A 144179-nucleotide genomic window follows, 5' to 3' on the forward strand; every position below is an offset into this window, starting at 1 on the left:
TTGACAGATGAGATATTCCACTCAGTGTGAACAAATTGCTAGAGCCAAGATTTTATTGTTTTATACTATGACGAATTTCATTGCAAAGCATTTAATATTTCCTTATTACAGATTTAGTTTTATGAATTTTGTACAAATCTCTTATATCGTGTACATAAATTAATAAAATTACTCAACCGTTGGCATGGATAATATTTTTGATACAAATAATACCCCAATAGAGCTACTAAAAATTATATTTTATTTTTATCAGTCACCCAGTGAAGAATAAATATATATTTATACATTTGGTAGACCATGGCTTCAACTTGTTTCTGGTGCTGATACAATTTAAATTTTAAATTAAAACTTTTATAATTGTATTATTATTAAAATACAATTAATAAGACGCCAAATCTCAATTAATCTTTTTTTTTTTGGGGGGGGCAAATTATTACTAAATGTTTGTGAAATGCTTTTTACATTTTAAGATATAAAATTAGGTTTCAATAAATTTTGTTTTTTCTTTTTTTTTTATATGTCGTGAATTTCGATGTTATCCATTGCATTTATTTCCAATACAGTGTTATCGCAATTCACCATGTAATTTTTGCCTATACAAATTTCGTAGGTACCTATGGCGCACGGAACATTTTACTCTTTTCTGAAGAGTGTGAACATACATTGTTTTATATTAGCATGCAAACGAATTAAAGATAGATCTAAATAAAGAACTTCATAAAATATGTTTTCTTTCGTTTCCACTCTACCTCCCACCCAGTTATGGTTTATGAACATTTATATGTTGTCTGTGACGTTATCACGAAATATTGTATAAAATATAATGTTTATTTTTAACCAACGGGAATTTCCAACGTAGATATCCGAGGTAGCTGTTGGCAACACAAAAAAAAACTTGCAAGGACTATTACGAATACTGGAAGCGTTATGCTGGGTTCCCAATTAAAAAACATAAGCGAGTGCAAGCAGGCCATGGAAACGACTGTGCGCAAGACTTGTGTGAAGTAGGTTCAGAATTTAAATCTTACAGATAGTTTCAGCCAATGAAATTGCGCAATGTATCTGACATATGTTGGCAGTGTAAGTAAGTAGCTATATTAACTACCAAATTATTATCCTGTGATATCTGACTAGCAATTTTTTATCAAAAATATTAATAAATAAGGTTTTTTTTCAGTTAATCATTCTAACCATGACACATTGTTTTATTTACAATTATTGCTAGTGAATTATAATTAATAGCATTAATTAATTTTTAAAGCAGGAATTACACCTGAGCATTGTAATATCTCTGAAGATTTCGTGCCACAATATGATTGATAAAAATATAAACATTTCTCTAGTCCCGCCAAAAAATGGCTTCCTACTCTACTCTCATTGGTTGTTGCGCCATGCGTCCGTAACATAAATAAAATATACCTATTAATTTCTCTTCTATGCGTACGACCTGTCTCCCGTGCACACGACCGTTCTATGCGCTATTGTGAACCGGTAGGTACGAAAACATGGCGGTCAAATCTTGTGTGCACGACCTATTGTTACTGTTACTGTTATTTTTTCAATTGTGAATCCAGCCTTACACATAATTTATGATTCGAACATATTTCAGAGATGTGTGCCTAATAACGTCAAATTACTAAAGTGCTTGCAAAGTTGCATACATTTATCTGAAATATTTTTGATATATGGGTTCAAGAGTACGCAGAATTTTGTTCTCTTAGAAAAGGGCAAGCAGGAGTGAGGATTTGTACCATCATTATAAGAGTAACCATGTATTGCAGATTTTATTTTTGTGGAAATCAAAAATTAAATATATGTAGAGCAGACTAAAAAAGCTAAACAGAAAATTAAAAATTACAATTTAGTACAGTGATGGCCAACTTCAGTCTTTCCGAGGGCCAGATATCATTCTTCAAAATAATCTGAGGTCTAGATACTCATGAATAAATATTGCATTTCTAGCAACGATTTTTTAACTTAGTATTATTCTTTATATTAACGAATAATACGATACGTAGCATGTCAAAAGAAAATAAAACATTATATGTATTTTATTCTGAATATTTACAAATAAAAATAAAGAAAACATTTTACATTTAAGAATAATTACTATGAAACTATATATATATATATTTTAATAATGCTGAGCGTGATAAACTTAAGCAATTTTTGTTTTTCACCTACATTTCTGGACGCGAATTACATCTAGTTTCCGCACCCGCCGCTAGAATTCGCTACCGGAGCAGCTACGTCGAATATTAAACATTTTATTATCAGACCGAAATTTTCAACAATATAATGAAACTGCTCCGATAAAAGCGAAACAGACTTGAAAAAAATACTGAACCCCGGTTTTGGACTTGATTTTCGACAAGTAAATTTATTAAAATACTGCCCATCTGATTTAAATTCATTAAAAAGTTAATACCATAAAGTTTACCTTTAGTCTCGTAAACTTTCCACAGATGGCAATACCGTGGTGGTTACACGTTTACGTTCCATGCGAAATTACACCCACCAAATGCCGTGTACCAAGAGCTAAGAAGTTACAGATCAATAAATATTTCTGTGAGAAATCCTTGGCTTCCTAACAGTGTGAGCTGACAACTTTCATACCATAAGGGCAACCTAATGATGCTATATTGAAAAATTCTTCAAGCGAGCCGTAATAAACTAAGTCACATGCTGCCAATGGACCACTACTGTGTAGTGTTCAAGACAAAAAACAGTCACCAGCTAACCCCCCACCCCGGCAACCAACCCCTATCATCTCAACTCTTGTCTGATTTATAAGGGTCATTTGTCATATAATGAGAAACAATATTAAGGCGGCCGCGAGGCTAGGCTGCCAAAGGGCGTGCAGAGATACGGGTGTTAACGCGCCATTTACAAACTTGTCAAGATTTATTAAAAATGTCTGATTAATAATAGATTTCAAGAGCCGCTGCACTTGTTTCGTTCCATGGATTCGTATAGAATGTGTACATATAGAGCAGAGAAAAAGTCTTAAAAAATGTCTTTCGCGGACTTTTTCTACTGTTTAGGCTCATAACAGACGAGAAGACTTCACTCCATTTCGGTGCCTGAAGCGTAGAGGCGAAGATGCGTGTGATGCCGAGCCAGCGTCGCCCTTAAAGCCCCCGCGCTTCAAGAGCTCATGCTCCCGACCAGGAGACGTTATCATCACAATACTTTACGCCTGGCAGATATGCAATCCGCAATGCTTACAACACCCGTGGTGTTCTCGAAAGTGTTATTTGATCATGTTTCCTAATAAGTATTAAAATTCTTACTAGGTATTAAAACTTTTCAGTACGTGAAATTAGAGCTTACAGTTGTCAGTCGAATTCCCAAACTTTCAACATCGCTGCATTTTCTTGGGAGCATTCTATGATGAACTTGCCTAATGTGGTTGCCTCTTATAACATTGAATGTGGACTCAGGAATTGTACAGTGTTAAAGTAAAATTATTAAAAACGTGCTGTCTAGCAAGAGTGTATGCAGAACACATTTCTGGGAAAGGAGAATATATGCAATTTTTCCACTGTTTTAATTATATTCTATCCATTTGTTGGTTGGAATGATAGGTCGCCATTTTCATGAACCGAGGGTTACAACAGGGTCATGTACAGTCATTTGCTATGAGAGGACACTATTTTGTGTATTCATAGTTGTGCGTAGGACTTTCATAGTGTGGCCACCCGCCCACCCAACACAGTTGTGCTTTCTTTCTTTCTTTCCAAAGAATAATATTAAATAACTTGTAGGAAACTTTTTTCTTCTTTTTAACCATTTCATGTCAAACATATTGGTTATGACTGTATTTTACAAATCTGCAAACCTATTGGTGATGACAAGGCACCTGTGGAATCACCTTTTTTGAGCACGCCTATGTATTATGTGGTATATATGTATAAAGACTGAGTATGTATTTCATATACACAAGTCTAATAAGTATTAACAATTACTTAATGTATTTCTAGGATTGAAAAATATGAAATGCACAAAATTATGTAATAAAACATAGATAAGATAATGTATAAAGAATTTACACATAGCACCTATCAATCTAAATATGAAATGTAATTTTCAAACAAACTGTATAAACTTGTAAATGACTTCAGTTCAAATGATTTTACTCTAAGGTATATAGATTAGAATTAACATATTATTACTTTATTTAGTGTATCTAAGAGACAACAGCAGAAAAAAGCACTTATTGCAGTTTTGTTGCCACAATTACAATCTGTGCATTTCAAATCAACCTCAAGATTTTAGAACATGGAAGTTCCCTACTTGCAAGTTTACAGGTGGCTAGCAGAACTATTTAGTATGGTCCGCTCATAATTTAAAAAAAATTAAATATGCTAATTATATATGCTAATTTAGATAAACAGAAGGTAAAATTCCATTTTTTTTTTTTAATTTAGGGCCTTCACCTAACAGAAAAATAAATAATTTATAATTTGAGTTAGAAGGTTTAGCCATTGTTTTCTGGATTGAAAAGTTTAGACAATACTTAGAACACTGAATTTTCTTTCTATGAAATATACATTCATACTATAAAAATAATTAAGCTGTGGCACTCAAAATAGTACACCCAATTTACAAGTTAACACTTTAATAGCAATATAATTATAAAATAATTGTTTTCTAAAATTTTCTCAATGTCGGTATGAAATTAGAAAAGTTTAAGCCTTAAATTTTAACATTGGTATGTAATAATTTTTGAAGTCATCTTGAATAGAGTATTTAAGATTTGATTTATCCCAATTCTTGTTTCAGACATGGAATTTTTATTTTGTAAAAAACGCATACAAAATTTTAGTACGAGCTTCCTAAATCCATCAACTGTAAAATTACAACTGAATACATATGTTGCAATCATACCTGTGAAATCCCAATCACTAATAAACTTTACAGAAATTTGTAATAGATCACACATTTTTACAAATATGTAGGTTGGCAATCCCTATCTTTTCAATGATATTTATTCAGTACCAGTTTGATTGCCTAGTATGTCTACTTTTAAGTTAATGAGTCATGTTCCACTGAAAAAAATTCAATTCTAAATGAATAACATATAAATGGAATAATTAGAAGTAAAAAACAAGTGATTCCAAGATCAACATAATATTCAACAAATTATTATTCTCAAATTTACTTTTTCTATGGGCAACCAAGAGGTTTTAATTCTACCAATTAAATAAAAACTGAATGAAATACTTGATTTTATCTTCCATCAATGATCATTGTTCGTAGATAATGCTTTAATTTTCAAAATAACATTACCTAGGGATGTGCGAATCCTTGATTTTCAGTTTGGTTCGAATCTGATTCGAATCCCTGGCAATATTTGAGATATGAATCTGATTCCGAATATTAAGCACAGAATAATTAAAAATAACTGATTATTTTAAAAATAATGTGTGTTCTCTTTTTTCTAACTGTAACTACTGGCAATTATTTATTACACTGAGATTGAAATGTTTTTAATTATGTAAACTTAATTAATAATAAACACATTAAAATATGAAAACCAAAACATATTTGATTCTCCAACTCAATCGTAATAAACTGCACGCCACAGGGAAATCTCAGTTTTATAAACGTTTCAGCAAACGAAACCATTTTTTCTCCAATAAATATCCAAGATGTTTTTTTTTCTTGTAGGTATGCAATTGTTTTTAGTTTATAGTTTGCTATACGACAAAATTCGTAATTATAGTTTAAGCTCTCGAAATCTCAAAATTCTTTTAATGTCACTGTGTTAATTATTTAATTTACATAACTTTCTTTGATACATCATATTATAAATACTTAAGTAATAGTAGCCAAATTTTATTTTTCACTGCTAGTATTGTTGAGCCAAGTAATAGTAGCCAAATTTTATTTTTCACTGCTAGTATTGTTGAGCCGTATTAAATTAATTTATAACTTTTGTGAATATTCGTAATACTGTTCGAATCCATGTACATTAAACAATTCCGGGTTCGGGTAATAGTGGATTCGAACCGTACCCGAAAATATCCGAATTGGGTACTCGCACATCCCTAATATTACCCTTTTATTACTGCAAATATGATCTAAGCAGCTTACAAATTTTAACATTCTGGAAGTGACCACTCCTAATGATACAGCCAATGGAAATGGGATGTCCCATTTACCGCCAGAATACATACATGTATCATAGCATTGACGGGCACTAAGTAATTGTGTTTGTTGATGTAAGTGCAGGCAGTTGTAAAAGACTTTCATATGCAAGCTTCTGATTTTAAATTTAATTTTCGCGAGCTGTTGAACCTAAGGCAAAAATATCCTTTCATTAATAATTTATGTTTTATGACAAAATCCTAACAAATGAAGGTGCTATAACACTTCTGCATTTTTGTTGTTTAATTATTAGCATTCCTGCCAACTTGGCAAGAACACTATCAGTAAGACTTGTAAAAACAATAATTTTTTGGGTAAATCATACGCAACAATTCTATCCACGTTCGGTGTAACATGCACTATAAGTACAGCAACATCCTAAACACATCAGTAGTTTAATGGATGCATACCTGTAAAAATTTTATTTAATACCTAAAGACTAATTAAAGTACATATTAAAAAATCAAATCCAAAGAAAACCAGAGCCTAATTGATTTAAATAGAGATGATCCATTGCTTTAGATTACAATTTTAATTTTTTTTTAGTCACATACATGTACAAAATTCAAGAAACAAAAAAGAATCTGGTGTCTTGTCTATTGTTTATATCTATGGCAATATTATTATGTTGCTGCTTTTCCGTAAATAAAATTATAAAATTCCGAAAATATTTCTTTTGAACACTACAAACGTTCCTCGATTTACTGTGAAAACATTTCTAAATTCCTACTGGTTTCTGAGAAATTGCCATTTTTAAGTTACTGATGCCATTTCTTTGAACACAGCAACAGTTATCGTGCCCCATCAACTATACTTTTTTGCTCGGTCTGAAGTCAGGAACATTTTCTGGAACAAATTTTCAGTGGGACCTACTACACTAAACGAACTTTATGTTCTATTGAAAAACTGATGAAATACCATTTCACTTGATTCACATCTGTGTCTGTGGTGCTGGTATGGCTCATCAAAAAAAAAATTTAAGATTTATTTTTTCCTTTGCAGATTTCATGTTACTACGTATATAAAACACTTCACTTTACTAGAAATACTGTTCTTCCCGCTATGATAAATATTTCAATCTCAACGGCACACTCTGAAAAATGCATAGTTTGGCCCCTTTATCACTCTGAAACACAAAAACAGTTCTGAATATGCCGACCTAAACACATGTCCATACTGTTTTTTTAGTGTTTGTTAAACATGATGATGGCACAAGCAACCTCACTGAATAAGTATCTTCATACACAAGCATTAAACTTCCAAAGATGCACAGAGAAAAATCAACCAAACAACAGACACCGCCATTTCCGCTATGCAACTAGAAATCATATGAATAAGTTTTCCTTATCTAACAAGAGGGAAAAAAAAGGGGGGAATCATACAGTTGATTGGCTCAATTTAGCAATGGCGTAAGTCCAAAAGCCTACATCAAGTCATGCACTCACATTGCACAAATCTTTCAAAGATAATATCAATTTAGTTACATTCAATATTTTTCACCTTTTCTTGTTTACATGATAAAATGCATCAAGATGAGCTGCCATACTGTAAAAGAATCAAAACTAAAAAAAAAAAAATTCCCAGTCGGGGGAAAAAAATAAAAAAGGCCAAAATAAATTATCTTGGCAAGCTTAACATATTCAGAATTTCCATGCAAATGTAATGTACATTATTTTCTGTACAAATTACTGGAAAACCTTAAACGTTGGCAGGTACGTATAACTAAAATATTTTCTTAAAAATACCTTCATTTGCAGGTACATCATTTAACTATTAGTGCCCCTGATTTTAGGCAGTTGTTTCAAACAAAGTGTTGCAAATATTGCACACCTGCCAGGAGTTGCCATATTTACTTCTACATTTTAAGTTTATCACAAAAACAATGGGGTATAAAGTAGAACAAGGGACCTTTTAAGTTATTTTTGACATATAGATTAATGATCAGCTTTTAAAAATAACATTAATCTTCTGCGTCACTAATATTTATGCGAAATAAGGGTGTTACCCTTAGGATAACAAGGTAAGCAAAATAAGGGTTTCTCCAATAAATAACTTTCACTTCAGTGACAAGATTTGGTGTTTGTAGAATTTTGTTCAATTAGACATTACACAGATGCTTGGTGTATCATCATAGTTTTTTTTTCTATAAACTACTGGCTCAGCTGCAGCTTCTAACCATATACCAGTTATGGGAAGCACTTTACACCATATGCCATATGTATGTTTTCACGTTTTTACGTGATGAATCTGTAGCTGAAATTTGTCAATGTAAATTCATAGTTTCTTTAATGTCATGTCACTGAGATGTATTTGATGCTAGTTACTCAATCTCATGTTTGTCTGATCTTTAAAACTGTTTACTGCTTTGTGATTCATGTACAGACATCAGTTACTTTCCTATAGGAATAAATTCATGATTGATACTGATATATATTGCACTACATAACTGAACACACAAAAAGGCTTTGTTATTAAAAAATACAATGGGTACAACATCTATAAAATTATGAAAACACTAGTTTCAGTTTGAATGTGTTTTATTACACATAGCAAACCCTGGTCATACAAAATGTCCCACCTAGGAAACATTAAATAATTTGAGTGTTACATGTGATACCTTAAAACAATGTAGTTTTAAATACTTCTATGCATAACATATAACAATATATAAATATGATTTTATATACAAAAACTTACTTGTCCTTGAACATTCCTTTCCTTCTTGACACAGCACAAACACTAAATTACGAAGTTACCTATTGAGTTTGATTGACGATTTGTGCAAGATCTTGCGAACACACCACAGAACATAAATGTGAACAGCGGCATAGCAAAAATAGTTTTTTTTAGAGGCTTAGGTCGATCCTCAAAAACAAACTTCTTTCTTGCTGATTTAACATATTCCGTAAAAAAAAAAATAAGTATACAGGTGATGTGTTTCAAACAGGAGCAGGTAAAGACATAAAGTCAGTCACAAATTGATATGATTTATCTTAAAAGTAGTATCAAGTACTTATCAAGTATATTAATAGCAGCATCACCCAACTTTACAATATTCATTTCATACTAAGTAGCATTCGAAAAGATGCGTCATTCAGTTTCAACATGGTAATGGTGCTCCATGACTATGATAGAATAGCAGTATGTCGTTATATGGCTGAGACAGCACCCCAAATACTTTCATGCAGCTGGTATTGGTGCAGCGATGAAACGAAGGGTTGTGTCCATAAATACTGGTAATTATAATGTTGAGAAATAAATATCACCGTAACATATTTCTTAGCTATCTTTTGTGGCTTACTTAATGACTTTCCCTCATGTATGTACAACTTGTTCAGTACAAAATGAGCAGCGGATGGTTACACTAAAGAAGGAAACAGTTCCACAAAGCTCTCGCTCCAGAAATCCAGCATCTCCTCACTGTCCCTGTGCGGAGAGTCCAAGGATTCGTACCCGCTGTCCAACTCGCTCTTCTTCCCGCAGGTCGACGGGGAATACAGGAGCGGCGAGGAGGGCTGTGACAGCAACATCTCGCTCGCACCGTCGCAAGTCTGCCTGCACGGCGTGACCGTGATGTGGGGTACGCTGTGACTGCACTCCTCTCCCAGCACCACGTCTTCCATGGCGACACTCTCATCTTCAACTTCCACGGTGTGGGACACCTCCGGGACCAGGGCCTCCTCGATCATTTCTACGCCATCGCCATCCCGACAGGGTTCCAGCACTTCTGGTGTCGGCCCCACCACCGGCTGCGAAACTGCTGCTTCGCTGCTGGCATCCATCTGGTAGGAAAAACATTATTATTAGTATACCATTAATAATTGGTTACATCTTACACGAGAGAGATCATGCAAGAAAGAGATATTGTGCATGTGAGAGAGAGAAAGAGTAAGAGAGATAGCGATAGTGAGTGAGAGTTAGTGAAAGAGTGAGATAATGCTAAAGTTAAAGTGTGTGTGAGAGAGAGACAGAGCACAAGAGTGAGAAAGAGAAGTGAAAGCTAAAGAGAAAGAGTGCAATAGTGAGAAAGAAAGAGTGTGATAGTACTTAAGAAATAGATAATCTGATAGTGTATGTAAGTGTGAACATGTGAATGTGAGCACATGAGTGAGCTCGTGAGAGAGTGCATGAGAGCGTGTGGAGAGAGTGCATGAGAGCGTGTGAAGAGAGTGCATTAGAGCGTGTGAAGAGAGAGCATGAGAGCACGTGAGTGAGCGAGAGAGCATGCACGAGTGCGTGTGTGCACACACGCATGTGTGAGAAAAAGTTAAAGACAGAGTACAAGAGAGAGAGAAATTAATTGTGTGTGTGATTGAGATAATGGGATTAGTGAGGTAAAATTTTTGGTGGTTGGCAATATCATTTGTTTATAGCTGAGAACTTAATTCCTGCAATAACTTGTTTTTTGTCAGTAATGACTGTTTATATTAATCTAAAATGAGAACAAAACCCTTTTTTACACTTCACGTTATATATTGCTATGGTTGCCAAACTTGAAGTGACAAAAATATTTTAAGTTTGATTTAGTAAAGCTGTAAATATATTTAACTGTTGCTGATCTGAGTTAAATGACATCTCTGTGACAGATACACCAATTAGTGATGCTGTTCCTTTCACTACACATGTAATACCTATCATTAGCGACCCCAAAAATGGTAAATAAAACTGAAAAAAATTGGTGAAAAAAATCTGTACTAAAACATAAAAGCAGTGCAGAAATCAGTGTAAAGATTGTTATGTACATACTTCTAATCTTTGGCATAAAATGTTCATTTTTGTCTTGATTTCCCTCTAGAATTTTTATTCCATATGATAAAAAAAGAAAATTAAGAATTTTTGGTAGTTCTGAGAAAAAACTTCTTTACCAGAATAAAACCTAAAGTTCTAAAATAATTTTTTTCCCTGGAATTTTTTCAATCATTCTCCAAGTGGGTGATTTAATACATAAAGTAGTTTACCATTTAAAGTGAGTTTTTAGGTTAGGTATATTGAAAGCAATATAAAATAGTAAGGATGGTTGGTTAAGTTGTTACCTAGGTAAAATTTTTGAATTAATATTTCAGTACGATTTAACATTATTTTTAATCTATATACAACAAATATCAAATTTATTTACTATTTTTAAGTATTTTAAATTAACTAACCTAACGAAACATCCACACTATTTTTTAATATTCTGAATAAAATTAACCAAACCTAACCAAACATTTTCATGATATAACTGTTTTTTCAACATCCTAACCACTTATTAAAATGGTTATTTATTTTAAGTATCACAACACTTTTCGAGAATGTTTAAAAAACAAGTCAGGAAAGGATATTCTTCAGAAAAAATAAACATGATCTATATAAATTTCATAAAATTCAACCAAAATTCTAAAATAACTTACTGTTAGATCATTAAAACACATGATAGGTACTAAATAAAGCAGAACACCAAATCCCTTCATTTGGCAGAACCTACATAATGTGTACTTGTCTAGATGATTAACTAAGTAAATTTAACCAAACGGATGGGGCTAAACGTACGTAAAACACGATGTAATGTTTTCTTGTATCATAAACAATTCTTGGCCTAAACTATTAAATTACAAAAATGTAAAATGTAAAGAAACTAGAGGATTTAATATTTCCGTGTAAATTTTCACGTTTGTTCCGAATTTTTCCGGAAAACAAAGTTTATCTCAGGTTGAAAAAAAAAAACATTTTTTTTTTCCTCATGTAACTAAAGAAAAGTTGCACGGCTTAGATTATAAACACTTACAGCACTTAGTTCTCAAGTTGTAAAGAAAAAAATATCACTTTTTACAAATAGTAGCTTTAAGATTCATATTTATGTTCAAACTTAAAAATAGAGTGGTTTTTTTTGGATGCCAAACACAGAAACATGCACTAATTAATATTTAACCCAGTTTTATTGACTATTTTTGCATGTGCCCAAGACTAATACTGCATCTCACTAGCACCATTTTCCATGGTGTATTAAGGCATGCACACCCCAATTTTTTAACGCTAAAGTCAGGCCAAAAAAAAATTTTTACACACAAAATCTAAATATTTAACATAGATTTCAGAATACACATTTCTACTGAAAGCCGGCATAGCCGAATATTTTTTTTCTTTCATTTACACTTAGCCGGAAAATATGCAATTGTGGCAAAAGTCAATTTATGTGAAACTATTTTACATCCAAATTATCAACAGTTCTTACAACCTATCATTTCAAATATGATATGATCCCTTATATGTAGAGTCCCGATTATATGGTGAATCGCGATAAAACAAAATAACATCGAAAAACACATTAATGTGCGACAAAACACCGAAAAACACGACAAAACACGAACATAGGCAACATTCAGTAGCTATTATTATTTATTTAACATAAACTTCTGGTTTCCGTAGCATCATTATGGCTGGAATCAACTCGGCATGTTTTGAATTCCATTCTAGACCACTAGAAAATGAAATACAGGTTATATGTACAATGTCCGTGCTTTGTTTTGATTCTTCACTTCATAGAGTCCATAGATACATACAATGCAAAGACGTGAAACCTAGATTAGGTAGACAAAATCTTGGAGCATGTTCCAATAAGAATGGTATACTAGTACTTTGGGACACTGAAACAGTAGTCTAGCCATAGAGTTTTCACACATTATGCAAACATGTTAATCTATGAAAAGGAAAAAAAAAATGTTATGTTATTTTAAATACAACAAAGGCAGTTTCGTGAAATAACTAAAGAATTCAGGGTATGTGCGATGCCGAAGCAGAAAGTATCACCTAGTGACAGAGCAGTAGAATTTAAAAGTGACGGGTTTTATTTGTGTGACGGTAATTTAATGTGTAGGTACTGTAACTGTAGACTAGAACATGAGCGCCGTGATACTCTTGTAAAACACGTGGCAAGCGAGAAACACAAGAAGGCAAAAGTGAGTCTGAATTCTAGTTCGAAACGACAGATATCAATAGCAGAATCAGTGGAGATTGGGAAGAAATTTAAGAATGAAAAAAAAGAGTTTGTAGCAAAAACTACATATGCATTTCTTTCAGCAAACATTCCAGTTGAGAAGCTGGACCATCCCAAACTTCGTGAATGGTTTGGTGAATATGTCAAAGGTGGTGGTGACTTACCTACAGCCGACTGGCTGCGCAAAAAGTATATACCGTATTTACTCGTGTATAGCGCGCCCTCGTGTATAGCGCGCACCACAATTTTGGAACAAATTCCAAAGAAAAAATTTTTTTTTCCCCCATAAATAAATTTTAATAAAATTTTGTGGTACCTGTTAAGCAATTACTTATGAAACTATGATTATTTACATTGATGTGTGGTGATGTGTCAGGAAAATACTTAAATTAAATACTCTTCCACCTGAAAAAGCGAAACTTTTGTGGCATACTGTACCATCTGAAACGACAAGGGCAAGCTAACTCTGCTGTGTAGACGAAAGATAATGAAGCGCTGTATCGTCACAACTGGTACGATGTCGGGGGAAGGGAGGGAGGCAGGCAGGAACAGGACTATAACCATCAAGTAACTTGACAGTTGACAGGACTAAACACCACCTCTCCCGTCACGATTTTTTTCCTTTACTTGAGGGAAAAAAGGGCGCGCTATACACGAGTATATACGGTACCCACAATTGCAGAACAGAAACGTCAAGATATTAAGGCAGCAATCATCAACAAACCAGTTGCAGTTTTAAGTGACGAAACTACTGACAGGGATGGTCGCTGTGTTTTCAACGTTGTCTTCAAAACACTAGAACCATCCACAACACAGGCTGTTTTCCTTGCTGCATCTGTTGTATTAGACTGTGCTGATTCCTCTTCATGCTATTGTTGACACACTTCAAATGTATGAGTGGATTACGCTCTTGTATCAGCATTTGTAACTGACTCTGCCAGGTACATGACCAAATGTGCCAAGACTCTTGAAGGATTGTTTGGTGACAATTTCAAACATGTGCAGTGCTGGGCTCACAAGATTCATTTGGTAGGGGTTATGTGGCAAACACATCTTGAAGAGCTCAACACGACTGTAGTAAAGGTGAAAAATGCTTTCTTAAATACCAGAAAGCGAAAGCATCAATATCTAGAATTTCTCAAAACAAAATACCCTGCTGATCCTACAAAACAAAAGTTGTTTCCACAAACTGTTGTAACCAGGTGGAATACATGGTTTGAAGCAGCTGTGTATTTGAATGCACATTTCAAAGACATTGTCGAATTCTTTGAAAAGTTCAGTGAGCACAACAGTGGAATAAAATTTCGAAATAAAATGTCTGCAGAAGATTTAGCTAGGTATCGTTCAAGTTCAGGCAATGTTTGTGGCAGACAACTGTGCATATCTGACTGAACTGATTGTCTTAGAGCTGTAGCGAACCGTATGTATTCGTTACTGAGTAACGGGTGCGCCGTCTATATACGAGTAACGAAACGTTACACACAGCTGCATTTCGTTACTCGCATGTTTCATATGTTTCACGCATGCGCGCGCATATTCGATGAATTTACGTTATAAAGAAAGTAAAGTATAATTTGGAAATTCGTCGTCCAAGTTTTTTTACTGTTTATTAAAGGTATTGTGTGTGTAGGCAAAGTTTGAGATTGGAACAGAAACAACGTAAGAAAGTATTTTTTACAAATTAGAAATACAGTATGTATGTTTTTTTTTTTATTATTATCGCGAATTTTCACGTTTTTTTTTATTATCTTAAAAGAGATAATATAATAAGGCCGCTCTAATGAGATTTAATTGTTTTTTGGTTAACAAAAACGGTTAATTATCAAATATTGTTAATTGTATATATTCTAATTATTATTATTATTTACGCGACGTCATACTGTACGCGTACACAATACGACTCGATTCGTTGCATGTTATGCGGTATCAGAAGTAACGAGTAACGATACGATAGTAACGAGTACCGATTGTTATAGTAACGAATACATACGGGTACGCTTTTTTTCGTTACTTTTACACCTCTAGATTGTCTACCTTGAAGGCTCATCCTACCCTACAGCTCATATGCTAGCTTCCAAAATTAAGAACCTTCAAAATAAGTTTTATCTCCTGAGCAAGGGTATTTTCTTATCTTCTGTAAATGAAAGGATAAGTCATTTATCCACTGTTGAGCAAGCAAAGCTGACACTGCATCTAAAGCTGACAGCCCAGAAATGTGAAAATAAACTGTCTGAACTTGTTCTAAATGACCCCTCAAGGAAAACATTTGAAGCAATTGATGGACTCTTCAATCCACAAAACGTAAGCAGGATGAATATACACACTTCAGACTTTAGTCAGCACATCCAAAACTTGCCTAAGATGTCTCAACTTCCCACTGATGTGTTTATGGAAGGGTATCAAGTGTTCAAGAAAATAATTGACGAGGAGCTTTCAAACCCAGAAAACAAATGTGTTGATATTACCAAAATTTTGTGTGCCTTAAAAGGTGACTATAGTGACTTTTCCCATGCAGGACTGAAGGCAATTTGGTTCCCTACATCTAATGTTGATTGCGAACGTTCATTTTCAAAGTATTCATTAGTTGTTAGTGATCGTAGGCAGCATCTTAAACCAGAAAATGCTGAAAGTCTGACAATGCTTACATTTCAGTAAATGTAAATGGATAGTGATAAGCACAGAAAAAATACATCTTTTTGAGTTGCTATTTTTGTATTGAGTATTGTTGTATATTGCTGTTTCTTGTAAGTTATAAAATGATGGTTTTATTTAGTTTTGTTAATAAACTATGGTTTTTAACTTTTACTAAAAATAAAACCGATAACACCGAAATCTCATATTTTTAAAACGAAATTGATCAAAAAATAACACCATAAAATCGGGACTCTACTTATATGGTACAAGTTCCCCTTACAGCTTGAGAAATACGGTTCCGATTCTAGGTAGAATCCGTGGAATCGAAGCACCCAAGAATTCACATGCCCATCCCTGATTTACACACTTGGCGAGTTGTTCTAATCCTTGATATTTTGCACCTTTGGCCAGGAAACAACAAAAAAAAATTAGGTTTTCTTCCATTTATCTTGTACAAACGATTAAGGCAAATCAAAGTAAACCCACAGCCAGATTACCCACTTCTTTCACCAGACTAATAATAATTTCGGTTTTCCTTCAACTGAAAACTAACGAAAAATACGTACTGACTAGATAAAATAAAAATGATTGTTTAACTAAACAAAATGTTTAACTAAGGACAGATACAAATGATAAAATAAAAAGTTGTGCTAAACAAATGAATTAGCAGCTCTCTACTTGAACCGCAATAGCTTCAATAACACAGTTAGATAGTGCAAAGAGGGTTGAGATTGCTTGTGTACGTACAAGCAAAAGTGATGCATGTCACTTATTTTTCACGTACAACTTGTTGGCAATTTTGGCCGATAGTTTAAGGGGATAAAATGTGAGTGTGTGTTGCCCGACTAAACAGTAACACGGACCGTGACGTCTGCGTCGCGGAGCAGGCTCCGGGCCAGCTGGTCGAGGTAGTCATCGTCCAAGTCCGCGAGCAGGTCCGGGAAGCCAGCCAGCAGGTCAGCAGGAGCGCCACCGCCCTCGGGCCCGCTGCCGGCTGCGGCCCCTGGCCCCTCGGCAGGGGGTCAGCAGGGGACGCTGCAGGTCCGCTCGAGGGACCGCAGCCGACATCTCGGGTCCGCGGGCGGGGCCTCGCCCCCTCCTGCAGCCGCCTGTTCTGCGCTTCCAGCTCCTCGTTCCTCGCCAGGAGCTCCTCGTACTGGAACCCAGCGACACCTTCGTTCAGTCAAATCTTTGAATATATACACTGTATAGAAGTCGCAAGTGGATAGGATTTACTTTACGTTTTTCAGGAGCGTATGATGAGCAGCTTGGGAACTTCACCGCTGCAGGGCGCTGCCGTAACGCCCTGTATCGTCTTAGGTTGTTATTTACACGTTAGAGCGCAGCACTGTCGCCCGCTGTCATTCCCCGCACCCCCCCAACAATCATTCACTGCAGCTCAAGGTCGTTCAACGGGAGGGGGAAGGGGTGTTTGAAGAGTTCGACACTTGTCCGCTAGGGACCACCACAAGTCGATGCCCTAGAGATGGTGGCGATTGCGGCGGTGAATTAACCAACTACCTCAAACCGTATTAGAAATTTTAACCTGGGCTGGCGACTTCTATACAGTATATATATTCAAAGGTCAAATACACCTACTTCACTTATGTCATTATTACTGTTTAACAGATTTAAAATTCTCACTTTTTAATTAATTTCTTCGTCATTTTGGTTTGTACATTTCACCTCTACAGCAGAAGCAACTACAATGTGAAGGTACGTCATTTGTGAAGTAGTTCACATCAAATCTTATAAGGCGCGTTTACCCTAAACCCCTTTTTTTTTGCAGTTAGGTCTTTAGTCCATCCAGGTCCTGAATTATGTATTCCTGCTAATCTGAACAATTTGTAATCCATTTCTGTTCAGACATTCTACTCTTTCATTGGTATGTTACATTCTAAAAGCTATACACAAGTGTAAGGAGACTATTTCTAAAAATTTTTTAACAAAATTATTAAGATTCCAAAAAGATGCTTCACCCATAAATTTGATAATAGTTAAAAATATTAATTTACACCAAATCTTCCACTCAAAACATTTAATTTTTGGACTGGCTTTTTGAAAGACAGAATCACTAAATCAGCAAATGTGCATCACGAAAAACTAATGTTACTAAACAGAAGTATACCTTTTGATTCAGTTCTTTGACTTCAATTTCAAGCTCATCCATTCTTGCCTTTTTGCGATCACGAGAGCTCTGAGCAGCAACTCTATTTTTCAACTTTCTGAAATTAAAAAAAAAATCATTACCTTGGTCCTTATAACTATAGTAAAGTGATTAGGTACACCAGTTAAAAAAACACTAAATATAACATGTACATAACTTGTACAAAATGCCCCACACCAGCCTCATGATTTGCCAGACATATTAGTTTAGAGCTCAACGATGAGTGAGTGAGTGAGTGAGGGAAGAAAAGAGGGGGGAGGGGGGGGGGAGGGAGGGAATGAATGGTTTAAACTTGCATCTAAAAAAAAAATCATTTTAGACAATGAGATGAACTGACAAAACCTTAAACAGAATGCATGATATTTGGTGAAAATTTGTTCAAAATGTAAGCTGATTTTTTTATGAAGACATTAGCAATGTAATGGATGAAAGGATTCTGATGTGTAAATGACAGATAATAGTTATAGTGACAATGAAAGTATTTATAGTTATAGAAAATCTGTCAAAATCTGGCATATCTGCACCCATCAGTTGCCGAGAAAGGTCTGATGAAAAGGTAACAAAATTATAACTAAAATCCCATTTAGTAGTAATGTTGGTGTAAATCCAGTATCTTTGCTCACCCAAAATTTTCCACCAAACCCTACGAAATTAGACTGTTTTCGGTTAGTGTCTGATTAAGATATGTGGCAGTCAATCTACAATAAAACAAATGACCGTGCTACAAAGTGCATTGCAGCAAAACAAAATTCTAATTGGTCCACTACAACTTGTGACGAAATACAAGCCTATTGCACTTTGTGTGTCATGATGGCACAAGCAAGGAAACAAAATTCATATTGGAGTGGCAAAGGTATGACTTGTACACCAGGAATTCACAAAGTATGTAATGCCTTTGAAGAGGTTTCCGGACATCTCCAGATATCTTCACTTAAAAAACAACAATTCCCAGAACAAACATGATCGCTTGTGTAAAATAGCACCAGTGGGTAAATATGTACCTAGTTGAGCAGTATTTGAGAAAAAAATGTTAAAAATACGAAAATACCTTTATTATATGCTCTTCAACTTCCCCTTTTCATTAAAAGCAACGGAGGTAAGAAATTCCAAATACTTTAGGAGATATTGAATTTTTAAATTTCATCGTATGTAGTTCAGCGGTATTTGCAAAAAAAAAATGTTAAAAATCCAAAAATACCTTTATTATATGCTCTTCAACTTCCTCTTTTCATTAAACGCGGCGGAGATAAGAAATACCGCCCAACTACATATTTACCGCACCAGTGCTAGAGTATATCAGGAAAACAATTTCCTGAGCTGAGTTGTCCAGGGGAAAACCTTTCATTGGATGAGTCTCCAATGAAGTTTTGGGGCCGCTTGTGTTTTTTACAATATAACCCTTCGAAACAAGCCAGGTTTGAAATAAAAATATAAAAACTTGTGACTCAAAACCTGTGTACTGTTTTTCCTTTTCTATTTACACAGGGAAAACAGAAGTTACACTGGCTAGTGAAGCTACTGTTATGAAGCCAATGGAACCGTATCAAGGGGTCACACACTGTTTGTGGATAACTAGTACAGTTCGCCAAAATGTTTTGAAGAGTTGCATAATTATAGAACTAATGATGTTGGCACTATTAGGCATTACAGGAAAAAGATGCTGAATTCAAACAGAAGTTGTGCAGAGGGAAAAGTATGATCAGGTATAGTGAAAATATGAGTGGGTAAAGTGGATGGACAAAAAATTAGAATTAGCGTTGTCTGCGGTAAATATGTAGTTGGGCGGTATTTGCGAAAAAAAAATCTTAAAAATCCGAAAATACTTTTATTCTATGCTCTTTAACTTCCTCTTTTCATTAAAAATGGCGGAGGTAAGAAATTCCAAATACTTTAGGAGATATCGAATTTTTAAATTTCATCATATGTAGTTGAGCGGTATTTGCGAAAAAAAATGTTAAAAATCCGAAAATACCTTTAGTAGATGCTCTTCAACTTCCTCTTTTCATTAAAAGCGGCGGAGATAAGAAATTCCAAATATGTACTCTAGAAGATATCAAATTTTTAAATTTCATCACAATTATACCAGTGCTTTCATGTGGCATTCCACATTGTTTCTTGTTTACGAGTATCTATTTTTTTATTGGATAATGATGTCACGTGATTGATCGTGATAGGCCAGAATTCAAATGAACCAATACGTGATTATTTAGTACATTTATTGTTTTAAAACAGTGTTTAATTTCCGCCTCCAACTTAGGCGAGTTTTTAACGTTTCTAATTTTAAAGTCTTATTTTTTTTTGTTGTGCAAGTAATAAGTAACAAAAAAATTTTACGTGAGTTGTTACTGTTCATCCTTTGTCCCGGTTTGTTAGGTCAGGTCAGTTACATTATAAATAATAAAGAACTATTGAAATAATTTCATATTATTTTTAATGTACGCTTAGTTTCAAAGTAGTATTTATAATGTAACTGACCTGACCTAATCGACCATTTTCATTAATTAGGCATTCACAAACACACAGCAAAATAAAAAAAATGGCAACGGTCGAATGATAAACACAGGTCTTATATGCAAAATAAGAACGGCGATATCTCCTAAAGTATTTGGAATTTCTTATCTCCGCCGCTTAAATGAAAAGAGGAAGTTGAAGAGCATCTATTAAAGGTATTTTCGGATTTTTAACATTTTTTTTTCGCAAATACCGCTCAACTACATATGATGAAATTTAAAAATTCGATATCTCCTAAAGTATTTGGAATTTCTTACCTCCGCCATTTTTAATGAAAAGAGGAAGTTAAAGAGCATAGAATAAAAGTACTTCTCTTTACCATAATGATGAACGATATAGGAGAGAAGATACAAGGGCATATTAGGCTTTTTGCAGACGACTGCGTGGTTTACATGGATGCGGAGAGAAATGGGTTACAGGAGGATCTGGAAAGGCTGGAAGAATGGGTGGAAAATAATGGTATGAAAATAAATGTGGGAAAGACGAAAGTGGTCAGGTTTACCAGGAAGAGGAAGATTGTCAGGAGGGAATATCGCTGGAGGGGAGACGTGATAAGTGAGGCCGACAGCTATAAATATCTAGGGGTGGTGCTGCAGGGTAACCTGGGGTGGGGGGAGCATGTAGACAAAGTAGTGAAGAAGAGCAGACAGGCCCTGGGCATGCTGGGACGAGTGCTCAGGGGGGGAAGCAGCAGCATACGTGACAAGGCCTATAAAACTATGGTCCGTCCCATGCTGGAGTATGCCGCAGCAGTGTGGGGCCCATACACGGCAGTTCTTGAGAGGGAGCTGGAGGGGGTGCAGAGGAGAGCAGCTAGATGGGTGAAGGGCAAGTGGAGGAGAACGGACAGAGAAGGGAAGGGGGAGTGCAGTACCACAGAGATGATGAAAGGAATGAGATGGGAGAGCTTAAAGGATAGAAGACAGAAGGAGAGATTGGTCAAGATGTACCAGGTGCTGAGTGGAGTGGGAGGATGGGGAGAGCTGGGGGGAAAAGTCAAAATGGGAATGCCTAGAAGTAGGAAGGAAAATACTAGGAAGGTTTTCAAAGAGAGAAGGAGAACAGAAAGGGGAAAAAATGTGATGGTCGTGAGGACAGTAGGGGAATGGAATAGGCTGGAGGAGGAGTGTGTGGCGGCTGGGAGTGTGGACCAGTTCAGAAGGAGAGTGAGGGGGAAGTAGGGAGAATGCTTGCCACCGGGCACTTAGTACCCAATTGCAGCTAATTAAATTAAATCAAATTCTAGAATGACGTCAATGACGCCATGTTGGTGGTCATTAATATTGTGGTATCGAGATCTAGAACACTCCCCAATTATGTCACTTCCCCACCATTTTTTTATTATAATTATTATTTACAAATTACAACTTATTTAAGCTACCACCCAGGGGCACAACAACAGGGGGGGCAAGGGTATTTTGCCCCCCCCCCCTTTTGAAACCTTGAAGTGGGGGCAAATGGGGGCAAAGAAAGTGCTGTGTAATAAATTTTTAGATAGTAAAACTGCTTAAATAGCACCATTTTCCACCTTGAAATACAAATTTTCCCCGGGGGAGGACCCCCGGCCCCCCGCTTCAATAGAGGGGATCCATGATTCTTTATAAAAAGGTATATTGCCCCCCCCTTTGGAAATTTAGTTGTTGCGCCCCTGCTACCACCCATACCATTTTTCCATAAATGAAGAGCTATAGTACTTACTTTCGCTGCAACTTTTCTTCGTACGTCAAATGATCCAACCTTCTTTTCCTACCCTGTGAAGTTTTAACGCTTTCCTGATATGAAGAATCTGCGGAATTTTCGTCACTGTCCTCCCATTTTGATATGCAGGAAACTTTTGATTCCATTACCATACTTGCGTTTGTTGTAATCCTGGAACATTCTGTTCCCGACGGGATACCAAGAGCTTGCAGCCTTGGGTATCTCGGAACAGAAATAATGATAGTCTTTGATGCTGCCATCGTCGGAGATTTAAATAGCGTCAATATAAAAATAAATATAACACAGACACAACTCTTGTTGACTGTTCCTGAATAATTACCATTTAACTACGCTTCACAAAAATTCTTCAAGCTACATCAATACAATCATACGAAATTATTAATCACAGAGCAAAGTGCGCATGTAAAGTGCATGACGTATTCTACTTGTGGCTTCCACTCATTGGTGTATCGCTTCGGGCGAGCTGACGCAATCGCAATAGTCAGCTACTCAACTGAGGACAGATGATAACAAAATGGTTATCTTTGCATCATCTTATATGTCTTAGCTTTTACTTACATTCGTTGAATCCCGGGGTAGGTATTTAAAATAAACAAGCACATGGTGAAGAAATCGTGCAAAATATACCTGAAAGAAAAATATATGCATATAAATAGATTATTATTTATGATTAGTTTTTATCTTATAGACCGGTTTCCTTTTACTCCGGTAAATACTGAGAGTAAAGAAAGCAGTTATAAATAAAAGAAAATTATCAATAACACTCATGAAATTAGGTAGAATATATTGAATTTATTTGAACATATTCGTACAACGATTTTTGCGACTACATAAGAGGTTTGTTTGACTCGAGGTCTCTTTTTGACCTGTCAACTCTCGGGGTGCCCTTTTCCGGAAGCAGTTTGGCGGATGGTCGTTTTACTCGCGGGGGCAAGTTGCTCTCAGGTCACTCAGGTCATGCTCTCGATGCTCCTCCTCTCGAGGAAGAGTTGCGAGGGCAAGTCGTCTGCTGGTTGTTTTGGCGCGACTTTGACGATGGAGTCAATATGTTATCAAGCTACATTTGGTGATGACGGTAATATTTTAATTAGATGACGACATTGAAGCGGAAAAACATTTCAATATAACTTATTTGGCGTCCTTTATTAAAAAATCACAAGATTTGCAATCGTTTCCTAGTACAGGTTAGCTTATGCATACCACAAGCGGTTTAAAGTCAAAAAGCAATATTTATATATTTTTACCTTCATCAAGCTCTCATAATTTGTAGTCCAATATATGGTAAATCAATAACAACTTCATCTTCATATGAATCTTCATTTCCAAACAAATTTCTCACGATGTCTGCTATATTTTCCGCCATCATTGTTTAACAACAAATAACGTTTTCTTCGTGTATTAAAAGTTACCGACTCTTTTTGCCCTCAGGTCAACTTGCTCCCAACTCTTTCAACTCCCAAGGAGCACGAGAGACCTCGAGTCAAACAAACCTTATGTCTAATGGATAGGTATAGTTACGACCGCAAAGGAAAGAAAAATGGTGCTGTTTGTAGTGAGTTTAGAACATGGTTGTGTTCTTACAGTGTAAATCACGATATGGAATTCATATTGAATTCAGTAATAAAGAATGCTGTAAGAGAGAGTCCAAACTATAATGTGAAGGTGCATAAAAGGGAAAAAAAGAAATTACACAAACAACTTAGCATTAAGTCAGTCTCATCTATGGCAAATGAAAATAAAGTTTCCACTATCGAAATACTTTATAAAATGCTATCTTATTCAGTTTCAATTTATTTAGCTGTAAAATATAATATTTTACCTCCTGTGCCAGTATGGGACCAGTCCCCATTGGCACAAGGCACCCTCTTATCCAGCCCGCACGAGTCAAGTGCAAACTGTTGCCAATATGCAAATAGTATACCAGTTGACATCGTACCGACCACGGCCGTTAAGCCCGTGCTCCGCAACACCAGTACCGTATCCCGTTTTCGGAGCACGCTCCCTTGCCCAGCCGGATTGAGTCAAGCGAGCGCCCCGGGAGTGACCTCAATTAACTGAATGAAACATCAGGACACGAAACCCCGGGGGCTCGACTACGGAAAACAATACCCAAACGAGGCACTAGGACGAAATTTATTAATCACAAGCAGTGAGCAAGTGCGTCGTAGTGACTCTGTGCGTGCGCGGCACAACCGGGACAGAAAACAATCCTCGTTACTAGCCACAGCGGCTACTGGCCTTGATTAATTAGCCTATGATAGTGGTCTAGCCAAACTAAGGGAATTCAAACCCAAACAGTGCTCATTGAGACAATTTGTAGTTAAATTTACAGTCGCCAACTTGGTGCCGCTTTTTAAATTAATAAATCAATTAAAACATCTGTTAAGCCTTAAGCAACTATTTACCAGGTGCAAAGTTTTAATCAAGCACCTGGAGTATGATTTTTACTCATCATATAACAAATTAAATTATTATAAGTTTTTGGTGCCGACTCACAAAGAAGAGAAAGTTTCTCTTCCTTGCGAGGCGGCCATGTTCGGCAGTCTCCAACCACTCCGCGCCGGGTACAGACGTGTGTCCGTGGGCAGCATTCAAGTTAGTTTCATTGATTATTTTTATTCTGCACTACATCTTCAAATTTAAATCCTTTTATTAATTCACCGCTGCCCACGTCGACTCGGCGCGTATTTTACGGAACCGGGCCTATCCCGACCGTCTTCATTGTGATACCGTGCTGCGTATCGTATCACTCACGTAAGTGTTTCGCCGAACTGGGGAGCCCGCTCATCGAGCCCCCCCTGCAACCATTAATTTTCGGCACTGGCTGTCCCCAGCGAGCATCGACCCACGTCCCGCGAGACTGCCGCAGTGACCTTTTCAGTGTCACGTAGTGTTTTTTTTTTCCTTGTTAATTGTGTAACCGCTAGACGTCGCCAAGTGTTGGTGAGAATTTTTGTAGCGGGACTGAACCGCGGAGCGGGCTTGTAGAACGTTCCGTGTACCCACGTGGACCCTCGGTGAAACTCCTAAATTAAATGTATTCTCACCAACTCATATACAATCATTTTCCGTAACCTCCCGTCCTCCACACGGCCGAGCGGCCGTCACAACCAAGGGAGAACCTTTCAGGTTAGATTCAAGCCGTGTACCTGGCGGGGCACGCGGGGGTAGAGTACCCACGACCCAACATCAATGGCCCGCTAGCCTGGCGCCCCTCCGGACAGCAAGAGCATCGCGACGCCCGTAGCGCCCGTCAGGTACCTTCCCCCCCCCCCCCCCCCCCCCGGGCCATTCACAGAGGTCGGGTGATGGCACAGTGTTTTGTGTAATCATCCCTGAAATTATGTCGCCTGCACAATTCAGGAAGTACTTAATTATGTAAATATTACCCCAATAATTTTTACTAGTAGTACAATCTCTCTCCAAAACTCTGTTACACATTTTTTTTAAAATATGACGCCGTCCCCGCTACCTCTGAGTATTTAGACGTGATTTTTGTTCAGTTCGTGATCTCAGGGAAGGTTCGGCCTTGTGGCTAGAGGTAGGAGTCAACGCAGTAGGGCCCCCCGAGCTGTTGAGGCCACTCGGGACGCCTGAATAATAACACAAAACTTCTTCAGATAGTTCGTGAATTTAATACAGCACAGCCCAATACATGGTGCTGCCCGTTCTGGCCGTAACGGTTTGCCCGACGCGACTAGTCACACGCGCAGCTCACTTCCTCAGTGGCGGCTCACGATTCTTATGCGCGTGAGGGGCAGACTCGTTTACGTGATGCGAAAGTTACAAAAGACACTCTGACATGGCACACGATATTTTGAAGCACAATACACTACACTAATACCTAGCTCTGGATTAAGTTTGGTGGCGCACTGCCGTACGACGGTGATACATAAGCCCTGACATGACGAATTACACTTAGGCGAACAACTATTCCACTAATACATTACACTTGATAACTGGGCTAGCAGCACGTAGGCCCGTGTCTCCGGCGACTCTACGTGGTGTCTAGGTGTGTCCCAGGGACTGAATCGTTATTAAGTCTGATAGCACGTGTCGCCTGCTGGCTGCCCCGTGCGGGCCAAAACTAAATAGCCGGTAGGCTAGGTTGGGCGTGAAGCGCCGACGTGAAACCACATAATCTCCCCACAGTACTTACGTATGACATGGAACACTCATCTTGAGCACTGATTGAATTAAGTTAAGTACCTCATGGTAAATTTAGGCCGACCGCGGAACTGTACAAAAGGTTGAAAAGAAATTACACTATGGAAAACTACATGTCGGTGAATGCAAAGTTTGAAGGTTCCGCGTTGCGCGCAGGCTGCCGGCCTGGTTGAGCTCTCGAAGGACACTAGCGGTGTCGCCGCGCGCGACCCCCCTCCCCCGCCAGCCCTCCCGCGGAAACGTGTGAATTTCGCGGGAAACTGAACCGGCCAGGTTCGGGACAAATCGCACATTGAAACATGATTTTGCAAAGACTTAATTATTAATTAATAAAAAATAATGTTTAATAAAATCCTGTGGAAAAACATAATTATAACAATTTGTTGTAGTGCGGCGGAAGGATATGCCACACCCGGCCGGATCCTTGCGCCGGTGTAGCACTCGTTGTATGGCGTTCGCCTCGTTGCACGAACTGCACTTTGCTGCGCGCACGGGCGCGTTCGGTGCACACGCTTTTGCGAGACGTTGATGAGGCATAGCGGTCTATGCGACAGAGGAGCATTGGCGGTCGGCGTCAAATATGTATGTACTGTACACCAGACCGATTAGAGAGTAGCTAAAGCAGCAACAGCTTTAAGAAGCACACAAATAGACATCGCAATAAGAATCGCAAACAACACAAAACTGGATTCTACGAACCCCGATGCATAAATAAATATCTGAAAACAATCATTTATCGACTACTTTCGCTCACCAAGGGATCTTTTGCTCTCTTCACTTCACTGTCCTCGTAGGGCACGGGGGCACGCGGGGAGAGACAGGAGGGAAAAGGTTTTAGCGAATTATAATAGTTACCAGAATGACGAATCAGAAGCACAATATGTTGAAGTCTCCCCGCGGGCTCACACGTCCGCCTCGGCCCGTGAGTAAAACCTACTGCCGCTTTGTGCCGGCTTGGGAGGGGAGGAAGCGTCATGATGCACAAAACTTTCTAATGTGCTGTTATTCCAATTTTATAATCATAATTAGTCATTATTATTTATAGACCACTCGGATCTTAAACATGTCTAAATTAGTTGGTGGAAGGCCTATAATAATAATACATAACAAAATTTAGATTAATTATATTTGAAAATAAAAAGTCAAGCTGGAGTCTGTCAGTCACTTGTTGACTACTCCAGTGGCTATTTGCAAGTAAAAACAGGGAGGTAAATTAGGTTGGTTTACACTGTGGTTAATTATTGGTGGAATACCGCAAGGGACGTTCCGGACGTTTATTAATTGCGGTTTCCCACCGGGGAAACCGCTGCAGCCCTACGACGCACTTTCACAATTAAGTGTTGTTCTGCTTATTAAATATCACTTAATTAATCACAGCAATTTATGATGCGTAAGAACTGTTTGTGGTGTTGGCATATGGACGTATCTGGGAAGGCATCACCGGCGTCGGCGGCTCGCTTGACTCATGTGAAATGTGCTAGGGGTGCGTTCCGTTAGCGGGGTTTAATATTGGCGGGTGGAGGCCGGGCTTTATGGCCTTTGGAGGAACGACGACACCATTCACGTGATTATCGACTTCAACACCTCTATCACTCCGCCAGGAATGGTTGTAACCATCTGACTGTATGTAATTTTCAATGGGTTGTAAAGTAATTAAATAATGATTTTTTGAACATTGCAATTACAATTTAATAATGAATGTTTTATTCATTGAGCGAATACGATTAACTCTTGGCCTGATTAACTTCACGTACTATATGCACTTTGCACGCTTAAGTAACCCTGGGCATCACGCGATTCCCGAGCGACAAGGCAGTCGTTCACCCAGCGCCGAGGCTGGATGTGCTCACGCATCAGGGAGCCTTCATCTTCCCACCATCACTGATAAATAGCAATAGAAAAATTATTTTAATTCATTTGTTTCCACTGCATGGCTGGCATTCCTCGACTCGGCTGGACACCATCAATTACTTAATTAATCATATATTGTGCCATTGGGACTCGTTCTGCATTTTACATAATTATTGTGTTTTAACATGAGCTTCGCATGTGGACCTGACATCAAAGTGGACTAGCCAATAAGCTTTTTCTTGTTTTGCCCACACAGGGCCACCTCCAGGCTTCATGAATAATCAAAGCTTCATTAACTAGGGTTTTTGCAGTGCTCTGCATAGCATTACCATAAGGAATGTGTCTACAGGGCTCTCTACCCAGCTTACCATGAGAAAACTGGATGTTCCTTCGTCTTCTGATCACACAACTTCAATGCTTGCACACTCAGTGTTCACATGTTAATTTTAGGACACTTTAAATTATTTGTATTCACCATGCCTGTTGTGTGACATCGTTAAACTAAACATCCGGAAATGTCTGCCATATCTCAGTGCTTCACATGTTAATTTTAGAATTAACATATTTGTATACATCACGCCTGTCGCATGACATAGTGAAGTTAACGTCCGCCACATCTCAGTGTTCAGGAGACCCGCAACCCTCACACCATCCGAATTACCACGAGTGTGTGGAATCCATGGTGCATAAGGATGAGTCTACGAATCCCAAAGCGAACCAGGCCAGACTGATAATAGCACCATGTACAGGATGTGTGTTAAGAATAAATACAGCACCTTAACATCTGTGAGTTTAATTTTGTAATGTAAGGTCCAACCAACGTGCCACTGAGACCGATACCTGATGACCTTCGTGTGCTACATCAAAGCCACCCAGGGAGACAGTGCAACCAGCGTCAGTCACTTCGAATTGTTGCATCATCAGGGTTGACTTGACACTAGACGCTCCGAGAACAATGGTTTCCTAGTTTATCCGAACAAGGCTCTGGTAACGGGCCGAACCTACAGGTAAGGTAAAAGGGTGCCATTCTAATTGTATTACCTTGCGGCAAGGCACAGGCGAGCGCTATTTGCTTTGTTCCCCACCCGCAGGCTGTCTGGGAAGCCTCATCACTAAACCTTGCCATAAAACTTATCCCGAACATGAAACATGTATTTTCTGGCATATTTCCTTAATCAGTCCAAATGGTGTAACACTTTCATTCATCCCCTCTTTCCTCTCTGAATGCAGTAGAGCACATCATTAAGTCATATCAACACTTCACATAGCTTTCATATGTCACTGTCGATTTAGCCTTAAAATCGTTTCTTGTCTTCATCCGTATCGCCACTAATCGAAGGAAGGTATGTATGAGCCTGATCTTGTATGAGTGATATATACTCCTCCGGATGGTATTGGTTATATCTAGGCAAGGATGGCCGAACTTGAAATCTCAGGATAGCCTAAACTCCTGTCCTAACACAATGCTGGCAGGAGTCTGGCCAGTCAAGTCATGCATGACAGCCCTAAATGCAATCAGGCATAGTTTTATGTGTTGATCCTAATCTTGTTGGTATTCAGCCACAGCCATGGCAAGATGCTCATCCAGGGTCCTGGATGCCATCAGACTGAGGATGTAAGGCTGGAATCTTGTTTTTCTTTATGCGAAATTCCAAAACACCTACTGGAATATAGTCGATTCAAATTTGCAGCCTTAGTCTGAGTGCAGCTCCATAGACCCCGAATCTGCAAATGAGTTTGTTGAATAGTGCATCCGTCATGGTGGTGGTTTCCTGGTTAGGAAGAGCATAAACCTCTGGCCACTTTCTGAAATAATCAATTGCCACCAGGATGTACCGGTTCCCTCCTCTAGTCTTGGGGGATGGCTCAAAAATTCCAATAGCTACCCTCTTAAATGAAGTTCCAACATCATAGAAACTTAATTTTTTACAATTACAGTACTGACGTCGTTCGACCGAAGGCCACCCTAAAGCCCGACCTGCAACTGCCAGTATCCAACCCTGCTAACTGAACGCACCCCTAGCCATGTCCCACCCGAGTCAGGCGAGCACCGCGGAGCAAAGGTAGAATTAAAGCCCATGCCCTAATCAACCAGACAACACGATTCCAGTACATTATAAATCCAATCTACATTAATGATCACATCACTTTTAATTAACAACCCCTTGCAAAGGAAGTGCGATGTAGGAGTGCCTGGGTCACTCACGTGTGGATTTTTATTAATACCTTTGTGGGTGCTCCCCTTGCGGCCTTCAGCCTAAATTAAATAAAGTAGTGTGTGACTCAATTATAACCGCCCCAATTTTTTATGTATCATTCGCCACTGGAGCAGTCATCAAGTGACGAACAGTTTCCAGTGTGTCTCACATTATTCAAACTTAATTAATGTAAACTTGTTAAATCCAATTTCCAAAACGTATCCATGTATTAGATTAATTATTATTATTTAATGTGTGAATTTAGAGCCACTTGCAATCTTTTATTAACATAATATTTCCGAATAACGGAACTTAAGAAACTTTGGCGCGAGAGGATGCCGAGCCCTCCCCTCATGCCAGGGCCAGACGCCAGTACCGAGCGACTCACGGACCGGGACGGACGTGCGTCCCACGGGGAGCCTTCAACCATTGTCTGCACCGATTTCACTCCTGGTAATTATAGTCATTCTCCAAAACCTTTTTGTAATTAACTCCCCGTGTGCGCCCGGTCCTTTTATGGTGTAGGGCCTATCCCAGCCGCTTATACGTAAACTCCTCGCACAATGCATTACGCGGGGCAGTGCAGCATACGGCGCGGGCCGACTCCCGCAATCACAGACATTTAGTTAATCGCCGAAGTGCACAGGCACCGGCCACATCGAGTTAAAGACTTTTAACGAATTTCATAGCGAGCCGCGGTCCACACAGGTAGGTCCAAGCGTCGCCGTTCGCAATTTATGGGATTGGCCGACTCCAATCGAACTCTCCCCCTTAACCTCGACTGGCGTGAGGACTTAATATTAGTGACGGCGCGTCAGAGCGCCCAGTGGCAACCTAGTGTAATTTGTGAAGGGAAAAATAGTGTAACTGTAACTGTAAGTGTAACTGCCGATTTCTATTAAACGTCCACTCCGCACACTCTGTGCGCGACGTGTATCCGACAGTCCAAACCAGACTCTTGTATGTTATTTGTGAATTTCCCCAATCCAGTTAGGGATAGCGTGCTATGCTGTGTAGGGCCAGTAGTGTATCAGTAACCAGGGATTCCTAACACCACGACCGCCGCCGCCATTCCTAGTGCCACGCAGGGGCATTCGTACCCAACGACCCACCTCGTGGTTAACCACCGAGTTAGCCTGGCGCCAGTGGCGTCTCGTCAGGGCAAGCAAGGCAAGCAGTGCTTGCCCAGGCAGTTTCCAGACATTGTATTTTTTAAAGAAATATTTTATTCAGAATAGTATTTTTCTTTGGCTCGTGCAGTTAGGTGTATGTATTTTTTACATTATCTTCTTGGGACCCAATACTGTGCGCTGTGCGCTATAAGAAAAGAATTCGTTGACACACAAAACATGCTGTTTTAGAAGCGTTGCTAGGTTTAGAAGCGCTGGTAGGACCGCTTTCAGCAGGAAGGCTGCCGCAGTAGTTTCCTTTCGGAAGGGGGGTGGCATGGTACAAAGGTTCGAGGAGGGGATTGGCTGTAAAACCACGTGATAGAAGCTACGAAGGTAGCGCTTTCTTGCCGAACTCAAGCGAACATGGCCGAAGCAGACGGTGGAATTCTTCCGCCGACTGCTTCGGCTGTCCGCTACAGTTCGGCAGGGCAGGTGGCGAGGTCGCGTTTCAGTCGGCGGTCGTCTCTCGGGGCGCGCACATCTCTCTCGCGGGCTGTTGGCTGCCAGTGCGTGGGGGATTTGTGGGCGTACGGGAGGCAGCCTAGCAGTGCCAACTGCTACTGACCACATCCCGCAGGTGGCGGATACGGGATCCCAGCTCGAGAGTTGCAATCTCGCTGGAGTGACTGTGAATAACCACGTACCTTTTAACAGAGTTTCTGATCACGTATGAAGATAGTTTCTTTTGTGTTGGTACAAAAAATACCAACATTTAATTTTTACTATTCTAGTACATTTTTATGAGCTTCTTCTCTTTATTTTAAGTACTTACTTTACCATGTGTTGTCTGTTTATATATTTTGTACCAGATATCTATGATACTACACTCCCACTTAGTAGGTATATAAATAATGTAGAGTAGGTATTTTGTTATCAAGATAATGTATGCCAAACATTATTATTTTTCAAAAATAGTTTATAATTTTAAAAAAAATGTAAATTTTTCTACCTGTGGAATAGTCAATGTTCAGTTAAGAAAACTACTTAAATAGCACCCTTTTGTACCTTGAAATCCATTTTTTCCCGGGGGAGGGCCCCCGGATCCCCCCTCCCCCCCACCTTGTTTTGGGGTGAACGGAGTTGTTGCTTTCCCTCATGTAAACCTCACGCCTCGCCACTGCCTGGCGCCCTCCCGGACATGTTTCCCGTAAAAAACCAGCCTTCCCGCTAGGAACTACGCCGGATCTCGAACACGATAACCCGGGCGATGGCAGTACCTAGACCCTTTTTTGGCAGTATAGGTATAAAATTGCTTATACTAAGCCTCTACATCCTGACAGTTCTTCAACGAGTAATAGCACTGACGAATCTTGGCTAGAGTTATATTCACTCCACGATTGCCACTAAATGCCTCATAATGCATTTATTCTTTCAGCACTTCTGGTACTAGGATTTTCGTGATTAGTTTCATGGTATGTAACCACTTTCTCATTTGGACTCTCCAATTCCTGCTTCGATGATCCTTTAGGAATCCCATTGGGTGCAATAAGCTTTCATGGTCTTTTGTTCTTTGAATATTTAGTGCCATGAAGGACATCCCCTCTCCAACTAGCCTATAGTGGGTCCTAGGTCAGGGGCTTGCCGCTGTGCCACTGTTGGGCTGCCATGGTCCAATTTATCCTTAGTTTTAAAATAATTGTCTTCGAGGGCGTCAGCATTGCATAAGTTGACCCTTCCTGTATTCGATTCGGCAATCATACTGCTGTATCTGCTCAATCCACCTAGTGAGTTGTCCCTCTCCATTCTTGAACTGCAACAGCAACTTTAGAGCAGCAAGGTTAGTGCATTAAGGAATTTTCTCCCATATAAGTACTTGTGAAATTGCTGCAAGGACATAACTACAACTAGAAATTATTTTATTGTAACCCAATAGTTGTGTTCGAGGTTAGTAAAGCTTTTCTGTAGTAGGTACCCGATGACTTGTTCGCTTCCATCCTGAATCTGGGAAAGAAAAGCTTCTAGCCCATCTCTGATTGCATTTGTGTTAAGGATATTCTCTCTATGCTTATGTAGATAGGTAAGTATGGGACTGGAACACAATGCTTCCTTAAGGTTCTGAAAGGCTTACTATTGGAAGTGCACAAAATCTTTCTCTCTTCCTCTGTTAGCGAATGCAGTGGTCTGGCAATAGCTGAAACCTAAGTACGAAGCACCTTTAGTAGGTACCAAGTCTTATGAATATTTTTTCCTTTTGTTTATTTTTAGGCTGAGGCTACTCCTTGACTGACTTGATCTATTCATGATCTGTTCGTACTCCAACCTGCTTATACCACATGACCTAGAGATGTTTGCTCGTGTTGGAACAATGAGCACTTCTTACGGCCTAACTTGAGTTGTGCATAGCGAAGGCTATTAAATATTTCCCGGAGATTTTTCTATACTAATTCATTGTATTTCCAACTACAATAATGTAATCCAAGTAAATAAGCCACATTTTCCATGTCAAACCATGTAATTCCATCAGTCTTTCAAAAATTGCACAGGCATTACATTATCCAAATGGCAGTATGGTGAACTGGAAAAAATCCACTCCCTGTTGAGAAAGCAGTCTTCTCTTTGTCATCTGGGTGAAGCTCTATTTGCCAGTTACCACTCTTACAGTCCAGTGTCGAGAACCTCTTGATGCCAGCAAGTGTGTCAAGAGTGTCATCACAATGTGGAAGAGGGAAGATTTTTTTTTGGTGAAGTCGTTGAGCTTCCAGTAGTCCACACAGAACCTCAGTTTGCCAACCTTCTGTGCAACTAATACGACTGAGGTTATCCTGGGGATCACTGATGGCTCTTTTACCCCACCAATCATATTTGTAATAATCTTCTCGGCCTCCTCTTGCTTTGCTAATAGCGGTCACCGTGGGCTTGACATATTGATTCTTCGTTGCCTGTGTTCATGTGATGGAAGATTGTTTCGTTTTTCCAAGGTAAACATCACCCATGGAGAACACATCTTAGCTGTTTCGTAGAAACCACTTTTACTACTCTGGTTTAGGGCATACTAGTGGTAAACATAGCTTCACACTAGGTTACCCAAGGACTAATTCACAGTTAGCTATTAGTTCGCCTTGCTTCAAAACATTTTTGAATCGAGGTTGGTCACCCTTACTGGCACTTATCTCCCCAGGCTTGGTCAGGATATCAGGAGTCTCTCCAGGCCTGTGATCACTTGTACAATGATTTAGGTCATTTCTCCCCTAGGCTCTCTCTGTATTTTGGCTGCTATTACATGCTAATAATTGGCCTGAATTGTAACTGTTTCATAGACTACTACCTGCTTTTCAACACTTATAATTCTTATGAGTACACATGATTCGCAAAGACTTACTCGACAACAAATCCATATAATTCATGACGTCCATTCCGAAGATTATCTCATGAGTAATATCAGCAATAAGAAACGTCCACAAAAATGTCCATGTTAAATATCTTTATCTTAAAATCAAGCAGTTCATGCACAGCATGTAGTGTCTCTCCAGTTGCTATTTTCAGGTAGGTAGTATAGAAGTGGTGTCCTCAACTGTTTCATGTTAACGATGTCTATACGAACTATAGATGCTGATGCCCCAGTGTCGACTTTAAGTAAGTTCTGTTGACCAATCCATTGAGTAACAGATTGTAGATTCCTTTATGGAGAATAGATACAGGGAACATCCTTAAGGCTATTGTTTCCCGAAAAGTTGGCATGTGCCCTTTCATACCAACTTCTGATCGTTTCCCTGTTTCTCGTCTTGCATGTCAGGCATTCCAAATTATTGTTTTAAATCTAGGCAGGCATAATAACATAGTCAATCTCCCGTCCTCCAGAAATGGGAGCCTTGAGTAGCTACTATTCAGCACTTCAGAGCCACGATATCTCTATTGTTGGTGGTGGCATTGGTTTCTCTCGTAGTACTGATCCCTGATCTTGTGTTTATGTTCAATGCATTGTGTATCGATTCTATCTGTAGACCATCGCAACTCTTCTTGTGGCAGGCCAAATGAAGGGTTTTCTGTACCTCTGCATTCCTGAGTCAGAACTTTTCAGGAGCCTCTGGGTAGGCGAGGTTCATAAGCCTTTCGTTATCAGCCTTGAACTCCTGAAGAGTTTCTTAAGATTACTGTTGCACATCTTCATACAGTCTTGTTAACTCGCCAATGTGTCAAGACACCATGCCTCAGTTCACGAGCTTCCAAAATACAGCATAGTCTTTCTGGTCGAAAACCGATATTGCCTGCAGTAGTTTGAGGGGAGGTCCTCGCAAGACTAAGATAAGTGCTGTAGCTTATCTCCAACCATTAATTTTGCAGCTGCCTCAAACTGTCACCTGTATACTGCCCACAAGTATTCACAATCGAAAGATGTCTTGAATTTTGGATGGCAATAAGTGGAGCTTTCCCTCTTGATCTTAGTGGCGAGACACTTTTATTTTGTAACATCTGTAGCTCCCTTAATCATTCGTTGGCATCACAGTTACAGCTGCTATGCCATAAATTAATTATTGGCTTGATTCTGCTTCAAACATTCCTCTTCTTCATCAAATGGAATGCTGATTTTGTCAATTTTCATTACTTCTTGAGCAGCCAAAGTACACTCTGCATGTCTTCTTTCACTGCCATCAGCTAGTTTTACATAATTTATTGTGCCTTTCTGACTTCACAGGCTGTGCCTGGTCAGGGTCGTTGCTAGATCGCATCATAACATTATGTATCATATGTACACAAAAATAATATAACCCCAAACATAATAGATTTGCAGCTGCATTTTAAACACCATTTATCAGAAAAAAGAATGCAGTGCTAGATTGTAGCAGCATGCACGGATAAATGTAGTTAGTACTCTCTTCACCCCTTGACGCCACTCCCGCTGCCTGTTTTAGTTTTTAATTAATTATTAATAATGTGAAATATCTCAGGGGTTTTACGGGGGTTCGGCCTCGTGGCTGCAGGCAGGAGCGCGCCTCGGAGTTTGAAAAAATGTTCAGAAATTACCTGGGCTGTTAAGGCCACCCAGGACGCCTCGTAAATGAATGGAAAACGGTTTACAGGACACTGCACTTTATTCAGTATCAATACACTCATTCGCCCCGAGACTGGCCGCGTCCGTTGTCGGACCGCTATGACACGCGTATCTCTAAACGTGACGGTTCGCGCGACCAAGATAGATTGCAAAGTTATATTGACAAGCTGAAACAGTGGCTTCACGTCCCTATGAATGGTTTAGCATGTAAATGAATGGTTATTGCCACAACTTAGGCTGGCACGTAAATACGTAGAAAAGATCCTATGTTCAGGATAGTTTGCAGTCTAACCTGCTACGAAAATTAACGTCTCTGAAATTACGTGGGCACGCCGACTGAAGACGTACACGTAAAAGTTCCTTACACATAAAAGTTAGTCACTTAAATACACGTTACACTTTGCACTATAAAAACGGAGAAAGTTACAAGACGAAAGTAAGTCAGTGTTATTCTCAACACTTATTACAGAGGATCTACGACGATAACGATTAATTGGCTTATCAGCCGAGAATTGCGTGCCACTACTACGCGGTCCTTAAACTGGACATGGATTTACGTATGAAAAGTAAAGTTCCCTGGTGGGAAGAATTTAAATTAATTAAGAGCCGCACGAAATATCGTGCGACTGGGTTGGGGTCGGCGCCAAGTTAATTAAAAGGTATCCGAAAACTTACACTATTGCTGAAATGTTGAAGAGATGCTAAAGTTGAAGACCCGACCATCGCGAATTGTCCGACCCCTTCGAGTCCCAGACGGTAACTGAGCGCGAGACCGCCCTGCGGCCTCGCGCCTAACCACGTGAAACGCGGGAAAACCGACCCGGCCAGTTTTGGACTAAAAGACAAGTTACAAAATATATGCTTATAAAACCATTAGACATAATTTCCCTTACATGAATCCTCTTTTAAATTGTTATTAATTTAGTTATTTTAATTTGACAAATAATTATATATAATTAGTTAGGCGCATTGCCACACCCGACCGGGCGCTGACGTCGCTTAGGTGTTCGTCGCGGCGCACTTTCACACACTCACGCTCGGGCGTGTTCGATGCACTTAGGGGCAAGTGTTGTTGTGACATAACGACCTTTGCGGACCAGAGGGAGCACCGGCGGTTGGCGTCACCCTCCAAAAGGTTCAGGAAGCTGTTAAGAGCAATCTAGTGGCATTGTTTAGTTGCTGAGCACGTTTTTCATCCAACTAGGGAACAAATGTCAGAGTTTAAGGGCGCGGTTACACGGGAGTCTGAACTAGTTCAGGTGAACATGTTCAGCTGTTGAGTGCGGTTACACACAGTCTGAACATGTTTCGTTCGAGGCCATTTCCCATTTAACTTAAACAGGTTGGCAAAGTAGTTCAGATCGACATATCTTCTACATTAGCCTCTGATTGGCTGTTTAGAATATAAACAGTCCTTTGTAAAAATTCAAGATGGAAAGTGTTTCTGGCACAAGTTCAAATAATATTTTACCGAATGCAACAAAAAAAAAATCAACAGATAATTATACATATATATTTTTTAATTGATCCTGACCTTAATTTTCTTAAAACTGAGATAGGTACTCTCGCTCAAAAAATAATAAAAAATAAGTTTAAAAATTTTACTGTGCATGTTGTTAGAATTCCCGATTTGTAAAAAAATATTGAGCAATATGTAAACACATTCCATTTCTGCTGATAATGCTGTATAAACAAGTGAGAAAATCCCGCGTTTTCTGGATACAATTACAAAATAGAGATCAACAACACAGTCATTCGTTGACAGTAGAAAATCGGTTTTAGAGCTAAACACACTTTTCAGCAACTACCGTGTAACCGTACACTTTCGCGTTTGTAAACGTGTTTACTTAAACATGTTCACCTGAAGTAGTTCAGGGTCCCGTGTAACCGCGCTCTAAATGGACTCACCTGTATGCTACAAGTAGCTATGTTAATAAAAATACTTCCAGCAGCAAGATACAAGTTGGGGTTAAAAAAAACTACAATTATACTTTCAGCAATATTGAAAAAAATTCATCACATTAAAGCAAAGGCACTTCAAAAAATTTTTTTCTTCAAACTACATAAAACATTAATTAAATAGACTTCAACCCATGAGGAGTCAAACGACATTAGAATGTCTTAATTATAATCCTTTAGTCATTCAAAGATTGACTGATCTGATTTTATCTTTTTTTTTTGTTATGAACCAATTTTGAATAAGGTTTTATTTACCTATAGATGAGAATGGCTTCAATATTTTTGTGATATAATTTGTATACACAGATCCTTCATTTAGCACGACTGATGTATTCATTTAAAATGTTTGTGTTATTCAAAATCATTTATTCTGAAGCATTTCTCCATAAATAGCAAAACTAATTTACTTTAAGTGTTCCAAAATGTGTAGGAAAATATTCTTTACGTAATATAAATGTGTACAATAGCATTCAATGATAAATGTGTCGCACCATTTATATTTATAGCCTACCATCAAATACTTATTATGACGAATACGACACCGCACAATAGGAGATAAGTGGTTATATACTTATCATCCATCAGTCTCTGTTAGTTGGCTTGCCTGCCCAGGCATGACAACTCACACCACGTACCTATCAAATTTCCGAACTATAGTTTACTGGCAGTTAAACAGTTATTACCTACTGTCAGGATATTTACATTTTAATTTTTCAAAAATTATAAGTGCTTATATTTTCAATACACCATTTAACATTTTCTATGTGAATCATCTGTTCATTTCTGCACAGGTATAAAATATTTTACCCACTAGTACAACCAACAGCATTATGTTACCCACTAATACAACCAACAGCATGAGACTCATAAATGTTTAATAGAGTCCTTACTTCATACAATTGTGTGAAAGTTGACTTGCTTAAAATTAAAGGGCGACCAACATAATTGTGGCCTTCAGGACATTCTACAAGCTGTAATACGTCTAGTTTTGTCTCAAATACTTTAACACAATGCATTATTCTCTCACTTGGAAGCCATGATTCCAACTGCAGGTGTTTGCAGATGAATGAGCAGACGTTGTTTTGTGTTTGTGGGTGCGAGTTCCCTACTACTGGCTGGACTCAGGTTCATCACAGCCCTGTCTGTGGCCGAGTGACAACAGAATGGCCTGACGGCATACACGCGGACAGATAAACATTTGGTCCTTTAAACTCCAAAGCCGCAACTGAACTTGCCATGCCATACCTGATGTTTGTACAACAGCCAATAATGTAGACAGACCTGCGTGTGCATCTCTTCCCCGTATAGCTAACTCTATGCCATGGAACATCTATTTACAGAGTTGAGGCAGACTTCATGGTGTCATGATGTCCACCTGTTTTTTGCCTGTGACGATTTTTGTGCTAATTGAAATTTACTGACGTATTATTCAAGAGTGGCGCAGTAAAATTACCATCGCGCTAAATTAATTTGCACAATTTGAAGACATGCTAAGTGAGGGTTTGGTCTATTGCGAATCTTCTCAATTATGGAGGTTTTTATGGTACTGTCGCTTACCTATATCAGTAACAAAAGTGTTTCAATAAAATACTTTCACTTCACAATTTGATCTTTATTTCATTCAACACCAATAAACGTAGAAAACTAACAATCTATTTCCACAACTGTGTTATCAAGTTTTTAAAAATATTTTGCATTGTACACCAGGCTGATTGGAGGGTGGCTAAATTAGCTTCAACTTACACACACACAAAAATCAAAAAATGTGAAAGTGGGCTGGGGAGAAGTAAAGTTGGTTGCAAGAAAAAGGAAGAGAAAAAAAAAAGGGGGGGGGGGGGGGGGGGGAGAGAGAGAGAGATACACCTCTATGTGATATATTATCATCATTATATATGTTTAAAACAACAATAACCAACGCGTGAAACTTATCCCAAAGGAAGAAAAATACAATCTTAAGATAAGGGATCAGTTAATAAGAAATCTTTTGAATACCTTTACTTGTAGGTATTAGGGGTCTATACCTGCTCAGCAAAGTTACTTACATTAATATCCCATTTTCACTGATTTGGCACAATTGTACTAGTCTCACATTATTTTATTTAGATGGATTATCATCCTTTGGGATTTATGCCACGCTCATTAATCTCAACATTGCCATTTCAATAGCACATCCCAAAACTATGCATTTAGCAAACTCACAACAGTTGAACAAATTTATTCTCTGCACAACCAGCAAATGACTATGGATAGTTCATTCCAAGAGTAACTTATCAGACCAAATTTCCCTGGTATTATTGTGGAATATAAATGTAATACACAACAATGATAAAGAAAACCCTTCAACATGAAAACTCATTAAACATCTTAAATATGTCTAAGTTAACCAAATACGTGGATGATCCCTTGTTTGATCACAACATATGATTAAATTTTTAACAACTTCCCATTAAACCAGTTTGCTACACTGTAACACTCAAAATATGTTTAATCATAAGATACATTACAACTCTTACAATAATCATGTATGTACTTTCAAAGAATTAACACAATTCAACAACACCACTCCAACAATTTACGTGGCTAATTTCATAACCAAGAGGCCTACTAAATTCACTAGTATTATTAGTTTTATTACTTATGTACTACACCTATAACTACATATTAAATAAGAAAACTAAAATCCTCATAAAAATAGTTAATATTTTTATTTCACGCTTATAAATTGTTCACTTCAATTCTACTTTTATCCTTTAAAGAAACAAATATGTTAAACAAATTAGGTAAAATTAACACACATACAAAATGGTTAGTTTCCAAGCACACTACAATAAAACCACAATGATGTTACAAATCACATGAACTAAGTAGAAAATTATATAAAATAGATATTCTTGCTTTATCACAGTGTACAAAAGATTCCGTGATAGCTGTTCATCCTGCAACATTATTTTATAGTGTTTCAGCAAGAGATTTAGTCCTATATTGAACAAGCATCACTCTTATTACAATATTGTATAAACTAATGTAAATAAAAAATACTCATGCATAACTCAATATAAAATTATGAAAAAAAAAAAAGTATTTAAAATAATATATAAATAAATCATTCCTAACCATTACATTCCTAAAAGCCAAAATAAAAAAGTTTACATCTTGTGCAAGCTAACTGTATCAAGTCTGGTAAGACATGGTGAAACGGTGAAAGGTTTCATTAGTATTCAATACAAACTTCTACAGATACATGATGAAAGCCAGCATGCCAGCAAATTCTATGGAAAAAAGTATCACATTATAGTTCACTCATTGGTCACTGCTTCTGCAATATTTGTTAGTGAACAAAGCAAACACTGCCACTTTGAAAAATGACATTTGCAGAAGCTTACCTACCTTAAAGAGTACTTTCAACAACTTAATAAAGATGAAATACAATAAGTTAAAATAATAAACCAATGTACCTTCCAAAATTGCCTTTCATTTAATGTCAAGAAAACAACGCATCGTAGAGAAAACATTTTTAGGATAAAAATTGTTGCACACTTATTTATGAAAAACGGTTCATTAATTTTTTTAAATATCTTTGACGGTTTTAATTTTACTATCAAATTTCCGCACCTTTTTCTGAACTACTCATACCAGCAGCCTTGCAGGCAAGTATTAAATTTATTGAGAAATCTTCCATCATGATACACAAGCTTAGCTGATCACCTCCTTAGCAGTCTCATGTTCACTGTTAATAGACAAAATACAGAGCTACGTTTAGTGATCAAGCTGACAACATTTGTTTCTACAATCATGCACAATATATTAACTGTGATGCAATTTTTTTATGAATAGGGACAAGATAATATGGTTTTATTTCCAGGACAATTTCAGTTTTAAAACAGGAGATTTCGGTTTTATTGTTTATATTTTTATATATTGTCTTTATTCGTTAAAAAAAGTAATATTTAACAAATATGAAACTAAATTATTTTGTAATGCTAATTTCACCAAAATATTCTCATTTTGATTGATACCTAATGAGTAATGAGCTAATACAATAAAATGATTAGTAATAAGCATGTCTAAAATAGAACATAAAAATAAAAGTGCTAATTTTTGCTCGTTTGAAACACGTGACATCATTAATGTAACCATTGTGTCACTAATGTAACTAGTACAATATTAACTAATATAAAATTAATGTTTTTTCACTCCATTTAGGTTATAAATTCTGGAATATAAATTATATTCAAAACATTTACCATTATAAAAGATTAAATATTTGTAATTTGAATGTTTTGTCAAATTGCTGATTGATTTCAAGTTTTTAGTTACATTTCGGTGCTAAATGGTGTATTAACTTGCATTTCAATGTTACATGTTTTATTGAAATGTTATCACAATTCACCATATAATTTTGTCCCTATCAATAAACCATTCTAGCTTCTGTGACGAGCTTACCCAAAAATAGTAATAAAATCACCCTAAAAGCTAAATTAATATAAAAAATAATAAAAATAAAAAAAAACTATAATTTTCTAATGCCAGATACAGGTTCACAGTTACACAACACAGTCTTCATTTAAGTAAGAAAAATATGCAACAGCATAATAACACTAACAGTTAATGGAAAACGGCACTGCTTAGTAGATAAAAACAGTACATAGTTGCTAAAATTAGACACACAAATTCAGTGCAAAATCTAAACAAAAACTAGAGAAGTAATGTTAACAAAGTCGTAAAAGTCTTGCGCGATTCACTAACTTTATAGAAACAAAAAAAAACGTAACTTAACCTACGTAGTAAAATATGCATTTATACTTACTTGTTAACTAGGTAAGGTACTACAAACAAAGATACAGTATAAAGGTAGCTGTAAATAAAATGCAACAGGAATGCAAATAAATTAAGCAAAGTTTGCAAAATGCATGTACAGCAACCATCCAGTAATAGTAATTACACTAACAAAAAGTGCAAGTTAGACTTGCACATTCCTTTGTATCTACTGGGCAACATTTAACCTCATAGAAACAGTATAAAGAAAAATAATGTGAAACTACTAATTATTTTTGTCATTAAGATAATATTCCCACTTATAAAGTAGTTTTTTTTTTTTTGCAAATGGCCTTCACACATTTATGTGCCACTTATAAGTTAGTTTCTGGTCAAAATAATGAATAATTTTCTTTAGACGCTAATTAAATGAGTTTTAAATCACTTATTTACGACTTTATGCAGTTATTTTTAGGACATTTTGGCACTACTTGGTCAGCGAGAGCCAATTTTATCAATCTACTTTAACACATCTTAATCCTTTTAATATTTAACTTGAAAATGATATTTTAACAGCTAAAGTATGTACTTGTATCCCTGAATTATAAAAAAATATTCATACCTGTTAACACCAAGTTGTAATACAAAAACATTTAATAGATTTGAAATACAATATGCACATTTGAAATTCTTGCAGTAAAATTACAATCATATAAGTTGAGTAAAACCAGTTTGAACAATTATAGCACAAAATAAAGAACCAGAGCTGAAATGGTGCAGCAATCTCTTTCTCTTTGATCTAGGCATACTCACAGCTGACAGTCTAAATACTCATCCCAACTGGTAAATATTATGTACTACTAAATTAACAATATTATAATTTTTTTGCTTCAATCAATTCAGGCTAGTGATGGGTCAAATCACAATTTTCTCAAATCCGAATTTACGTTCAGGTGATAAAATAATGTACAGTAAATGAAAAATATTAACTATGGTGTCGAAACATTCCACCCTTTGTTTCACAAAATATATTTCCAGAATCAAAACATATTTTAAGTTAATTTATATAATTACACGTTATAAGTACAACATACAGTATGGTACAAAGATACGCATGAAGACCTAATAAACTTTAGGTTATCAGTGTTGAAATTTTTTAATTTACTTTATTTCCTCTAATATTTTCATAAGTATTTTTTACCCTCGAAAACTGAATCCTTCACATACTCAGGACGTGATCATCAAAAACAGAGTTTGCGTTCTATCTGTCCATTTCGCCTCTGGTTCCCTTATTTACTTGTAACTTAAGATTGTATGCTATTTTGTGACACAAACACAAATTGTGCACCTGACCATGGAAACAATTAATATTCAGAAAAAAAAAGTGCTTTGCTTAATAACAATGTAGCCAATTCTGAAAGAAAATGGTTTCATACAACCATACAGTCAATTCTTACCAGTTTTTGAGAAAGCCAACTGATATGAAGAACGGGAATATGTGTACTACGTTCTCTGTAGATGAAGAACAGTTGTTGGAACTATCAAACAGAAGCTCTGGAAATAGTTGCTGCGCTAACCTACTACGCTACTTTTACGTCATTATGGTTCCTCAGAATGTGTTGAATACACGGCATTTAACTACTAAACACAAAACAGAATTAACTTCCAAGTGCTACAACCCATCCAAAATAACGTTCGTGATAGGCAAGCTGCAACAGAAAATACTGTGGCTCAACCTCAAAGTGAAAGTGCTACGCACACTGGGCCACATCACTTCCGTATGCAGCCATATCTGCGTGTTCAATGATGTGAATCATGTTCAGTTATCATGTAAATGAAAGAGACAACAGGACTGTACACAATACAAAAAGTTTTTGCATCTCTTTTTAATATTACCAGTGATTCCTAATGGCTTACACAAACTATTGCAAACTGACTGCATGCTTGTAAAAATTTCTCTTAAAATAGTTTACCCTGTCACTCCGCAAAGCATGGTACTTTTTCTTCCAAAAACATGAATAAATTTTAATATTAAAGAGGTGGACGGGAATGCCATTTTTACTTCGGGACAGGATTCGACCGGGAAATATATTGGATTTTCAGGATGAGGATTGGGAACAGCATTGAAATTATGTTACTTAACTAGGTAGGTATACAGAAAAAAAAGTATTTACCATTAATATGTCTCCAAACACATCTCATTCATACCATAAATGATTATGTAGTAGTATAATGATTTCACGTAAAAAAAAAAAAAAAAAAAAAAAAAGGACGAATAATAAGTACCACATGTGATTCTGAAAGAAAGAAAAATTTATGGGTTAAATATTTGAAACCAAGACGGAATCTTTCAGTTTGTTAAAAACTGAGTATTGTGTCGTTTCGAATGTAATGTGTTCGGCAACACTGTTCATTGCTGCTCTCGTGAAGTTCATTTTCAAGCATAACCTAACAATATGGTAAAGATGTTTACGTTAGTCAAGTTAAAAATATCTTATTAAAAATGTGTTTGAGCACATTGAGAGCTTTATTTAGTACAAAGTTTTTATTTTTAACAGCATTTATGAACAAGGGTTGAATTACATATCACAGATGTGTGTTTATGTGAATCCTTTGTGCCTTGTCTGGTCAATACATGTGCAAAATTGTGGTTTGTTACGTAACATATTATTCCTTGTGCCACCCAACATGTCACGAGACGGCCACAAAGTTTTTACTTCGCACATTAGGCTTTTTTGGAAGGCCTAGGAACATAACCCAGGAATATTAAAAAAAAAAATTGGGTTTCCCAAAGTATTAGCAAGAGGAGAAAAATTATTTTCCCGAAGTTTGAGAACGGTCTCTTTCTCGACTTTAATCCAGAGTTTCAGGATCCTGTCTACCTTTATTTAATATACCTAGCTACAACACAGACATATATAATGCAAAATCTCCAAAAAAATGGCAGTGGAAGTCTTTAAAGATAAGATTACTGTACACTCACAAACATAACCATAAGCTAAGGATGAGGATATCTTTGAAAGTTCAACACACACAAACAAGCAATCGTGGAAGTATTCAGCCGACTTATTCGCATGGGCAATGAAATATGAGATTGAAATTTTTGTACATGTTACAAAATGCAAAATCATTCCTTCCAAAAATACATGGGGAGGGGGAGGAGAAGTTTATGAAAAATCAACAGTATAACTTTCAAATTTATAACTCAAATGAAAATGAAACACATTCCTGTAATTTGCAACTGTAAAAAAATGTCTCATCCAGAATATTAACTACCTAAAGATTTTGAAGATGTAAAAATTGAAATACTTTACTAAGACGTTTTGAAATCCACAACAATAGAACTTCTGCTTGTATATGGTCAAAAGCATATTCTGACTTTTTTTTTTTTTTCATTTCAATAGCTGAATTACTTAGAAAACCAACACATTCAATAGTGATAAATACAAACACAATAATCAATGATTCAATGAAGAATGTAAGATAAATTTAAATAATTTAAACAGTTTCAAAATCTATTTGTACTATTACTAGCACTTCAAAAAATATTACTAATTAGAACCAAGAAAAATATTTTGATTGCATATGTTGCATTACGTTTCAGAGACTGTAGAACATAATTTAATATTTAATTCAAGCATCACACTGGTTGTACATCATCTTTCTCTTATAGTGGAAAAAATTATTTAATCACTTTAATGTGCATACTTTCCAGGACATTATTATATGCAAATAATTAATAAAAAAAACTATCAAATAACACTGCAGAAAATAATTTCTTTCTTCCACAAATATGCTGTATCCAAATATGCAACCATACTGTACATACTATCTATCATTCATTGTAAGTGTTATGCCAAGCTCTTTTCTTTTTATAATAGAAAGCTCATTATAGGCCTGGGTGTTGGCAGATTGGACAATGACACTTCCCCATCAAATCATTTCCAGGCCTTTTTGTAAATTCCCATATTTTTCTCTTACATTTCCTGACTTTTGAGAACATAGAGAACCCTGAACTGTTGAAAAGTATCCCTTATCGTGAAAAGAATGTACGTGGTTTGTAGAAGGAATCTACGAATAAGTGAACAAGTTCAACTGGATATCTAACACGGTCGTGACGGCAGGGCATTATCTCCGCTGCGACAGGCTCCTCGTGGCGATGATGGCCCAGCCGGCCGCAAAGAGCGACCACAGCAGGATGCTCGCCTCGACCTGGGTGACCTGGCGCAAGGTGTCGAGGGCAGCCTTAACGGCCGGCGCGGGGAAGGCCTTGGGCGCGTCGTCCGTCAGGATCTTCACGCTGCGAAGGTAGTCCAGCAGCGGCGGGTGGTCGCGGGAGAACACGGGGAAGTACTCCCCCACCCTCTCCCTTGTCCACCACACTCGGGTCGACCTGCATGGACCGGACAAGTCTATGTAACGCACATCTTCCCTGAGATAATTAATAATGGCCTAATAGGGGTTAAACCAGTCATCACGAATTTTGAAGGTATCAGCCACAACATGCTGGAAAGCTTTATCAACATCTCATGGCTCGAGAAATCATAGGATCTAGCTTTGCACCCTGGCTGAATCGACAAATGATATAATGAATGAGTGCATAACTATTCCACACACGAAGGTCAATAGAAATGATGATCAGGTGATGTGATAATAACCAAGTACTGTCAAAATTAATGTTGTGGGGAAAACCAGAGTGCCCCAACCAAACTTTAACCTCTGCAATGTTTCCTATTTGTGAAAAATACGGGTATGATCCCAACCAGAAATCAACCTCAAATCACCTTGGTGGAAAGCAAGTGGCGACAACTCAAAACAAAAGTTGCCCCTCTGATAGACCTTTGTACATTTAAGGAAAATATCTTAACAAAACATGTACAGTAGAACCCCTGTCATACACTTTACAACGGAGGGCACAAAAATGGTGTATGATGCGGGAAAGTGTATGAAAAGGGAATGGCAATAATAATTTTTTTTTTCAATCTAGCATACCAGCACAGTATCAGATTAAACTTGATATGAATTCATCATTATATATACATATATAAAACCACCAGAAATGTAAAATACAGTCCATAATCAAGTAAAGCTGACATGAGAAACAGTGGCCTTACAAAATTTTATGAAGTCCTTTCTTGGAGGGGGGGAAAAGTCACCAAGCCTAAATTAGAAATAAAAAAATTAGGCTATTGTAAAAAGAAAATCAGGAATTTTTGCTTGTTTATTTCATTTTACAAACAACTTTATGCAACAGAACAATTTACAATAAAATTTTAACTTGAGAAACGTAAAATACAAAACAATCCGATTGTAAGAAAACAATAACAAACGAGTATATTCAGTTCAAAGATTAATGAATGCACAAAATATGAGATCCGTGCCTTGGTAAAGCGCGTGCACCATTTTCATAATCATTGCTAGTTTGCGCCACTAGTCTCGCTTGGTGCTTGCCAAAGATGCTACTAGCGAAGTGCACAGTCTTCCTGGTACTATTCATATCTATGGTGCAATAAAGTTATTTTCTTACGTTTGCAAAGGTAAACAATGAACATTTTTCAAAATAAAAACATTAAAACGTTTATCAGGATGAATATAACAAAAAAAAAAATTGTGAATTTTAGGACTTTTCCGCTTCATAAAAACGTATGAAACGGGAAATTAATTATTTTATAAGTGTATGTTCCGGGAAAGTAAACCATTGTAAATATAGTACTTTCGGCGGGACCAAAATTAATCGGCGTATGACACGGGAAAATGTATGAAACGGGAACGTATCATCGAGGTTCTACTGTATCTCGCACACTGACTGATCTGTAAATAACTATAGTAGAAGTCTCTGAATAATAGACAAATATTTGCTACCTATATTCGACAAATACAATAGTGGGACTTATACACAAACTTTTTTTTAAACCAAGAAGATTTATAGGGAATTTGTATTTGTTTTCAGCAACATAGTATTATATATACATATATAATATGATTTTAAACTGTAACAATCTATGATTATGATTAAAATTATTAAAAATACTCTATTTATATGTTTATAATCAGTGTTCTAAGCTTAAAATTTTACTGGTTTTTAAGGAAATATGTAGCCAAGTCTTCAATTTCTTGCATTTTACATTATGGATTCAGATTATATAGGTGTTTCTCTTTATAATTTTAATGTACCGTATTTGCATCAATTTTTCTTGGAATCTTGTAAAATGTGGAGAAAAACATTTCACTGTATGATGCAAATTAAAATATAAAAAAATTGGATATAGAGTATTTTGATATTCAATTCAAAATTCAACTAGGATAAGAAACGCAGGTTCGCAGAAGAGTATACTGCAGTTTACCTGTGGTTCCAAGGTGTGTAGCGGTAGTGGTAAAGGCTGCCCTTGATGTACTTGGGAGGGTTGTCAGGGAAAGGGCTCCTGGACTGGTCCAACAGGCGCAGTACCTCCGGCTGAGCCGTCAGCAGACGGTACGTCAGGCTCATGAGCCACGGGTTCTGGTGGTACGTCCCCAAGGCGGCGAACCACATCTGCCAGTCAAGTCGTGGCTGGTGCGGCGCTACACACGATACCACCACACAATTATTGCTGAAATTAGTACAATTATCAATTACTAATTCCAGATAGTATATTACTTTCAAAACAAACAGGAAGTATCAATTACTAATTCCAGATAATATATTACTTTTAAAACACACATGAGTATAAATACACTCATCACAAAAAGTGTGTCAGAAAGAAGTTTTCTACATTTGATTAAATACAGATAATTCAATTTTAGGAAAAACTATCTATGCTATTAAAAAAAATTATATAAATTAAACAGAAATTTAAGTACATCATAAGAAAAACATACTGCCAGCTATGGATGAAGACATTTTAGCTTTTTTTTTGCAGATAAAACTACTGGATTTCAACAACACATCTAATTGCCCCTTAGTAATAAAAGCACGTAAAGGAGAAATACAAAAATGAAGTAGTATTGTAAGTACACATAGAACCACCTGAAAATTATTTTTAATGCATAAAAAAATTAGCAGGTTTTAAAAATACAGAAAAAAATATAGGGTGTATTTACCATAATTGGCTTTGAAAGTTATTTGGAGAGTGGTATAATGTTAACGCAATATACCGTAATCGCTCGCGTAATGTCCGCAGTAATTTGACCACATTTTTGGCCAAAAAAATGGGGTGCGGACATTATGCGAGGAAAAATACAAAAATACACAATTTTGTGTGGCAGTGCTATTACAGGGGGGAGAGAGGCAGAGGCAGCGCTTTGGCAGGAGGGGAGAGAGGCAGAGGCAGCGCTGCGGCAGGAGGGGAGAGAGGCAGAGGCAGCGCTTTGGCAGGAGGGGAGAGAGGCAGAGGCAGCGCTTTGGCGGGAGGGGAGAGAGGCAGAGGCAGCGCTTTGGCGGGAGGGGAGAGGCAGAGGCAGCGCTGCGGCAGGAGGGGAGAGAGGCAGAGGCAGCGCTTTGGCGGGAGGGGAGAGAGGCAGAGGCAGCGCTTTGGCGGGAGGGGAGAGGCAGAGGCAGCGCTGCGGCAGGAGGGGAGAGAGGCAGAGGCAGCGCTTTGGCGGGAGGGGAGAGAGGCAGAGGCAGCGCTTTGGCGGGAGGGGAGAGAGGCAGAGGCAGCGCTGCGGCGGGAGGGGAGAGAGGCAGAGGCAGCGCTGCGGCAGGAGGGGAGAGAGGCAGAGGCAGCGCTTTGGCGGGAGGGGAGAGAGGCAGAGGCAGCGCTGCGGCAGGAGGGGAGAGAGGCAGAGGCGTGGCTTAACCTCCCTCCTGTCAGCTAGCCAGCCAACCAGACAAAGGAGTGTTAGAATCCTTGACCCACTTCCCTTCCTCCTTCACTTCCCCTCTTGTTCTCCGACAACACTCCACATCAACACAGCCGCAGCGCGCGAGTCCAGCTTTCTTTATCTTTATGTCGTTTGAGATAGGACTAACTGCTTACGTCTGGCATGCCTCACGACGGTCCTACTGAGAACGGACACTTACAAAATCACCTCCCACCGCTCACAATACATGGCTTGTTGTTTGATGCATGCCAAGCTGCCCTGCCCTCAGATAAACCCAGAAAAACAAGTTTTTAAATCTTTCTCAAAAATGTTTACAAAACAAGGAGGGGGGCTTATACGCGGGCGGGGCCTTTGACCCTGCTTTGTTCAGTTCAACGAATATCCCCACCCTTTCAGAACAGGAGAGAAAGGACAGCTCAAGGTCACGGCTTTGTTTACAGAGCTGTCAACTTTCCATTCATACTGGTCCTTTAGGGGTGGCCAAAGTTGTGTTGCCCGCCGTGGACGACTGGTGCGGACATTATGCGAATTTTTAATTTTTTCTTTTAAGGATATATAAATAAAGGGTGCGGACATTATGCGAGGGTGGACATTACGCGAGTGAATACGGTATATTGTACAGTAAAACCTTTTTGTTGCGACCCCATTTATTGCGACCACCTCTCTATTACAACCCGATTTCGAGGAACCGTGAAAAAATTGCTGAAAATCCGAAGAAAATCGGACAGAAAATAAGTTTTTTGTGGAGTAGCGTGTTACTGCATTTCTCTTGCCGAGTGTTTAGTGTAAATAGTGCAGTGCCTGAAGAAAAGAACAAAACTGTCACGTTGGCCAGCCTGCCTGGAAGTTGAGGACTTTTTGGTTTTAACAGGTGGTCCACCTGGCATCCGGAAGTGACGTTTTTTCTACAGTCAGTTGTTGTGTAGTTGTTGTTACCTCATGTTAGTAAAAAAACGTTTTATGTCGTTGCAGTGCAATCCAAGTAAAAGAGTGCAATCATTGGTGGTGTTTTGGAATAATGTGCACCATATTGTGGGTGAACAAACATTTTTTGGTCCTCCGGGCCGGATATTCGTTCCGGTGTGTTTTACTGTGGTAGTTTGTGTGGACACGTTTTTGTCTTGTTGCTGCATAACCTCAAAGTGCGACGTTGTTCGTAGTTGTGTGTTCGTTTGTTGTTGGGCTTGGTTTGTCTTTGTTCTCATCCCCGTATTTGTCATGTCGGAATTACAATCGGCCCTTCTACGTCTTCGTATCGCTGAAGGCCGCCTCAAGCGCGCTTACGATCTTGCGCAGGCTATTGGCACAGATCCTACAAAAAAAAACTTGTTTGTCGCTACTAGCCGTGATCTTCCCAAGGTGCGCGAACATTTTGATGCAGACTACGTAGCAGTAGAATTGGCAGCTACCGATTCATCAGGTACTGAAATTGACCTAGATGCTCATGCCGCTCGTTTGACGGAGTTTGAGGAGCGATATTTTTTTTGTAATGGCTACATTAGATGCCCAAAATGAGGAACATAAGGAAGCGATAACAGCATGTACTCATTCTAAATTGAAGTCTCGCGTGATGTTGCCTAAGATCAATCTTCCAACTTTTGAAGGAGATCCACGTCATTGGCCTAATTTTTCTACTCTGTTTGCTACACTTGTCCAAGGCAACGACGAATTGAGTCCGGTTGCGTAGTTGGCATATTTGAAATCTGCCCTCCATGGTGAGCTACTCGGGATGATTCAGTCGTTGCCGATGTCAGAGGGAAATTTCGACATTGCTTGGAAATTACTGGTGGATCGTTACGATAACAAACGGCTTCTTGTCAGTGTGCATGTTGATGCACTATTACAGGCACCGTCTGCATCTGTCGATTCTCACGTCTCCTTGCGTCAGTTGTTAAAGCCCACCCCACACGATGCCCATTTTCTGCTATAACTTCTGTTATACCCATGGGTATAAAAATTTTCATAAAAATTTGTATAGCAGAACCGCAGAAAGATTTCTTAACTCCATACACACGATACCTAGAATGCTAACAGAAAACCAGCCAACGCAGTTGCCGACCAAAGCAAACATATCAGGGGAGGATAAACCTGTCGAAGTCAACTTATCAAAATACTGAAAAAAAAGTGAAAGTTACACCTGTTTGTGTTAAAAATTATGTAACTTGCGGAAATATTATTTGATATTTTATCTTATATTTTTCATTTGCAAATAAATAACAAAATTGGTTTAGTATTTAAAAACAAATTAAGAGCAATTTTGGAATTACAAATATATTTTTAAGTTGTAGGTTAATTTCAAAATCTAAAAATATATAAATTTAAATGATACAAGGGACATTGGGTTTACTAAATGTAGTTTATGTACGGTTTAAATTCTAATATTAATTTAATTATACAGTTAATCAAGCTAATTTCATTGTAATAGTAAAAAAATGCTACCGATTCATATATGTTATATATAAGATTTATTGATTACTTATATATTTAACTACATAATTAGAGGAATTGTAACTAATATTTTTTGTAACCCAGTGAGACAAATAAACACGCACATACCGCGTAATAAATTTAAATCTTAGGTGAAGAAAAACATTTTGCATGTTTTTTTTTACCCTCACAGGTGTGTCGCTATGAAGTATCAGTTTATTCATTATTAATTTATGGACACTCGTTTCTTAATAAACGTTGGCGTTTTAATTATAAAATTAACTTTTGGTTTAAATTATTTGTGAACATGTGATTTTACTTTACTTTTTTAAAAGTAAAAATAAATCTAGGTAAGTAGTACTATGAATAAAATCAATGGACTGAGACACCTAAATGTAGTTAATAATATTATATCATAAATTAATTCTAATAATTTATATTTGCAGAAAGCACAGTATGTACAATTTATTTATCTGTTATTTAAAAAAAACTAAAAAAAAAATTGGACTGATTTGGGTTCGAACCACATTCAAAATCACCCTTCTACCGCTGCCATCGTGCCCTTCGCCACTACGCTACCGCAACTTCTACTAATGTCATAGGAGATAATGGGAAATATAAAATGAAACGTATTTTCATTACGTATTTTAAAATTTCCGATTACTTCTTTCTGTGGCAATTTCAGCTTAACAAATATATTCCATAGTAGTTTTACTATTATAAAGTTTCATTTGGCATACCATTACATTTGTTACGTCCCTTAATGTTGACAATACAGACTATATACGGGGTTATATTGCAACACGTGGGTCCGCCATCTTGACGGCTCCAGCTCGTGGGTATAGCAGAAAAATAGAACACATTCTATTACGGTTTTGGCTAAGACTTCTGTTATGAAAACTTTTATACCCTTGGAAGGGTGCTGAAATGTTACCCACACGGGAGCAGGCGCGCTAGCATAAAAATTACATGAAAACTGCTAAGGAAATGGGTGTCGTGTGGGGCAGGCTTAACCGTCCTCAATGAAAACCTATCTGCGCTTCGCAATCTTGATGTTCCGGTGGACAAATGGGATCTCATTCTTCTACCTCTTGTTTGCAAACGGTTGGATACGTCTCTTCAGACACAGTGGAAAATGAGTTTGGGGCCTGAGTTGCCGACTCTTAAAGACTTCATAGCATTCCTTGATAAACACTGTCGGGCCTACGAGGCAGTTAGTTCCAACAATTCCAGGTCTAAGAAGTCAAGCCTGCAGTCTGTGAAACCAAGGCTCCAGCCTGTAGAGTCCAATTGGAGACAGCCGCGGGGCCAAGCATCTTCAAAATGTCTAACCAGTTCCATCCAGGGGTCATGCCCTATTTGTTCCGGTGTTCACAAGTTGCATACCTGCCCTGACTTTCTTAAACTAAACCCCAACGAAAGACATTCTGTTGTTAAGAAGCACATGTTGTGTTTGAATTGTTTTTCATCGTCTCACCGCTTTGCAAATTGCAAGGCATCATCTTGTCGGCAGTGCGGTGCACGACACCATACCTTGTTGCATTTCGAACCGAAGAGTACTCAGCACAAGTCATCAGAACAGTCTGAGACTGAGTTTTCACCGGGTGATGGAACGCAGCTCCCCACCATACTGTCAGCTGTTACACCTGATACCTGGGCTATGGCACCTATGGTATTGCTGTCTACGGCCCAGGTTCACATTCTTGATGTCTCTGGAACACCTCAGGTAGCTCGCATACTACTAGATACGGCTAGTCAAGTGAGCTTTATCACAGAGCATTGCCTCCAGAGGCTTGGTTTAGCTCGTCGTCGGGCCTATCTTCCAATACATGGGCTTTCCAATACTCCAGTCAGTGTTGCAAAATCAGTTACCCATTTGGTACTTTCTCCACGGGACAACTCTGGCTTCCAGTTTGCTCTGGATGCGTTTGTACTACCTCGTATCACTAACGCTTTACCGAATGTCAAATTGTCAAAGGAAGTACGTCACTCTGTTGCTCACCTAAAATTGGCTGATCCTACGTTTGATATTCCTGGGCCCATTGATTTGTTGATAGGTGCTGATGTGATTCCCAGACTCTTAACTGGAAACAGGATTGATGGCTACCCTACGGCATTGGATTCCGTACTAGGGTGGATTTTGATGGGACAAGTGACTTCACCTTCTGTGCCTTCTTCTTCGTGTTGCTTATCACTTTTGACTTTGTCCCCACTGGAGGACATAGTGAGGCGATTTTGGGAAGTCGAAGAGTTCCCTCCCGTAAAATACAAGTCTGTGGATGAGGTGAAATGTGAAGAGTTATTTGTTGAAACTCATCGCCGGGGCCAGGATGGTAGATATGTGGTGTCGTTGCCTTTTCGTGACACTGAACTAGAATTTGGATCTTCCAGACCTCATGCTGTAAATCGACTTCTTCGCTTGGAAAAGAGGTTAAAGGGAGATGTAGACCTGAGGCACATGTACAATGAATTTATGCACGATTATCTAGGCACAGGTCACATGGAAAAGGTACCTGAGTCACAGTTGTCTTCCTTGCCGTCTTACTACCTTCCTCACCATGGAGTGGTTAAACCAGACAGCTCAACCACAAAATTACGCGTTGCCTTCGACGCTTCTGCCAAGAGCTCAACTGGTCTTTCTCTGAATGATGCACTGCTTGTTGGACCCAAATTGCAACAGGATGTAGCTGAAGTGCTTCTGAAGGTTAGGTTGCATGAGGTGGTATTCACAGCGGATGTGAAACAGATGTATCGTCAGATTGGTGTTTGTCGTCATCATCAGGATTTGCAGCGCATTGTTTGGCGTTTTGATGAAAGTCATCCTATGGAGGAGTATCGGTTGAAAACGGTCACCTACGGGGTTTCATCGTAACCCTACCTAGCCATTCGCACTCTGCGACAGTTAGCTGAGGATGAAAGGGATCGTTTTCCTGTCGCAGCCAACATTCTGCTGATTGATGTGTATGTTGATGATGTGGTCACTGGCTTTACAGCGAGAATTGATTTCTCTCCTGGCCGCAGGAGGTTTCAAGCTGAGAAAGTTTGTGTGCAACCACAAGGATCTTCTTGATTGGCTCCCAGCAGGTGATGTTGAAACTCCAGGCATGCATTCGTTGGATCAGGAAGAACATGTTGTGAAGGTCTTGGGTGTACAATGGGACCCCACAGCGGACGTTTTCTCTTACCGGATCAAGACAAATTCAAAAACGCCCACCAAAAGGAATATACTTTCTGAGGTTGCCAGAATTTTTGATCCTCTTGGGTGGCTGTCACCGCTCACCCTGTTCTCCAAGCACTTAATTCAGGTTCTTTGGTTACGGAAACTGGACTGGGATCATGAGCCTTCATCAGATATTGTCGAGAAGTGGCACTGCTTCAACAGTGAGTTGCATCTACTTGCAGCACTTGAAGTGCCGAGAAAGATTTCAGGTCCACCGCAGTCGTCATACCAACTACATGGTTTCTGTGATAGCTCGGAAATTGGCTATGCAGCGGTGGTGTACTTGTGTGTCGTATGCGGTGACAATATCACCACATTCTTATTGGCTGGAAAATCAAAGGTTGCACCTGTCAAGTCGCAGTCCTTGCCACGCCTAGAACTTTGCGGTGCTCTGTTGTTGGCTCGTCTAATACATCATCTGTTGGAAATGTATGCAACTGTTTTCACTTTTTCGTCTATCCATTTGTGGACTGACTCACAGGTTGTATTGTCTTGGATTGGTTCTTCGCCCCATCAGTTGAAAACCTTTGTAGCCAATAGGGTGAGTGAAATTCAAGAGCTGACTGAAACCTCGTGGTGGAGGCATGTGCCATCTGAATGGAACCCAGCTGATTGCGCCTCTCGGGGACTCTTACCCGCTCAGCTGTTAAATCATGCCTTGTGGTGGACGGGTCCATCCTGGTTGCAAAATTCTCCAGTTCACTGGCCGAACAATCCTACATGTCAGATTGTGGACTCCAGGGTTCTTGAACATAAGGTGATCTCGTTTAGCACGGTTATGCCAACGGAGTTCGAATCACTGATTGCCCGCTACAGTAGTCTAACCAGATTGAGTAGGGTGGTGGCCTTGGTTCTGAGGTTCATACATAATTGTCGAGATGTTGGTTCACGGATAGATGGACTGCTGATGCCCCCTGAGGTAGCCAAGGCTTTGCAAGTCCTCTTGTTGCACGTACAGTCTGTGGCATTTCCAGACGAACTAGCTGCGTTGAAAAGGGGGCAATGCTCTGCTACTCGTATTCGGAAGCTGTCCCCCTTTCTTGATAAGACCGGTCTCATTAGGGTGGGCGGTCGGCTCCATAAATCTAATCTGTTATTCGAGCAAAAACACCCTGCATTGCTGCCCACTTGTCACCAGTTCACTGACCTGATAATTCGCCACCATCATGAGATCAATCAGCATCCCGGACTTCGTACTCTTCAAGGTATCCTCAGGGAACAATTCTGGATACTGTCAGATCGGCGGGCTATCAGTAGAGTCTTGCGCTCCTGTCTGCAATGTTGGAAGGTGAATCCATCACCCTGTGCACCCGTTACTGGAAACCTGCCAGCTATGAGAGTGCAGCAGGTGAAACCATTCTCTAGGACGGGTGTGGATTACGCGGGTCCGTTTGCCATCAAACCCAGCAGAACTCGTAAGGTTCCCGTGTTAAAGGCTTACTTCTGCCTTTTTGTGTGTTGTGCCACCAAGGCAGTACATGTGGAGCTCGCCTCCGACTTGTCCACCGATGTTTTCATGGCTGCCTACAAGCGTTTCATCACTCGTCGGGGTAGGTGTTCAGATGTTTACAGTGATTGTGGAAGCAATTTCGTCGGGGCCCACAACCGATTACGTGAGTTACAACAGCTTCTCGCTTCAGCACCATACCAGAGAGCTGTAAATGGTTGGGCCGCTCCTCTAGGCATACACTGGCATTTCAATTCACCCGCAGCCCCTCATTTCGGAGGCCTTTGGGAGGCTGGTGTGAAAGCGGTCAAAAGTCATCTGAGCAGAGTGGTTGGGGAGCAAATATTAACCTTTGAGGAGTTGTATACTGTGGTGGTTCAAGTCGAAGCTGTATTAAATTCCAGGCCCCTGTGTCCAATTAGTTCTGATGCTAATGACCTCAGGGAACTGACTCCAGGACATTTTCTTACGCTTGAGCCTCTTGTTGCGCCTCCAGAGCTCGATCTTAGCCACTTGACACTGAATAGGCTTCAGCGTTGGCAACTGGTGGAGCGTTTACATCAAGAATTTTGGCGTCACTGGCACCGGGACTATCTTCACACCCTCCAACAGAAGGCCAAGTGGCATGATCATGGGCCTAAGCTCAGTGTACAGCAGCTTGTGTTGATCAAGGAAGATCGAACTCCTCCTCTACAATGGCGTCTGGGACGTGTAGTTGAGGTCCACCCAGGCAAGGATGGTGTCGTGCGGGTGGCCGCCGTGCAGACTTCACAGGGGCTCCTTCGGCGTCCAGCGGTCAAGCTGTGTCCCCTGCCTACCGACTGTTGAAATCTTGATTTCAAGGTGGGCGGGATGTTTAGTGTAAATAGTGCAGTGCCTGAAGAAAAGAACAAAACTGTCACGTTGGTCAGCCTGCCTGGAAGTTGAGGACTTTTTGGTTTTAACAGGTGGTCCACCTGGCATCCAGAAGTGACGTTTTTTCTACAGTCAGTTGTTGTTGTGTAGTTGTTGTTACCTCATGTTAGTAAAAAACGTTTTTTGTCGTTGCAGTGCAATCCAAGTAAAAGAGTGCAATCATTGGTGGTGTTTTGGAATAATGTGCGCCATATTGTGGGTGAACAAACACCGAGTGCTGTACTGCCGTAGGCAGCGCATATCTAAAAATAGATACCACTTCCTGTCCACCACTGTCAGCGTTTGACAACCCCCATTCCACGTCCCTTTGCCGGCAGGGTGCAGATAAAGGTTTTAGTGGCAACATGTTTACGTTTAGCTTTTTGCGAGTGTCTAGTGTGGTACGCAGTTAAGGCAAAGCTATCTGCTGGATTTCTCTTGATTTTAATTACTATCGGTTGACAATGTTTGCTTAGTTTTTGAAGTCCGATTTAGTATATTTTCTGGCTTGAATATTGAACTATTATTGATGACTTATGCAGGTTTTTTTCTCTCTCCCGATTTTGTGTATTATAACTTAATACATAAAATACCATTAAATATTAATTACTATTAATACAATGCAGGGAAAACCCTCCGGCCGCAGCGTGTGAACATGGTAGTCGGCCGCTCGCTCGCCCTTGCTCACCCTCTCCCCATACCGAGCGCTGCTTGTACTTGTTAACAATCACGTTATCCGCTTCATTTTAACGAGAGTAAAAATATATTAAAACTGTCAGCAATTTGATAAAAGCTTTATGTGTCCACAAAACAGGCCACAACACTTGCCCGCCAGTTGTTTTCATTCAAAACGGGGCTAAAGAACTTGCATGGATCAGGCTGAAAACATCCGGCAATACGTGTAGCTTATAAGGAATCTTGTTATGAATTGAAACGTTATGTTTTTCGAGTAGATATACACAGCGACCGACTGGATGCACGCCCGCCTCGACTTGTTTTAACTGCCACAGCGATGTTTATTTTGACAGCTCAAGCAATTATCTTTTCCCGTGGGTTGACAGAAAAAGGTCGCTTCACTCAGCATAAAAAGAAGGTTACGCCACCTATTCCCCAAGCAGGAAACACACTGGCTGCCGTCTGTCTCCCCCGCATTTATCTTTCTTCTAACATTTCACGTCTCGCCTCTCGCGTGAGCAATAACGAAGCGACCACGCATTGGGCCGCTTTATGCTTTCTTTGTTGACAGCAGCTTGATTTTATTAGGTATATTCCTTTTCATAGGACCCTTGCTATTAAAATACTATTAAATAATATTAAAATATTTAAATTGCCAGAGATGACTGAACTCGAACTTGGTGTGAAGAGTGACATATAATGACATACGTTTTTTTGGGTGTGTTTGGTGGGGAGGGAGTGGTCCGAAAATATTTACAACGATCTTACCCCTCCCTCAGCGCTTTAGTACCCCATTCATAATAGCCCAATTTTACGGGAGAAGGGAGGGTGAAATGAGCATTTTCTCACGGAAGGTTTTTCAAAGGAGAGCGAAGTTGGGGTGTTATAAGGGAGGACACTAGATAGTTTGTGTGTCTGGGAGGGATGAGCTAGCCTTGAAGAATGTTACCGAGGGGAGGGAGGGGTGAGCTTATGCGTCGTGAAGCCGCTGCCACCAGCCAGCCGGGCGAGCTTCGTGTGCGCCCACTCGCGTTGCAGAACCTACCGCTGCCATATTTTAAAAGGAAATGTCCCATTATTTTTTTGTTATTCCTATATGAACATTATTGGAAGTATTAGCAGACACAAAAATACGCTGAGTGTTAAAATTAACAGATTTTAATGATCTTTTATTTCGTTTTTTTTTTATTTTCACATTCCAATTTTCTGACTGTTCCCAAGAATGTATTCGTAAAATCACTGCTTCGTTAAATCCGGGGTTCGTGACATCGGGGTTCTAGTGTATTTAACTGCGGCAAGCAGAAACTACCCAATAAAAATAAACTAAAAATAAACTGTCTTTGACATATTTTCTTTAGAGGTGGCCTGTAGGGTGACGGATTTGTCATGAAGGTTGAAGTGGGTTTAAAGCAAAGCCATGTAGCATTGTGAGTGACAGCATCCTGCCATTGTACGGCTGGTTTCTTAGCGAGTAGCGGTTTGGGAAGGTGAAGAAGAAGAAGAAGAAGAAGAAGGGAAAAAAAAGAAGAAAAAAAAAGGGGGGGGGGGGGTTGAAATAAACTGAAAATTTCAGGAAAAATCTATTACGACCCTATTCCTGGGAACCGTGAGGGGTCGTTTCAGAGAGGTTTGACTGTACAAAGTTACTGAAGAAAACATTGGAATCTTAAGGATTTCTATTAAGTGTTTCTTAAAAAGAAACTTGTCATATTATAAATATCATTTTGAGGATAGTCAATATTTTTTTAAAATGAACTAAATTTTTTAAGACGGTATTAATATTAAGAGTGGCAAAGGGACAAAGCAGAACACTATCCCTAAGACACCAGGATCGACCAACGCTCACCCACAAACGGCGGCGTGCTGTTGACGTTGCCCGGCTTGTACAGGAAGTTGTACTCCTTCCACGGCCCCTCCAGGTGGTTGCTGCCCTCGATGATGACCTCCGGGCGGCCGCCCACGCCCGTCATGCGCCTGAACAGCCCGTACGAGTTGGCGAGGTGCAGGTGGTCAAGGTGCCCGTGCCACTCCCGCAAGGCCGGGACGACCGTGCTGTTCCCCGACGCGTGGAGGGTGGAGAACGGCACCTGCCCGAAGCACAGCTCGCAATCGCAATCCGACCATGCCAATGTTGAACAGCCTCTAATTAAAGGCGTGCTGATGTCAAAATACTTATATAACAGTGTAATGGTTTTAATACAGCATGTTCGGGACCACGCCGTGCTAACTCACCTATTTTGTTGATAGTAAGTATAGGTAGTTTTAATGGGAACATTATCTGAACATGTGAAATCTAATACCCTAGAAAACAGTATCACTTTACTGAAACGGAAACAAACAGCAAAGAGTGAATTAGTAATGCTGGCAGGCAGTAACCCCACCTGGATGCCCAGGAATAAACCGCCAGAATCCACTCAGAAATGGCTTGACTGGTGCAAGATTAAACAATGTGACAAACCATAGAACTCAGATTAAATTAAATACTTAATTCACAATACTGAATTCAGTTTGCATTCAACTATGAAGTTTAATTCGCTGCAACTGATTATGGACTACAAACAGTGAGTAAAACAACGCAGAACCAGAAAATATATTTTGTAAGATCAGAATGCATTCAAAAACATTAAAATTCCAGAAATAATTTTTTTAAGAAATAACTCACATACTAGTACTTAAATATTACTACCGTATTTACTTGCATATAGGTAGCTGCAATTTTACCAGATTTGATGGGGAAAAAATGAAGTGCGACCTATATGTGAAGAAAAGTTTTTTTTAAATTTTTGAGGAATTTTTTTCCCAATATTTTGCTTTAAAATGCGAAAAAGAAGTTTATATAGGTATAGGCAAATTTATTTACAATGTACAAATACAGCAAAACCCCTTATTTACATTACCGTTATTTACGTTTTCCCGTTATTTGCACTATATTCTTCAGGTCCCGTTTAGTTCCCATTTAGTCCAATACAATACTTTCACGCAAATTACGACTCAAAAATCGAATCAATCCCGCTATTTACGTCACGTAACAACCATAAACAACCAGAAAATACCGTGGGTACTTTAAGATTAGATAAGATTAGCTAGTAGGCCTAAAAACATTGTGAAAAAAGTAACGTTTATAGTCCGCAATGAACATTTTAAATCGCAAAATATACATATTTTATAACATGAAAAGTTGCTTTTATTTCTAAACATGTAATAATTTAAGCCTAGGTGTGTAAAAGTCCGAGTAATTATAGCAGGAGACAATCTAAAATGCACGAGGGAAAAACGTAAACTCATGAATGTATGAACGTGTCTGATTGTTAATTTCTGATACTGTATTTATGTCACAACTTAGCCGAAATACTGGTACGAGACAAACTTCACAAGATAAAATGAGCGGAGTCTTGGTAACTGTTCATGTCCCGGCAGCGAGAAAACTGGTGCGTATACCAATAAACTAGTATTAGAACTGGACAAAACTGGTACACGGGAGGTGGAGCTTATATTTTTTTCCGCTAAGCTCGCATTTATTGGCTGGCTGCTGATGCAAGGTCACTAGTCTGGGCGGAGCGTTGAGTGAGTTATACTGCGCATGCGCAGCTCAGTGAACAAAGAGAGCCAGCAGGCGCGCCGTAACAGCAGCTGATCGAGTACAATGACCTTTCTCCGCGCACTGCGCGGTAATGGATTACCGGTGCGACCTATATTGGGGGAATCTTAAATACCAAATTCAAGATCTCAAATTATGGGTGCGACCTATCTGCGATGGCGACCTATATGCGAGTAAATACGGTATTATGCATTAGCAATGAATAGGTAAATCAGAAGTGCAAAACTGTATTTAAGTTGTTTTTCTTAACTTTTGGATATTTGTTATTGTCTTGCTAACTGCAGTTATCAAAAGTCTGTATTTTGCCCAATATTCACTAATAATTGAATCGGTCATTGTAAAAACGCACTAAGTCCATATTTTACCAAAAATGTTTTTTAATGGTAATGAAGATTTTCGGGTACGCCGGATTGATTAATGTTGAAAGGAACTTAGTCCCTACTTTCCATACATATAAAACGGGCATATGCGTTATTGCAGGCTCTGTTAAAAAGAACTAAGTCCATGGACTTAGTTCCTTTTAATGCTGATTATTGATTTGTGGAGATAGTTCCTTTTATTGATGACAGGCTTGTATATTGCAGCACATTTCAATATTGCAGTGCTATATGACGCATTAGTTACATTTTCTCTGTTAGATGGCTCTGCCTGTCTAGTTGATATTTCAAGTTTTATTGAACATCAAAAGATATTATATCTTCCACCTTCTTTGTCTATGGATGTATTGTTTATGTTTGGTATTGTTATGATGTTGAATGTTTGATGATGGAGAAAAAAGGAAAGAAGAGGAGTATTAATACTACAGATTATAAGAGAAATAAAGTTAAAAGTGCTCGTATAAGCGGAGAAGAATACGTCAGTCATGGAAAAAAGGTGGTTGAAGCAAAGAAAACTGGAAATGATTGCAGGTATGTTTATTGATGTGACATGCAAATTTATTCGAAAATGTTTTCATTAAAAATGTTTCTAAATAGTTTTTTTGGTTAAACACTTGACTAATAATGACTATTGATAAGCAAACAGATATTAGTAAAAACTAATTCTTAATAGATTATTTTATAGGTTATAAGCCATATAAAATCAAACTTAAGAGTTATATGATGATGCTTATGAATACGTAGAGTAGCTGAAAGCACACATAGTTGAAGGGATGTGTTTTGTGTTTTGTCAGCTGCAGGCTCCAATGCTTCCAGAAAATAAAAGAAGAAAATCGTATCACTATCCTTTCATCATTCTTGGATCTTGAAAACAAAAACCACCAAGACCTTCATCTACAGTGACTTATAGAGTCAAAAACTATTCAGCGTCGGAGACCAAGGATTGTAAGTGATGAAGGAGGGACGAGGAAGCAAAGAAATGGGAGTTTTAAGTTTCATGTCATGAATGGAGATACAAGAGTAATGGTATGTAGAAAGGCTTTCTTAAGTTTGCATGCTGTGTCTCAGAAGAGAGTATTTAGGTTAGCAGCACTGCTGCTGAAAGGAGAGACTCCTAAAGATAAGTGTGGTTTGAATCCCAATCCCAAAAAAATGTCAGACACAGTAAGAAATAACATCCAGCAACATATTGAGTCTCATTTCCAGTGAAAACTACTCATTACTCAGGCAAAGAGGTGAAGTATCTTGATGGTAAGCTAGATGTAAAGCAAATGCACACCCTTTACGAAGATAAATACCAAAACACAAAGGTGTCTTACAAATATTACCTAAAATATTATAATGAGAATTTTCGGTATCGCTTTGGAAGACCACAAATCGATGTGTGCAGCACGTGCGAAGAACTGACAACAAAACTGAAAAGTCCTCATCTTGCGGAAATCGTAAAACGTGCCGCTGAATCAGAGTTAGTTGTTCATAAATGCAGAAGCCAAAAATTTTACAAGTCTTTAAAACAAACTGAACAGCTATGCAAGGAAAATCCCCATGTGACAGGAATAGTTTTTGACTTCATGCAGAATCTACCCTTACCCCACATACCAGTCCAAGAAATATTTTACCTACGTCAGTTATGGGTAAACTGCTTTTGTGTACACGATTTAAAATCCCACCATTCGTGTTTGTATGTATATCATGAGGGCGTTGCCAAGAAAGGTGCCAATGAAGTATGTTCATTTTTATTGGACTACATAACTCACTGTGTGTCTAAAGATGTTACAGACCTATACTTGTACTCTGATGGCTGTGTTGGCCAAAACAAAAATAATTCAATGATCCGCATGTGCTTAGACTGGTGCAAAATAAAATGTTACAAAATTTTGTACATTGTTATCCTGTAAGGGGACATTCATTCCTTCCCTGCGATAGGGATTTTGGGTTATTCAAAAAGAACATTAAGAAATGTGATAGAATCTACACTCCAAAAGAATATGTTAGTCTGTTAGTACACAGTAAGTCAAACGTCACAGTAAAGATGGTGGAGACTGAAGATATTTTGGACTTCAATACATGGTGGCCTCGTTTCTTCAAGAAAAATTGTGTGGCTATAGAATGTGTGGGAAGAGATACTCCTCGCGATTGTAAAGTGAATTTTACTCCTTCCTCTTTCAAGGAGTTTAGATATTCAGCAAGGCCAGGAGTAGTTGAGGCATGTCCTTTTATTGGTGGACTTGTTACATACACCTTTCCTTTGGCTCAGCCCAACATTAATAATCATTTCTCCATGACTATTCCAAAAGCATACCCTGCAGGAAAGGTGCCAATTAATCGTCTAAAGCTGCAGGACATCCAGAAAGTTGTAAAATACGTCGTGGGTGACACGGAAACGCTATCATTTTATGAAGACATTTTATCATGGCCAACAACTGTAGAAGTGGAGGACGAATGACTAATACTTTCCAAAAATGGTTGTTTTATATTATTGAATTTAATAACAATCAATGACTGTCTTATTATATTTAAATATCCGAGTTTTTTTTGTAATATGCAATCATTTACATAATATTTTCAGCATTCACTGTTAAAAGGAACTAACTCCAAAGACTTTAGGCTTTATATATTATAAACTAAGTGTAATCTGAGACATGACATGAGTTTAATACGTTTGTTAATGATAGAAATTGATATATAAAATTTTTTAACAACATAACAGTAGAACATTATGTTTAAAACAGTTTTAATTAATATCCCACAATTGTGATTTGTGGACTTAGTGCGTTTTTACAATGACCGATTCAATTCTATGTCTGTCAATCTAAGTAAGTGCTCTTCAGAATCAGTACACTGGTTGTCTAGCCTATATTAGAAAAAGTTTGAAAGAGCATTGTATTTTTTTGTGCAACACAAACCACTCCATACTCCTTTAATTATTTTTTTAAAGTATTACAAGGAAATTAAATACAACAGGAATAACAAAACCAAGAGTATTAATATACTCTTAAAAAAATTTCATTTTAACACTACAAAAATTCTTTGTAGACAAGTATTTAGTAGTAATATGCATTTACTTATTAATATATTACAAAAAATGCATAGAGCTAAACCTTGATCTCAGGCTTCTGCTGTTTTCTTGGAAGAATGCTGCTCGACAGAAGAAACTTTAGACATTTTTTGGGGTGGTTCTGGGTCATCTGGGTTGTCATTATCTTTTCTCCATTTGGAAAACTTAAACGATGTAAGCCTGCTCATCGCAAATCACCTCAAGATCAATAATATTGTAAACGTAACGTAAGAAGTGTGGTTATAGAAATTTGCGTCGGAAAAAAAGAAAACACGAGAAATAATGATGGCTGCCGCGACTACGCTAGTCAACTTAGTACCGTACTGTAAAATTTACTGGACCAGTACTTTTAATAAACAAGATTAAATTAATATTTTCAGTACCTGACTGTTATAACCAAAAAGGTCAAACAAAATAAATACATCCCAGTAATTTAAAATACGTAATTTACGTAATCATTTCCTACCGCATTTGTCTTGTGTTAACTTGATCACGTTAGTTTTGCCGAAATACGAGAGTTCTCGTACATGCGCTTTAAAGTATGCGGTACGCAATCTTTGGTGATTTTACAACACGTCTCTTACATGCACTATAGTTAAAGGTATAATATACAATACCTTTGGCATTTATACAATAGTTTATATTACGTAGTACGAGAAATGCATTCAAAATTCTCTAAAGAAAACAAAAAACAAAGTGCGCCTATATGAAAAAATGCTATGCGAGTTATGCGACGATTAATATTTTTATTTTTTATTTTGTCTGCGCTTGAAACTGTTGAGGCGACGATTATGCGATAAAAGTCGGAATATTACGGTAATGGAATTGTTTGTGCTGTTTTGTGAATGGTCTCAAATGGGGGTTAGAAAAACGTAATTTTTTTATAAACGAACGTTCAGTTTTTCGAATATATTTTAAGAGGTTTCGAACTTCGCCCAGCACTACAAATTTATTATTCCTATCCAATTAGTCTTTGAATACATGCTTACACTTATAAATAACAAATATTTTATTGGTTACTAGTGATGGGCCGAGACTCGAAAATTCGAGTCGAGTCGAGCGAGTAGCATCAGCTCGGTTCGGCTCGGCATTCGAGTTTATTTTACTCGACGGGGCGAAACTCGAAAGGAAATTCGGGTAAAACTCAATGATAAAATATAATAAAATTGAATTACAATAAATTCTTAATATCTCCTTACGTGACTTCGGCAGACACTAAAAATTACGTACGTAAGACCGAAACACGTACTTACAAACAATGACGACAATCGGCCATATTATTTATATTGTAGTTTTACATATTGCCAACTTAACAGGTGTGACCACATAGCAAAGAAGACGAACACATTTTTAATAAACAAAACACGAATTAAATTTTATAATCATAATATCGGCAGAAATATTACTTTTTTTTTAGTAAATCCGTGCTACAATCGGCGCAACGTTACAATAATAAATTAACGGTAGCGTTATATTTGTGCGCATGTTTGCGACTGATACGCCACCAATCACGAAATGGCATTTAAAAAAAACTTTGCTCCACTAATTTTAGGAAGTATAGGTTGGCGAACTTGAATTTTTTTTCCGTGTTTGTTTACACTATTACGTTCGGCGAGATTGCGTTTTGTATAATTGTTTGCTATCCAAGTTAAGTGGCAAGTTAAAATTAATTATGAAGTATAAAGTATTTTATATAGTGTAACTATTCAATACAAATACAAAAGCATGTATTGGTTGGAAGTGCCAGCTTGCGATTGGCCGGCAACGTAACGGCGTTAGTGTTGTAGCAATAATCTTTAAATGTATTATATTTGTTATGGGAACGTTTATTGTAATGTTGCGCCAATTGTAGCACGGCCTTACACTTCCCATAAGTGAAAGTTTTCAAAAATGTTCTAATGATTGTGTGAAACTTACCCTAACCTTCGCGCCAACAAGCCTAAATTATATTCAATGTTTTTTATTGACTCGTGAATGCTACAGGCCGCAGCTAACTTGTTCGGTTCAAAATAAGGTAAATATGTAGTTGAGCGGTATTTGCGAAAAAAAAAAGTTAAAAATCTGAAAATACTTTTATTATATGCTCTTTAAATTCCTCTTTTCATTAAAGCCGGCGGATATAAGAAATTTCAAATACTTTAGGAGATATCGAATTTTTTAATTTTCACAGTTGGGCGATATTTGTTAAATAAAATTTAAAAATTTCGAAAATACTTGTATTCTATGCTCTATACCTCAATTATTGAATTGTATTATATCAGTTAAGAATTTAACCTAAATGAATTATTTGAATTAATACTTGTATTTTAAATATATTTGATTAAGTGGGCCATGATATAACAAGACAACCATCTAAGGACTCTTAGCAATAAAGTGCAAATATTCAAGCTCGACTTAAGTGTCAAAGATTCAAATAAAAATTCAGACTCGAATAAACTCGACTTGAATTTATGATCTACAAACTCGACTCGAATTGACTCGAACTAATTATTGTAAAATTCGACTCGACTCGACTTAAAAATTTGCAGGTTCGTACATCTCTATTGGTTACATCTATTTGACAAAGCCTACCTAATTATTTTTTCATATATGTACTGTCAACTGTTAAGATTAAGACATTTGTGTGTAAAAATAACCAGTTAAAACATTTTAATGGAACAGCATAACCAAAAACATTGCCACTTGCCAGCGCCACAATCAAAGGGTAACGAAATCAGTCCCCCCACTGCAACACCCTATGTACGCAGGTGGCTTAGCCGGTGCCTGGAGGCCAGCAACCCGCTGTACAGCTACCTACTCACCATCCCTCTCGTGCCTTGAGGAGGTGTCTAAATTCCCAGGTGCCACTACCCTACACATTTGTTACATGATGTGATTTTTACTTATCATTTTAACTACCGTATTTACTCGCATAAAGGTCGCCATCGCAGATAGGTCGCACCCATAATTTGAGGTCTTGAATTTGATATTTAAGATTCCCCCCATATAGGTCGCACCGGTAATTCATTACCGCGCCGTGCGCGGAGAAAGGTCATTGTACTCTATCAGCTGCTGTTACGGCGCGCCTGCTGGCTCTTTGTTCACTGAGCTGCGCATGCGCAGTATAACTCACTCAACGCTCCGCCCAGACTCGTGACCTTGCATCAGCAGCCAGCCAATAGATGCGAGCTTAGCGGAAAAAAATATAAGTTCCACCTCCCGTGTACCAGTTTTGTCCAGTTTATTGGTATACGCACCAGTTTTCTCGCTGCCGTGACACGTTTAAGTTTACGTCCATCTTGATGTCTTGATACCAATAATTAATTAATTACGATCCCCAGAAATAAATTGTTAGTTTAAAAAATATACGTCAACTGTACAATACTTCTGAAATTATAAAATACGTATAAAACAGTTACCAAGACCACTCATTTTATCTTGTGAAGTTTGTCTCGTACCAGTATTTCGGCTAAGTTGTGACATAAATACAGTATCAGAAATTAACAATCAGACACGTTCATACATTCGTGAGTTTACGTTTTTCCCTTGTGCATTTTACATTGTCTCCTGCTATAATTACTCGGACTTTTACACGCCTAGGCTTAAATTATTACATGTTTAGAAATAAAAGCAACTTTTCATGTTATAAAATATGTATATTTTGCGATTTAAAATGTTCATTGCCGACTATAAACATTACGTTTTTCACAATGTTTTTAGGCCTACTAGCTAATCTTATCTACTCTTTAGTACCCACGGTATTTTCTGGTTGTTTATGGTTGTTACGTGACGTAAAAAGCGCGATTGATTCGATTTTTGAGTCGTAATTTGCGTGAAAGTATTGTATTGGACTAAATGGGAACTAAACGGGACCTGAAGAATATAGTGCAAATAACTGGAAAACGTAAATAACGATAACGTAAATAAGGGGTTTCGATGTATGTGTACATTGGTAATAAATTTGCCTATACCTATATAAACTTTTTTTTCGCATTTTAAAGCAAAATATTGGAAAAAAAATTCCTCAAAAATTAAAAAAAAAATTTTCTTCACATATAGGTCGCACTTCATTTTTTCCCCATCAAATCTGGTAAAATTGCCGCGACCTATATGCAAGTAAATACGGTATTTAAATTTGATATTCATATCTGAGAATAATTTGGTATTTGCATCCAATTCACCTTAAAAAAAAAAACTGATAATTCACAGGCCTAGCTATTATATTATTATTTTTTATAGAAAAAATTCAATATTAACAGTTGACTTACAAGAATCAACTAATGAAACATACGTAATTATTTTGTTGATTGAATGGTAGATTAGCTTACCTCTGGAAAATGTTTACAGACAATATATTTATGTTTGGATGCAATTTTATAATTTGGGAATTCAAAGTAGTGATGGCCCGATATTCGATATCGGAGATCGGTAATATCGGCACATTTTTCAATACCGGACATCGGTAAATACTTGCGATATTTTGATAACCGATGTTTGCTCTCACCAATAATACTTCTCACATAACCTTAACCATAATTCTAAGCTTATTTTCTGCGGGCGTAATTTATCTTTCTTCACGTCACCATATTACCTAGTAATTCAAAGCATATTTTCACTGAAACAATTTCAAGCCTATTTCTTTTTTCTGATACTGCAATGCATCCCGACGGTACAATTTTTCCATGTGTACACAAGTCCCAGTCATCAGTCATTAGTCATTAGTAAGGACCCCAGAAAATGGTAAATAAAACTGGCTCATTTCGGTGTAAAAAAATGACAAAAGCAGTGCAAAAAAATGACAAAAGCGGTGCAAAAAAACCGGTGTAAAAATTAGCAAGCGGTGCAAAAAATCGGTGTAAAAATAAGCAATCAGTAGAGACCCCAAAAAATTGTGAAAAAATTATGCCATTGGCGGTGTAAAAAAAACCTCATAGCCTTACTGCTTCCTTATTTGCCTGGCCAATTTTTGGGACATAAGTTTCTCTAAGAGTGTTGGCTGATGATGGCAAATCCCCTGCACCTAAAATGTATACATAACTTACAATATACTTATCAATAGGTAGCATTTATAAGGTTATCGCTGAAAATATTAATGGGCTAATTTATTCAAAACAATTCTTAGCCAAACCTAACCTAACCTTTTCTAGATTAGGTACTGCTGGATTACAGAGTCAAACATCAATCAATCAGTCAAAAATATATTGTGGTGTGCTCACCATTTCACAATGCAATCCATCCTATTTATGCGTTTGTTAATCTGAGGTACTTGCATATTTATTTAAAGTAAAGGTAAGTTAATCGATAATATTGTAGGCCTACATATGCTTATGAACTTTTATTAGAGGGGGAAAACATTTCTAAATAAATAAGGCTAACCTTCAACATGGGTGTTACACCATTCCCTCATAGCTGGATGATCAGCTTTTTCCAAAGGAATGTTAACTTACAGCATCATATTAACAAAATCAGAAAAAAAATTCTTGTTTTCTGCACTTTAAAGCTTGTTTGCTTTATTCACGCTGTCGCCTATCGAGATTTGTTTAGACACGGTAGAATGCTTGACAAAATAATTGTCTTTTTTGTTTTGTTTTGTGTGTGTCATTTGTCACATGCTTTTTGCACGTGTCTTTGCGTGTACAATCAACCCGCACGTTGCAGAACTTGCACATCATAATTTTGTCCCGCTGAGCAAAAATATAAAATCATCCAATTTTATCTCTCTTTCGCGATCAAACATTGTCGAAGTTTTCGGCATCTTAGCCACAAATTCAATTGTATCACAAAACTTACAAAATGTGGACGGTAGTTGTAAACACTCATAGATATGTGCATGGAAAAATGACTGCCATCTTAGCTCGATGCGATTAAATTAGGTTAGAAAAATCGACACCAGTACGCCTTGCGGCAGAAACGACCATTATTCAAAACACAAAAACTGTGGAGTCAATTTGTTATGTTGGTAGTGCGCACATATCGATTGTTGACAATTTTTACATTTTGTTTTCATTTGCGATGGCAATATTTACTGTTTGTAAACAGAGTAATAAAAATACGTGAATTTCAGTAACGTGTCAAAACGAAGATAATATCACGGCACTAGTCTTTCAGTCTATGTTTATTTCACGCCTATGTTTATGATGGCGTAAATAAATAGAACTTACGACATAATGACATTATTTTGCGCGAAAATTCGTGAATTTCGTGACTATGTCAAAATCAAAGGAAAGTCGCAAAATTCGCTTAAAGTATCAAATATTCGCGTTATTTCGTGAATTTCGCGCTTCACCATTTTTCGGGGTCTCTAGTCATTAGTGCATATTTATTAATTTCATATATTCGCAAAACGTTTCCGCTTGATGAATTTTCGAAGTTCATTAAGTGTACATAAATTGAAAACATAAACAAAAATAATTACGATATTTAATTTAATAAGTAGTGTAGCCGTAAGTTAACATGAAGAAGAATAAAGTTGCCGCTTGATATAACAGGCATTTTCTTTCCGTGTCGTTTCATGGTCGCCAACTGCTGTTCTATACAAAGACGTTACGTAAGTTTTACAAAAGTTAAAATATGAAACGTTTTTAAGTAGGGCAAGTTGCAGCAAAGGTATTATGTTGGCTATATTGAGTGCATTGCCAACAACATAAATAAAGATGTGCAGTAGTTTTCAAAGTTGTATTGAAATTACTTTTCACGTATTTTTAACGTGTTTTCGCACCAATAAATGGAGTGATACACTTGAACAATGGTCACAAAATTTTCTAATTGAAGACCGTCCTTTCTAGCGTGTCGTTTACCGTGATGAAATTTTACAAAGGATACAAAAGTTTGATGTTATTCGGACAGTATTTTTCATAGATTAGTGCTTGCAGTGACTCGTGATTCATACATTATAAGCAAATACTAGAGGTTTAAAAGTAACGAAAAAAAAAGTGTACCCGTATGTATTCGTTACTATCGTATCGTTACGTTACTTGTTACTTATGAAACCGCATAACATGCTATGTTATGTTACAGCAACGAATCGAGTCGTATTGCGTACGCGTACAGTATGACGTCGCGTAAATAATAATACATCGAATATAAACAATTAACAATATTTGATAATTAACAGTATTCTCTTATTGTTTTATGAGTACAATGCGCAATGCTGCCAAAAAGTGACATCTGGTTACATTTTTAAGTAAAAACTAATGATAAGGCAAAAGCAATTTGCAATTATTGCTGTAAAGAATTATTGCGTGGTGGGAAATCTGCTAGGACATTCAATACATCAAATTTGTGGAATCACTTATCCCTGCATCATCAAAAAGAAGTTGGTGGTTCTGAAAAATATGATTCTCTCTCTATACCTTCAACAAGTTTTTGCCAGTTCACTGAATATTGCTTTATCTGGCCTTGAATAACAATTTAATTTTTTAAGACCTTGAATTTAGAGAGCTTAATTGTAGGCCATTATGATAATTTCATTATTAGCTTTCATTTGATGTGTATTTACAATATCTTACAATTAATATAAATACATTCACATAAGTATGTTTTATTGATATTTAACATTTTTCATTATTGTCTCTAACAATACTCCAGAACCACAATTTTATAGAATCAGTGTTAAAAATGAGATAGGCCTATTATCGGAATATCGGGTATAGGGTATCGGATCGGTAAATTTGGAAATATCGGAATCGGTATCGGTATCGGGTTTTTGGATATCGGGCCATCACTAATTCAAAGGGTTCAATATTTGGTTGTATCGGTTTGCACAAACAACCCTGTCACAACACAGATAAAGTCAACTCACAATGCTAATGCCGAAGATGAAGAGGGCAGCACCAGTGCAGAAGGCAGTGGTCAAAAACGTGAATATTTTCGCAGGTCCCTTTGGCTCAACCAATGACTGGACCACAGCTTCGAACACGGTCATGGTGAGAGAAATCAAGCCCACGTACACCATGGCCGGTACAGCCAACCCCAGCGCCTTGTCAAACTGCTGCTTCGTGAACGCTGAAACAAGGCAAACAAGCCCATTTACAAAACATTAGAGCAGCTGAGTAAAGAAGTTTTAACAAATCCTGAAAAACACAATTATTGATATGGCAACAAAATAAATACTTAATACTAAAATAAGAATTTTTTTAATACTTATTTTTAAATACATAAAGTTTCTTTTTTTTTCTTTTTTTAAAACCTTACATAAGTTTTTTTGTGGAAATTTTAACATAACTATGTATAAATTACAAAATCTTAACCCAGTTCAGTGGAATATAAATTTCAGACACGAGAAGTTGTGGTGGCGGAGGGGGTCAGTTTTGGTCGACCAGTTGAGAGGAGCAATTCAACATGTGTTCTCAAGATATAATGGGAAAGAGCCTGGCCCATAATTTATATTGGAGAGTTTTGGTCGACCAGTTGAGAGGAGCAATTCAACATGTGTTCTCAAGATATAATGGGAAAGAGCCTGGCCCATAATTTATATTGGAGAAGGAAAAGTTTCATATGTGTATACACATTTTTACAGAAAACATAGACACATCATTGTACCTTAAGTACATATTAATTTAAGTTAGCTGAAGATGTTTTCCATTTAGTTCACTACTATACAGTAATTTCATTACTTAAGACAATTACTCAACACAAAGCAATCAGTAGGTGCCGGAAAAAACTAGAATCTTGCTATAGATGCTATTGTTTTTGCTACATTTTGGATTTTTTTTTTTTGCTAATTTCCAATATGTCATTCTAGCTAATTTTAATAAAATCATTTTTAAAAATGTCAAATAACTGCAACACATTTTTTGACAGTTTTCAAAATTGTTGTAAAAAAATTGTATCCTGTCACTCTTTAAAGAAAAAGAACCCAGTCTTTTAGACTTTCAGTAACCTGCCTCTAGCTTTACATTCATACTTTGGTATTTGTCTAGGACACATGTGAATGTATAATTAAATTAATTTATGTTTGTCACTTAAAAAATATATGCACTTCAGTTAATACACAAACACAACACATTCACCATTTCACAGCTTTTTTATCTCACATATGAAAGGTGGCTAATAAGATGAAAACAAAACATGCTTTATTTTCTTGCATTTTGTTTTAGCAGGAGTGTAAAGTAAACCATAGCAATAATACAGGTACCTTTGCATTCTTGCAAATACCTATTACCTATTGTACATACTTGAAACATGTGGAGATTTTATGGCAATTGTTCTCTCCATTAGTTTTAAAGACCAGCATGATTTGTGATGCAGCCAAGTTACATGCATCCAAAATAACTTTAAAATATAATCACTAAAAAATTAATCCAGATCAATAGTTTATTATTCTATTAATTAAACCTGCAACTTGGTGCATATTTAACTACAATTTTTTTGTAAGTACTATATGCATTAAAAATAATTTTGTGGTTTTAATCCAGAAAGGCATGAATTTTTTTTGTACAAAAACTAAACAAGACAGTAATTTCTAGAAATTTGTTTATATGAATATTTAGTAGGGATGGGCTTGACAGTTCTTTGGTGCATAGATTCCACCGATTCTATCAAGAAATCGAATACGTTGATTCTCAATCTGCAAGGAGGAATTGTACCATGTAAGGAATCTTATCATATTAAGAATGGTAGGTTGTAAAACCTGTCAATAATTTGGAAGTAAAATAGATTGACATTAATTGATTCTTGCCACTTTTGCGTAATTACTGGCCAGTCAGCTGACATGATTTATGAACCTTGCCTAGCACAAACATAATAAAAATTAGGTATTTTATTTTTAAGATTCAATCACAACCACAACCACCTATATTTATCCGTAACACTGTACTAACCAAAGTTAGATTTCTGTACTAGCGGGGAAAACACTGTAAACTCATTTCAATATAACCGCTCTATTTCACAAATATAACATTAACGTAAATTTTCTCTGCACTTGTTAAAATAATTCTTTCAATTCCCACGGCAAGCAATCACGACTATGTTGAAGTAAATAATTTAATGCAGGCTGACCAACTATGTTGTTCCCAAACATTTTAATTTATTTTTATATTTGAAATTTCACGTTATATTTTTGATACTTTTAGGTAAGAATTTTTTGCTAAAAAGAAGTTAGTTAAAAATTGGATTTACACATATATAAAGTCACTAAATTGAATACCAAAGATTTTTGTGCATAACATGTTGCTTCCCATGTGTAAAGAAATTTTTGTACAAAATGCACTGTTTTTACGTGTGTGTTGGTGTTTCATTTGCAGTTACCACAATAGCTTGCGTTATTATTAAATCTATTGTAAATTTGAATCACAATAAACAGAAAATATATCATGATCAGTTAGTGTTTTAATTTCAATGAAGACTTTCACGGATGTAAATCAATTGAACACAACAATTAGGTCTGTTAAAGATCATGGCAGGAGAGAGGAATTTCACAAGAACACAAATTCATGGATTTTGATTAGTTTTAATTATGGATTTCATGACAACATTTTAAATTTAAATTTTCAGATAATGTACTTACATTTAGACATCTTTAATGTTACATATTCTTTTGGTTAACCTTCTGCTTGAATTTATCACAATTTCATTCAGAAAGAAAGTAATATTGGGAATTAGAATCATAATCGAACCTGGAATCTAAGAAATCTGGAATCACCCATCCCTAATATATAGTTTACAAATATTTATAATGTAAATATTAAGTTTTAAATAAGTTACATTATAAATGCTAATCTTACAACAGATGCTAACTATGGAAAAAAAAAGCATGCTAATTTTTTTTCCAACCCTTTAGCAATTGACGATGTTGATTTAATTTATCACAGAATTAATATTTTGGTTTTCAATTACACATATTTAATATGATGGCATCAAAACAAACTAAACAGTAAACTCACAGATATCCATATCCAGGAAATTCTTTGGTGACCATCTAATGTTGAAGAGAACTATGGTACCATAGATAACGGCAGCGTGGATGACCAAATTCACGAATATGCTGAACACTTTCCACCATCGCACAGATACTAGAACACAGTAGTTTAAGCAGGTTACATTAACTAAAAAATTGTAACAAAACAATTACAAGCACATAATGCTGTACATGTCATCTTCAGTGTAAAGGTCTTTAATCCAGTATTCTATGGTTTGGCACATTCTGTGAACCAGCACCAATAAAGCTGCTCGCATTCAGATTTTTTTTTGGGTGAATTCCAGTTGTGGACCTAGGGCATACCAAGTCCCATTACTGCACTGCCGACATTTTAAATTCATTCAAAAGTTACTGTCTGTTTTCACTTTACATTTAAGTATGTACAGTGTTTCCTGTTTCCTATGGTGTTATATTTACATGGGTAAATTTCTGTACTGATCTTTGAAGAAGAGATCTTAATCGCAGATGCAATGTAATCAAGAGACTTTTATAAAAAGTATTTTCTCTTTCTACATAGCAACTTATTAAAACCTGTTTAAATACAATTGCACTGTACATAAACTTTCTTTGGTGTTCCAGTTAAAATTAACTACAGCAAAACCCCTTATTTGCACTTTTCATGGGGACAAAGTAAAAAAGTGTAAAAAGCGGGAAGTGTAAATAAAGGGAAAAGTAAGAAATACGTTAAAGTTAATTAAAATACAGTCGCATTCTGCAGCGTTCAGAACGAATACGGGCTACATTACACATACGCATTGTACTACAGGAAAAAAATATTAAAAAAAAAAAAGGGCCGCAAATTGATGGAAATTTACCGTCAATAGCGCGCCATGCACGGAGAAAGGTCATTGTACTCAATCAGCTGTTGTTACGGCGCGGCGTAGCCGCCGGCTGGCTTTCTCTGTTCTCTGAGTTGCGCATGCGCAGTATAACTCACTGAACGCTCCACCCAGACTCGTGACCTTCCATCAGCAGCCAGCCAATAGATGCGAGCTTAGCGGAAAAAAATATAAGCTCCACCTACCGTGTACCAGTTTTGTCCAGTTCTAATACCAGTTTATTGGTATAAGCACCAGTTTTCTCGCTGCCGTGAAATGTTCAAGTTTACGTTCATCTTGATGTCTTGTACCAATAATTAATTATTTACGATCCTCAGAAATAAATGGCTAGTTTAAAAAATATGCGTCAACTGTATAATACTTTGGAAATTATAAAATACGTATAAAACAGTTACCAAGACTCCGCTCATTTCATCTTGTGAAGTTTGTCTCGTACCAGTATTTCGGCTAAGTTGTGACATAAATACAGTATCAGAACTTAACAATCAGCCACGTAACATTCCCGCTACGTTTATACATTCGTGAGTTTAAGTTTTTCCCTAGTACATTTTAGATTGTCTCCTGCTATAATTACTCGGCCTTTTATACGCCTAGGCTTAAATTATTACATGTTTAGAAATAAAAGCAACTTTTCATGTTATAAAATATGTATATTCAGCGATTTAAAATGTTCATTGCCGACTATAAACGTTACGTTTTTCACTATGTTTTTAGGCCTACTAGCTAATCTTATATACACTTAAAGTACCCATGGTATTTTTTTTGATTTGAGCAAATATATTGTGTTTTGTGTGTTAATTATTATATTATTGATATAAAATATAAAAAAATGTAAACACGGGGCTTACATAACTGCCTCAGTGTCGAGTTTTTTTTAATCTTTACGTTGGTTAGCTGAAGTGTTGTTTCTGCACGAATAGGATATAATTTCGATCTAAAATACATCAGCATAATATACCGTATTTACTCGTGTATAGCGCGCCCTCGTGTATAGCGCGCACCACGATTTTTGCAACTAATTCCAAAGAAAAAAAATTGAAATTTTTTTTTTCCCCCATAAATAAATTTTACTAACATTTAGTGGTACCTGATTATTTAAATTGATGTGTGGTGATGCGTCAGGAAAATACATAAACTCTGCTGTCTAAACGGAAGATAATGAAGCGCTATATCGTCACAACTGGTACGTGGAAGGAAGGGAGGGAGGCGTGCCGCGCTACGTTGCTAAGCTGGCGCGGAGAACTTGATGACTCACCGGTGAGGAATGGAGGAAGCGAAGAAGCTGGGCAGGGGGGGGGGGGGGGGAGGGAACTGGTGACAACATTCTCTCTTTCTCTTTTTACTACTTCTGAGCTGGCTATCTGAAAAGGGGGGAGGTCTAAAAATAAACAAGAGACCATGATGTGCGAGCTTGCGCGCGCGCGCGTGTGTGTGTGTGTGAAACAGAGGCCTTGTTGCTTGTGCGTATGTGTGGGGGCTGGCCAGAAACGTCACCCGTCACCCGGCAGTTAACGACTTCCACTCCTCCCCGCCTCCCCCCCCCCCCCCCAAAAAATTTTTTTTCGTGTATAGCGCGCATCCTTATTTTTTTCCTTTACTTGAGGGGAAAAAAGGGCGCGCTATACACGAGTATATACGGTATAGTCACGGCAGGTCATTTCCAGTGGCAGTAGCAGCCACAAATGGACGTAATTTGGCCTCGCTGGTTCGTACGTACAACTCGGTCGTAAGGACAAATTTTGGAGAACCGTGAGTGTACTTAGAATCGAGGTTTCACTGTATGTGATTAAAATATCGTCCAGAAACTCGACAGCGCTCGCAGCGCAAATAGTGCCAGTACAACTTCATCGCCATCTTGTAATGTGTTTGTTGTGGTTTTTGATACGAACGCAATCTTTGACGCGTTTCACATGTTTATTCTCGGACAATTCTTTTCCAGTTTCATCATTTATGGCGATTGCACCAAGTTGTTTATGGTTGTTACGTGACGTAAATAGCGGGATGGATTTGATTTTTGAGACGTAATTCGCGTGAAAGTATTGTACATATTGGACTAAATGGGAACTAAACGGGACCTGAAAAATATAGCGCAAATAACGGGAAAACGTAAATAACGGTAACGTAAATAAGGGGTTTCGCTGTATATTGATGTTGATATTCCAGCAATTTCATGGTTGCAAACATGCCACATTTAAGACCTTTCACTGTATTTCAGTATTGCATATTGTAATACAAAGACCACACTAGGCAATTTACCACCCTCACTGTCCTTCCGACCTAGCTCAAATATTCTGCCTAGAGTGGACATGTGTGTTTCATGAACACTTGCAGAAATGTACTGGATGATGAAAATATGGAATGTCCCAAGAAATTTTACTTTCGACAATTGGATACTGGAATAACGCCTCTCAAGACACAAACTGATGTTAAATGTTTTTATTGGTATTTCAAGAATACTCACACGTTGTCATAGCTACCATTTTCCGACCATAAGAATAAATCCATATTGAATTTAAAAACTAGGTGCACATAACCTCATCACAGTCTCAAAAACAAACATGTCAACTGCATGCAGGTACCGAAGGATGAATATTACAATGTAGTACGCAATTATGTGACTGCACACAAACTCACAATACAAGCCAAAGGAGTCAGTTCCTCGGAACAAAGACTAAGTTCACTCAATACTTGCTGTGGGCAAAATATACCTGTGATTGTGGTCAAAAAATTCTAGTTACGGTATAGAAAGATAAAAAAGAAGGCTAATTATACCAAGTAGTGCCTGGACCAAAGTCACGAAATTCTCTTTAACTCATATTAATATATGTATTATTTGTGAGCCACAGCCCCACACATGACCTAACAGTAACTCGTTCAGACGCTGACTAACGAGGCTATGTGCAACTGTGTACCACCTGAAGGAAGTGGCAGGTGCATGACCTCTACAGCCAATCTCAGCACATCCCTCACAAAAAAACATAGCAGTACAATACAAATTTCCGAACCCTCACAAATAGGCTTTTCTGGCAAAAAAAAACACAAAGTCTGGTGACGACAATTTTAACCAATCAAAAAAATATCTGGAAAAAATACCAGCCAATACTGGCACATAGCAACATCACAGATTCCTTTCTCATGGATACTGAAGTCTCTTTCTCTCTATTACGGAACTGGCAAAACCATCACACCTGCTCGTTCAAGGGCCACAGTAAGAGAAGAAAAAAAAAAAAAAGAAGAAATAAGCAATCCTTAAAAAAATATGCCAGAACACACAAAATCTCACTACGCAAATAAACAGACAAGAAAAATAACACCAAGGGGCTTATTCACTATAAAGCAAACAAATATTCACAACAATGTAAGTTACCATCATAAAACGTATGGTATACACACTAGTCTTAAAAAGAATGAAACGTGTTATTTAATTGATATCAGGAAACATAACCAATGTACTGAACATGATAACTCTCCATAATAAATTGTTAAATAAACTGTGTAGCACATGAGAAAGGCAGTAGTAATATAACAAGACATAATTAATCCCACAAACCGAAACATTTACCACAGTTAAATTTATATTACAGTAGAAACACAACACAGAAAAAAAATTAAAACTGGTATACAATCCAGCTTTTAAAATCAAACAGCTTGATAAACAGTGTATCTACAAATACTTAGTAAACCAATTTCAAATATTTATCAGGATCTTCAATTGAAATTTTACAAATATTACAAGTAGAATGAATTTTTTTTAAATATTACAAAATAGATCTAAATGCAGGAATGGGCCTAAATGTTTTTTTAGAAACTCAAAACCTTACAGTCACATTATTTATATTTAATGTGCAACTACAAAGTGATGTGAGGTGTCAAATACCAAAATACAATCAAGAAAAGGCTGTTGGAACCCTTAAAATATCTACGAAAATAGGAAGTTCACAACAAAAATTAATACTTCATAATATCTTTTGTGTTGATTTAGGGCAGGGCATGCAAAGCAGATTCATGAATGAAAACCTTGCCTCAATGGGCTATCTAGTGTTATTGTATATACACATTTCTTAATGATCCCTAGCTTAAATAGTAATCCTTACAGATAACATCACTAACAGACTTTAAGAAAAGAACCTTACCACTCTGTGGTCGCTTTATGTTGAAATACTCATCGTCAAGCAAGGACACACACAGGCAGATAGTTAACAAATTGAAGAAGTTGTAATTGCCTGTTAGAATAATGCACACTTGAAGTAATACCTGCAACACAATTATGACACTGTTCAGAAAAAAAAATTAGCAATATACCAACATTACAAAGTTCAAGTTTTTATTTTTCTTCAGTTAACAGTTTTAACTATGAAATGTTGAGGAATAACCTAAGATTTAGTTAAGTACACCATTAAAATGACTAAATATTAAGAAAATATAAATGCCAAATATAATGGTGATTTTGAAAAGTAAGTAAATATGTAAATACATAAGCAAATGCACTTCTGATTGATTCAATAGGCTTACCCTTACACAAGTTTTTGACATTTAAGTCATTACAAACATTGATGGAATGGGGGGTTGGAACTTAGACTCACTGCAACAACTGTCACATTTACCAATTGCACAAAATGTAAGGTTTGACCCTACCCAGAATCGAACCAGGATCACCTTGTTGGGAGGCAAGTGATCTGACCACTTGGGCCCAAAGATCAATTCCATTACGCTGTTTTGATCACTTATTTTACCGAAAGTAATTCAAAGAAACAATACCAAGATATTTTGTGGTAAATTACGGTCACAAGCAAACTTGCAAGCTTCTTCAAATGAAATTGTACACAGCCAATTAACATAGTCTTCAAGCTTACTCTCAAGTAGTTAAATTCCAGCACTTAATGTAAGCATATTTAGAGAATATAAAGATTCTTAGCATAATAACTATGAATTTTGACTTGCTTATGTCGACATGTGTCAGCAATTATGCAGCAATAACTCCACTGGCTGGCAAAAGTCATGCTTTATTAATAACCTGCAGACGTAAGCTGTGTGGTGACGCTAACACAGTCTGATCCCATGTCGCTCCTCTTACAAAGTTCAATGATGATCATTTTAGAGATGGATGAATCTGAGAATTTTTGGGTCTTATTGAGTCGAGTCGAGCTGAATTTTATAATACCTTAAGTTGAGTTGAGTCGAGTCCACAATGACAATTTTTTAGCAGAGTAAATTTCTTAAAATTAAACACAGCAGAAAAAAGGATGATGTAACAAGAACTATTCCAGAAAAAGTATTATATATATATATATATATATATATATATATATATATATATATATATATATATATATAAAATCGCAGTTGAAGATGCCAATCTACAAAAGAGCCAAGTTAAAAAAACACTTGACTGTATCTTGCAAAACTAACATTTTTGGAGAACAATTACCTGCAAATAGAATCCAGTAATTCGCACTGTTCGCAGAGGGAAGAAAAAGAGGATTGGTAGTGCTATCTCAGCCACATTAGCATACACCGTGCTCAACTTTAACAGCCATGTAGGTAGATGATGGGCATACCACGCCAGTGGTGTTGGAATACACTGCGACTCAAAGTGCACCGTCAATGCTGAAATAAAGAATGCATATAATAATTAAATAAAAAAAATGAAAGTCAAACAGTATAATCCTTTATTTGCAAACTCATGATTTCATTATTTCTAATATTCAACACCACTTTTCTGAAGTCACATACAATACTATGACAGCTTAAACTTTAATAATCGTCAACATCTCGTTCCTAAAGTCTATTTAGAACATGTAAGTAATTCAAATTCATACAATGTTATACATTATCAATTTTGTAGACACACAATGCCATTAAACTAGTAATACTAACTTGTTACATGGAAATGTTTTCTTCCACACAATACAAAGTTACAGTGACAGGTCTAGACCATAGCCATTCAAGATATAAAATTTTGCAGGAATTTTGAACGTCAATATTGTTTCAACGGATATACGGAACAAAAATAAGCGTACAAAGGTATTGAAAACAAATTGTAATAAGCTGATCCACAAAACGAAAAAATACTAATGATCGTTGTCTGCTTCAAAAATGGAAATGAAATTTACAGGTGAAAAAAGAAATGTAACCATTTTGAAACAAGGAAACACTGCACTGAAAGGAAAACTGGAAGTGATGCTATCTCTCAAGCGAACTGAAAATGCAGACAGCACAGTAATGTGACCTAATAGTAAAGATCAACAGCCAGAATCCACTAAAATAAAAAACTGAACACGAGCTGCTTGAGTTATTGCAGAATATTCCGAACCATAGAACGCCAGATTAAGACCTTTCACCGTACCAGCGTTCACAAGCTAAGCTTGGCACTGCGAGCGTCAGCCAACCTGTGAGTCCCCACCAAGTGGGACAGCCGCTGGTCAGCTTGACGACCCCGGACGAGAACATGAGGCGGAACAGGAGCCAGCGGACCAGCCAGAAGGACACCAGGTCCCGTGGGGAGACGGAGACAGTTCGGCGCCGGGCTTGCAGTTGGTAGCGGAAAGGAGCCGCCAACACGCACAGGAAGCCAGCTTCCAACAGCAGAATGTCCCTGTAGCATTAATATACATACATATATATAAATAAAGACTTTCATGCAGGTAACCAAACAAAAATTAAGTAAAAACTAAGCATTCTTCAATAATCTAAAAGCACCATCATCAAGAATCATTTGCAATCTAAAATTTGGTAGAAAGAGTGAAAATGCTCTTTGCAAACTAAAAATTAGATACTCGGATTTTCCGCTAATCTGAGTACAATCCCCATTTTTTCTATAATGTCTCATTGACAGCGTGACAATTCTTTAATACCTACACAACTCATCATTATTTTGAGACAGCTTGGAATGCAAACGTTTAACACCTGGAAAAAATTTGACAGAATCATGTGGGACTGGAAAAAAGTAAAACACGTAAAACAAGTAAAACTTGGAACCAGATACGTACATGTAATAAAGATACGGGGAAAGCAATTGAGCACTTTTCACAGTAAGGAGCGATTTAAGAAATCAATGGACTGAAATAAATTTTAATTAATTTAATATGTAATAATGTACCCAGTGTGTACCACAGCTGGAAATTTCCAGGTATTCTTCCGTACATTGCCCTCATAAATGTCAGCCATTCTGAACGCCATGGGCATTCAGTGGGTCTGGCCATCAGGATGTTTTGCATAGACAGTAAAATTACATTTTGTGTTCATTACGCGTAGTAGGGATTCCAAGAAGGAATGGTAGGGGTGGGGAGGGCAAAATCCTCAGGGCCCCAGTTGAGTGTCACACTTTTTTTTTTTGCTGCCCCCAGTTTACCCTAACAGTAGGATAAAAATTACAAGTCTAATTTTAATAGAATTGATTGATAAACTTACACATTGTGCAATTTGTGAAGACTACATTTACAGTTATTGTAATGATAATGTTTAGTCTTCAGATTTTTTTTAAACTGTGAGGTTGGTTTAAAAAGTTGTACATCAAGTAATGGAAAGGGCCTGACAAAATTATTTGCCCTGGGTCCTTAGTTTCTCTTGACAGCCCTGCGTGTATGAGTTGGTAAATTATTATTTGCTCACCACTGGAACCACATGAAGGTCTGGCCAACCTGGTACAAGGAGAAGTACAGTGACCACAAACCAGCAAACATTGGAGCCGTGCAGAACTTCTGGGACACAAACCTATGGAGCACAGATTACATTACACATTGGGAACAGATACAACTGTACTTCACAACTACACAGAGCATTTAATGTAATGTAATTAGGAGTTTTGCTACCAATATATCCACTATTTGGTTAATAAAAGACCTGGCTTAAGTATTCGAGAATAAATACATAGCTCTATTGCTAAGGAATTAAAAATTTCCTTCCACAAAGTTTTAACATTTCTAGTAAAATGTAATATTTTGAAACTAAAAAAGTACTAATAAAATTTTGGAAAATAGTTTTACAATACACTCAAGGAAGAAATAAAAAATGGAGTGAACATAAGGCACCAATTAATTATTGAATAAAAGTACAAAACTACAATTTAGGAACTATGTAATTTGTTATATTACTGTGCCAACTGAACTATCCATTCCATCAGCAATAGTAGATACTTTTGTACTATCCAGGATGTTTTTAGCTAAAAATGCAGATGCAAATTTCCATTTTTAAAATTTTCTGGAAAATAAGAACTATGTATTTATTTAGAAAATTCTTCTTTTTTTGTAAAACATATATTTACATAATTTAACAGAGGATGATATACTAAGATATAAGTACAATTTTTATATGGTGTGGTCTGTGTGCATGTATAGTGTTTTGTATTTAACCTCTATTATAAACTTTTAATATAGCTTGTAAAATTTTACATTAACATTATTTTACAGTACAGGTAAACAAATATATATTAAAATGTGGTATAGAACTGTAGTGTATGCTCAAATGTATACTAGTACTTTTGTCTTTACCACCTAATGGCTCACTAATTTTGTTTTTTGGTTTTGTTTCTACAAAAAACATCAATAAAAATAATTAGAGTTTCTGTGCAAGTAAACTCTGAAAATTTTTTGGTTACGTTGAAAATTACTGAAATTAATTTACTAGAAAACTGACATCTCTAGCTGATGCTATCAGAATTTTCTACTACATTCTTGATATTATTGACTGAAACCTGACTTATTTTGCTGTAAAAATTGAAACTAGAATGAAGTTGAAAAAAAAAAAAGGATGGATCAGTTCATAGGTATAGTGTCAACTGCATTTTTATTCACTTTGATCTGCAGTTATCAAAAGAACCTACAAAAAAATACAGAAAGACAAAAACAGTACCCGGTGAAGGCCAGAAATATTCCAAGGAGTGCAAGGACATCCATCATGTACTCCGTGTCGAGACCGACGTACGGAGCCAACCACAGCAGAGTTGGCTTGCTCTGCACTCGTGCAGACAGGGTCTTGGCCTTGCTGTCCAGTTGGTTCTTTGCAGGGAGAACGCCATCATTTCCGTACAGTCCTACGCAAAAAAGTTGTGCATAATTCCAAGTCCCAGTACTGTAATTTATTTAATACCAGCTAATGCCCGGCATGCGTTGCTATGCCTCTTTCAATTTTTTTTTTGTAATTTGTTAGAAGAAATGTTCACATATAGTAAGCATCTCTCTCTATTTCTCTATATAAGTCCTCTATAAATCTCACTATATTTCACTACACATATAAAAATATCTCTATACATCTCACTATCTAAGTTTCTATCTATATCTCAATCTATCTGCCTACCTATATCACTCTACATCCCTCTCTATCTCTCCAAATCTAAATCTTTCTATTTATATCTTCATCTTCACAAAGCAGAAGATAATCATACAAACATTAATTTATCTATATTTTTATGTATCTATTTTTATCTATCTCTTTACCTGTCACAGGTGAGACACAGGTATACAAAAACTCATGCTTATTTGAATGCAACGTTGCGTCAAAATTTCAAAGCAAACGGTGAAGAACTTTCTGAGATTTAAGATTTTGAACAACAGAACATTAACATTTTTATTTATATGGATTTTTAGTTTTATATATTTTGGAGAAGGTAATTAGAAATAGATTAGCACTATATAAATGGGGAGACACTGGGAAAGGAAACATCCGCTAGTCTGCTGTAAGCAACCATTCCTGCATTTGCAATTTTGCATAGAGTAATTTCAGGAAATCATTTTCACTGGACCCAGGTCTTGTCGAATAATGAGTGTCGCACAATGCACCATTTTGCGTGGTCAGTACCATAAATCCAAAATCCTTTCCAAAGCATTTGAGTACAGAAAAGACGCTCATGAACTGAGAAGATTTGCCGGAGGTTGTTGGAACTGAATCAACTCCCCTCACACGAACAGCTGCCTCTGCGACCATGGCCACCAATGGGCCCAGAACCATATTCTTGCTGCTGGAGGGTTACCTGATTGAAACACCTGTATGTTGTCCTACTGTAATCTAGGAAGTCCTTGTCATTTCAAGCATGTCAATAATCCTACCTTTACTAATTTTTATATTACCATTCAAAGGCAGTTATCCATAGTTTTACGATAAAATATTTTTACTAGAAATTACTTGGTTGCAAATAAAAATACTGTCTACAATGTTGTGAATATGTATAGCTCCAAAACATAATTCTATGCAACCATATAATAAAATATTGTAATTTAAATATTCAAAACTTAATAATTTTTACCTTGAAGGAACTACATAACTGTTGTTTTGCACACACTATAAACTAAAAATTTAGAATGGCACTAGCAAAAAACTACAATATATATTCACAATTAATTTTCATTTAGATTATAACTTTTTAAATAACTATACTAAGTGCATAAAAATAATCTGCGCTGTGTGAAAGTTCAGCTGTCGCCAGTAGACGTCAGACATGAATACTGAAAAAAAAAAGGTTAAGTATATAAAAGATATGAAATATCACGTGTGAATGCTTAACACATCCTGATATTTAGGCCTTTAGGGTCTATAAACATATTCACTACTTGTATTAGGTAGATATAGATACCTATTTTAGAGTTACCATAGTGCAACTTCTGGAAAACATTTACAAACTTTTTCATTTAATTGTCCATAGACACCAAAACCATCATCCACTCAAAACTGTGTGTGTGTGGATGTGTGTGCAAAAATTTTTATGGGCACGATAACTGCCATAAATTTTTACAAATCACTTCCAAACTGATACACAAAATAAATGTATGTAAAATCTCAGAAAATTGCTATTACTCGTATAGTATGATGAATATCATATTCGTTTGAATGTATAGCTCGTAGGGGTTATATCAAAAACCTATAGCTTAATAAATTGTTCATACCATAACTGCAAGGGGTGGAAAAAATGAGTTGTAGGAAAAAAACTAAAGATTCCCTTTGAAGGCACACCATGAAATCCATTGAAATTGTTTGTCAATCTTATAATTTTTACCTAAAACTTTGTTTGAAACCACTTTTGATATGACGAACCATTATTAAAAGGGGTTAGTAAAACACGGGTAGAATTTTAAAAAATTCATAATTTCTGTACTATATACACTATAAAATTTGTTTGAATTTATTATAAAATCATGAAATATTATCTACACCTTTTGTCTAAAATAATTTTTATACAACCAACCATTACTGAAAGGGGTGGAAAAAAAAGGGTTGGAGGACAAAAAAAGTCACATCTCACTTTGTACACACACAAAATTATTCGTAAATTTTATAATTTTTATCTAAAACTTTTGTCTGAAATGTTTTTTGATAAGTTGAGTCATTGCTAAGGTGGGTTAAAAAAAAAGGGTGGAGTTAAATTTGTTTTATAATATCTGTACCATTTACACTATTAAGTTTGTTCTTATTTATTGTATAACCATCAAGTATTATCTATAACTTTCATCTGAAATAATTGTTATATGACCTAACATTACTGCAAGGGGTGAAATAAACCAGGGTTGAATGACAAATCCAAAATTCCCTTAGTAGTTATACTATCAAATCCATACTAATTGTTTGTAAATCCTACAAATATTATCTAAAACTTTTGTCTGAAACAATTTCTAATACTGTACAACCAACCAATGCAAAGGGTGGATAGAGAAGGATTAAATTACAAAAAGAAACCCATTAGAAGGCATCAAATCCATTCAGATTGTTTGTAAATCTTAAGAGTTGGAGTAAGAACACAAATAAAACTTTCATATCATGTACACTATTGAAAGCATTCTTAATTTTGTTTAACTTTCCAAATATTGTCTAAAACTTTCTTTAAATAAATTTTTATCTAACAAACAGTTACTGCAATGGGTGAAAATAAGGGCAGAAAGTGAAAAAAAAAAAAAAAAAACTTTTTTAACAGATGTAATATAAAATCTGTTATAATTTATTGTATAAATCCTAAACTTTATCTAAAAATTTCACTGAAACAATTTTTGATGAAACAAATGATTACTGTAAAAACAGGGGCTGAAATTAAAAAAAATTCAAAACTTCCTTAACATCAAATTTGTACAAATTTATTTTAAACTATTTTAATATTCTTACAACTTGACCCAAAGAAGTTTTTTATATTCATAAACACTTTATTAGTGCAAGGAATGAAAAATAGTGCTTGAAGGTAAAAAAAATAGAATAACTATCTTAGTTGGCAATATATGAAATTCTTTCTAAGCTGTTCAATGTTGGATGCATTGGGTTAAAACACTGATATTTTTGTTACATGAAAAATGAATTAAAAAAAAAAATATTTTTAATACATAATTTTAAAATATTGAAGAAAATAAAGATGTTATGTATCTACATTAAGTCCTTAAAATTTTGCAGAAGTTTATAGAAGTTTCCAAAATATTTCCAGAAGAAATAGGTACTTCAAAATCTACTTAATGCCTGTATGATGTGCCAAAAAGGAATTTTTTTTTAAATTCCATACTCTCCTCTCCAATTTCATTGTACATAACACCTTGCACTATATAAAAAATTCTAAGTATTTTTCTATTGCCTCTTTTGCTTCTGTGAGAAAACCTAAAGATCTCAGTCTTAAGAGCACCGTCTGCCCGGAAACACACACTGTGTGCAGAGCTTCAGGAAAAACAACGCAATTTCAAAACTACAAGATTTCCGAGTGGGATCGGTTTACGAAAAGCATTTAAGAATTTGCTGAGGGCCAAAAAGTACTTTTGATTTCAAATTAATTTGTTTTTAGAAAAGTGAAAATGGCTAAAATGCATGTTTTTAGGCATAAAACAACTGGTACAGATTCTTGAAAGCTTAAGGGACATGCGTTATACCTTTATCTTCATTTCTCTGCCATATGTTACAGTCACCACTCAAATTTCTGTTTTCCTGTAACGAGAGACTGCGCACCAATTCAGAGCCTTGCACTTAGAGGCTATAAATACCGGCGTGTGTCGCACTTATCATCCCGCCTCACTAACACACATACACTGTATTGCATCTGGGTTTAACTGTTGCTCCCATGCTCTCGCTTTCTAACTGACTTCCTACGAGGTGTTTTGTTGCAGAAAGTTTGCATTTAAATTGTGAAGCAAAGAGTGAAGTACAGTTTGTATCTTTCACATGCAATGTAGCTCACTTTGGTTTAAAATAATGTTTGTGGAATGGTTAACTAACATCTAGAATGCAAGTGAGATTGGGAAACATTTCCTGCAAGACAACTGTCAACTTTATATTTATAAAATGGTATTGTGAATACATCAACCTACATTCTAATTTAACTTCGGAGGCCACTAATGTCATATCACATGAGGGAAGTCTGCACCAGTACGCCCAAAGAAGTTCATCACTTTCAGGCGCGTAGGAAGCAAATATTTAATTGGGGAAGGGGGGGGGGGGGGGGGGCAAAGGAGAGTATCATTATAAGTAGTGGATTTAACAAAGGGGGTGGCCGGGAGCAAAATGGTGCTATTTAAGCATCTTTTGTACATAAAAATAGAAAGTACTACTAGCAGAATTTTTAACTTTTTTAATAACAAATTTACTTAAGGCTCGACATCACAAAACAGTGTTCACTTTTCAGTTTTTGCCTCGTAGAATTAATTTTAAATTGAATTTTCCCACTGCACAGAGTACATAAATTACAAGCACCTTCAAATTTAGTCCCCAGATATCATCAAGTTATCTAGAGCTGTAGAAAAGGCAAAGATTAAAATTAAAGATGAAAAAAAGCTTTTCGCAATAACACTCATATCATTTTATTCAGGAATGTCGAAATTTTATTTTGGTATTAAAAATTAAAAAAGTCAATATTTTAATTTTTTTACTGTCAGACTCCCCTTAAGAAGTTTAAAATGCGAACCCCACAGAATAGGTGAGTGAAGATGCTTAAAAATAACTGCACATCTGCTTGATAAATTCTTGTTCAATGATTTGTAGATTCCAAAAAAAAAATTTTTATTACTCGATGGAATAATCACGAGTGACGAGCGGAAAAAAATAATGTACCGACATACTAAACTTTAATGTTAAATAGGTATATCACATATGGTTTTCGGGATCATGTAAAAATTCGTCTGTCTAGACTGCTCAAAAGTAATACCCGAGTTAAAGGAATCCAACTCTTCTTTAGGATCTTTGTCTTCATAGGCATTACAGCCTAATGTGCACTGCTTTTTAGGCGGTGGTTGTGATGAACTGCAGGACTGTGCAGAACGGTTGTTGAAGAAAAATTTGATGCTTTTCTGAGCCACTGTACGCCGCAAAAATTAAAATACTGTTATAAACTTTCTCCTTAAACACTAAATGTTTTTCATCACTGCCATTCCGCACTACTTACTCACGATACTACAGATAAATAAGTTTATTTTAAACAGTTCTGTAGTACGGCTCACAAATTTTCTTGGACTTAAAAGCAAGACATACAGCTGTTGAATGATGACGTGTGGAAAGCGCTCTGCACGTCAGGTCGTTACCATTAGGTAGAAACGAGGCGGGGTGAATGCAAGGGTCTGAAGGTCAGGTAGACAAGGGTGGACAAAAATGGAGCGTAAGCTACTGCAACGAGCGGAAACATTTACTGGTCTTATATCCCACAGTAATATTTCCGCTATCAGCACTGTTAAAACATGAATATTTAGAAGAAAACAAGAACAGTTGCCGTATTTATTGTGCCTGTGCACTTATTGAAAAGTCTTAATTTATTTCAAGAATAAAGTAGCGCACAGACAAGAAAATCCCACAAAACCACTTAGCATTGCAATGAAGACAATGCCTCTTGTTCATCTGATGCAATGACCGGGCAAAAACCATCACTTTGCCCGGCCCTGAAATGTTATGGCTGGGCAGTCGCCTGGGTCCCCCCCCCCCCCCCCCCCCCCCCCCGGTTCCTACGCGCCTGATCACTTTGCTTGGCAGCATGCTGCTGTATAATGAAGTTGGTAGTGGTTTTATTTTTTTGTAGACAGCTTCTCATAGTGACAACCACTGAAATGTGAGCCCATCTTGACGTAACACTTCTCTACGGCAGGAACATGAGAATATCATGTTCTGGACTGCAAAAACTTGTACACCTTGATATAAAGGTGCAACACAACAGCCAAGCAAGACATTTGCAGCTGCAGCCAGAACCGCCAATATCCTAAACTCGATTATCTTGAACTATGTCTTCACTGTAAAATTTTAATGGTACTACTTTTGAATGTGTAGTCAAGATTATATGTCATATATATGGTAAAAAAAGTCTAAATTATCCTTTTTTTTTATAAGTCTCGTCCACCTTTATTGAAAAGTATTTGAATTTCAACAGTGTGACATGGTTATTAGAAACTTAAATGAATGAGGAAGTTGATAAAAATTCCAATCATTAGCTAGCGCCACTATATATAATAATGCTTTGAAGTTATTTAATAATCTTCCATTAACTTTAAAACAACTATGTAAAAGTAAAAGTAAAAATTTTAAATATAAATTAAAAGAATATCTTATCTCAAAAACATTTTATTCTGTTGATGAATTTTTAAATTGTATTGATAATCATAACTTGTGTGTTAACATCTGAATTATATATATATATATATATATATATATATAATAGTTATGTTATGTGTAAATTTGTGTGTTTATGTATAAAATATCTTTGTGTACGGACACCTTAATATTATATGTGTACAATACATGTATGCTCTATCCCTTTAATTGTGATATGTGTATATAATCATGATATTGTTTATAACTTTTATCTTACTATGTTATGGATTTATTTTTTATTTTGTATTGTATTGTATATACTGACATGTTCTACACCATTGAGCATTTGCTCATTCATGGTCGACGGAACGTAACTATAAATAAATAATAAATAAAACTAAACTATGTATCATGTTTACACACGACAGATATTCAACAGTATACAAGATACAAGTTTATTAGCTAAGCAGGTACAAAACATACTTTCATTTATAAAGGTTTACCTTAAAAAACCATCTCTTCAGTTTCAAGCAAATTATAAAAAAAGATTCAAAAATATTGTTTTAAAAATTAACTTAAAACATCTGTAAACATTAATGAAACATTACAACTAACTTACGCATACAATAACTAAAAGATCTAAGGAATAAAAGATCAAATATACTTTGCTTGTGCAAATTGATTTATACTTGACTTGATAAAATATACCTAGTTAAAAATAAAACTGTCCCTATATAAAATAGCTAGTACATTTCGTGATCAGACATGTTCACCCGAATACTACGTATACAATATTTCACATTTAGCTTTTTTTACTACATTTTAATACCTTGCCATATAAAAATGTTAATAAATACTTATGCTAAAGTAAATCTGATTACTTATAACATTCAAAAAACCATTAGATTTCCAGTCAGACAATCTTGGTTTCAAAATTCAGAGTAACTTAAAAAGTTGGTCAATATCAGTTCAAAAATTTAAAAATTCCTAAACTTGAAATTGTGAAAATCACTTTTACTGAATTAAAAAAATTACATTCAAATCATTCAATTGCACAATGCTTTTGCCCGAGTGATGTCACCAGAATGTGAAAATGCTTGATTTGTTGAAAGTATTCACTTAAAGAGTTGATATTCTTTACATTGCAAATGAAAACTTGTGAGCAACGTGAAAAAATTGGAAATATTATTAATTATTACATTATTTTGCATGTCTACATTTGGATAAGAATTTATAATGATACACTTTTTATTTGTACCATGTAAAAGTGTCATAACAACCTGTTAAAATTTCACAAATAAAAAGTTAAGTCTCAACATTATCCACATACTCAAAGCTATGCACGATTCAGTCCTACTTAAAAATTAAAGATTTTCATAAGCTTAGGGTGCCTAATATCATTCATAAAAGTTATTGTATCTCTGTTTCAATCTTAATAAAAATGTATACTTGTCCACAATGTCAGCTCTACCTGATATTAGGAGCATGTGGGATGTTTCAGGAGCAGGCTATTGAAAAAGCAAGAGCTGCACTCTGTACTATTAAGACTTAAACCTCCTAGAGAAATTTGTTGTTTAGGTTTTAACAGTTAAAACACTGTTAACTAGCAGAGATAAACAAAACAAATGAATATAAATCACATATAAATATTGGGCCTAAAAGTTGTTTCACAGAATTATTTGTTACCATCGAAACACATCAGAATACTAATCTAACATATTAAAAAAACTGATTTAAACAAAAAAAGGTTTGCACAAAATACAGGTGGTGTGTTAAAAAAAAAAAAAAAAAAAAAAAAAAACAACAGCCATGATTTTATTCCAAACCTAATTTGCAGCTTTCTTGACCTCCCAGACACAAATTATTTCATGGCTCACTTGGTGTTGCGTTTTTGGGGGAAAAAAGTTGTATATGCTTTTAAACTTATCACCTTAGCACAATTAACGCCATTTTAGATGGTTTTATAAAATTGCTGTAGATTCACTCAAAGCTATCAAATGCAGGCTATCAAACTTTTATCTAAGCATCAGGAAATTAGTTTACAACTTGTGTACAGTAAAAATACCATGGTTTCACGAAAAGAAAATCAATTAAATTTTGTGATTAGTAAACGTGTGAGCAATTTTTGATGTGCCTAAACTTTGACGCAAATGATATTTTTGGTTTTATTTTGCTGTCACAAGAAAAAATTACAGAAATGTTCGGCCATTTCAATGACTTTCCCAGGTATTTCATGACCACTTTAATATCCTAATTTGTCCTTACTATCCCTGTTATCCAGCAACCCTGTTTAATTTTTCATGGAAATTAATCGTATTGATGTATAATTATCAATGGGAATTTTTTTTATTTTTATTTTCGTTAGGTGCTTTAAGTCTTTAGGCCAGAAAAGTTTAGCCAATCTTCTGTCCGCTGGCAACTTCTCGTTGCTAGGTGCTGATAGCTCATCACGTTTTGTCAGTGCTATTCAGAGCATGTCGGTGTTCTCTTCACCCCTGCCATCACGCCACTTCAGCTATGTCCTTCCACCCTCAGCCAAGCACCCAAGTACTTTTCTGTAAGTTAGAAGCAGCCTGGCAGTTCACGCTGTGTTTGCATGATGATTATTTCCTCTTCTATTGCTTCTCTTTCCTACTTCGGTCACCTTCTGGCCTTAAAACTACCAAATGACTTTGCCAAGCTGACTACTCTCGAGCATTTTTCCGCTGACCCGGAAGCCCGGCGCAATTTTGCCAGCCGCCAATACTTGCACTCTCATCACTGCTGTTTGGAACTTCCTTTACTAGCTGTTATTTGTGTTGTTTGTTGGCGAAGTTGTGTTTTAAGCACAGCAGTCTTGTAAGGCGAGAATAGTTTCCCATAAAACTTTGCAAACCATTATGTAGTTTAGTACTGGTGTCTTCAACCTAAATCTTCTGGATTGTGTTTGCGCAATGCTCCAGAATGCGGACTTTATAATTCTTCTTGCTCGTCACATCGGGACGAACAGTTGATCAATCCACATAATTGGTTAGGTAAAATAAACAATTCTCATTACAATTCTACCTCTTGAATGCTAGCAGTTATGTCGTGATATTTATGTAACATTTCTATTCATGTTTTTAATACTGCGTTACTTTGTATGCAGTTGGTCCAACCATATCTCTTGGATGGCTCACGTTCAACCAACTTCAACTGAGCCCCGATGATGTGATGTCACGTCTTCGACGCCAAGCTCCACAGCATCCTAATTTCCCATCTACAGCTAAAGAAATAAGTAAGTAAATATATAAATAAATAAATAATTCTACATTAATTAAATATCAGAAGCACTGAAAACTAATTCCCGAAATAAACTTTCTTCTATAAATAATACATAAAATGTAATGTCAATAATAAATTTAAAGTGTCGTGTAAAGGCACCTTTATGATTTTTTAAAATATATTTCTTTTCTACAGCATTTATAATGAATTTATAAATATATTTTCATATGTACGTAAGAGATTATAATATTATACAAGAATGGTACTTTTAATCTTTAAAATTAAATAATACTCAAGAGAGTACATTACACCTCATTATTAATAGCAAAATTGCACCTTATTATTAATAGCAAAATTATTGCTTAGTTAAACATTTGATTCAGGTATACAATTTTGTTACATTATTAATCAGTACCTAACTAAATTACGTCCAGACAAATTCGAAACTTATGAAACTTGACATTATTTTATTAAAGGAAATATGAGAAAAAAGCAATTATGATATTTATAAATTTGTTTGTTGTAGGCAGAGAATAAACAGTTTTAGCGGCCAGTTTTACTCTAACCAGAATGCCCGTTACTACAAATACTTTAATTTTGCTAATAAAAAAAAAACATTAATTATTTTTTCAACTTAATTCACTAGAGATGATATTTACTATCCAAAATTTAAGTATTTTGGTCTTGACACATAATGTGAAATTGTACAATTATACTAATATAAAACTATGAAAGTTTGGATGTTTGAATATTTGTGTGTTTGTTCCTCAATCACGTCTTGTAGGTACTTAATGTATGTAGATAAAATTTATAAAAAAAGCTAGCCCATATACTAGATTAACACTTAAGACTGGATATACTTTATAAATTTCATACCTGAGAGAGAGAAAATGGGATAGATTAAGTTTTATAACAGAAAAATACTAGGAGGTAAGACATAGGCCATGAAATATTCTGTGCAAGTCTAAGTACGAAAATACTTTCAGACTGCTGAATTATCGTCGCCATGCTTGTGCCAATTGTAAAATTTTATATGCAGTATATATGAAAATTTAAACCTTTCCCCAAAGCAGTTTTGTGTGACCGTTGACATTGTTTTACTCCCAACTTAAATCCAAATAGCATAATACTTTACAAGTTATTTTTGTATAATAATAAACGCTAAATAATCTTAAAAAAAATACTTTTAAAAATCCACAATAGTATATTTTCATTTAATATTCCCATTAATCTTAACGTAAATGTATTTTTGGGTAATAAGATGGTTTCTAAACTTTGCTAAAATATATAGGGCACAGAAGAAGTGACGTACTTACGAGGAGAGGTAGTGGTGGACTATGGAAGTGTGGCAGTGTTGTACCCATGACACAGGGTAGTGGCTTACTTATCGGCACTGCAGTGGTGGATCTATGAGTAGGGACAGAGGCAGACTTACGTAGCACTGCAGTGGCAGCCAACGAGAAAGAACAGTGGTGTACCCACAGGGAAGAACATTGGTGTACCCACAGGGAAGAACATTGGCGTACCCACGGGAAAGAACAGTGGCGTACCCATGGGGAAAAACAGTGGCAAGAACAGTGGTGTACCCACGGGGAAAAACAGTGGCATACCCACAGGGAAAAACAGTGGCAAGAACAGTGGCATACCCACAAGGAAAAACAGTGGCAAGAACAGTGGTTAACCCACGGGGAAGAATAGTGGTGTACCCACGGGGAAGAACAGTGGCGTACCTACGGGGAAGAACAGTGGTGTACCCACTGGGAAGAACAGTGGCGTACCTACGGGGAAGAACAGTGGCGTACCCACGGGGAAGAACAGTGGTGCATCCAGAAGGATGAACAGTGGCGTACACACGAGACGGTCAGTGGCGTGCACATGAATTGGCAGTGGCAGACACATGAAGAGAGGCAGTGGTGGCATTATACACAAGGCAGTGGCATACCAATGAGGATGGGCAGTGTTGTATCAACGAGTAGGGACGTAGCAAAGGTATACCCATTGTGGAAGAATAGTGGCTGACTATAGTAATGTGGCAGTGGCATACCCACAAAGAAGAGCTGAGGTGCACTTAAGTAGCATGGCAGTCACTCACTGACTGATCATAATGTTATTATGTAAATAAAGGTTTTTACAGCTAACAAAGATTCATAGATTTACTCCAACAGCACTATGTATATTTTGCCCCATTATACCGTAGAGAGCAGTGTGTTTTTTACCTAAAGCCTTCTGTAGCGAATAATGGGTATATCAGCTAGTACTTTATACGTGGAAATAGTCTCAATGAGACTGCCTAGCTGGGCTACAAAATAACGTACAGAGCTCCAACAGTTAATAGGCCAAAGTGATTAACTAAAGGTATTCCAATTATGAACAGCAAAGAAGGGCTATTGCAATTTTCTGTGATAGCTTCGTTGAATAGTTTCATGACCTTATTTGACTAATCTGGTGTACTAGACGTTCTTAAGAGGCACACTGCAACAACGTTTAAGTTAGTTTAATGAGTAGCAATATTCTTAAAATGCGGCATTTCCAGAAAGTAATAATAAAATTCTGATACATACTTTTTTTCAAATACTAGAGACGTTCCTGTATTTACCCTAAAAAAACTATGTTTCTGAAAATCTACTGGTTTCTGAGAAATCACAGTTTATAACTTACATTACAGTGCATGCGCATTGATGTGGCTGCCACAATTTTTTACTTTCCTGTGTGGGTCTGTGTTTGTTTATGATTTGGAGAACTTGAGTTAAATCATGAGAATGGTCGATTATGTTAAGTTTGTTTTATTAAAAACATTTCAAAACACTGTGGATGGATGGTTGGGTTGGTTGGTATAGATACATTAAAAATACTCTAAAATATTTTTAATGGTTGATCAGGAATTATCAATTTAAGGTGTAGCTATCCTGACCTAACCAACCATCCACATTGTTTTGAAGTATTTAATGTACCTAACCTAATGTAATTGACCATTTTTACAATTTAACTAGTTCTCCAAATCATATACACACAGACCCACACGGGAAAGGAAAAAATTGTGACGGCCGTGAAAATGCACAGGTATTGTAATATAATATATTAACAGTGATTTCTCAAAAACCAGTAGGAATATAGAAAGGCTGTTTTAAGGGTAAATATAGGAACGTCTATAGTGTCTGAAAAAGCATTATTACTTCACAGAAAAGCTACACAGTAAGAATGTTACCACGAAGAGCAGTGTGATGTGCAAGCCAGTGCCATCCTTAGAGATGTGAGCAGCCAAGCAGACTATTTAGAGGGCTCACCTAGTGAGGAGAGCACTTATATGAGGAGAAATGAAGATAAAATGTGTAATACAAGTCCTTTGAAATGAAGATAAAGGTGTAATACAAGTCTTTTGAAATGAAGATAAAAGTGTCATACAAGTCCTTTGAGTTCTTTCAAGAATTTTACCTGGTGTTTCATGACAAATATTATTCTGTAAACATGAATTTAAACAGTTTTCACTATTCTAAAAATTGTTTAAAAACGATATCTGGAAACAGAAACTACTCATACAACACCAGCATATTTTTGAACGCTTTTAGTAAAAAGACCATTCGGCTATCTTGAGCAGTTTTTAAATTTGTGGGGTTTCTTGAAGCTCTGCAATCCATATTTGGGCCCAAGTAGGCAGGGCCCTTAATGCCTGGGCACATTTATAATTACCTTCAACTAACCAACCTTTCATGTAAGTTCTTTCTTTTTTATTTTTATTCAGAAGCCGTTGATCTGCAGAATTACTTTGTATTACAAGTTTGAAATTTGTTAGTTCGTCTGTAATACTGTACACCAAAATATCACGTGAATATCAAAAACCAAAATAAATTTTAACCCCAGTACAAGAAATTCCCACAAAATCAAATAATAAATCTTAGTATCAAGCCAAAAATATACGTAATGGCATTGCTCACAGCTATATTTAAATTACGCCATGCTATTGTTTCGACTACACGATGTTCAATTATAAATTACTTCCTGTGTCAAACAAAGTCGCCTAATTAGAAACGATTTCCTACAGTTTAAAGCATTTAAGTCATGCCGGTTAAATCAGAAGTTGTCATTTTTAAAATAAACACACCAATAAAAAAGAAATATGAACATATAAGCCGTATCAAATCACTCCAACTCACCTGGTATTTGTACATAGAAAGAGGCGAACGCGAATAAGTAAACTACGCATACACCACGCAAAAACAGATTTCTCGTGTATCGAATTTGGGCCATTTTACGGACTAAACAACTTCAAGAAACGCCAAAATAACCCATTCGGCGGGCACACCTTTCTCGTACAGTAGGCGACCACAAATACGACGCCGCGTCGCTGTAAAGCACAGCAATCAACAAATCAAAGCACAGCACACAAAGTAAACACTCAAGGGCACAGAGTACATGTTACGTAAAGAAACTCAGGCATAGAAGAAGTATTGAAATAGAGCGCAGAATTGTACGCAGAATCAAATATTTGCGCTTTTCTTTGTTGTGCCTACAAACATTTGTAAGGTTCCCTAGACCAACTGGCACTAAACATACACAAAAATATATTTTTTTTGAAAATTATAAATGTTCATCGTAATGAACTCATTAACTCATGTATTTGTGTGTTATCAAAACCTTACAAATTAAGAAGCTTTTGTGTTTTTTAATTGGATAATTTACCATTTTTTCTTATGGTAAACGATTTAATGGCTCGCCAACGACTGTCCGTGTCTTGCCCATTCTCGTCATAATGATATGTGAGGTTAAGGTCGGTTTACGAATGAAAAACTTAACCTGTGTGCCGATGAGCACATAATTAAATAATACCGCTATCATCCAGTTTCGGCCTTTTTTAAGTGGTCATTAATTCCAGCCAATGAAGTCAGGCGAGAATGCAGCCGTGTTATGAAGCAGAAGTTTTGCATTTTTATGTATCGTTTGCATTCTGAAGTGCTTTGCTAGTTGATAATTTCATCAGCGAAATTTTTTATTCATTGTTAAATGTGTTAATTATGTACCCACCTTTAATACCAAGCATATATGGCTGCGATTGAACCTCAATATAGCAACATTTCAGCTCGGACCTAGAATTAATTCACAAATTATAATCACAAATATTTAACTTTAAATTTTATTTCATGTAGGTAATGCTAATAGCATATATTCCAATTCACCAAATAATAGATGAACAGTTCAAAAATATATTCATAAATGGTAGGTACAAACCACAATAGAGATTTTAAGGGATGTTCCAAAACATAGCGATGTTTAACATAATATTCGTAATTACATATTATTGTAACCGATCTTTAGCTTTTGCAGGCGCGGTTTGAAATTAATGTTTTCGAACAAATTTGTTTTAAATTCCTTTTAAAGCACCTGATACAAGCGGATGGTCAATGGCTATACTGCTTAAAATTCTGCGTGCACTTCACACACATCATGCTGGTATTCCATTATGATCGAGATGGCTGACTTTTTATCTCGGGGCCAGTAGTTAATAAGCAACAGACCAGTAAGGATGCCGTCGTCTGGGGTCTCGGGCTCGTTGATTGGAGATGGCCAATCCTGAAAATTGCTAATGCGGTGGTATACAGGTCCACCTGTGTGGACCGCGGTCCGCAGTTAAATTAGATGCTAGTTCTGTGCGTAGTTGTCGTCGAAGCCTGTGCACTCGACGTTTAACAAAAAGTCACTGGTAGCGGGAGTCGGCCCGTGCCGTATAGTGAACTGCCCTGCGTAATGTCTAGTCCAGGGATTTTATAGTTAAGCTGCTGGGTCAGGCCCTACACCGTAAAAAGGACCGGGGACACACGGGGAGTTTATGCAACGAAAAAAGGATTTGGTTTAAATGACTATAGTTTCCAGCAAGAATGTTCAGAGAAGACAAAGGGTGATGACTCGTTGTGGAACGCACGTCTGCGCCGGTCCGCGAGTCGCTCGGTACTGGCGTTTGCCCTTGGCGCGAGGGAAGGTCTCAGCGTTTTCTCATGCCAAAGTTTTTAAAGTTCTGTTATTCGGAAATTATTGTAATAACAAGAAACTGAGAGTGGCTCTAAATTCGTACATTAATTATTAATGATTAATCTAATTGGTAGATACTCTCTAAGAATTAGGGTTAACAAATTTACATAAGTTAATTTTAAATAATAAGAATCACACCAGAGACTGTTCGTCACTTGTTGACTGCTCCAGTGGTAAATTATACACAAAAAACGGGGAGGTAATATTTACGTTACACAATACTCTAATTAATTTAGGCTGAAGGCCACAAGGGAGACACTCACAAATGTATTAACGTAATTTCACACGTGAGTGCCCCGGGCACTCCTGCGTTGCACTTTCCTTGGGCGGGGTTTCTAATAAAAAGTGATGTTACTTTTAAATTGTGTTTGATTTATAATGAAGTGGGGTCGAGGTGTTTGATTAATTAAGACATGGCCCTTGGATCTACCTGATCCTCAGGGGCTCGCTTGACTCGGGTGGGCCATTGCTAGGGGTGCGTTCCATTAGCTGGGTCAGATACTGGCGGTTGCAGGTCGGGCTTTGGGGTGGCCTTCGGCCGGACGACGTAAAAACAATATTACCAATATTGTTTCAATTATTATTAGTAGCGATTGAAAGGTCCGAAAAACATAAACAGCACTAGATATTAAGTGGCATTTGTGTTTAATTATTTCTAGGATCGACAAAGAAAATCACGCATGTACATCGTCCAATCACTAGCACAGCATTAATTGTAGCATGTAATACCGTCACCCAGCCTTTGTAGAAGGCCCGGGAAGTACCTGATGGGCACTACGGGCAGGGCGGTGCTGCTATTGTCCAGGGGAGGAAGGGTGCCAGGCTAGTGGAACACTAGGCCGTTGGTGGTGGGTTGCGGGAACTCTGCCCCGTGTACCCTGCCAGGTACGCAGCTGAAAATCTACCCTGAAACTCCCGACTTGGCTGTGAGGCCGCTCGGCCGTGTGGAGGAAAGAATGGTGCGGAATAATTGTAGACGACACAGTTTATATTAAATTGGCTTTAATCCATGGACTTTTCCGGTGGTACGCATGGGTACGCTGTACTCCCTACACATACACTACGCAGTGTCAGAACCGCTACAAAAGCTATGATAATGCGCTAAACAGTGTCTGAGCTGCTGTACAATTACACTAACACCCCCTGATTACAAAACAAAAGATGACACTAACATAACACTGTGAATTTGCCATGGCAGTCTCACGGGGACATGATTACTAGTTCGCCGGAGACGGCCAGCGCCGAAAGTTAATTGTCTTAGGTGGGCTCAATAAGCATGATCCTAAATTCTTATCTACACTTACGTGAGGTTGTAGCCGGCAGGCGTATGCGCGGCGATCTTAACGAAAACGAGTTGGGTGGAGTCGGCCAGTGCCGTAAATTGCGTGGTCCGCGACGAGGTGCGGAATCACCAAGGAAACATTCGAGATAAGCCTGGGTCCACGAAATACACACCGAGTCTATGTGAGCAGCAATGAATTAAAAAGGTTTGGTTATTAAATCTAGTGCAGAGTGAACGATCGGTGGAACAAAATTGAAGGCTGCTCACGACACACTTCTTGACCAGGCGCGGAGTGGTTGGAGACTGCCGAACATGGCCGCCTCACGAGGGAGGGAAACTTTCACCTCCTTTGTGAGTCGGTGCCAAATACTTATATGAACTTAATTTGCTCTCTTATAAGCTAAAAACATGCTCCAGGTGCTCAATTAAAGGGTAGCACCTGGTAATTGGGTGCTTAAGGCTTAACAACTGTTTTATAGTATTTAATTATTTGAATTGTGGCATCAAGTTGGTGACTGTAAATTTATTAACATATTGTCTCACTGTGAATTGCTTTAGTTGGATTTCTCCTAATCTGACTTGATCATTGTCACGGGCACTTTAGGGCGGTGACTGGTAATGAGGTTCGTTGTCTACTCCATGCGGTGCTCGCACGGAGTCGCTACGACGCACTTGTTTAATGTCTGTGAATTAATAATTGTGTCCTAATGTCTTGTTCCTTAATTGTTTTATGGGGTCGAGCCCCCGGGGTTTCGTGCCCTGAAGTTTATTTGAGTCTAGTGGGGTCACACCCAGGCGCTCGCCTGACTCATTCCCGCTGGGCTAGGGGTGCGCTCCGAAAATGGGATCTGGTACTAGCGGTGCGAAGCACGGGCTTAGAGGCCATGGTCGGGGCCACGTCAGTAAATACTAGTATGGCACCGGTAGTAGTACAGTCGCAACACTCATCACTGTCGTATTGTAGCAGGGCCTTAAATTCTAAAAAAAAACTATCTATTTAATAATATCACAGTTGATAATTTAAATATTCGCTTTGCTTTTGTCTGTCATACTCATGGTATTTAAAATTTATATATGAGTGCTGTGATCACTTTCTATATTATTGTGTACTTTTCGATGACTGCAAACTTGAGCATCCAGAGCATTATGCTGACCAACTCATGACAACTATAAGTGCTCAGGGCATTTTTCATACCACACCCTTAGTAAGTGGGAACGACTTTACTTTGGAAACATTTATTGAAATCAACAGTCATGGTGTAGTATAACTATTAGGGCATCAACTAAAATAGCTCATGTGAAATATAATCAGGCGATAAAAGTGTAAAAATTTCTTGGAAAAGTTTGACATATGCACATTATTTTGCCAGTTATTAGGATATATATAGATATAAACAACAACCATTAGTGTCCCCCTCGGTTCGCACATGCCATTATGTCCCATTGCCTCTCTTTAAGGGGGAGGGAGGAGGAGTAACCCGATCGAGTGTTGTGGTGCAGGAAAGTGCAATGCAGTGAACGCGCGCCGCCACTGGCAACTGGGCCAGTTGTTTTTTTAACTACTAAAATAACAGCGAATATACGATAAACTGTTTACAATTCATTTTTACTTTTCATTAAATTATTAATAATTATCTATCACAAGCCTACAAATCTAAATACCAACTTCTGTTCCTGGTGCACTTTTGCGTGCGAAAGCTACCTCTAGTGGCTAGTGCCATAAGAAATCATGGCAGTTGGATTCCTCTCTGTTCCAGGGTCAGATGCGTCCATGTACAATGAAGCCATCAATTTCTTTGTCTATGCTGACGTAGTTCCCATAGCATATTAATTAGTGTTATTAATCCGTTTTAATTAGCTCTGCGGCTGGCCCCAATCGGTCCAGCTCTAACCCATTGGCCACATAATTATTTATTTCAGCTCCTGTTAGTGCTTAATATTGTTCTTTGTTTCTCCTGACCACGAGGGGTGACCTAGGGTCCAGGTAGCTAGGACTCAGAGCCACCCAGTTCTCTAGCTTTCCAGCGCCGGACGTTTCGCATATAGAGCCATTGTGTAATCGTGACCGATTTAACGGAAGTCTTGTCTGCACCAGATTGTGTGTTTGTCACGTTATAGTGTAATTGAAATTAGAGTTTACAAGTCCACCTATTTAATTGTGGTCGGTCTATCACCAACCAACAAGTGTTTCGAATGTCCGCGAATGGACAATGCCACTCCTTCAATGGTTTCTGGGACATTGCCACAACAGACCGCCATGTATTACGTTACCAGCGCTATACTAATGTCTTGCCTTACCAGACTGCAGCGACTAGGCCTTAGCAGGCAAACCTAGTGCACCGGGACGAGTTATAATATTCCATTCGGAAAGGGCTATGCATGGGGCAGCACTTTGTAAGAGGGCCGTCAGTGTAATAATCGTAATTCACAGACATATTTTATTATTCCACACATAGCGTAGTGTCCTAGGTGGCTGACAACTCGGGGGGCCTTTGCCAAGCGTTTCATCCTCTGCCCTTTACCAAGTTGTCAGGAATCCTACCTGAGAGAACCATGTACTAGCGCACGTATCACCCTGCTAGTTAGTGCCGGGCAACCAGAGCAGCAAATCATCAATAAAGGCAGACAAGATGACATTTGTATATATGTATTTATATAGACACACATAATTAAAAATAGAAAATATAGTATGCTATATTTAATGGTGTGGTATGTTGTCTCTTGAACATTTTTTTTTGTTTATATAATGGAACCACACAAGTAATAATTATTTGCACATTAAAATTGCTAACATTGCAATTTGAACTTGTGAATAATAAGTGAATACTCCTTAATTAATCATAAAGCATTTCTCATGTAGTGCATTCCGAAATTTATGTAAATCTTTGTGTCACATAACTTACCAGAACCACTTTTAATTTATTATAGAACTAACAATTAGAACATGACCCAAGAAAAATGAGAATATTTGAATGTAAAAGTTTTATAAGTACAAAGATACATACTAAGGCAAATAAAAGAATCGAAAACAGTCTTAGAAATGTACAGCACTGTGAACTGTGAACTGTCTGCTACTCGATTCGAACATTACATCCATGAAGTACTGCTAGTTACTGTAGTTCACTCTGCCTAAAGCTATAAAACCCGAGTTTTTCTTTTAAAACCTTTCTACTACTAAAAGGAAACATTTTACGGTCATCTTCAGACAAAACAATGTTCCCCAGAGATTCTGGGTTGCAGAATGTTTGCCTTTACTTGAAGATGGAATATGCAGAAACATTAGTCACGAGGTAAACTCCTTGATTAAAGAAATGGACCTCATTTATTCATGGTAGAGTTTAGGGGCATATCAACATCTAGTGTTCTCTTCTTAGCTGCCACTCGTTGAATTCGAATTTCTGTATTGGTTACGTCTAATATGCACTTGTGATCAGTTGTACTGATAAATTCGTGCTTTATTGTCGTTGTGTTCTACACCTCTCTCTTATTTTAAATGCAAAGCCAAAGCGTTCTCTATTTCTATTTTTCTTATATTGGTATTGACATCCATCGAGCGAAACACACTTCTTGTCTTTCTGCGTCTTGGTTATTGTCGACTGATCCATCACAAAATAAACGTCCATCCACCTAACCAGCACCATTGGTAGTGACAATAACATAAACATACCTTTGAAGGATGCGGATTGAGTCAAACATGGCGAAACATACAAAATCCGCGGCTTAATTTTACCACCCATTCTGGTGGCTGGGGGTGGGGGAACGCAACATCTCACTTTTTGTGTGAGAGCGCAATTTTCCGGGGTATAATTTTCATGCGTTCATTGGAACTGGTATAATTCCAGTTCAGAACAACATTGAGACAAGAGACAAGTTCCCAGTCAGTACCACCAGGCACAACAAAAACTAAAAATATAAATGGTAACTAAATAGATAAAATATATTTCCTCTCTCTAAAAGTAGGTCTTCTTAGACTCCACTATTTGTTGGGCAGCTTACACGACAATCCGTATCTACTGCACCAAAATACCGAAAAAACCAAACTATATTTTATTTCTGGTACCTACCAATGATTACCAACTATGCGCTAGCTACCCCAGAAAAGCAATCATACACAAATTAACTACAAATGCTGAAGATGCAGGTTTACCAGAGGTACTGGATCCCGCAAGAAACAATGGACTCAAGAGATTGTTTTTACAAGAAACAATCATCACTGTTAAGTTCTGAAACGCCGTAAAGTGAAATAAAATGTCTCTCATACAAGTTTCTCATGTCTGTATCGGGTAGAAAATTTCGCAATTCACACCAGCAACTCATTTAAGTTTGAAACCATGTTAACGAAGAAAAAGTTAGTTAATCAGATGCGATTTTCTAAGTACGGCATTTCGGTGTAAGGTAAAACGAGACAATAATTTTTAGTCCACAATATCGATGTATAATTGCATGGTGTGCCAGTTATTAGTGCCCGAACTCTGGGAATCAACTGTACGGTTCAAAAGCAACAAGAAATCCTTTGTATAAGCTTTTCGAAAAATCTTTTGGTCAGGGTATATTTAAAATTGTGACTTTTTTTAAACTTCGCCCTGCCTTAACACATAAAAAACTACAGGCCATTGATTTTTTTAAACTGCACGATTGATACTCAGAGTTAAGCGGTCTTGAACTGGGACATCCGTTAAATAATAAACCCATCATGCTGCTAGAAACTTGAGGCAAACATGTCTTCACACGTTTTAAAAATATTTTTCTGGTAAGTTATGTAAATAATTTCAATGAACTAATTGAATAATTATTCTATTGGATTTATAAGATGTTTTTATAAAAAAAATTATTCTACGCACCCAAGCATTATATTAAAACTCCTCATAATGAACTGATTTCATATTTATGTTACTCGATAGTGAAAAAAATGTTGTTCTTAAAGTATGGTAAATACGGTAAGAATGGTAATACTATAAATTGTATTTCTTTAATTCCTTTCAAATATCAGTTTTTCGATGATGAACACAAAAGGCAGCGTTTGTATGTGTCACAGATGAAGCTGGACCTGATATATTGTCGTTGGACAACAACCATATGATGGTAAAAGTATCAATGAGGTGTCAAAACTTTCTACCTGGTCTAAGTTGATCTCTTCTGTGAACCACGTCTCTATACTAACTACTCTTCTCTATACGAACTACTGTTATGCTCTATACAAACTACTCTCCTGCTCGACCAATTGGCTCAGTGGTTAGAACTCCCGATTAATATGCCAGAGCAATACAAATTGAATTGAACACCAACCGTGGCAACCAAATATTTAAGTAGTGTTGACAAACCCAATCAAACGAAAAGTGTGAATAATGTAATATAACAAATGTAAATATAACATAGACAAAACATTGAGATGTAAAGCACCATAAATAAAAACTATACAAAAGGTTTTCAAAAATTTTCTTTTTAATATAGAATAACTATTTCTCTATGTTATGTAATAATTCATATAAATTGTAATAAATTTGGTAAAAGAGCACTGAGTGCTGGAACGTCCATGTAACCAATGTAAATACACGTAAAGTGACACAATTGTGAAATTAATGAGCCGGATCGAGAATTTCCCGCTTCAGGACAAGGTGAATTTTTGTCCCTTCACCTCCGTACTGCGTAAGGCAGCATAATCACTGCAGTATCATTTTGGCCAAGTCCACAGTGACGCCACTGTCATCTAAGTTACTATCCAGCTTCATATCCCTAAATCCAAGTGTGTAAAGGGTTAAGGGGAGTAGTGTCCTTAATTATTTTGCTTCTAATATTCCATGATTTTTCACATTTTTAAAAATAAACTCAAAATATAATCATATTATAGTGTTAATAAAAGGCCTTTCTACTAAAAACATTAATATTTAATGTTTTTTTATGAACTTAAGCGCTAAATTTTCTGTCAGTTTGAGTATGTTTGATTACAAAAATCATGTGATATAGCCTACAGATTTGGATTAACAATTTGTATGTAACCTTCGATTTAAAACTATATACATTTTCAGTATCTCATTTATAAATCAATAAAAATGAGGTTTTCCAAAAACCATAGAAACCTTAGACTTTTGGGATTTTGGGGAAATCATAATTTTATTAATTTAAGGAATGATTTACTAAACAAAAAAAGTTTTAAGACGAAGGCTACATACGAATTGTTACACCAAAACTTTTCACTTCATGATTTTATGCTTTCAGTAGGCCTAAATGCTAGGACTGACATACAATTTTTCCTCAAGTTCGTAAAAACCATTAAATAAGGTCTTGTTAGATAGAACATTCCATTGAAAATTGTACACGCCAATATTATTGATTAATTCCAAATAATTTTCATAAACAAAATAAAATCAGTAAAATAATCTACTTCAAGTTCTAGACTCAGCAACGAACATAAAAAATGTGCAAAGGCGAAACCCACATGTGCCTTGAACGCCTGATAGCTTTTCGGTAATGCATCCCGCTGTACAAAACTGTGCTGAAAAAACACAACCCCAGCAGGCGCACCAAACGTCACCTTTAGAATCCACAAATTTTAGTGCGTTTGTTCACTGAAGGGACAAAGCCAAGCCGTTATCAAGTTAACAATGGAGTACGTGTATAAGTACCCTTTACCCTCAGAGATTAGGGAAGGATACAGATGGACCATTAGCCGTCAGGCGTGAAGCAGTTTTTTTCTTTTTCTTTTCATTTTCCCCCCCTGATTTTTACATACCAATACGGCGGACGTTTGTTTATATTTGTATCAGCTTTTATTAACGACTGTAGTTAAGCTGTTTGGAAGAAAATTATATCAACATATTCCTGGTTAGTATGTTTACATATATTAAAAGTCAAAAACAAATCTTCTAAATACAAATGTTATATAATGAGTTGACATTTTTCTCCAATTTAACCTTCAATACAGGTACAACAGATACATTTGTAAACATACGGTCGCCATATTGGTATGTGTAGTACTCTGAAATCCCCCTTCCTGTTTGCCTTCACCCCCCACGTCTATAATCGGACCTTATGCTCCATATGTATTTCCCTAATCTCTGTTTACCCTCTGTATACTTAACTGATGGTCAGTGATATACTGATCTAGCCAGTACCAATAGTTCAATAAAATATTAATTTACATTAAAATCATTATGATACGAGTCTCAAAAATCTAACACAGAAGCAGAGCTCGGAGTAAAGGCGATTTCACCCGATAAAATTTTACTTGAAATTACTTACAAGCTTAAATGAACTCAATCCCTTGAATGACACATTATGTCACCAATGCGTCACAACCGCGGCCATCTTGTTATTCAAGTGAGCGAGTGTTCCGATTTCATTTTAGTTACGGGCATGTTCTGAATTTTCTTCAATGTACCTAATTTTTCATCGAATTCTGTGCTTGGATTTAGTGATTTTGTGATTAATTTAACGAAATAATTGGAAGTTGTAAATTGGCAAAATGAAAGGTAACGAACATGGCCAAGAAACAGTTTAAAAGCTATTTTCTCCCCCGTATAAATTTATTGAAACCAATCTCCTGAAAGATAATACCTAGTAACTTAATTTAAAATGTTTATCAAAAATAGCTTAAATTATATAAATATTGTGATTGTTTTTCAATAGGTATATATAAATATACATTTAATAAAATATTTTATTGCATTAACGCGTCTCATTGTATTAAGGAAAACTATTTAATAAGTATTTTAACGTGAGAAAAGGTCTTATGGATTTAAGGCAGCCAGCCAGCTGGCACGAAAAAACAGGGAGCAGCCAAATATGACGTGTCGGGTCCATCTTTCCATGGTGCATCGCGCTCAGCTGTACGAGCAGGTAGGTCAACAACTTTTCACGGTATTTTTTGTCACAAAAAATTTACCCTATACTTTGCCCGATTCCAAAACAAGTAAAGCTAGACTCTCAATGGTCCGTCGCGCCCGTCATAATATTATTTTACTTGAATGCTGCCAACTCAGTAGTAAGGCTTACATTTTTTGCGAAAATTTATCTTATAAAGTTTCACCATTTGGACGATCATGTGCGCTAAGCGATCGTAAATTATTAAAAAAATATATTTATTTTAATAACGTTTCTAATTATCGAACATTATAAATCACTTTTTGTCTCAGACAAATTTTATTTTAAATATCGAACTTAAATCATATTAATAGGCAAGTTAAAAACATAATAGGGAAGCTTATTAACAAATAAACAAACTAGAAAACAGTTAAAATAATGGTAATGGATTTAGGGCATTTTTGAGTTTATAATTTTATCCGTCCGTCCACCGAAAATTAAATCTGGCAAAGGTTTTGATGGACGGACGGGTGACGGACGAATGAGACGGATAATTTTGAGTCCAGCTTCATTTACAAAAATCCACTTATTTGCTTGGAACATAATTTTGTTTTAATTTTAATGTGTTTTTTAATAAACTGTTATGATGGCGATGGGTGACTGAGGGGTACAAGGTGAAATTATTATGAACTCGTCGGTAAGAAACGAACCACAAGTAAAAATTTTTCTAACCCTGTCGGGAATCGATTCCAGGAGTCACTGGTCAAAACCTCTAAGCTCCGAGACTACAGTTTGTTGTAAAATGTTACGTATTAACTTCAGTAAATTCAAGCAAATCTCAACGAAAATGTCTTTATATGTTCAGGTAATTAATTGCATCTCCATTGAAACTATGCTGGTTTCTAACCTCGGAATGCTGTGTCCCGTTTGTAAACAGGATATACGCGCATTTGGAAAGGTTGAGAGGTTTTTCTGAGTTATTAAGAAGTTTCTGAAGTCTTTTGAAACATAACTACCAAGATGATTCTTTGTTGGGTAATATCAGAAGCAAGCAATCTCAGTAAGATACCCATACATTTACCGAGATATCTGGAGGTTTTGAAGTCAGCACTATTCGTAAATTGAAGGCGAATATCATAAACTGTGTACCATCTGAAATCATTTCAGACCATCCATTACATTGAAGTAATGGCACGGACACCCTAGTTAAAAACACAGAAATATTTGCACTTATTTCAAGGGAATAATTTTGACGTTTGTGCTAACAGATTTTTAAATCAATTTGAGATCCCACCGAAATGGGCAAAGAGGGCCGAAGGCTGTCATAACCTATAAATACATAACTTAGAAACACATGCAATGGATTTTTATCTGAATTGTGTCAGACCCAAATTATGTGTTTTTAGCTTGTGATAGTTATACGTTATATGGTTGTAACGTATGCTATTTATAAGTTGTGTGTTGCTAAGCTATGTATGTCAGGATTTATGCTTAGAAAATAGATATCCTACAGTTCACAGGGGTTCAATCAAAACCACAACCCGAACAGTTCCGAAGAATACCGAAGTAAAATGTTAGTTTATGTTCGATAAGTGTTATACATAGAGACCGGAAAAATTCGCGGGTTCAATGGCCTGTAGGATGAACTCCATAGTTCTACGTACACTCGGTAAAATAATATCACCCACTCATTGGCTGCTGTCTTGTGAGACGTCCCAACGTAGCAGCCTGTGATACGATATAGATTTGGTTGGGTGTTTCTCATTGGCCCAGAGTCATACAGGTGAGTTGTGAGCCAATAGCAGAGGCAGCACTGAGGTATAACTATTTGTATTTTAGCTATCGCGAATAATGAATTCGCGAATTTTTACGGTCTCTAGTTATACATAATATTTCTTTATTTTTTTCCGGAAGGGTAGATTAGGTTAGGTTATTGTTACTAAAAGGAAAGTTTGGTGAGGTTAGTTAGCAATATTTAAAATACTCTATAAAATTAAAATATACAAACCCTTGCAATATGATGGCTCAAAACAACTGCTTATGAAGCAATCCCAGGAAGTCATGTCTGACCGGCTAACAGGGGTGTCACCATCCCCATGGCGACCCCGCGGGCCGAATGCTCGAACTTGGCATCGATCCCTGGCCTCGCTGGGTGCACCGGGCTGCGGGCTGCAGCCCATAACCTCCAGCGAGGGTCCTAATTTACTTTTCGTTTTTGAAGGTGTTTGGGGAACATTACATTGCTGGTAACTCCGTAGAGGTGTCAGAGTTATAAATGGCCCTGAGGCAAAGTGACTGTGTTAGGTTGATATTTAACCTCAAGTCGTCTAGGCGGTGGTAAGTTACTATGATTGCGTGGGATTTCCAGCGCTTCCGGGGAAGGGGGGGGGGGGAGAAATTACTCAGTTTTAATTTGGTTCCGAGCAGGGGCCTGTTCTACTTAAAACTGGGTTGTATTTTGACTAGTTTCTTGTTTAATTTAGGACTGGAATAATGTTTGCTGCTGGGTTTTTGTTTTGCTAGGCGTTGTTTTTACGTTCAAGGTTCCTAAGACCGTGGGCCACTGACTTTCTCCCTATACCGCGAGTAGGGGGTAGGCCCAGGAGGAGGCAACTCGACCCGAGGCTGGCTCGGAGTGTATCTGGGGCGGTGCTGAGCTGCGGCCACCATCTCTGCCAGCTCCAGCACTGCACCGCGCGGGGTGGGGTTCTGGTAGGAATACAGCCCAGGTCCACTACAGTCTGCTTCCTGGGGTGAGCTGGCCCAGCTGCGGGGCAGGCAGTCCGGCCTCCAGGAGTCGAGTGGCTTCCTGACTGGTGGTGATGGCTGTTGTATATGTTACAGTTGGTAAGTGTGTTTTTAGTATCGTAAAGTTGGTGTAGTTTCAGTGTTGTGAATTTGTTGTTGTGTAAAAGAATGGCCTGCTGGGCGTTCAGTTATATTGTGGTGTTGGAGCAGTAAAGTTATGGAAACGTCTATTGCTTTATTTCATTACAGTCACAACAATGGCCACCCTGCAGAGGCCGGTGGGGCACCCTGTGGGCCCGGCTGTGGACCCGCCAGCACTGGGTCGGGGTGTAGCCGGCTGTGCGCAGGGCCACGTCCACCTACTCTGGCGGCCCGGAGGACAGCCAAGTGCCAGGGCACTCTCTTCCCGCGCAGGTCCTCAGCAGGCGGGTGTGCTGGCTCCCTCCTCTGCGGCAGCAGGGGCGAGCAGTCTGGGGCGACGAGGATGCCAGCAGCGACACTCCTCGCCGCTGTGAGGACAGCAGTCCGAGTGCCGATGCTGCGGGCATGGACGCCTGTGACTGGGCGTGCCGGAGTTGTTTGTTTCTGGTCGGTCTGCGCGCCGGCATGTCGGAGCACTGGTGGCAGGCTGTGCTGCTTGTTTGGTGGCAGCCTCGCAGCCCAGCACGGCCTCGCGGGTGAGCCACGAGACGTACCGGGTCACTCACACAGCCGCGGTGCGGACTCGTGGAGGCGAGCTGGAGGAGAGCCTTCATGGCTCTCAAAGTCCGCATGCACACTGAGAAAAAGGTTTGTTTGAATCAAACAAATATTTGTTTATATATGGCGAAACAAATATTTACTTGGTGGAAGAAAATATTTTGTTAGCTTAACCAAACTCGGTAAGAAACAAAAATTATTTGTTACACCTAACCAAATATACATTTGAGTTGACAGCATCATTTTGTTGGGTCGACAGAATCTTTCCTACTACAAAATATTTGTTTGAATTAACAAAATATATTTATTTCGCCACATACAAACATATATTTTGTTGAGGCAAACAAACCTTTCTCTCAGTGCAGACTGTCTGGAACCCGCGGTCGTGTTCACTGGGCAACGTTTCAATGTCCTGGAGGCAGCTGCTCGTTTATGGCAGCTTTCGCAGACTGGTTCCTTCGCAGCGGCCTGGTTTGAGAACCTGGGCGGAAGCAAGATGTGTCTCCGCGCCGGGTGGGGCTGTAGGCTCGCGGCTAGCCCTGCATGCCTTCTCTCTCGTCCCAGCCTGCGCAGGGCCTCGGAGTGTCCCGTGCGGGAGGAGGAGGAGGAGAGCTCTCGAAGCGAAGCCCTGGGTTCAGCTAGCTCGAAACTGAAATTAGGTGAAGCGAATGCGAAAAAACATCTTCAGCTTGCTTCCTTGTCTGTTTCGTGTTCAATCTATTCGCACAGATACGGTGTTTTTTTCACGAGCGATCGGCGAACTTCGGAGAACGTTGCTACTGTTCGGGTGTGGCTCTTATCCCCGTAAAATGTAAACTTCCCTAAGAAAATATGAATAGAGCCACTATTATTTTACGAATTTATTTCACTCAATGCTAGAAACAACTCGCCTGTATGTATCGAAGCCTTTTAAGAGTGATCATTTGTCAATAACACATCCTTTGGCGGGTTACGTGTTATTGAGTAACGTACATTTCTCTTGGTTTATAACTGGCTTAGTGTCTCTAGGAAGTTTCAAGATCACTTGAGTCTAATAATAGACGCGAAGCAGACACATATGTGGTTCAAGTTCGTGAAATAGTGAGTGTGACTCTACTTATGAAGGTTCTAAGTTAAGTGTTTTTTTTCTGAGAGTTCTATGAGATAGCTCAGCTACAATTGCGTAATTTGTTCAACTTGCTGGCTCTGATGGCAAGTAGTTTCTGGCGTGGTGTTGACCGCGACCAACACGGGCTCCACAGAGCCGTAGGGGGATGGACACGTCATTTGGAGGTGTCTGAGGAAGAGTTACAATGAGAGGTTGGGGCAACCCATCCCAGCAACATCGCCAGCATCACATTAGGCTGACCTGCGGTGGACTCAGAGGTTACACCTTCCCAAGAGTATCACGAGGCGCTGAACCAATTATCTATACTAATATTATAAAGCTGAAGAGTTTGTTTGTTTGTTTGAACGCGCTAATCTCAGGAACCACTGGTACGATTTGAATAATTCTTTCAGTGTTGGATAGTACATTTATCGAGGAAGGCTATAGGCTATATTATATTATCAATAACATTAGGGATCCTTACTAAAAGTACAATTTAGAATCAAATGCGTTGGAGGGGGTTAGATACAACATGCAGTACACGTACGAAGTGTGTGTTGATAATGCCGCAGGTGCTAGAAGTTTATTTCCTATTGCCTATTAACATTGTTGCCACGCACTAGATGCCTTATCATTCTTAATTTTCCCATAGAAGTAAAAAACACCCGTGTGATATTAACAACGAAGCAATCAGTACCCTCATTAAGAGTTAAATTAGTATTTAGATACTTTTTATCACTTTAAATCACAAACCTAAACTATTGTGTTTTTTCTCTCTCTGTGTTTAATTTGTTTTTTATTATTTTTTCACGTATATATATTTTACAGACTTGAAACTTCACAGTAATGTTCCTTATGTTACGCAGGATGACATTTTCCGAAAATTAGATCCCATGGGTGGTTAAAACCAGGCAACAGTGGGTACTTTGTCTGCATGAGAACAGGATTTTGCATTGTTCATGCCTTTTGCGTCTCCGTGGCAACGGGCATCGCGCGGCAGTGGCGTACCCACAAGAAGGGGCATGTATAATGAGCGGCGCAAGAGTAATCTGCCTGTAGACTGCCGTAGTGAAGTACGGGTACATCAGTTGTACGTTGCTTGCACGAGTCGGGAAACCATCGGTGCTATTCATTTTCTCTCCGGTACATTATACAGCATTGTAATACATTTTCACTGAATTTTTTTTATTTACCATTACTGTAAATGGGAGATGTGGCTTAATTTTTTTCCATTAGTATAGCCGTGCGAAGCCGGTTGGGCAGCTAGTATCACATATCTAGGACTCCTCAGAGAGTATGTTATCTCGCCGAATTGCATTCAACCTCTACTAGCTATCCAGGCTAGTGAGAGTTCTAAGAGAGAGAGAGAGACAGTAAAAGCGGACATAGCTTACAGCTCCGGCAAATTGGGAAGACACCTCCGCCGCGGGTTTCATCACAGGGCAGAAACGCCGCCGCTGATTTGTGGCTTTGCCCTGAGGGGCGGGGCCAGCCCGGCGGGCAGCTGACGGAGCGAAGAATTCATCAGCCCCGGCACGAGGCGAGACGAAAACAAGGGGGGTCTTGTGGCGAACCTATTGCCCCCCTTTGCCAACCCGTGTCACTCCCCTAGCCCCTTTGTCACCCCCTCTCCCTCACCCTTGTTCTTAAAATGCCACCTGACGGTGCCAACCCTGACTGGACCAGTGCAAATGTCTGTGGGGAAACTTACGATTTATTAACTGAACCTGAATCAGAAACCTTCGAATATTGTTTTTTTATTTTTAATTTTTATAAGTTAAAAACAATTATGGTTAGTGAATTAAAATTCTTCGGAAAACATTGTTATTCATCCCCCCCCCCCCCCCAACTCCCGCCCAAGAATAATTAAGTTTTCACACTTCTAGTTGATCGTAACTGGGAAATGAAAAGTTTGTTAGTTTAGCCGGCGAATTTTGTTGTTTACCTTACTAGAACTAAGTGTATTTTGTAGGAGGTTCCGGGCTAGGGCGGGAACTAGGTGCATCTCAGGCCGAAGCCTGCACGCCTAGTCATGCTGGGATTAGCCATGTAGGGAGAGGGATGCATGCAACGTGTTCTAGGAGGGGATTGGCCATTCGTGGCAGAGATTGATGCCATAAATAACTTCCCTCACTGACTACTCTAGACTGTAACTGCTAGATAATTTGGGCCCAGGTAAAACCTGCACATATACAGGGAAAAACCCGGGGTTATGTCATGCGGGGTGTATATTTACATGCATTAAGTGTAGGAGAATACAGGAGACAGAGGATGGTGAAGATGAAGAGTTGGTCAGAGTAGAAAAGAGTTTACCATGCAGGGGGTTGGGAGCTTGGACTCGTGGTCCGCTTTGTATTGTATCCAGACATGGGTTTTGTAACTAGAGTTGCGAGAAAGATTTGTTGCATGAGCGAGCGGCGATGACGTACAAGCGATTTGTAAACTTCGGGTATGTTCGGGGACCGATCGGAGGTAAACGTAGGCTTCCCCTTGCCGCTTCTTTGACCCTCCTTTCTCCTTTTTGTTTTCCATCATTTTCACTGACACAGGGCCGGACCGGGTAAATTTTTTTTTTCAGTTTTTTTTGGGGGTGGGGGGGATAGGGATGGAACCATTTTGCGAATATCCATCATGTTCCCGTCTTTTCTCGTGGTTGTGGCGGGGGGGGGGGGGGGGGGGGACCGGGAAACGCGAGTGGGTGGCAGTAAACAATATGTCTCCTGTCGATTGTTCTTCCCCTGACTACGTTGCGAATTCTGGGTTTAACGAATTCTTACGGAAAAATTGTGAAACAACAAATTTGTACGTTACGATGCTGGAACTGGAATCACTCACGCTAGACTCGACTTATTAAGATTTGCAATAAATTGAGGACTGTTTTAGGTTCAGACACCATAGCAACACCTGTAGAAATCTAACTTATTTTTTCTGTTATTTATGTACTGTTAACTATCTATAATTATTTGTTGTAGTTTAAATAGTTTTAATTTACTGTAACAACACTATAAAAATATTCACATTAATAAAATAATTTTGTTTTACTTTAAACGGATTAGAACCAGCCAACTTTGAATTTAGTTTTTTTTTGCTATTTACTTTTACTTCTATTATAATTTATTTTTTCAGATTCATTGCACCGTATTTTTTTTGTGAATAGAACAGAAATATTCATGTAAAATTTTAGATATTTGTAAATTTGTACATTTACATGAAAACAAATGCATCACCACAAAATAGTATTCACAGTAAAAATAGGGTCTGATTCTTAACCAGACATTTATGCTTTTTGTTGTCCCAGTACCTCCAATAGTTAAAGTTATTTGTTAACGGTTCTCTGAATAGATTTCCATTGTTAACTACGCCCATTACTAAGCATAGTAAATTAAAATATAGTCCAATTATTGAATATTCTATTATCTTTTCCATTATTCAACAAAATTATACTTGGATGAAAAATAAGTTAAAATATAAAATTATGTGCCTATTACCGTAAGAAATACTTAGTATTATTTCGAAAAATGTATTGCGTATATGAATGCAAAAATAACCACAGTACAAAGTTACAATATCTATCTTGTAGTATTACAAACTATCTCATGGCAGAAACTGATTATGTATATATATATTATATTTGTGTGTGTATACATTTTTTTCACGTACTAGCAGCCACATTTGCGGCTAAGTTCAATATTAGGCGAGTTTCTGTTCATTTTCTTCGTTCTTTTTTCCATGAATGGAAGTGTCCTATTTGTCATATATTTTTTCTCTGTATCGTATTGATAACACTGCATTATAAAATTTCTTTCAAAATATATCAATTAGAATCAATTAAAAGAAAAGTAACTCGGTGGAATTTAAATTTGATTGTCTTGAAACGACGCCTGCCCGGAGAGATTTATATTAGCTAACTCTGTTTCCTGTCCGACACGTATCAATTAGAGGAGAACTCTTGGGGTCGGTATAATGGATCGCTGCTACCCCCTCTAGCGCGGTTGGCGAAGCGATGGAGGTGCACCATCCCCCCCCCCCCCTCGGCCGCGCGCGGTACCTATCCGGCTCGGGCTCGCCCGAGTGACAACGAAGGCCCTGTGGTAAATCAAGGTCAGTGGCGAGGGGAGTAGGGAACTACGCGCAGGGGCATGCTCCATACTTCACGGGCCGCGGTCAAAAGGGGGCGGCGCCCTGGAGCTTCCTAAGTACAGCTTTCGCTGGCCACTGCCGGCAAGACACGCGGCCCTTCCATCGAACTCGCGCAACAGGGGCGCAAGTGTATCACCCGCCGCCCCGGTTCAGGGGAGGCATGGAGGGGGATCTAACACAGGCACAGCTAAATATGCTGATTGTTGGTACAAGATTTTACTGTTAATATCAAGCTTTTTTTTTTTCTTCAAACAAGTAAATAATTTGACTCGTTTCAACTAAAAACGAATGAATTATAGTATGTAAGCACAAGTAAATCCTGAAAAAAAAAAAAAAAACATTAAAATACCTTATTACCTTTTTATTTTCACACGGCACGTCTTCATAAATCTTAAAATATTTATATTATAATGTGAAAACACTTACAGTAAATAATAAAACAAAATAATTGGAGGAATATTTTGAGAAGTTTAAATCGTTAATACACATACACACACGTGACACACGGTATTTGAAGCAATGTTCAATATTACGTGTGTTTATATTAATTTCTGCGTGATATATATATTTTTTAGTTCCATGGAGAGACAAGTCCCATTTGTCATATATTAATTTATCTCTGTGGATAATTGATAACACTGCAGTATAAAATTGCTTTCCAAATATATTCAAATATAACGTTTTGTACTTATGAATAATGAAAAAATGAATTAATAAATGTTTAACATGGAGTTAGGAATTGTCTGTTCCAAAGTTTAAGTAACTCTGGTTGGCAAATAGTTGACAAAACAAACCGTAGCTGTATAAAGGTTGAAGCTAGAAATTTATTTAATATCTTGAAAGAAACTCGCTAGAAAGAATAGCAAAGAAATGCCGCCAAGAAGTGAGTGTTGTTAAGCAAAGATGTCCACAACACGTGAGCAAGGAATTAGCGGTCTCATTTTGACTTACGTTACTAACACGGAAAATATTACACACATACACCAGCTCCCTTAATTGTTTGACTTGCATGGTGTACAAAATGTCATCAGCATGCATCGAGATCACGAGGCACTTGCTGAAATGGAGCAGTGAAGAAAGGAACGCTTCAGAAAGGGGGGGGGGGGAGGGGGAGAAGTCAAGTGATTCTACCATTAATACACCGTAACCAAGATCTCTGCGCTGCTGCAGCATTTATATTATGTGTGTTTTTTTTTCTTTTTAAAATAGACGCAAAATTAAAACAAAAAACCTGTAAATAATTGTTTGTAAATGCAAAGTAAAAATAATGTATGATTTAATCTTTTATTTATTAAAATTATTATATATTAAAAACCAAAATATAATAATCACTGAGCCAAGGAAGTTTATGTTATTTCATATCTTTAGATTTTTTAGAAACATAATGTTATGTTGCTTAATAACTATAGCCACGGTTAATTCGCTGATTCGTTTCACCCCAGGCTAAACTCAACATGCCTATTTACAATCAAGAATTTTTCTCAACGGTCGCTAAATAGAGACTGGAACCATTCGCGTTTTCAAAGACCTCTAGGATAGACTCCGCAAATGTCGCCTGCTCATTGGTTGCCGAATTGAGCGGGGTCTCGGCTGGGTAGCCTGTGATTCGACACTTCTTCGGTTGAATTTTTTTTGGTAGTTTTTCATTTGCCCAGAGTATCTTATACCACCTGTGAGCAAATGGCAGAAGCAACACAAATGTATTTGTGTTTGAATTTCAGCCTATCACGAAATGAATTCGCGAATTTTTCCGCCCCATTTTATACTAGCCACATTCTTTGGCGCGTTGCAGGTGATTGGGTAACTGCTTATTCTGCCTTTTCTTATTCCTTCATAACTGACTCAGGGTCGTCGAGGGCGTGTCAAGAGCACTGCAGTCCAATCATTAGAGACCATAAATATTAGCGATTTCAAGGACCTGTAGGATAAACTCCATGATCCTCTATGCACTCGGGAAAGTTACAGCTGCTCATTGGCTTATTGACTCGTGACACCTGTTAACTGGGACGCTAGTGATTCGATACTTCTTTTGTTGAAGGTTTTTCATTGGCCGAGTGTCATTCAGATAAACTGTGGCCCAATCACTGATGCAGTAAAAAGGCAAACGTTTTTGGATTATAGACTATCACGAAATGAATCCGCGAATTTTTCCGGTCTCTACCAATCATCAACCCCTGAGATGATTATAACATGTGCTTTAATTCTACTTCGATAACTCTCATCTCCCTAATGTCATCGATGGCTACTTCCATTGAAGCGCACATTAAAAAAAAATTTGATTTGCTTCAACTATGAGCCAGCATTTCTCTCGGCACACCTTGACGGGCACGGGTTAGTTATGATTATGAGCGAGAAGAAGAGGAAGACCTTATTCAATATTATTGTTTGTAACTTGGAAATAAAGATAAGTCTCCAACCTTGGTGTCGAGTCTAGTCAGCAGCGTACATAATCCATAAAATATTATCGTGGCTCCAAACTGCTAAAAATTTTCATCTCTAATTTACGAAGAACGCTGGTAAAAAATTATCCAGGAATCTTCGTATTTTTACCGTTATCTTCGTAAATTTGGGGGCACTGCGTTCACTTACTTTTAACATGAAACCAAAAGAATCTTCTTAATATATTAACAAAACATGAGAACACTCTTACTTTGTCAATGTGTGTGATTACCTGTTTTTAGAACGAAATATACAACTCGAAAGTTGAAATACGGTGTAGTTTCTACGAAAATTCAGTTATGAAATAACGAATAACTCTTGGTTTATTTGAGTTAAATTCTTTGTTGAAATGTTATTAAATTTACTGTTATTTCTAACAGTGTGGTAAAGACTCATTAATAAAAACATTTATTTCTTTAACGTTATCTTTTACCTTGTTTATACAGAAAAACGGGATTCGGATTTGGAAATACAACGTAGTTTCTACGAAGATACAATCATCTGAAATTACGAAGAACTCTTCGTTTATTTGAGGCAAATTTACTGTAATTTTTTAACAGTGCACTGTTGGAGTATATATGCCCTTCTCCCATTGATACTACACAACGTTGCGGAAGGTTTCATTTGCGAGTGGTCAAAATAGTTTCCAAATAACACAATTTCCCCTACTCGACCGATATTTTTTTTTTTTTACTTCGAAAAGTTTCGGAAGCGAATCTTTCGGTGTCGTATCGAGGTTATTTATTTCCCTTTAAGCGACAGCCTTTTATTTACGAGCCGCAGTCAGCTGCCCGCGACGGAGCTTTTCGGAAGGCGTGATTATCGTTGCTAATTAGCAAACCCCCAAACCCCCCTCCACCCGCAAACCCCCTCCTGCTCCCCGCGGTGGCACGCGCTGGGGTACGTCCAAGAATTACTGATTTTACCCTTCATTAATTTACAAAAGTCAGACGATTATAGGTCTCCGCTTGAAGGCCAGAACTACGGCGCCTCCGTCTTCAGGCATAGACTCTACGACGGAAATAACAGATTTGTGGCCACCACAGAATGTTTGTGCCATCGAAGGCCCCAGCATCGTCAACTAAAAAGAGCCCAGGATTATTTCTCGGGTTCATCAGATATCAAAGTAGACACGAGGCACGTACGCATCTGCTTCAAGTTTATGATTGAACCCCAGTTCATCTGACACGCATTTGACCACCCAAGCGTGGGGGGCTTGATATCGGTTGTCTTAAATTTTCTACCACTAATGTCTATTCGTTAGGACAGGGCCATCATGAAAATTAATTGTTTAATTTATTACTTGTTTCTTATTTTTAGCTTATTAAAAATTTTGTTATACAGATTTTTAGTTAATTCTATAGCCGCTGAACAAATTACTTAAATTTTAAGGATATATTTTTTATTTTTTGTTAATACAATAATTAAAATAGATTTTTTTATTTATTAAAAATATAATAATATTAATGAGTAAGTTTTCTTTATAGTTTATATTTAAAAGAAAATTGACTGTCACACAAAATCCCGGGGAATAGTAGACTTTTAGAACTCCTACGTTTACAGAAAATTAAGCAATGATTTAGCTTGAGAAAAGAGAACTGAAAATTTTATGTTATAGTATTGTTTAATGGTTTTAATACTTTGTTATTAAGTGAATTATTTATATAATTCGTTAAATAAGTCATAAATACATATATAGTAATGTTACTTAATTATATAAAGCACTCATGTCAAGTTGTATGAAATAAATGTTTACAAAAACACATGTTAAAACCAGAATTAGATAAAGACTGCACTTGGAAACACAATCCCTACCGCTTTTGTGTGTGTGAGGCATGTCTTGCTGTATTGGGAAGATATATAATATTTTAGTCCACTAAGGATTTAAAAAATCCTTAAAAAATGATATCTCTGTAACCTCATGTAGCTAGGTTGCTACAACTGTGATATTCTGTGTTAGCCTTTTTTTTATCTCTGTAACCTTTTGTAGATAATTTTCTACAACTGTGATATTCTGTGTTAGCTTTTTATTATCTATGTAACCTTTTGTAGCTAATTTGCTACAAATTTGATATTCTGTGTTAGCTTTTTTTTATCTCTGTTACCTTACGTAGCTAGGTTGCTACAACTGTGATATTCTGTGTTAGTCTTTTTTTATCTCTCTAACCTCGTGTAGCTAGGTTGCTACAACTGTGATATTCTGTGTTAGCTTTTTTTTTATCTCACACTTTTCTATCACACTTGATAGACAGCTGCAATAGAAAATAGAAGAAAAATTAATCAGTAGTCCTAATTTAAAATAAATAAACAAAGCATTAGGTGCCGTACGCTCGAGAGGGTAGATAATTTTCAAATGTTATTTCTAAATTAAAATGATTACAGAAGAGTATTAAAATTATAATTTTGCAATAAAAGCGACACAATTTTCACATAAACTTACGTGAGTTGAAATTTAAGTATTCAACCTTTCATCTAAGAACAGAAGGAAAAAAAACTTTAAAAACAACTATCACTCATACACAGCACGCATGCTTCTATGTATTCCTTCAGTAGTGAAGCTGTTAATAATTTTCATAACAATGGTGTTACAAAATTTCCAGAGAAAATACTAACGTTTTTGGAGTTAATCTTGTTTGTCATTTTAGTCAATTATTGCGTGTCGTGAACAGAGGCAACGCCCTATGCTTGCAAAGGCCGGATGATTCCCCGGGACAAAGGTTAAAGAGAAATCACGAACACACAGTCCTGAACCCAGAGAGAAGGTTTGAACCCCCCCCCTCCCCGGTCGAGAATCGAACCCGCGCCCCTTGGCCCACCGACCAAACACGCTCGCCACTTGACCACGTGGTCGGACTATTTGCAAATATAGAACTACAAATTGAAAGGTTTCCATATTTAGTTAAGGTTATTCCAGTATTAACAAGATATGCTTTAAGCATAAAATAGCAACTATACCAAAACAGAACCTTATTTCACGAAAGGTTAGAGTTTAAAATTTTTGTATGTATTTCACGTACGTAAAGATAAAATAAAGTGGCAACAAAAAAACTGAATATAAATTTTTGTTGAGTCTTCCATTATTCGTACGTCGTCGAAATAATTGAAAGCTATTTGATTGTTTACCTACCATTAGTAAATAAATAAATTCTTCTTAATTTTTGCCAACCTGAAAGTTAAAAATACATGATCAGGAATAATATGTCCAGTTTATTTGACTAAATACAGAAAAATAACATATTTTCGAATAAAGGTCAGAATTAAAAACAATATTTTATCTCTGAGCAAAACTAAAAACTTGATAAATTACCAGAAAATAAAAGTTATTGGTCTCGTGTTCTTAAATTTATCTAGTTTAAATACCTGATAATGGTCTCACTTTGCACATTTAGGGCTTGGTTTCTTGATAGTCAAGATCAATTTGTATACAACAGTTACACTGATAGCTCAAAATTAAACGAAAGGTTATCTTGCTGCTTATTCGTAACATTAAGGAAAATAACAGGACCCGAAATATATATTTTTTCCAACAGTTTCAGGACATATTAATATAATTCAAATTTCATGAATTGCTTCATTAAAGCGTATTATATAATTAAGTGGAATGCTCAAAGTTACCTGTTGATTGGCTAGTACAAATAGTTTTCCTTGTGTAGTCATTGGAATTTAATATTGAATTCATTTTTGGGAATGACTACATTTGTAATAAAAATGTAAGCAGGTAATATTATAACGTAATTATAAATCTTCTAGTGTGTGGACTGCCATTATGAAGGTAAATTATTATTATTAAACGTTTTTAAAAAAAAATAATTTGAATTTACCTGCCTATATTTATGATTACATAGGTAGTTATAAAATAGCAGAGAAAATACACTTGTTAGCATCCTCATGTTTAAAACTTCGGATAGCCTGTGTAAAAGTGCTACCAACTTGGGCCAACATATTTATTCATTAAATATATATATATAATTATCTACTTCTTTAAGTTAGGGTAAAAAGTAACCGCAGCAAGCCTAAGCTACGCCTCTAGGGTGGGTACCGCCTAGACATGTAGCCGAACTTCACGTGCAGGCGTAAAGAAATTTATTAGGGTGGAAGTTAAATCCGGATTCAGCCACCTCTTTTCGAAATGGGACCTGACCTACGTCAAAGAGTGGCCGCGCCTAGGGGTAGGTAGGCTGTGGCCTGGGTCGCCCGGGGGTTCCTACACCAGCAGATACCAACATTACAAAAAGACAATGGAGCGAAGGGTGGCAGGAAGAAAGTATCGAAGGCGGCGGAGGGGAGGAAGACATTGGCGCCTCATCACCTGAGGATACGCAAGAAGAAAGTAGGGGAGGTTGTGGCAGGAGGGGGGGGGGAGACGTCCTTGAGGCCCCACGCGTGATCTTCCCCCAGGGGCGGACGGGCGAGAGGAAGACTGACCAGTGCCGGGCCCGCCGCCGTGGACCACGGAGCGACAGGTAGCGCGCGGCCCCATCGCCGGCGACCACGTGGTTGGCGAGCATGTCGTCGGCCGCGTACCTGCGCCAGTCGGCCGCGCCGTGCGACGGCTACTTCCTCGGCTGCGCGTCCAGCCCCGACAGCGGGTGCTCGTCGGCCCCCAGCCCGGCGGGGGCGGCGCCGCTGCCGCCCCCGGCGCCCGCCTGCCCCTTCGCCGCCTCCGCGCACGACGACGAGGAGGAGGACTTCTGGTGCTACTCCGGCGGGTACGCGTACTACGACGCCTCCGCGCAGCCGCCCGCCGGCGACAGCAGCAGCCGGGGCTCGTTCTGCCCCAGCGACGCCGGCAGCCCGGCGGGGGGCGGCAAGGCACCGCCGCCGCCGCCGCCCCCGAGGTCGTCGGCGCACCACCAGCCCCACCCGCCCGGCGTCGAGGTGCTGAGGCGGCGGCGGCTGGCGGCGAACGCGCGCGAGCGCCGCCGCATGAACAGCCTCAACGACGCGTTCGACCGCCTGCGGGACGTGGTCCCTTCGCTGGGCAACGACCGCAAGCTGTCCAAGTTCGAGACGCTGCAGATGGCGCAGACGTACATCGCGGCGCTCTACGAGCTGCTGCAGAGGGACTGACCCACGCCTGGTAGGCTCGTCCTCCTGTGTCCGCTTCTCGCGCTGCGCCGCGTGCAGTCGAGACCACGTGTGTGACCGCACGATACGGAACATGTCTCACTAATACACAGTCTGTGACACCTGATATTACTCAAATTTGACATGATGCTTGTTCGCCAAAACTGACTATCACTTGAAGTTTGTTTACAAACACTCTTGACACAACAACAAAAGCAGGACACTACGTAGACCATTATTTTTGAGAACTGTCATATTTGAGATAAATTACCCGACAAAGACTTAAATTCAATCGGAAATAAAATGCACACGAATTCCGCACGAATGAAAAAAAAAAATCTTTGCATAGTAGCCAACTGTCTTTTTTTTTGTATGTATACAAAGACCGTGTTTGCATTGGTGAATTTTTGATTTTGTATTTTGAGTATGGCAGTTTTCAACTCAATGCTTTCAGCATTCACTTGTTTCGCTGTAATACTACAGTAGGTATAATTATATTTCTTAGCCATTTGCTTTTGACGATGAAATTTTTGTAAAATGCATCTCTAAATTACCTCAAACAGTAAGTCTTAAAGTAAATTTTTTTATTTACTTTTAGTAATTTACTTTGAATTAATTTTTAAAATATATATTTTTAACAAAATATTACAATTTTAAATTTAACATCATTTATTGGTATTATAATTTATTGGTATGAATTTAGATTTCAAATTAAGTCAATAATACATTCACGATTTTATTACACACTTTATACACAAAACGATTTGATTAATTATGTCATCATTTTGTTATACAAATTTGACGATTTCGTGATGGCCTAGGACTGAACGGAAGGCAGTACATATTTTAATTATTATATCGTGTTTGCTGCTGTACATTTTATTTTGACATTTACAACAAATTATGATTATAAATGCATACACTGTAAAGGTCATTGAAGTCTTAGAAGAACATACTTAACTTACATGATAATCTAAACTTAAGTCATATATGTATTGTTGTATTTCAAAATTTAAATACAGCACACGTTGTTTGCAATTTTTAAAAATTTCATTTGAACAAATTTCATGATTTAGTGAGCATTTATATTTACCTGGCTTTTTAATAAGCCATAAAGTATTATTTTTACCTAAATTTCTTTATGTGGTTCCTATTAAATTTATGTCGATATTGATGATTTGCCTTGAAGTGTTATTTTAAGTCACAAATTGTGTTAAAAAATATGTTTCAGAAACTTTACGAGAAGTTTGATTTTAATAGTAAGTGGTCTAATTGATTACACGTACACTGTTAAATGTGTTAACCTTAAATTTAGTAAGAACGCTGGTTACATATTATCCAGGGATCTTCATAAATTTAACGTTATCTTCGTAAATTTACGGGTCCAAAGTTCACTTACTATGATCATGAACCACAAGATTAATCTTAATATTTATTATCTGACTGAGACACACGCAAAAACACAGTAATTTATTCCACAAGTGTGTTTACCCTGTTTATACAAAAAAAAAATAGAATTTGGAAGTCCAAACACGCGGTAGTTTCTGCGAAGATCCAGTCATATGAAATTACGAAGAACTAATCGTTTATTATGAGATGAATTATTCGTTGCAATGTCCGTAAATATAATAATTTTTCGCCGGCTTTCACGGCCATTGTCTGAAGTATTGAAGTATTGTCCGTAAATTTACTGTAATTACTAACGGTGCACGGGCTAGGTAAAACACCATAGATTTCATTGGAATCTCATGCAGGTGGAACTTTACGGTTTAACAAACCGTTCCAAGTGTTACAAACCGGTCACAAGGAGAGATGAGGAGAGGCCTAATTTCTCCTCCGTAAAGAGACTTCGATGATGGTGCGAGAAAGAAACTGAACAAGACGTTAAAAAGAACTTTCACGCCCGCGCACGGCCGCTGCGTACGAGACTTTCCCAGAGACTTAAATCGGGTAATACGTAAATAAAATACGTAAACTTTCAACTGCAACGTTGATTTTTGTGATAAAAAATATTCTCAGAAACACTACGTAACTGTTGTGATTCACAACAAAAGGAAGAATTCGTTTCAAGCTTGATCGAATTATCTGCGTGGTATTTTTAAGTGAATTGTAAATAAAATTTAGTCATTTTGTGTATTTTTTTTTAAAGCCAGTAATGTAAAATTATGAGCTACCTGATTTAGCCTAGCTGTAGAAGACAATGTACACGCAACTAAACAACAGGTTTTAATTTGTTTGTGTTTCTTTGCTAGGAATAATACGTTATACTCTAAAAAAATTTATGTGTCAAAAAATGTAACTCAGAGGCATAAGACAATAGTTTTTTTTAAATTAATCTTTTAAAATGTTTTAAATTAAAATGTTATTCACTTTCAAATTTTTAAAACACTTTTATCGCCTTTAAGATTATTTAAAATAAGTTAAAAACCACAGAAAAAATCTCACAACTTGAATTAAATTTATTAAGTTATAATTAAAACAAATTTTAGTAAAAAATGCTACTTCTAACAAACCAAAATAACTGATTAATAAGGAGGAAAATAATGAAATACTCTCCTAAAAATTTTAGTTTTTGTGACATAGTGTCTTGTGTCTCCCAAGTACAGATAAAGAAATGCATAACTGTGCTTTAATTAGATTTTTCATGTGCCATACATCAAACACAAAGCTGGTTAGCAATGAATTAACTAAAAATCATTACTTTTGTTTAGTTTTTGTTTGTCATTTTTAAAATTTTTTACATCCTTTTTTTATTTTCGTGAAATTAAAATACAATTTGGTACTGACAGTTACATTTTGGTTTCACAGTAACGATAAATGTGAGACATGAAACTCAATAAGAAATAAAAGTTCTTGCAAACGTAAAAAAGAAGTGTCGAAGTGAAGAAAACTTGCCAATTCTTGTTGTGGCTATGTGTTGTTGTTGTTGTTGTTCCTAAAACTATGTGAACCGCAGTGCAATATCGATTGATCTTAAACATTTCTTACTGTAAGTTAAGATAGATTTTTGTATTATAAGGGTTTTGTAAGTAAAGTGACCAATAAAAATAAAACATGTCTTTTTCAGAGTTACATCGCTTTTATTTCGACATAGGTAAAATGTTTCTGTTAAAAATTTTAAAAATGCATTATATTGAAAAATTCTAAATTATCTTTGCTCAATTATTTTTTGTGTTTCTCGTGTCATTATTGTTAACTATTCCTCAGGTTGAAACAACATGCCAATCTTATTTCCTCGAAAAACGTAATTTTTTGTGTCAAAAAAGTATTTGTGTTCAAGAAGTAACAAATGAACTTTTTCTTTTGATTCTCCAAAATCTTGTATCGTTTCTGAAAACTTTTTTTTTTTCATCCACAGGTAACCAACAATCATTATACACAGCAATTACAGTACCATTATATTTAATGAAATTCCGCTTTTTATTATGAAACACAGTACTTAAAAAATCTAAAGTACACTTATATAATTTTACGATAGATTATAAACAATGTATTTTTAATAGAAATATAACGTCACGATTCTTGCTATATTGAATGTTATGTAATTAGCTAATTACAAACGAAACGAAAAATGTAAAACCGTTTTAATGAAATCTAACATTACTTTGGCTTTAGTTATATGATTTTTTAATGATAAAGAAGTAATGAGGTGCAACCTTTTTTCTAAACACCAGAATATTTATCTCAAACCAGAGAAAAATAAATTTTTTGCCATTTTTTAATACTTACAGTAACGTGAAATTAACATCTCTAAATGAAATTCTGTTCCTAGTTATAAATTTATAAGTGTAAGTCATAAACTGAAGTAATTTAAATATTCAGCTCCAAAAAAAGTTAGTTACCACAAATAAATAAGACCTGAAGTAGCTTTTTATATTTCATTATGTGATCCCCGTCATGGGTTTCCATATTGTTTGAAAGCTTTATTTAACTCTTTAATATAGATTTAGACAATAAACATCGACGCTTCACAACAGCATCATTGTAATGGCATACACCATAAAAGTCCTTAATTTATTACAAAAATAAATTCTTCAAATTAATAGTGCTACATACGGAGATGAACAGCATGTCAAAAACTCAAGTAGATACAAAAAAAAAAGTATATGTTTACTCCTATATGCATTTATAACGAAAATATTTTAAAATTAAAATAACCTTTTTCTTGGTGTTAACATTAAAATCAAATTTCAAACTAATCGATCAACAATGGGCGAGGAAGAATTCGGATTTATATCTGATAACTGATGCCAATTATATACTTAATATGGGCGTACTTTCTCAAAAGACGACGTGTTTATTTGTTTCATTCAAAAAACGTAATATTTTTATTACAAAATAAATTGTGAATGAAAACAACAAAACGTCAGTGTACAGATTGATAGATTTAAATAATATTAGATTAAACAATGGATAAGATGGTGGTGAATTGTGTTTAAGTAACAGTCTTTGTAGCTTTAAATGATTAAATTTAATTTTTTTTTCGATATTAAGTTTTGGAAAAATCAATAATAAAACTATCTCCATAGCTAATTTATTAAAGCAAGGAGTAATTATAAACTTCGACAAAATATTAAAATGAGAGACATTTTATATTGAAAAATTTACTAGTTTTTAGATTTAAAATATCATCATATTAACGAAAGAATGTATAAACGAAAAAAAAAAACCATTAGAGTCTTTTACAATGTCCAGAAAATTTACATTAAAAATATAAAAAATGCAAATTGTTTGTGAGAGTGTAAAGGCTCTTGAATGCTAATCGTAACCAAACACAACGCGAGCGGGCTTTTAATGGCCCTTGTAATTTGCCTTTTGCTGCCAACTGCAGAAAGTGTAAATTAGGCAACATTAGCGCTAAATTGTATGCAGCTACTTTATTTAAGTAATTTTTTTCGAAGTGCATAAAAAATGTAATTTTTTTTTAAAACGTTAAGACTTTTTAGACACATAGTTATCGAAATAAAAAAAAATCTTTAGGAGAATAGACTTCTAAGATGCAGTGAGCTTGGAACCACTCATTTACCGTATCGGTGCTCATATTTATGAGTCTTACAGGGTTTGGAAATGAATCCACGGTCGTCACATTGTATATAAATATATTATAATTAAATTTATGGCGTATTGTTGACATGTTGGCAATCTGTTTCTCGTTTGGAAAATCAATGTCTTTGGAATAGATTTGTGATTGCTTTATGAAGAATACAAATTCACACCCATCCTTTAACCAGGATTCGAAGCTGGAACACGTCTCTCAACGAAAGCCGACTTGCATACAGCTACGCCACGGAGGTTTTCTCCACATGAGCATGCATTAGAGCTTTAGAGAGATTAAGAATTGCCAATATTTTCCAAAAAAAAAATATATTTTTGTTCTGCGTTATTTATAATTTCTTATTTCATGGTGCAGCATGAATAATAAGGTTACCTTTTGAACGTTTTCACAGTATAATATTTACTAAACATGTTGAGGTGTGTAACGCCAGGGGAAAACAGCAGATTACTTCGTGCGAATGACTACAAAAGTCAAAGCAGTTAAAACAATCAACGAATGCTGACTTCAGCAAGTGTTTAAATCCCTGTTCTATGGCCTGTGCAGAGATAGAATGTAAAACAGAAACTCCACTGATATCTGTGGCTTACACAGAATTTTTTTTTTCTGTAAATGGAACAGAAAAATTAATATAAAATTACACATATTTGTAAATTTGTAAAATTACATAAAAACCACTATATCACTACAAAATAACCTTCGCAGTAATACTAGGTTCACATTCTTACCTAGGCATATAAGCTTTGTGTTGTCCCAGAACCTACATTAGTTAAAGTTATTTGTAAACCGTTCCCTGATTAGCTTTCCAGTATAAACTGCTCACATTAATACCTACCTGTAAGCACAAATAACAAAAACGAAGTTCAACTATTGAATATTAGACTATCTTTTTAATGGTTTAAAAAACTATGTTTGAATGAAACTTCAATTAAAATATAAAATTATGCTCCTATTTTCTTAAGAAATACTCAGTATTATCTCGGAAAATGTATTTCATATAGGCCTATGCAAAAATAATCATAGCCATGTGTTGTACAATTTTGCAATATTTTTTTATAAAATAAAAACTATTTATTGGCAAACTGGTTTCCAAAGGAATCTTTTGTAAAATGACAGAATTTTTTTTTTCTGTGTAGTACTCGACAATATAAAATAGGTGGAGTCTGATTCCCCTTAATGCTGTAGTCACAATAGCACAACAGACGCACAAACACTAGCAGTATTCATAGCACACTATGTTTTTGAAGTAAAAATCTGCATTCACAAATAGAAGTTGTATCAATGCACATGCCATATCGGATCGAGTTGTTTGTTGGAACAAATAATTTTTTTTTTAAAAACAGATTATTATTTTAGGTAATGTACTAATGGTCATATTGCGCGGTAAACATCTACCGTGGTCCTCCTCTTATACCTCTGCTGCCACAATTCTATATTATTGAATTTATATTTGTTAATAGTCTGGGAGGGTGTGGGCGCAGCATTTTGGTCCCAGTAACCACGGAGTTAGTAATTGTCAGGAGATGGCCTGCTGTGACATATTTTAAGTCACTTTCTACTCCCAAAATTGCCATATCGCAACACCCAAATCTTGGCGATTATAAGGATCGACTTAGACTGATGATAATAAATAAAATAAGAAATTCCGACACTCCTGTAAAATATGTTCGTTTGAATCTACGCGTATCAATAAGTAACGCCCATAATATAAAAAAGAAAAAAAAAACAATTAGTGACAATATGAAACAGACATGAAAATATTACCATTTAACTAAGTAATTATTTTTCCACATAAATTCCATGCATGTTAAGGCATTTGTCCCAAAGATGGATCAGTTTGAAAATCCCGGTCCTATTGTACCCCGTCGGCTCGAGAAGAATCACATTGGCGCGGCCCGTGTCAGTTCGTATTCAGAGTCACACTTCTCACCGCCGAGGAACTGCTTCAAGGTCCAAACAGATGGAAATCGGAGGGTGCCAGGTCCGGACTATAGGGTGGGTGCTTCAAAATTCCCTCCCCCCCCCCGTACCCCTGCAATTGGTTCTCGGATTGGTACCACCAACACAGTCTTTTCAGTAAACTTCAACCTTCTCCGAGAGGATCCCACCAACTTTCTTTCCTTTTGCACAAAGAAATCTTGTCAAAGCTCGTTGCTCCTCTACCTTTGACGACTAACGCAATTTTAACGTTGATTGACGAACGCTATAATTACATTTTACATAGCACCCACTCAGTAGCGCCTTCTAGTTTCATTTTTGGCAAATAATTTCATCCTACTTAAAAAAAAACTGAAAATTGCGTTACTTGTTGATAAGCCCTCGATGCCGACACATCTCTTCAACAAACAGTTTTTGGGTTTCCCTCGAACGTGGACGCAGACCATTAGATGGACGGACAATAAAGTGTCCTCAACGCAACACCCATTCAGTGATTGACGCATGGTCACCTCCTGCCTACAACCAAACGTGTATTTCCTCTGGGAAAGCCGTCGTCCATAGACGGAGTCTTTGGCAGAACCCCGGGAGGTCGCTCTTTTTCCCGGACCGACGAGCCGAGACGCGTAGCGGGACTCGTAAGACGGGTAGGAGGCTGGAGGCGCGCGTGCCTGAACATGCGTGTCCGCGGAAACCCAGAACCCTGAAGGCTGGTCGGAGCAACACATTTCCGTCCTTGGCTTCGCGTGGAGTTGATGCCGAGGCTGAACTCAGCCTGCTGACGCTGGGGGCAGGAAGGTTCTCAAGCTGGTTTTGTTCTTTCTACGAATCCTGGCGCTGGCCTTTTAAATTCGGTTATGGAAACAATAGCAATACACCGTTAGAAGTGACAGAGATTATTTTCTCAGAATATTTCAGTGGCGGTTAGAGGAACATAGTTTTGGGAGTAAATTAAAAAAAAAAAAAAGAAGTGAGCGAGTATTTTAGTACTCGGAAGTGATGTGTAAACTTCTCACCTCGGTAACGAGGCAAATCCACGTGTTCTCACGCTGGGAATACACTTATAATATTAAACCCGGACACGAAATTTATCGTAGGATTCTTTTAAAATAAAGCCGAGCATGATAAATAAACTAACCAATAAAATAGTTACTTTTTTTTCAAATACTGAAATTTCTGGATTCGAATCACACACACATAATTTTTGGCAGACACCGTTAGAATTCACTGCCTGAAACGTAAACGTTGCTTACCACCACCAAACGCAGATAACAATTAGCAGAACGAAATAACAGGAAACTATAAAATATTAGAAAAGGGTACAATAAAACCCCGGCTTTGGACTTGTTTTTCGACAAGGAATTTGATTATATAACTGCACATATTGTTAAAATTCACTAAAGAATAAGAGTATGTGTTATTCTCATTGTAATTCCAGTTTTCATAGGAAGTTTAAAACTTGTGATTACTTTTTACTATGGAAATTTTAATTTGCCAAATATACTCCAGGGTAGTTTCATTATCATAGAGTTTCATTTAGCACATCGATACGTTTGGTATGTACTCTAATGTTTACGAAAGTGACTATGTACGGATTTATGTTGCTACACGTGGGTCCGCCATCTTTGTGTCACATTTTCGTTCATCAACCTCCGTTCAACTATTACGAAATTACTCCTGTTAAATGCCGTTTACACATCAACCATTTGCATTCAAAAAATTTACTTCTAACAGGGGTTTGGAGACTTACATTGATATTATCAACATGCAAAGTGTTTTTTGTACGTGATTTTGTACTTCCAGGTGTTGTAACAGCTCATCTTGCATGTTGGAGTAGGAAGGGGATAAATCACCCCTATTCTCCCACTTACGACCGCCACAGATTACAATTTACTGGATCTTCGTAGAAACCACCACGCATTCCAACTCTCGAGTTCTGTGATCTGTAGCGATCAAGGCACGCATTCTCATGGAGTGAATACGGGTGTTGTTCATGAACACTGAACATTTTATGATAGGGATTGTTAAATCCCCAAAACTCTTTTAAGTTTATGTTCAATTGAAGCTAACTCAGAGTTCATAAATTTATTTACCAACATACTCGTAAATTTACGAAGGACCACGTACAAATATGTAGCCAGCGTTCTTCGTTAAATTAAGGTACACATTTTTTTAACAGCGTGGATAACTGGTGGTTGTAGGAGAGTTACGACCGTGTAAGAAACATGCTGCTAGACATTTTGAGATGGCAGGGAACAACAAAGAAGTGATAACCTTACAGTATTCGTTTCGGGGCCGTGTTGCGGCTACTCGTTTTGCCCCTGTGATTCTGTTGGAACGCCACCAGAAATGCCCGCGACAGAACACCGTCAATACGCCTGTGAGTTATAAGACCCACGAAGCTTGCACGCGGCTGCTGAAGAACTGTCCAGTACCTTTGACAATCCACGCCGCCCCGGAAGTCGGCACCAACTGGAAGACGAGCTTGGCCAAGAGCTCTCCGAGCCTACAAGTTCGTTGGCCCGAGGGCTACATAAACCTCCGCCTCGGGGCCGAGAGGAGAGAGAAGCTGCTCTACCACCGTAGAAGTAGCTACGACCTCACGTCTAACTGCCGCCCGCCGTAGACGCCCACGTCACGCTGCACCGGGGCGACTGAATTGTTGCCCATTGGAAGGGCAGCCCTTCAGGATTTTTCTGACAGTGGTTTATTTGTACAGAGACTGAAAGGGCAGCCCATCCAATTTCTGAAAACACGCTCCTTTAAGAGTTTAAATAATCCTGAAAACTTGCCCCTTGGATGGGCAGCCCATCAGGATTTTCTAACAGTAGTTTTTTTTTGAAAAGTTGTCTGAATTGTTGCCCCTTGGAACGGCAGCCCATCAGGATTTTTCTGACAGTGGTGTTTTTGAAAGTTGTCTGAATTGTTGCCCCTTGGATGGGCAGCCCTTCAGATTTTTCTGACAGTGGTTAGTTTGTGAAGTGACCTAACCTAACCTTACCTTACCTAATCTAATCTAATCTAACCTAACCTAACCTAAACTAACCACTGTCAGAAAAATCCTGAAGGGCTGCCCATCCAAGGGGCAACAATTCAGCTCCCCCGCTGCACCGACCGTAACTAGTTACGCCCAAAGGACTTGGTCGTCACAGCGGTGCGATCCTCGGGTATCAGCGGCGGACTTTGGAGGAGCCGTCCCGTGTGTCGGACGTCCGCGAGAAAAGTGCTCGGAAGGGGGAGCGAGGGCGACTCGCCCGGCGAGTAAATATTAGAACTCGCTCGGCGAGTGGAAAGTCTTCAACTTGAGAATAATCGAGTGCGTAAATGACAAGCCGAGCACGACCACAATGGCGAGGCACGTCTTTTAGCGAGTGTTGTCATGTTCACACGCCAATACTAATGACTAGAGACCTGCAAAATTCGCGGATTCATTTCGTGATATGCTACAATTCAAATAATTATACCTTAGCGCTGTTTCTGCAATTGGTTCACTGTTAATCTGAAGTAATGAGGGCCAATTAGAGACCCTCGCTCAGAGAAGTGTCCAATCACATACACTCGGTCGAGTCGACTCACAAGTCAGCAGCCAATGAACAGGTGGCATTTGCCCGAGTGTGCAGAGTGTAGTCTATCCTGGAGGTCATTGAATCCGCGAATTTTGCAGGTCTCTACTAATGACTCTCGTCGTCGACACACACACACACACACACACACACACGCACACACACATATGTATATTCCTGAATGGTTTACACGTCCCACACGCAACATCCAGTGATTGATTTCTACGTTCTGTAGCATCAGAGCACGGGTTGTGGCTGTTCCGGAAGCGGTCAATTTTGCGAGTCGCCAAATGACGAGCACTCGGCATCGCTGGGGCGTGCTGAAGAACGGACGAAGTCAGGTCTTGGAAGCCACGGACGCCTGATTCTGCACCGTCATCGGAACGAGTCAAAGGAGCGAGTGGACTACTCGCTCGAGAAGTCGTTTCACTCCTCATGTGGAACGGCACCAGAACGTTTCAAGACGAGTAACGGCTTCATTAACTACCGCATTTTCCGCGGTGGCTTTTGTTGAACACCTCCATGATAAAAACCCGTTGTAAAGTCCGCCATTTATATTTTGAACAGTATTAAAGTCTTGTAATTACTGTTGTTAATCATTGTCATATTATTAACGCCTGACCATATTGGACTTTATTGCTTTAGCTGCTCCTCCTCAAGTGAAAGTACCGTACAAGTTCTACTAATAATGCTAGAGCTCAGTTTTACATGTTTAGCTTGTGGTTGTAAATTGTTAATGTCAGCTTCGCCCTGTTGTCTTAATGAGCCGGTATTTCAATTTTATTTGTATTTGGAATTACTGATGTTTTGTCATGGCTTACTTGCTTTAATTATCAGCCCGTAATATTATTTTTAGTAAATGTTCGCATTGGTAAGATATTTTCATTGAGACTTAATCCCAATGATTTGTATATTCGCAGCTGAGACGAGTGATTGGATTCAAGGTTCGATCCCAAGTTATAACGTTCGAATCACGTATCAATTTTTAATCCTGTATTGAAGCTGTGTTTTGATATTTTTTAATGAATAACTGACTATAATACACACATCGCTATTAAGACCGTTGCATTCTTATCCAGGGTGTAACACTCTAACAGGTATTAATTAGTGAACGGCTTTTGTACTAAAAACACTTCAATATTGACGGAAATGGCTCGCCTGGAATGTTTTGCTGAATTTTTCTGAGAACGCCAATTCTTCGTAGCGGAAAATATATAACGACACAGTTTTTCTCGTCTAGACTTCTGGCACAGTACGCGGCAGTGTTTGCATCTTGATGTGTAGCTTTGTAGTTACCGTAAGTTGCTTCTTTATGATTCTTCGACTGTAAGTCAGTCAGCAGTATATGTACAATAATTTCTCGCGCAAGTCTCTTGTAGAACTTGCAAGATAATAATTTTTAAACGTTTTCTGAAATAAATGGAAAATGCATGTGCTGTGAAAACCTTTTGGCAAATTAATCTTGAAAATCTAAAATTGGAATAATATCCGTAAAAATGTTATTACTCTAAATATTTAGTCATCTAAGAACGTCAAGTCCAAGAAGTTTCTCATTGGTTGAAAATATTTTGTTCTCTAACTAATTATGCATATTTTAATTACGGTTCGTTATACATCGCGGGGAATTACTTCTCATGGTATAAAAACGAAAGCATATCCACGAACATAGTTGACTCCGAAACAGTTAAGAACCTAATTGGTGTTAATTGGTTGAATCTTGTTATGATAAAATAACCAAGGTTTAGTTTTTGAAGAATAATAAAAAAGTCTAGTAAAATTATGAATGCGTTTAGCATGCAACTCATAGAAGAATTCAGCTAAGTTCAAATTTTAATTATTTCTCAGCCAGAGAATGGAAATATGTAGCATTATTTGGTTATTTTTAAAATATTGGATCATATATCAACAAAAACACAGTATTTGTCGATAGAACATTACGTATGATTATAAAGTAACCGATACTAACGTGCTTTAAAAACGGAATTTAAAAGCCACTCTCTGTGAGAGCGCGATTTAACTCGCCAAATAGTAACTGTATAACGGAAATGATAAACGTAATTCCGTGCCCCCCGCTCCTACAGATATTTCGCCCCTGAAGGCGAGTACAAATTGCGCTTAGTATCATACAAACTTAAGAAGTCATCTATGTACACAATTTTGCAAAATATTGCTAAGGGAATCTCGTGTTCCACTTTTAGTTTCTGTCGATTATTTCACGTCGCATATTCTAAGAAATAATTGATATATTAATTTATTTAGTGTCGGTTTTAAAATCGTAATCAATTAAATATTTTTGGCTTTTATAAGTAAAATTTACTTGGCTTGAATCGGTTTTAAAATAAAACGTGTTCTACAGAATTTAGGCTTTTCAGAAGAGTAAGAAAAGTTATTACATGTTTAAAATGTGAAAATTTTTTCATGTGTAAAATCATAGATCCCTTTGTACAGCATTTGGTAAGATTAATTTCGTGAATGTAACGGAAATGTGTAACCACGGTGCTGTTATCTGTGGCGGATGGTTCAAACTAAAGTACACAAAACCGAAAGGAAACTTTATAGAATTAACTTTTTGATGAACTTTAACAAGATGGGCAGGTTTTTAAAACAATCCTTGTCAAAAATCAGGTTGTAAGCCAGGGTTTTGTATTTTTTTTTTACGTTTCTTTTCCTCGCTTTTATCGGAACCGTTTCATTATATAGTTTCATACTTCGGTCTACTAATTAAATGATTTAATAGTCGACTTAGATGCTCCGGCGGCGAATTTTAGCGGTGGATGTGTAAACTACGAGCGATTCGCGTAAATAATTGTAGTTGAAAACACAATTTTCATGTATTTATAACACTCGGCATTATTTTTAAGTTGAAATTACGTTTAATACCGTTTCCGATTTCTTATTATAAGTGTATTTGCAACATGATAGCACATGATTTTGCTCGTTACCGAGGTTAGATGTTACACGTCTCTGGCGAATCTCTGATCTCCGGAGGAGGCCCTGGCATCTCTAGTCTCTGTGCACAATCGCGCGACTCCAACCCAACGGTATCAATGTTGAATTGGAACGAACGAAATCGTTCAAATGCTCCACAAGTCTGGTTACAAAGCCGAACGTAAGTGATGTGCAATCAAACAACAATGCAGATGGGGTTACAAAAACTGAGCATACGTGTATATATTAGTCACAATGCCAATTACCAGGCCCCGATTTCAGGCAGATGGCGTTCTTGGCAGATAATATTTAGCCGCCCCCTTCCTTTTCCAGTTACCCCCACACATAAAATTGTGCATATTCAATCTTATTTATTTATCAGTTTGCAAAACAGCACATTATGTAATTAAATACTGATGGTTTTCAAAGACTAGGGCTATTTATCTTTTTTATTATTTAAATTTAACAACTGGTTATTGCAGTTTTATACGGCTGTTCTAATTACCGCAATAAAACATGATTTATATTATACGAGATTTAAATCAATTTCTATAGAATTTGGTTTAAGGATCAATATTTTTAAGAACACTGCAATAGTCAGTTTGAACTAACATTTCCACGTTTTTTTTTTTTGGAAATCAAATCACTGCCTTACGTTAAAAAACTTATTTTTCATATACCTCAAATGTTTAGTCCTATTTTTTTTACGCCACCTCAAAATCTCCCGTGGCTCAAAAACTGGTTCTGTGGGTAAATGTCCGATTGGCCCGTTTGTAAATTGGGGCCTGCTGATAACGTTGGTCTTATCTACCGATAAACCGATATGTGGAAACAGTAGCAGCGAGAGATAACGGTAGATACTATGAATGAAAGAGAAATTTGTGATAACGATTTCTGGCTCAAGGGCAAAAAAAAAAACGATAATAACTGTTAAGATTACGTTTGCGTTTCAGTGTATTACAGTGACATATCTTAAATCCGGTATCATATGGTCAGGCATATTTTTTCATTTTTGTGTGGGATTCCAATTGTAGATATTGGCCACCAGGTCACATTACTGCGCTCCCTGCGTTTTAAGTTCCCTCGGAAATTATTTTACCGTTTGGTCTTCATTTCAGTACCGTGTTTCCTGTTTTCTGGCGGGTTACATTTCCGTAAAGATTTTTCGAATGAGATCTGAATTACAGATGCGACATGATATCACAGAAATATTTTTTGACATTAACGCCCACCTGTATATATTATTTCTAAAGAGCAGCTAAATAAACACTGTTAAAACATTTCACATATTCAATTTACGAAGAACACTGGTTACAAATTATCTAGGAATATTGGTAAATTTACGAACATTGAGTTCACTTTCTTTGAACATGAATCCAAAAGAATATTCTTGGGACGTTAAAAATTTTTTTAAGAACACTCTTATTTTGTTCAAATGTGTGTTTATCCTTGTTTAGAACATAACATACAACTGGGAAATCAAAATATGTTTTTTTTTTTCATACGAAGATTTGGTATTTTAAATAATGAAGTGCTTTTCGTTTATTTGAGTTTGATTCTTCCTTTGAATAAAAGTCAACTTACTGTAATTTCTAACAGGGCATCTTTAAAACACCTCTGTACTCTATGTTATTCTTTTCTTTCGTATTCCCGTTAGTGCGCCTGTCTAGTCAGGAGTGTATTTGTGTCAGTGAGGCGGGATGATAAGTGCAACGCTCACTGGTGCTTCTACGCCGTAAAAATCTTCACCTTTAATTACGAAGAACACCAGTTACAAATTATTCAGAGATATTCGCAAATTTACGGCTATCTTCAAAAATTCACTTCCTCTGAACATGAATCGGAAATAATGTTTTTGGCATATTAAAACACCTTTCAATAACTTGTTAAGAATGCTCTTCTTATGTCCGCGTGCTAGTTAATATTTGTTTAGAACTAAAAATACAGCTCGGAAAACCAAACACGGCGTAGTTTTTCTAAAAAAAATTATGTTGTTTGAAATTACGAATTCGTTTATTTGAGTTTAATTGTTCATTGAAAAGTCCGTAAATTTACTGTATTTTATAGCAGTGTAGCCCTGATTTCGCCTCCAAGCGCAAGACTCAGAAACTGGCACGCAATCTTATCGTCGTGCACAGGAAAACTATGAAATTCGATTGGTGACCACAAGAGTCTTGCTGTATGTTTTCAAGAATCAGTTCCTGGAGTTTCATGTCTAAAAAAAAATAATT

At 37.4% G+C, this 144179-nt stretch overlaps 3 protein-coding genes across 3 annotated transcripts; 1 reads left to right on the plus strand and 2 right to left on the minus strand.

The window, feature by feature from the left end:
* Nucleotides 1-8672: 8672 nt before the first annotated feature.
* On the minus strand, nt 8673-22832 carry LOC134528090 (X-box-binding protein 1). The gene is made up of 4 exons (XM_063361344.1): nt 22716-22832; nt 17889-17985; nt 16624-16916; nt 8673-9935 (listed from the first exon to the last, which is right to left on the minus strand). Exons 1-4 carry the CDS (start codon nt 22757-22759, stop codon nt 9845-9847), a joined length of 525 nt encoding a protein of 174 aa, XP_063217414.1. The 5' UTR covers nt 22760-22832; the 3' UTR covers nt 8673-9844.
* Nucleotides 22833-40091: 17259 nt separating this feature from the next.
* On the minus strand, nt 40092-101605 carry LOC134528091 (lipase maturation factor 2-like). Its single transcript, XM_063361345.1, has 11 exons — nt 101338-101605; nt 87332-87512; nt 86093-86194; nt 84871-85076; nt 83910-84088; nt 82615-82735; nt 77608-77736; nt 74526-74728; nt 61559-61799; nt 49594-49810; nt 40092-47642 (listed from the first exon to the last, which is right to left on the minus strand). The coding sequence occupies exons 1-11, from the start codon at nt 101429-101431 to the stop codon at nt 47378-47380; spliced, it is 1938 nt and encodes a 645-aa protein (XP_063217415.1). The 5' UTR covers nt 101432-101605; the 3' UTR covers nt 40092-47377.
* A 26303-nt stretch (nt 101606-127908) lies between these two features.
* LOC134528151 (twist-related protein 2-like) lies at nt 127909-128472 on the plus strand. Its single transcript, XM_063361492.1, has one exon. It carries the CDS (start codon nt 127909-127911, stop codon nt 128470-128472), a length of 564 nt encoding a protein of 187 aa, XP_063217562.1.
* The last annotated feature ends 15707 nt before the right edge of the window (nt 128473-144179 follow it).

Source organism: Bacillus rossius, chromosome 1, assembly GCF_032445375.1.
Source record: "Bacillus rossius redtenbacheri isolate Brsri chromosome 1, Brsri_v3, whole genome shotgun sequence".
NCBI lineage: Eukaryota > Metazoa > Arthropoda > Insecta > Phasmatodea > Bacillidae > Bacillus > Bacillus rossius.

Excerpts from the sequence above, each read along its gene's own strand:
- LOC134528090 (XM_063361344.1), bottom strand. The coding sequence starts at position 22,759 with ATGTGCTTGTTTATTTTAAATACCTACCCCGGGATTCAACGAAT. Across the intron at positions 16,917-17,888 it reads TCAAAGAACTGAATCAAAAG|TACGAGGAGCTCCTGGCGAG; the intron begins GTATACTTCTGT and ends GCTGGGTTCCAG. Across the intron at positions 9,936-16,623 it reads TCCGCGACGCAGACGTCACG|ATGGATGCCAGCAGCGAAGC; the intron begins GTCCGTGTTACT and ends TTTTCCTACCAG.
- LOC134528151 (XM_063361492.1), top strand. The coding sequence starts at position 127,909 with ATGTCGTCGGCCGCGTACCTGCGCCAGTCGGCCGCGCCGTGCGACGGC.
- LOC134528091 (XM_063361345.1), bottom strand. The coding sequence starts at position 101,431 with ATGGCCCAAATTCGATACACGAGAAATCTGTTTTTGCGTGGTGTATGC. Across the intron at positions 87,513-101,337 it reads TTTCTATGTACAAATACCAG|GACTGTACGGAAATGATGGC; the intron begins GTGAGTTGGAGT and ends TTTTTTGCGTAG. Across the intron at positions 49,811-61,558 it reads CAGCACGCCGCCGTTTGTGG|CGCCGCACCAGCCACGACTT; the intron begins GTGAGCGTTGGT and ends TATCGTGTGTAG.